The following is a 144,179-nucleotide window of genomic DNA, read 5'->3' as shown; positions in this document are numbered from 1 at the left end:
ACATCTGCTAACCCTGACCTCCCACTCCATCCATCCCCCAGCCCCCCTCCCCCTTGGCAACCACCAGTCTGTCCTCTACGTCTGTGGTTCTGTTTCTGTTTCATAGATAGGTTCATTTGTGTCATATATTAGATTCCACATGTAAGTGAAATCATATGGTATTCATCTTTCTCTTTCTGACTTACTTCACTTGATATGACAATCTCTAGTTGCACCAATGTTGTTGCAAATGGCATCATTTCTTTTTTATGGCTGAGTAGTATTCCATTGTATATATGTACCACATTTGCTTTATCCATTTATCTGTTGATGGACATTTATGTTGTTTCCGTGTCTGGCTATTGTGAATAGTGCTGCTAGGAACATAGAGGTGCATGTATGTTTTTGAATTATATTTTTTGTCTGGATATATGTCCAGGAGTGAGATTGCTGGATCATATGGTAATTCTATTTTTAGTTTTCTGAGCAACCTCCACACTGTCTTCCACAGTGGCTGCACCAACTTACATTCCCACCAACAGTGTAGGAGGGTTTCCTTTTCTCTGCATCCTCTCCAGCATTTGTTATTTGTAGAGTTCTTAATGATGGCCATTCTGACTGATGTGAGGTGGTACCTCATTGTAGTTTTGATTTGCATTTCTCTAATAATTAGTGATGTTAAGCATCTTTTCATGTGCCTATTGGCCATCTGTATGTCTTCTTTGGAGAAATGTCTGTTTAGGTCTTCTGGCCATTTTTGGATAGGGTTGTTTGAGTTTTTGTTATTGAGTTGTATGATCTGTTTGTATATTTTGGAAATTAAGTCCTTGTCAGTTGCAATAGGTTGTTTCTTCATTCATTTATGGTTTCCTTTGCTGTGCAAAAACTTGTAAGATTGGGTTGTTTATTTTTGTTTTTATTTCTATTGCCTTGGGAGACTGACCCAAGAAAACATTGGTGCAATTTATGTCAGAGAATGTTTTGCCTATGAGAACAGATTTTAAACAAATTTTAAGATACTAGGAAACACTAGTCAATATTTTTAGCCAAATTTTTTTTTTAAATTAAAAATAAGTAACCAATCTCTTTTTACCCCTTAAATTACCACATTTAAGGACATGACAAGACCAAAGAATCACAGAATCATCCAACTGGAAGCCCTGGAATTATCAGTTCCGTTCCTCATTTATTTTGTGAAGATCCTCTCTACCATCTTGACAGAGAGACCACCTAGCTTCAGCTAGTTCTACTATTGTAAAAATTTTCATTATTTTCAGCCAAATCTGTCTCTCTCTGGTAGAGTCAGCAAACTATAGCCCTAAGGCCAAATTCTGTCCAACTGCAGAATTTGGCAGTTGTGTGTATGACCTGCAAGTTAAGAATGGATATCATACTTTTAAATAGTTGAGAAAAATCAAAGGAATAATAATATTTAATGACACAAGACAGTTATACAAAATTCAGACTTGTGTCTTTAAATAAAATTTTATTAGGACACAGCCATGCTCGTTGTCTGTTTATTCACAATGGCTGCTTGCAGGCTGCAATGGCAGACATGAGTAGCTGTAACAGAGACATAATGGCCCACAAAATCTAAAATATTTACTGTCTGGCCTTTTATAGAAAAAGTTTCTTGATTCCCTAGGAACCACACAAAATACATTTGTTATCTTTTTCTCTGATAGAACAACAAATATTTCAGACTCCTCTCTCTGGCTCTCCCTTTCTCTTTCTTTTAAAATTGGAAAATATCTTTTTTTTGCCTTCACAATTTTTTCTTAATTGAGATAATTATAGGTTTGCATGCAGTTGTATGAAATAATATGAGATCCCTTGTATATTTTTCTGTTTTCCCCAATGGTTACATTTTGCAACACTATAGTATAATGTGACCCAAAATATTGACAGTGATACTCCACTGATCTTATTTAGATTTCCTCAGTTTTATTTGTACTCATTTGTGTGTGTGTATAAATTCCATACAATTACTGTCACTTGTAATCACAAGTTCAGAAAACATATTATTCCTGTGTTTTTCTCTGGAAAAAATTAGATGTCTGCACTAAATGACTGAGCAATGATTCAAAATAAAAAATAAAATTCCAAAATTAGAAAATTATATGCTATAAGGGCTGTGTGACACATACCCATATTACTTTATTTTCCTCAATTACTTACTTCTGTTTTGGTAGACCAAACCAACAGTTGTGATCTTTACTAGGTCCACACCTTAAATTAATAAGAAACATGATCATGTTCAACAGGATTTATAAAATATAATCTAAACCTTTTTTAGCATCTCATTTATTAAGCCTTTTTTACCTTTCATTAGTCACAGTCTTCATACTGCTCATTATTTTTTTCTAATTTATCATTCACTTTAACTCTATTACATTGATTTAAAAAAAATTTTATTCTGAAATAGCTGTGGACTTACAAAAAAACTTGTGCAAATAGAAGAATTCCTTCATCTTCCTCACCCTGCTTCCATTAATGATGACACCTTACATAACCAATGCACAGTGATCAAAATGAATAAATTAGTATCCAAATGATACTCTTAACTAATATATAGACATTCAAATTTTGCCAGTTTTTCCACTAATGTTTATATTTCTGTTCCAGGATTGGATCCAGGCTCCCACATTACCTTAGTTATTATTTAATCTATCCTTAATTCCAGTTAAAAGAGTAGAACAGTTCCTCAGTTAAAAAAAAAAAAAAAAAAAACTTTTTTTTTTTAATTGTTGTTCTTCAAGAAGATTACTTTTGAAGAGTACTGGTTAGTTATTGTTTTTAACTCCAACAGGAAGCTCCGTGAGGTCAACCAGAATGAATACAGAAAAAAATCATCTTATTTCGAAAAATATGAAAGTGAGACCCATCTAGTGGACAAAATATTGTATCACACAATAACCAAATTCTACTCTATCTTTCTGCATGAATATATAAATATATAGGTACACACACATATAATTTAAAGTGTAAGTCAATCAAATATTTTCTTCTTGGATTTTCTCCTGAAACGAAAATTTTCGCAAATAAATTTATAGTCCAATATTATCTATCTTATGAAAGCACACATCCAGAAAATTCTACAGATTGTTTTGAAAATATGAATCTCAACTCTTATTTACTTATTTGTCCAAACAAAGCAGAAATAATTAATTGAGGAAGAATTTACTTATCTATGTGTATTCCTAGTGTCTTCCAGGTAATGGACTTTTACAGTTTTGGAAATTACACTGAATAAAGGTCCTGGCATTTTGCATATATTTTCATAACTTTGCATCACTCTGTGGCAAATAGAATTAATTTCTGCCTGATGGCCAATCTCAAACAATGAAGGAAAACTACCAGGAATAAATCAAACTGTTTTTATTACAGATAACTAGCCTTCCAAGTGAAACGGAACCTATTCATAATTATTTTGGTAAAGTGATTTGAATTCCTCTGTTAAAGGGGGCAAGTAGATCGAGCTAATCCTTTTCTTAAGTATGGAAGCTATATATTTCCTTCTTTTGAACTGAGCACCTTTTGGTAGACAAGTGATAGCTGAAAGGAAGAGAATATTTCATTTTAAGACATGGGTTCTGAAAATTTTCAATAGATGCAACTACCTTAACGATGGGTTAAGGGAAGGAAGTCGTGAAACCTAAACAAAGAGCACAAATGGAATTGGAAGCCATTCAAGTCAAAATCAGAGGAGAATAAAAAAGAATTTTGTAAATAGATAAAATTTTCCCTTCAGCTAAACAGTGAAGTACACTTTCTGGTTTCATTTACATTTATATTTACCCAAAGTAGTTTTCTGTCATGAAAAACAATTTTTTCCTTTTTCAGTGAAATCTGTAAAATGTAAACTGTTAGATATCTGTAGGCTCTTCTAGAATGCACAGCTGGAAAAACAAGGATAATTAAACCCTCAAATGGTTTGGGTCCATTTCAAGGTTTTGTTCTGGGCTTTATGAATGAACCAAAAAGTTGCCCTTGGCCTCTAAATTTGGGAATAACAATTTAAAACCTTCAAATACGTAAGTGTTTCATTGGTTCATATTTTATATAGAATTTTTCCATTTAAAATTTTTAATATTTATCAACTTTAATAAGGGACTAGAATTATATATGTGTCTGAATATTGATAATATTTGGTTCTATTTCTATTAAAATGACATTTTTTCCTGAGCCTGGGCATTGCCTACAATCATATCTTTAGGCACATTATTTTATCTGGAAGTTGATAATTTTTAGTTTAATATTCCCAATGCAGTTAAAAATTAATGTTTCAATATATTTAACATTTTCATTGTACCAAGATGGTATAAAATAGAATCTTTAAGCATAAACACTCATATGGTAATAATAAAAAAAAATGATATTATCTTTTGTAACCAGGTAAGTCAAACCTGGCAACTGGTGCTTGGCAGTTACAAAGACCCACAAAATTATTCTTGCAAATGATGATGAGTAACTGAACCCAAAGTGACCCCTGGCACAACAGGCTAATAAGTTAGTCAAAGAAAGAATTACTAGCAATTATGTTTTCTGATTGCCTACAAGCAGATAACAAAATCTGTGGTTGTGTAGTCTCATGTATGTCTGTTTTCTTAGCTAGCTTCTTGGTCTGGCCCATTGAAGCACCAATGATAAAAGTTTTACTTTTTACTTCAGAATCAGAGTATATGTTCAGCCTTAAATATCTTCTTGCCTTTACCTTATGTTAGCTTATGACTCTAACTTCTGTAATGTGTATAAGGTTAATGTGCAGAAATCAACTGTTAAGAATTTACCACTACTGTGAGCATTTCAGGAAGCATATATTCATAGATTTGGGAGGAAATGGGCAAACCAAAATGAGAAAGGAAGACTTGATGAGATGAGAGAAGAAATGTGATGTCCAAAGACCAATGTCTTTCCACTTCATCATTTGGCCTACAGCAGCGTTGGTAGGAATTAGTAGTTTCAGATCCTGCCACTTGTCTCTGCCTAATATCCTGGCTGGGATATGGGACAGAATAATATTGTTAAGATATTAACTATGCCTCATTTTCTTTTTCCCCACCTGTATTTATTATTTCCCTTCCTCCTGACTCCAGCAGATAGACTTTACCATGTTTATCTCTTCCAGGCGAGAAGAGTTAAAACAAAAACACAATGCCCACAACAGCCACAACAACAATCAAAACAAAAGAGAATGTTTGAGCTTTTTTTTTGGCCTTGGTCTTCAGATATTTAAGGCCTTGGGAGAATGAATAAGATTCAAGACATAAAGATATATGAAGGAAAAATAATTATCTTTCCCACCAACTCTCCCAACAGTAGGGATGAGAGATGGAGAAGACTGTATAAGAACAAAGGCTGGGAGGGACATGGGGAATGGAGAGAGATTGATAGTGTGCCTTACGTCTATGGGTGGAGTCCTGAGAGGTTGACCTCAAGGCCTCAAAGCCATAGACATCATTGCAGCAATTCTGTAACATGTCATGGGAGCATCATTATAATAGCAAATAACAAACCCACTAGAAGGGGCCATGGGAATAGGAATATCAGTATTGAGTTTAATGGTCTGATGTCCAAGGACCACAGGCAGCAAGGCATGAATAGAATTGTTAAAGATGTGGTTCCTCACCCCCTAAGCACTTGGAATTATTTAAGTCTCCCAAAACTTAAACCCAAGCCCAGGGAAAGGGTTAGGGAGACTAAATGGACTTAAAACAATTTTCTCCTGCCCTGATAAGATGAATGTTCAAAATAAGCTTAATTTTGTTATAAAAAAGTAAAGTGTATTCCTTATACACTGAGTTCTTGCGGACTTACTGATATTCACATCTGCTATTAACACGTAGGAAGCAGACTCCTTGCAGTGAAGGAAGGCTTCACACTATTGGCAAAGGTAGCAACATTAGAGCAAAGTTTGAAAGATCAGTAGGAACGTGCCAGGTGAATAATGGATGAGGGGCATGTAGGTAAAGGGAGAGTACACACAATGCTGTGAAAGGAAGAGAGAGAATTGTGTGTCTGAGTAAGAGATAACTTATGGAGCACAGGCACCTAGGAATTAGTGGCCAGAGAGCTGTGAGGATGGAAAAGCAGACACAGCTGGAACATTAAAGTCCCTGCTAAGAAGTGTTGGTTTAGTCCTAAAGTTGATAAGGACCTATTAAAATATTTTAAACAGAGTCATAGCATGAATGACTCTGTGATTTGTATAAAATTAACTCAGGAGGCGTGTGTAGGATTCTGTGAAAGGTGGTGAGAATAAAGGCAGACAGACCTGTTAGGAAGCTGATGAGAAATTATTACGGTTTAAACTGTAGGAGTGGTGATAGAAGACAGTTGAGATTTACTCGGCATGTATAATTGATGGGACTTGGCAAATTAGACACTCGTTATGAGGGAGAGGTTGATGATAGCTCCAAGTTTCTGAATGGAATGTTAGTGTAATTAATCAAGCAAGATAAGGAATATGAGGAGGAGATATGTAGAGATGACCAGTTGACTTATTGGAGAGAGATTTTTGGATTTCTGGAAGAATTTCTGGAGTAAAAACAGATTAGGGAAATTCCATGACCACAAAGCGCGGTTTGTGTAAATTTGTACAGATTTTTCCAATATTTGTGGTCTTTGCCATGCCTTCCCTACCTCTCTGTCACCTTCCTTCTTCAACCCTGAATCAGATAACAGATCTTGTATTTCCGGTGCTGCTCAAATTTGATGCCCCTTGTGCTTCTCTTTGACTTGAAATTTGGTCCCAATCTGCCTTTAATAGCATTTTCCCTCTATTGATTAAATTTTTGAATCTTGACCATAATCCTCTTGCCTCAGGATGATTTGAAATGACCTTGTCTTGCTTTATGGCAAGAAATAGGCCATGAACCATTCCAGCAAAACAGGAAAATAACAGACTAGGAAGCATATAGTTCCATACACTATAGACTGAAAATCACCTTGCCAATGGATCAAGCTGGCATTCATTCACCATCTGAAGAGGTGACAGCCACGTAGGATCAGTGAATTGTCATATATATCAATTGCTTCAACTCTTATAATAATGGATAATATATATGAAGTGATTTCTTCATTCCAGGCTCATATTTTAAGTGCTTTACATATATTAATTCATTTAGTCCTCTGCTTCAACCCTATGAAATAGTTACTATTATTATCCCTATTCTACAGATGAAGAATCTGAGATAAAGAAAAATGAAATTGATCAATGTTACACGGTAAGGTAATTTCAAACCCAAGCAGTCTAGCTCCAGAGACTTTACACACTTACTCAATACATAGTACCCATTTGTGTTAGCTTTCTATTGCTACTGCAACACATTACTACAAACTTAATGGCTTAAAATAACATAGATCTATTATCTTCCAGTTCTTGAGGTCAGAAGTACAAATGGATCATGGCAGACCTCTGAAGGTCAGCATTTCAAAAGGGTCTAAAATCAAGTGCTGTGCTCCTTCTGAAGACTCTAGGGATGAATCTGTTTCTTACCTTTTCTAGTTTCTATAAACAATGTGCCTTCTTTGGCTTGTAACCTTTTTCTTCATCTTTGAAGTCAGCGTGCAACATCATCAGATCTCTTTCAAAATCTGCTTCCATGATTATATCTCCTTCTCTTACTCTGATCCTGCCAAATCCCTCTTATAAGGATACTTGTGATTGAATTGGGCCCACTCAGATAATCCAACATAATCTCCTTACCTTGAGATCTTTAATTGTATCACATCTGCAGAGTCCTTTTTCCACATAGGCAACACATTCACAAGTTTCAGGGATTAGGATGTGTACCTCTTTGGGGAACACTATTCTTTCTACATATCATCCTTGATATTTCATAGATAATGTGGATATCTTCTCCCTAGGAGATCTCAATATTAACCTTCTAATTTTATGTAATTATTTGATATAAAAATAACATCCTTCTCCCCCATACACAAACACATATGCACACACACACACACACACACACACGTTTGCCCACTCATACCACATAATTTTCCATTGTGGAGAAAGAAGGTTGCATTAAACACATGAAACGATATTATGGATGAGACCTGGTACCCCATAATGGTCAAGACCTATACTCTCGCCTAGACATCTAAGGAGCACCAGAAAATTTAGTCAGCAACCAGTATGGAGAACCAACTTCTTCCATTGTTTATCTGCATGCATTTATATCATACCAGAACCCTGATAGATGCTTTGGGTAATGTATCTAATATTACACTACTCTTTATTTTTCCAAAGAAATTAAAGTGGTAAATCCCCATTGAAACTGGGTTGTAATCATAATTTTCAATTCTTTTCACGCTAGTATATTCTAACCAAACATGTAGGAAGATATCAAATAAGTAATGGTTCAGAGTTACCTATGTTTCATTCCAGAATCCTTACACTTGAGTCAAAGGTAAAAAGGTATGTCAGGAATCACCTCATAATCTTTTTGCGTGGCATGAAGTTACAGTCTCTAGTGGGAGAACCGTTGAGAGGAGATCAAGGTCATGGATTCCTTGGCCTTTTATAATAGACTAAGCACTTAACTGCCATTTGACTTAATAAATCCTTCATAGTCTTATTACATTCCCAGATGACCTACAATATAGAATTATACATTTTAAAAAAGTGAATAAATATCAGATATTTTAGTGAGCATTGTTTTAACTTTTGCCTCTATTTTCAGAACATTTATAGAAGATTCAAGTGCTAAATCTGAATCTACCTTTGAATCATTGTTCTGGTTGGGGCCAGTCCTGGGTTAAAGACCTTGAATGGTCTTTAGTCCCAAACTTTCCATTTATCACTCCGGAGGATTTTCATTCTTCCCATGTACATATTACCTGTAGTCTCCAGAAACGAGTAGAGACAATCTCCTTTCTTCCTTTTTGTGTTCTTTGTGTTGTTAGAATAAAAATAGGGAGTTTTTGTAAATGAGCTATATCTTGTTCATGTCTATTAAACTGGCAAATTCATACAATTCCATGTTATTTTTCATTCTGCTTCCTAGAATCTACTTACCTATTTTGAAATATTTAGAAAATTATTCTTTTTTATAGATTGACAATTCATATATATATATATATTCATTGCTAAATACTTAGAAAAACAAACTGTTAAAATTGAAACTTTTATATTGTTATGGTACAGCCAGTTTTCTACATTCCTGTGAAAAACAGGTAATGCATATTAGCTAAACGAAGACCAACTTCCTAAACTTCCCTTTAATATAAAACACTTGGGTAATAGGCAAATCATCTTTTCTCTTTCTTCCCAAACTGCTTAGATGTAAAGGTATATCTTAAATCCAACTAAGAAAATAAGTTTCTTTCCTTTGAGAAGAAGAATGTACTGGGCATTGTATTGACTGTTTATGTCTGGATTTAGAGAATAAGGCAAATTGACTACTATGATTGGCAGAAATGACTCTCTTTAAGTTCTTGCTTTTCTTCCAAGAGGTAACAAAACCTAATCCTAGAAATACAGCATATTTGTTTTAGCTGAAACGGTGGCCTAGTGGTTCCTGACCTTTTATAAACTTCCTTGTCCTACTTGCCCAAACTCAGATGTGTGAACAGGAAAGATTGTGAGCACTGCAAGTTAGTGTACATGTGACCAGATTCTCATTAGATGTTTGTTGACTGAGTTGCTAGCTGGAGTAAGACCTGGCACTGAGAATGTGGTCTGGGAAAGGATTGGGGGTAGGGGAGAGGATGGTTAGGGAGGCAACACAGAGAGCTAATGGAAAGTATGCTGCTTAGAGCAGAGCAAAACCTCAGACTGATTCTGGATTTATGGTCTAAGTAGGAGGAAGAGCAGGAGAGAGTTACGATATATATTTTTTTTTTCCTTAGAAGAGGAATTCCTCATTGCAAAACTGGACCACAATTGGCACTAACAGAAAAGAATTGGGCTTAAGGATCAAGAGAACTTCATTTTAACAAATCTGAAACCTGTTGTGATATAACCTAGAGTAAAACTCTTCACCAACATTGTGAATGGCTCTTACTTTGTGCAGTGCTGCATGTAGACTAGTTCCCTGGAAGAACATTCCCAAGTCTTCAGGACCATGTCGGTGCCTGTCTATATGACAATAAGTACTTGGCACCACAAAATTCAGGGCATCAAATTCTCCATCATTAAAATGAAGAGGTTGAAATGAATTGGGTCTAAAGTTGTTCACAAATTGTTTGTTGGGAAACTGAATAAATGTGAATTAATCCTGAAATCCTATTTAATCAGTAGTTTACCAGAGAAAGTGTTCTTTCAGTCATTCACTCCACAAAGATTCATTAAGCAACTATCATGCAGCAGACATATTAGCAGGCAGTGGAGACATATTGATTGGTCCCAAACAAAGAGATCCTCTCAGTTATTATAGAAATCAAAATTTTATATTAACGTGTTTTGGAAGGACCCCTGTGAAGAGAAGTTTAGCAGATGTGTAGGTGTAACATCCGTCTTCCTGCTTGAGCAGCCAGACTCCAGACACTGCTCCCATCCTGAAGAGCTACTTTATTGCTTTTGGGCCAGGTAACCAAAAACGATAAAGTTTGCGATAATTTAGAAGTATGGATCTGTTAAAACAATTTATATGCTTTTCCCTGTAGAAATCCTGGACTAGAATAAACTGGATATTTTTATTCTTCTTACCTGCATTTCTCCAGTATGTGACTGTGGATTTTTGCTAGTTTATTTACAGGAAAAAAAATATATTTTTTCACATGACTTGTAAAAGTCCTTTTATAGGACTATTTTTTCAAGGTAGCTGTTGTACCACAGCTGGGACTTAGCTCTATTTTAAGAGGAAATGAGAGTTTTCTCTGTTCAGTAGCAAAACAAAAACATCTAGGTGCTGTCACCCTGGCAGATTATCCTGGAATAGCATAAAATGATAAAATAATAGCATACGAGTGTGGAATATTTGAGGAGATATGTTTGGCAACAACGAATGCACATGTTGTCTGGTACCTTAACTTCCCTTCAAGATTTGTAAACATAGCTTCTCTCATCATTTTGGGTTTAGGGGTGATTTTACCATAACCACAAGCTTCTGGATTTGTCTTGTACCCCAAAGAGTTGCCTCTGCTCTGCTATCCTCATTTAGCACAAACCAGGAGGGATTGCAAAGTACTGCTCATTACTTTTTTTGGCTCATCTTGGAACTTCATAGGGAATAGCAACACTCCTGAGCCAAGAAGCCCAGCCTACACAAAAGGTCAACCCCAGGAGGGGTGTGGTGCCCAGTGTTTCAGTCTTTATAGTCCACAAGTGAAATGGCCAACACTCTGACGCAAAGAACAAGTGTGGCTGTACGTTAATGCTTTTTCCATCAAGGGAAAAAGATCAAGGGTGATCTTGTCAAACTCTCCCCTAGTCTCTAGAAAGATACTTTTAAGAGGAGAGAGAGAGTGAGAAAGAGACTGTCTATGTCTATGTCTTCATGTGATGAGTGTTTGGGGAAGTATTTGGGGAGCATTTAGTAAAGTGTTAAGAATGTGAATGAAGAAAAGACATCTGGAGAGTAAGTGTCTTAATACATCTTAAGCAAAATGAAATCTGTCAGTCTTTATATTTTCATTAAAATCAATTGAATGAACATTTCTTAAGTGAATTAATCCTGAAAATCAAGATGATTTACCGTCTCTGTGGGCTGACATAGAATAGTGAAAAGAATGAATGGCTTTTCATGAGTGCCATATAAAGATTTTCTTTCTAGTAGTCCAGGATCTTGGGCCATAGCAGTTTGACTTATCACAGTTAGGAAAATTGGTCAAAACATTTTTTAAAAAGAATTAAATTATAAAATCTTAGGTGAGCTTAAAGATAAAAGTAGATAGTGTATCATGAAATAGAAATGATAGAAATGATAACTATAATTTGTAGAACTTAATATATTATATATTATGTAAAGTTCTTTATTCAATCATTGATCCATTTTATTTATTAAATGTTTATCCAATCATTGACTCGATAAACATTAGACAAGTCTCCTCTGTGTAAAGCATGATGGGCACTGGAGCTACAGAATGAACAAAACAACAAAATGCCTTTTTGGAACTTGTAGTTCTGGAATTAAATGTCACATCCCATTTTTCTCTCATGACAAATGTATGAGGAGATAATATCAATACCCACATTTGTAAACATGGAACTGGAGGCTTCAAGAAGGTAAATAATTCTCCAAGGATATCCAGCTGGTTGGCTGACCACCGAGAGTTTGAACTCAGTTTGTCAAATCACAAGTCTGTTCTTACGATCTCAGGACTCCTTAAATAGTCTATGAAAAATCAGTGTGACTCAGATTTAAGATGAAAATAAGATTGCTTTGTCTCTAATTAGCATGAAGAAAAGTGGAAATCTGAAGTGTTTTGAAGAAATATTGACCGTCAAGAACTAATAGTAATTTCGTTCTCTGGCTATACAGAGTCTAGGCAGAAAAAGAAAAAGTTTTACAATGGATGGCAGGAGAGGATGTGACTGACTGATAAGTAACTAAAGGATTTTCCTCTAGAAAAATGTATTTTTTTAAAATAAAATTTAAACTAAACTGCTAATTAATTTGATATTATAAATTTTCTGAATAAAATTGAAAACTATCAGCCATCTTTGATTATTCAGTCTATTCAATGACAGGTCTCTAAAATTAGAAACATATGGATGCCTGATTTTTTAAAATATTTGTTTGGATTATTTTAACATTGGTCTAAATTTCTGTTGAAAGCTTTAAAGTTGGAAAAATATATTTTAAACATTTCTGTAATATTAAAAAAACCTTACCATATAACTTATGAAATTGTGAGAATGTATCACAGAAGAAAAGGGAAAAATTAGCCATTTTCATGGAAAGAGGAATGACTTGGAAAATAATACATACAAACATTGCATATTTAGTAAAATTGAGTCCATGTGCAACACTGTTTTCCAAAATATAGAAACTAAACCATCTTTTCTGAATATAAATTAAATGCAGAAGAGGAAAATAATTCCCATTCTACCCCATTTCTCTTTATGGTTTGTATAAAACCAATTTTGAAGTCTTTTTATTTTATTGTAATTGCTTACTGACATTAAATAGAAGCACTTTTAATGCTTCAAGTGTTGCTGATAGTTTTAAAATAACCTTTATACATTACATACTAACATAATAGATTTTTTTGAAACCAGAACTTTTATGGCCTGACATTAGACTTGTAATCAAAGTTTGTTTATTCTCTTAAATGAGCTAGAATCATGAACTGTAAGGGTTGAAATCAGTCAGGAAAGGGTATGCTATACTGTGGTAACAACTCCCAAATCTGAGAAACAACAAAAGTTTTTCACTCATACTATTTGTCCAACACAGGCCATATCATGGTGCATGGTTCCATCTCAATCCCTGCTTCCAGTCATTACAAGTAAGGAAGGGAGAAGTGCAAATTGGGCATTGCAATGTCTTAAACTGAGAAGGAGTATATGTCATTTCCACTAAAGTCAGTTGACCATGTCATACTTCAGCCTAAAATGGGCCTGCTAAGTGGAGGAGGAGAATATCTATAAACAGCCCTAATGACTATAATGAAAGATCTATAGAAAGAATTTTTGAGATCTTCTAGTTTATACCCATTTTCCAGTTATGGAAACTTATTCCTAGCAAAAGGAAGAAGTTTGCTCAAAAATCATAACCTAATTTATTAAAACAATGGTTATAACCAAGAGTTTCTTTTATTCCTTCTAAAGATATGTACTGAATAGCCTCTATGTGCCAACTGTGGGTTAGGATCTTGGAGTTAAAAGAGAATAAGGATGAGTTATTGAAATAATTTTTACAGAAGAGGTGACTTCAGAATAACATCGTGGAGTAAAAGTAAAGATTCATAAGAAAAATAGGAGAAAAAAAAACCTATAGGCAGACAGAAGAGAATCAGAAGAGAGATATGAAATAGCAGTGTGTTTTCACTGAGCCACAAATAAGTTGTTAGTATGGATGGGTCATAAGGTACAAATGAGGGTGTGGTCCACCAGAAAATAAGAAGGGACCTGATACCAGGGACATACTAAGGAGTTTGAATGTATTCAGGGATGTGTTAGGGGGAGGGGGATCTTCTGACTTCCAATCCAACATTATTTCAAAACTCTGTTTTACTATAAAATACAGCATATAAATTCATTACTCAAATCTTCCCAAGGGAGAAGGATTTCAGGGGCTGTATTCAGGGGTCATTTGCATGTGTTCAAGACAAGAGAAGTGGGGTTGAATTACCATCTTCCATGACTAGATTTTCTGGTGTTTCACAGCCTGGGAGACCTAATAAGTGATTCAGAAGGTCAGCAAGGATAGGTCCCAGATTCCCAGTCCCCAGAAAGGATTCAGCAGGGTGGGAGTGGACACCCCTGAGATTATCCTGCAAGCTTCACAGGCTCTGCTGCATCCCAGAGCCAGAGGAAAGCCCGGCGTGCCCTTCGTATATGCTTAGGAGGTTTCTCTGCCCCACAGCAATCAGCGCTTGACGACAAAAGGGAGCTTCATTTTCCTCAGCAGGGTCTGAACTCTGCTAGGTTAAAGAATTTAGCAGCACCCTAAAAGGAGACTCTCCTTATTTCACCTTGTATCCCACCCAACGTCACACCTGGGAAGATGTCGTTGATTTTCTTGACAAATGCAGGAAATAACTACACAGAAAAATGTTAAAGTCAGAGAAGCAGGAAAATTGTTTCAAAGACAGCATTAGTGAATCTGACTACACAGATCAATATTCAGAAAAGTACGACTCATGTCTTTGGTTTTTTCAGACCTGTAACTTTCCTTATGGTAGGGGTTTTTATGTATTTGATGATAAACTATGACTAAGCATGGCTGAAAATTTTAAAAACAAAACCAAAAAGAAACCTTTCTTCAGCAACAAAATACCCTGGACTACAACAAACTTTAATTCTGACCACATGCAAAGCGTGTTGCTTAGAAACCCTGAGCAGAGGGTTTGCCCAGCAACTTCAAATCCCACCAGCTGCCCCTGGGAATAAACTGACATGGTGACCACAGCATTAAAGAAATACAGAAATGCAAGTCATCCGTAAAGGATAAGAAAAGGAACATAAGTGGGTCTAAACATTTTAGAGAAAGAAACTGTATAAAAGAAACTGTATAAAAGAAGAAACTGTATAAAAGCTGAAGCCCTGACTTTCATTGTTTGGGTCTAAGATTGAAGTTTATACGTTTATGAGGGTTATACCCAATGTGTTATGGTTTCTGGCCTCTCTGGTCGAAAACTGTTCACCCGTGATATTAACTTTTAGTAGTCAAGTTGGTATTAGGCTTAAATATGTTTTATTGGTCTATATGTTTCATTGGTCTCACAATCCTATATGTATTAAACTTCCCTGTGATTTCTCATTAGGAATAACTATACAGGTGTAACAGTTCCAGATTATGGATTGGATAGAGTGAGATCATCTCTTAGCCAGATTATTGCTGTGTTGTTCGCCTGTTTCACTGTGGTCTAACCAACCCTCAGAGCATAGTTCACACTAATAGAAAATACTTCCTAAAAAGTAGATCTGATCTTGTCACTCTGCTACTTTAATATCATTGATAGTTCACCACTAAAATCATAATAAAGTCTAAACTCTTGGGCTTCCCTGGTGGCACAGTGGTTGAGAGTCTGCCTGTGGCTGCAGGGGACACAGGTTCGTGCCCGGGTCCGGGAAGATCCCACATGCCGCGGAGCGGCTAGGCCTGTGAGCCATGGCCGCTGAGCCTGCGCGTCCGGAGCCTGTGCTCCACAACGGGAGAGGCCACAACAGTGAGAGGCCCGCGTACCACAAAAAAAAAAAAAAAAAAAAAAAAAATCTAAACTCTTTAGTATGGCATACAAAATGCCACTATTGCTTTCCAATAATTCGTTCTACTTCCTCTGTCTTCTGAACAAGCAAAGTGCTTTTAAACCTCTGTAAGTTTGTCCCAGCCCATCCATAGCCCTGGAATGTTCATTCCTCGCCTCTCAATCTGATAAGCATCTACTCATACTTAAAACTTCAGTAAAAATATTCTTTGGGGAAAGCCTTCCTGATTTCCTCCAGAGAAGGATAACTACTCTATTACAAATCCAAAGTTCTAGATCTGGCCAAAGGAGGAGCTTAAAAAATTTTATTAGCTTATGAATTAGAGTCCTTTTCCAGTACATATTTGACTTTCTGATATAAGCAATCTTCTGGTTGTAATTTTAATTTCATTACATGTGAGTTACAATCCTAAAGTAGTGGTAGTCAAAGAAATTTACCAATGCATCCTTATATAAAATCATATCTGTTTGTTAACTCACATTTAAGTTTTGGAACCATGTTCCTTCTAAAGTATTTATGTCCTATCCCCAAATTGATGAAAACAGATTTCAGAATACAAATTTTTCTTTCAAGGAGCATTCTGGTTTATTCCAGGTATAATAGAACCCAATTTTCCGTAATTATATATATGATAGGTTAATTTAATAAACACACATGAGGAATCTACTTTTAGTTAAAAAGAATAACAGACCAAAGGATTATCTGGCAATTTTTATTTCATTTGAATTCTAGGTCTTCATATTTCTCTGATTCACCCCCATTCCCCATCCAGTCTAATAAACACTCTTACTGAACCAACTAAGACGTCTTTCCACAGTTGTGCAAATGAAAATATTAGTTATTAACTTGAGGTGTGTCTTGTTTAGATTGCAAACTACACGAAAATAGGGACCTGGATATGGTATCTTGTTCAAAACTCTATTGTACTTTGCTCAAAATTTGAAATGTGGTAGTCTCTTAACAAATATTTATTAAAGGAACAAACACAAATATTGAATGCTTAATACACGTATTAATTTTACCATTTTTAAAAATATTTGACACAAAGTTTTTCCATAAGGGGTTTGTGGATATTTATATAAATAAAAGACATAACAGTAACCAGTGCTACCCTCTCAAACATTCTTTTAAATTTTCCTACAAAAGGATGTATTAAGTACTTATTATTTGTTAAGAACAATATTTGTAGTAAACACTGGACGAACATGGAGATATTTTTTCAATCACCATAAGCAATGTGGATTTATAATCAGTTTTGCCGACCATGAAGATTTCCAAAGTTTATTTTGTGGCAAAATATCTGCTACTCCAAGTAGTGACACAGTTTTTAAAATGCAGACACATGAAACTCTACCTAAGGAGTATGCAAATATAGACCTTTACAAAGTTCCTTTGCGAGGATACATGGATATCTAGCATAAAATAAAACAAAAACACTTATACCCACAACACTGCTAGGAAGGGAAGATTAGGTTCTTGTGTCCTCAGAGAATGGTTTGTTATAGACAATGAGGTCTGAAGACAGAGAAGGAGAGCAAGAAAAGAAAGACAGGGAGAAAGAGAGAGAGAGAGAGACTGTTTTGATCTGAGTAATTAATTGTCTCCCAGACCCATGGAATTTTTATTGAGATATTGATGAATAGGAGATATTTCCATCAGGTTAAAAAAAAAGATGGAAGATAGTGACATGACATTCAACATGAAGAAAGAGCATTAATATATTTCTCATTGAAGTACACTGAGGTTCTACCACACTTTTCAAAACCCAGTGATAATGCTTTTAACAAAATAAAAAATATCTGCTCCAATTCTCTCTTCTAAATCGGGGAAGAATTTTATTCTGGAAGAGCATACTTTTGATAACATCTGCAAATGAATTTTTTTTTTTCTTTTTGGAGGCTGTGCTCAAGTGCAAATCCAGTCCAGTGGTTAAAATGTCGTGATGTGGGGATGGGTAAAAGCAAGCAAAATCAGCAATATACGCTGCTGTGTTTTTTTCCACTGATACTATCAAACTTAATAGCTTTTCTCTGGTGCATTTTGAAATCTAAAAAAAGTACTTACATTAGAGGCAGCTTTTTAATAGGAAAATTGAGAGGGGAGGTTAGAGTGTAGTTCAACAGGAAAGTGAAAACTGGGACTTTTTTTTCTTTTCCTATTTACAAAAGCATGTTGTTCACATTTTTCTGATATGAAATAATAATGATGATGGTGGTGATTGGTTAACATTATGACTGCTTACCCTCTACCTATGATCCTCATGCATTATGCATTTAATATGCATAGCAACCCTAGAAGTTGGTGAAATTATACTTGTGATTTTTTGAGTGAAAATACTCAAGGAGAGAATGGTTAAATACTCAGCCTCTGATCACACAGCTAATAAACAGTCCTGGGATTTGAACTCCAGTCTGACTCAACAGCCTGCGGTGTTGACTCTGTTATTGCCACCACATCAGAGAAGGAGGGCTGCTTATCCCTGTGTGTGCTGAGTGACAAGATCTCAAGGGCAGTGGTGTGAGGAGGGTAAGAAAGAGTGAGGGAGCTAGAACCAGGGAGATAACATGTGTGGGCTCAGTGTGGGATCCAACCATTTAAAATCTATGTCTCAAACCCACTACTTGGTGAAAGTTATCTAATGCTAAAGGGTTTCATTTGCCTGGAACCCGGGGAGTACCGTTTTCCTAAAAAGAAGGTTGTAAAGGGATCATTGAATGCACCACACCTTGAAGGCCCAACATGTGTGTCATATGATATACTTTAAAATTTCTTCCTTAACATCTTTGAAGCTGATATTTAAACTCTGCACAAGAATCACTTAATCCATCACTGTATCCATGCTACATTTTGTATAGAACTCAAAAATTATTTTAAGTCACCTGACAATTCAATTTAAAGAGAGGGAAATTAAAGTTAATACTTACAAAAAAGATTCAAAAGTAATAACATATCCCCCTCAAAATGGACCTATTTACATTGTATTCACAAGAGTACAGTAGAAAGCCCTGGGTAGTTTCTTAATATTTAAAGTTACCACTGAAATAAAATGATAAATTTAGTGCAAATCTTTTTAAACTTTTAAGAAATGTTTAAGACCAAAGAAAACTTGGTATTGGAGATGTTTTTGTTACCAGCGGAGGTAACCATTACATTGATCTAAGGACATGAAAATTATATCTAGATTTTTCTCTATGTCATAGAAAGTTCTTAAACGGTTAACACATATATTATAGTAGATCCAAGGTTATAACTTAAACAGATTGTGATACTGTAGCACATTTATGTAAATTTAGAATCCATATAGTGGCTAAAAGATCTGAAATTCCTAGGGGGTATCAGAAATTCATTTGCTGTTTCACAAATCCAATGCTGGGTTTTACATTGGGATCTCTGGATTACCATAGTTAGAGAATATTCAGAGCACTCAATGACAAAAGTTGTCTCTATAGTTGCCTGGTGTATGTTCAATAGCTGAGATAGTGTTAGATGAGGTGGTATATTATGATGGTTGGAAGTGCAGACTCCGAGTTCTCACACACCTTAAATCATATGTAAGACTTAATACTTGTTAATTATGTGACTCTGAGAAAGTTCTTTATTCTATGCTGTAGTTTCTCCATATGTTCAAAGTGAATGGTTATAGGACCTACTCATTTGGTTGTAAGGATGAAATAAAATAATCAACAGCAGCACTTGGTGCTGTGTGTAACTAACAGCACTCAATGGAGAGCAACCATTATTATTTCAAGGAGTATCATAGTGAGTGTTGCCAGACTAAGCAAATAAAAATAAAGGATTCCCGGCTAAACTTGAATTTCAAATAAACCACAGATAAATTTTAGTGTAATTCTGCCCTATGCAATATTGGAAACATACACTAAAATATTATTTATGGTTGAAATTTTATCTGGCAATTCTAATCATAATGCTGATGATAGTAGCTTTCAGTGGTTTTATTTAAACATTTTTGTTTGAATATGGGAATGAAACTATTGACTGAAATTTTTTGAAGTGGCCAAATATTGATACATTGAAATTTATTAATTTTGCTACATAGACTAACCTTCAATCTGAGTGTATTCTTATTCAAGAATAACTAGAAATCATTTATTCAACTAATAGTATAGAAGCTACTAGGTACCTGGTTTTGTTGGTATATTGATGAGACATGCAAACAAGAAGGAAACAGAGTCATAGAGATCTAAATTACAAGTCAATAAAAGACTACAAATCAATATGGAACAGATACAGAGAGAAGGTCCATGTACCATGGGCTACAGGTCTTTGAGAAACATCCAGCAAATAATGTTCCAGATATAATTGTTCCATGGGTGGGATGGGTCCACAATGCTGAAGCCCAAACAGGTAGATGATGTGATAATCATACAGATAAATGTAAATTCCAACTGTAATAAGTACACTGAAGGTGGGGTAAGTATATGATGCTATAAAAGCATATATTAAGAAGTTTGAATGTGCTTAGAAAAATGAGGAAGTTCTTCTCTGAGGAAGCAATAATAGGATTGAGATCTAAAGAGTAAAAAGGAGTTAAGTAGGGAATGAGAGATAAAAGAATAACATTTTAGGCAGAGAGAATAGCAAGCACAGAGATCCCATGGCAGGAGGGAGCATGATGTTCCAGTGAACCAAAAAGAGGACGACTGTGGCCGGAGTGCTAGAGAGGGAAGGGAAGAGGCTGAAAGGGTAAATAGTGGCTAACCCATCGGGCTTCAAGATGTTAGTGTTTATCCTAAGTGCCAATGAAATAATTTAAGTAGACAGAAGGGATAATGGATATGTGTTTTTAAAGGTCATTTGGGCCACTTTGTGGAGAACGGCTTGGAGGAGCCAATGGGAACCCTGAGTGGAATTAGTAAAAAGTTTTCTAAAATAATAGAGTTTAAGATATGTCTTGGAGGGCTTCCCTGGTGGCGCAGTGGTTGAGAGTCCGCCCGCCAGTGCAGGGGACACGAGTTTGTGCCCCGGTCCGGGAAGATCCCACATGCCGCGGAGCGGCTGGGCCCGTGAGCCATGGCCGCTGAGCCTGCGTGTCCGGAGCCTGTGCTCCGTAACGGGAGAGGCCACAACAGTGAGAGGCCCGGGTATCGCAAAAAAAAAAAAAAAAAAAAAAAAAAAAAAAAAAGATATGTCTTGGAGGATTTAAAATGAAGAGAAAAATGGGGTGCAAAGGAGAAAGAAATATCTGTTGTCAATTCTGGATCAAGGAGTATACCCATGTGATTGGAAGAGAGTGTCCATTCAGTGGAGTATGGCAGGTGTTTGTAATGGCGGAGGTGGCAGAGGAGGGAATTCAAGAGCCAGCAGAAGAACCTTGTGAACAAAGTTGAGTTGGTTAGATTAGCCCTTGAGTAATGAGTAGTTACTGAAGGTTTTTCGTAGAAACATAATATGAGTGTATTGTTATTTTTTTTAAAAAGTCATACAGGATCAAGAATACATAATTTAGGCTAGGGGGCATAAATTGGACACTGTGGGACTAGTTAAACATCTACTGTAGTACAATTACTGTGAAGAGGAAGACGTGTGATTTAAAGAATTAGTTTTGGAGAGAATGGCAGTAGGAAGATGATCCAATGATGAAGGATCAAAGAAGAGGTTGGGAATGAAAGGCAGTCATATATCAAGCCCAAGGGAGTAAAGAAAGACGTTCAAAGAAGTGAATTTCAAATGTAACCTGAAGTTAAGTAGTTTCTGAGGTTTATCAGTCAGTTTTGCTCGTTTATGCTGAGGTCACAAACTCAAAGCCTCCATTTTGTACAACAGCAAATGTTGATTTCTCACTCAGGTTATATGCAGGCTGCGGGGTGACTGTGGCTCTGTGCTAGGCATCCTCTTCCCTAGATCCTGGCTTTAGGAGCAGCCCTCCTGAGGACATGTAGTTCTCCTGATAGAGGGAAAAGCATGAGGAAGAATCATGCATTGTTCCTTCAAGCTTCTACTCAGAAGCTGTACAGGTGCTTTTGCTCACATTTTATTGACTAAAGAAGTCACACGGAGAACCCTGATATCGAAGGGTGGGTATAATCTACTTACAGTGAGAGGCAGTAAAGAAATGTTTAAATGAAATTAAACATTCATTAGCATTGTGACTCAGCAATCCCACTCCTAGTTACTTACCCAAGAGAAATGCAGACATAAAGCCACACAAATCTGTATGCTAATGTTTATAGCAACTTTATTCCTGATTATCAAGAATGGAAACAATCCAAATAGGTATCAACTAGTGAATGGAGAAACACTCCGGTACATCCATACAACAGAGTAATGAAAAATTTTTATTGATGGATAGCAATAACAAATCAGCAAACTATTAATGATATATGTAACAACATGGGTGAATATCAAAGGCATTATGCTAAGTGAAAGAAGCCAGATTTAAATGGTTACATACCATATTACTTCATTTATATGACATTCTGGAAAGGACAAAACTGTGGAAAAAGAAAACAGACCAGTGGTTGGCAGAGCCTGGTGGTGGGGGGAGGACACTGACGATAATTAGGAACAAGGACATTTTTGGAGGGATGAAGGGAGTATTCTATATTTTAACTGTGATGGTGGTTACACAACTGTATGTTTGTCAAAACTCAAGAAACTATACTCCTAAAGGGAGAAATTTTATTGTATGCAAATTATGCCTCAATATATGTTAGTTAATAGGAAATCATATTTACTTCCATGAGTTACTTCATACTTAAATTACTTAATACATAATTTAAAAACTAATAGATACCTAAAAATATGTAATCAAATTAACAGAGGCAAAGCAAGCAAAGCATTCATTTATATACAGGTTTTTTTGGAGGGGTATAGTAATTCATGAATTTAGATATAGTTTCTAATAACTGTAACTTAAATATTAAATTTTACAATTAAGAAATTTAATTTTTATTTTCCTTTTAAGGAAATGACTCTCAGCATGTAATGCATATCATGGAGTTTATGGCCTGTGAGCTTTACAAGAGAAGCGGGCTTCAGTAAATAATTATAAAATGCTTTTGAGTCATTTCCATTCCCTAAGAAATACTGCATAATCTAAATAAGAAATGCTGAATTTTAATGGACATAATATTTTAATTTGGTAGTTACACAAAACTGTATTCTGGCAGCTTATAAATTATATGAACATGTGCAAATTCAACTGACATGCATTATTCAAGAATGAATAATTGTCCAGAAAGATGAGCAGAGAAAACAGAATGAAATATAATCTCTCTCTCTCTTTCTCATTTCAAGATAGCATAGTAAATAAAGAAAAATAGGTAAAAGATTACGTTGTTATTTCCACTAACGATCCAGTAAACAGTAAAAAATTAGCTATGATAGTATTGGGGGAAAATAGTTCAAATCTTTGTTTCTGTTCAAAAGAGTCTTACATGATTTAAGTAATTCAGTTGAAGAACGGCTAAATTAAGATAAATATCCAGATTAATTTTTAACTAAGTATTTTAAAACAAAACAAAACCAAATCACGTTGATTGCATATAGGTGTTTTCTGGGAGGGGGAGGAGGTTAAGACACTTGTACTGCAATGTATTGGACACTCCCATGTGGTCTGATCTACAAAGGATCTTTTTACATAAAGAGCTTATTGATAATCAAAATTCTTGATCTCCTTTTGTGAATCCCAAGATAGCAGAGTAATGCTATAGTTCTGCATCTTTTGATTGCTAAGGACTGGAGACAGTCAGAGGGGATGCACTTTATGCTGTCTTCTCTATCTTGATTCTGTAATCCTGTGTAGAATTTTGGTGGGAAGAGTCTTGTTCTGTTGGAAATCTGAATCGAAATGAGATTTCCTATTGGTACAGCATCATGACCCTTCCTGTCTAACCATTCAACATTCCCTAGGCATCTTTAATAAGGAGCATTGCCAACTATTTCATGCCTAATTGTGTGTGCATTACAAAGGCACTGTAGCCTTTTGTCCCCTCACTTTCACTTCTTTAGTCACAAACCCGTTGAGAACCAAAGAAGTTGATAAGAAAGGTATTTAGAGTAATCAAAAATCTACTTTTATCCAAGTACTCATCTATTCTCTCAGAAAAAATTGATAGCAAAAAACAAGATCAATTTTTATATTCTTTTCAGATTCTTTTCCACTACAGGTTATTATGAGATATTCAATATAGTTTCCTGTGCTATACAGTAGGTCCTTGTTTATCTATTTTATATATAGTAGTGTGTTTATGTTAATCCCAAACTCCTAATGTATCCCCCCACTCTGCTACCCGCTTTGGTAACCATAAGTTGTTTTCTATATCTGTGAGTCTATTTCTGTTTTGTAAAGAAGTTAATTTGTATCATTTTTAAATTCCACATATAAGTGATATCATATGATATTTGTCTTTCTCTCTGACTGACTTACTTCACCTAGTATGATAATCTCTAGGTCCATCCATGTTCTGCAAATGGCATTATTTCATTCATTTTTATGGTTGAGTAATATTCCATTGTATAGCTATATACCATATCTTCTTTACCCATTCATCTGTCGATAGACATTTAGTTGTTTCTGCGTCTTGCCTATTGTAAATAATGTTGCAGAGAACATTGGGGTGCATGTAAAAAAAATCATTTTTAAAAAATAGTGAGCAATTGTATATATTTAAGTGTCTCCAGTCCTGTTTGGCATATTTTGTATATATAGGTTTCATCCTGCCCCCAATTATAGATTCACATTTCTTCCCAATAATAAGTGATGTGTAATCCATCAGCATACAAATATCCTGGCAATTTTTGAGCAATCAACCTCATGGAGTAACCAAATAATGTTCCCTGGGAAGACAGGAATGATGTGTGCAGGTCGTTACTCTCAGTTACTCCAAGCCTAAGTCAGTAGCAGGCAAGGGAGATATTTCCATCATGTAGTGACTGGACAGTTGGCTGAAGTTGGGTTTCTCGTCCAGTGCAGCTCCTGGACATTAGAATTGTGCTTCTTATAAGATCTTTGTTCCCACCTCCTTGGCCTTGGAGTTTCTAAAAGCAGATCCACAATAAGACCATGCTTAGAGGCATTTGGCCTTTGGTTTCTACAGGGCTCTAACTTTTCCCAACTTCCCAATTTCCCCAAGAATTTTCACCCACACCCTTTTGCTCTCTCATAAATAAATACACAAATTGTTTTTCTACCTCTTCTTCTCTCATAATAGGTCTTTCAGACTCTTGGAGAGGAACGTAGTCATCTGTTAGAACAGACCCTTAACTGCATTAGCAAGTAAAAAGAAATTATTTAGCCTTCCTTAAGAATAGAGGGAACTTTGTCTTAAGAAACCCAATGTTCATGCCTGGCTCAACTCCCAACAGGGAAAAGGGGATGCTTCACTTTGTCCTGGGAAGCAGGACCCCCAAAGAAGAGATTGAATGGCTTCATCTAATGTAATGAAAAGGAAGCTTTAATTTTCATATCAAAAACACAAGTTTGAGCTTTATATATTGTTACAAATTAAAGAAGAAAATCTTAATTCACTCAATTTCCTTTTAAATTGTTATTTCATTCTATTTTCCCTTTTTTTTTCTTCTTTTCCCTTCCCGTTGCACATTTACATAGAGTATGTGCTGTAAAGCAGTTCAGAAAAATTATTAAGATCCCAGGTCAAAGGAAAAAATAAAATTAAAGAAAAGCATCTAGTGGTTTCCTCTTTCCTCCAAAAAGATGAAAGACTTTTAGAGTTTTTCAAAGGTTGCTATAAAATGTCCAAATACTCACCAAGGTGAGTCAGCAGTAAACTATAGCTGAAAGAATACCTGAATGGAAATATTATACTATTTTAATGATTTGGTCAAGTTTTTCAATTTTTTTTCGTTCTCAGCTTCTTTATCTGAAAATGAAATAAGTCTACTAGATCTTACAATTATAGCAATCTATGAACCTACCCCATCCCCAGCTTTTTCTTACCCTTAGGCATTATAACAGTTTAATGACGTATAAAAATCACTCCTATTTATTGACTCCAGACAAATAAAATGTTGTACTAACGAGATTCAAACCTGCTACCTCTACCCAGCCAACTACACACATGCTTGCACTTGGACAGAATTCTTTAATGTCAGATAATCCCATACCAGGTATTTCACAGTAATGATAAAACAAGGAATAACATATGTAGAGAGAGGGAAATGTACTTGCCTTCATTTATGCATAGGGTACAGTGGTCACCCCTGGCCTCCTGGTTTCTTCTTTTCTCCTTATCAAGTCTGCTCTTTTCTTATTTGTTCTTATAAAGATGTGGATGATTGTAGATATGCAAGATATTAGTATTGCAGTGGTATGTACATTTTAAAAGAGAACAAAGATGGAACTCTAACCTCGATATTTCAACTATCAGTTACGGATGAAGGAGATCGCGAGGTCATCACTCTTTGAGACCTGTGAAATCATTCAGTGATGATTCTGCTGGCAGAAAATTCAGTGTGTTGAATGAGACTCTTGGACAAAACAAGGACAGAATGGTGTCCAAAGGTGGCACAAGTCCACGGGAAATATAAGCTGAAAGAATATACTTGTATAAAACATGGAGGAAAAATCAATCTGTCGAGATGTTCATTATGGGGTTATTTGCTAAACAGCCAAAACATGAAAACAACAAATATAGCAACCACAGAAAAGTAGTTTAAATCATTAGCTATTCAGGTAAGAGAATTCAGTCCTTAAAAGTGCTGGTTATAAAAACCAAAGAGTAGCATGAGAAAATGTTTTTATATTTAAAAAGTAGTTTTCAAAATTTGATATATACTACCTAAAAATCCATCTCTAGAATGATACAGCAGGAATATTTGTCTGTTTCATTTTGGGCACCCCTATATCCCAGGCCTCTTAAACAGTATCTGGCACATAGTAGGTGCTCAATAAATATGTGTTGTGTGACTTTATTGATGAATCATTTAAAGTAAATATTGGAAGATAATACACAAATTAATGCAACAATGGATTTATATTGGGGTGTGGAATTATGAGTACATATTTTTCCTGATTTTCTGAACTTCTTCCTCTCTTCTCCCACCTTGCTCTCCATATATATTCTATTTATATGCAGTAATACATGTTTTTCAGTCTCCTTCTACCTCAGTACATATCAATTTATGTTTACAATCTGGGCAAAAGAGATAATTTTATGAAGAGGGAAATTAGAAATTTAACAAAAGACAGATTGCATTTTTTTTGAAAAAAAAAATCAAGACATAATATGGTATGTACTTTGTGTAGCTATATTCCTGTCTACACCCAGGGACAGTACATAGCACAGAAATGACTTCTCTCTGTTTCAGTCATGAGCTAGTTTTTCCATTGTACATTTATTCCACAGTTAATAAAACAGCAATTCTACTTGTTTTTAATGTTCTGCCAATGAACATACTGCTAAGAACAATAAGTATAAAATAAATTCTCCTAGTTTTTCAGAGAGAAATTGTCTTTTACCATGAAGTTTGGCCAAGTCAGGCAAATTAAATCTAGACAATAAACCTTCAATTAGACATGTTATAGCACAGACTTATGTGTAGAATCTCTGAGCAGATTGCAGTTACAGAAATCAACAGATATATAACAATATGCATTAGGCTCTGATTTTAGTTGAGTTTTAGTAGCATGTGAAGCCTGGGACAAACTGCACTGTACTCAAACTCAAAATTGCAACCCGGTACATAGCTTGATACATATCATTGCAGATGCTTCTTTTCTGTTTCAAAGTTATTTTTCCATCCATTCACTCAGTTTACTTCCTTAAGAAATGCACTTTCTAGCCATATGATCTTAGATGAGTTGCTAAACTCTTTTGGCTTCAGTTTCCTCATATGTAAAGTGCAGGTAATATTTGTCACTGTCTTATAGTTGCTGGGATTGAGTTAACACGTGCGATGTTTAAAAAGTCCTGTTATATGATAAGACCTCAACAAGTGTTAGCTCCTTTTACTGTGCCCCAGGCACTCTGCTAGTTATTGAAGGTATGGTGATGAAAAAGGATGGGCTTAGTTCTGGTTCATGGCAGCTTGTAATCTAGTGGGTATGTTTATTGGAAGACAATTTTCTATGGACCTCTAGAGTTTCTGCATGGCTTGTCAGCAGAAGCACTGACATCCTTTTGTCCTGATTATCTTTTCAGGGATGTTTATATGGAGAACAACCTTGGAAGATATAGTGTATCCCCCTAGAGCAGAGAGCTGTTCATTTGTTATCCATCATAAAAAGAAAAACAATAAAATAATGCCTCTCTTTGGGACAAAGTGTGGGCAGGTTTGCTTGCAGCCAGTTCTGAACGACTGACATTTCCTAAATTTGAGATTCCTTTTCTGCAACCCATTTCATGTGCATGTGTCACCTAGGTCTTGTCATTCCTCCTTGTAGGAATTGGGGACTCAGTGCAAATTCTGCTATTTTAGATACAGCCATGCTGTGAATAATAAATATCTTTTGTTTCTGATGCAGGACTTCTTTGTCTTCTATTAGCATCCAAGTTAACTTGTTAACTTGCAAGTTGGATAAAATCTCAGATTCTTCACAATTCCTAACAATCATTAGGTGAATTATGAGAAGTGTAAAACATATCTGTATAAACAGAAAAATGCACATATACATATATTCTCGTGTATGTAGAAAAATTGAGGATGGCTAAATGTTATAGGAACATCGTACAGTAGGATACAGTTTGTAGTTAATTTATTGAATTGACACTAAAAACCTTAGAATTAGAAGCAAACACGAGAATCATGTGATCAAAACTACTAGCTAGGGCTTCCCTGGTGGTGCAGTGGTTGAGAGTCCGCCTGCCGATGCATGGGACACGGGTTCGTGCCCCGGTCTGGGAAGATCCCACATACTGCAGAGCAGCTGGGCCCGTGAGCCATGGCCCCTGAGCCTGCGCGTCCGGAGCCTGCGCTCCGCAACGGGAGAGGCCACAACAGTGAGAGGCCCGCATACCGCAAAACAAAAAACAAAAAACAAACTACTAGCTAATGCTGAAAGGTTATGCTGATCTTGCCTACTACTTTTTCTCTAGTGCATAATAGAATAACCGGCACATGGTATGTGCTCATTGGATATATTGTTTAATAAATGAATAGGTAACTTATGAATACATTTATTAATAAATGTGTTCTTTTTACTGCTTGCCAATTTCCATAATAGGCAATGGGAAATTTCTTCTGCATGGGAAATCCAGTCCATTGCTGAACAACTTTCTTTGGAAGTTCTTCCTTACTGTATTAGTTAAGCTTCCTTACTATATTATGTTGTGATGATATAAAAATCACAAAATAGTAGTGAATGGTATTATGTAATAAAAAGTTTATTTCTCTTCTCATACCATCATTCAATATGGATTAGGAAGCTCACCTTCCTAGTGGCTTTCTCTTTCGAGTAATGTGTCAAGAATTGGGGCTCTTCTGTAACATTGTTCCATCTAGGGATATAATGAAAATGGCAGTGTTGTCTCTGGCATACTTAATTTGAACTAAAATTTGATTTCTTAAACTAAGTTCATTGATTCCAATTCCTCCCTTGGAGCAAAACAAAACAACAACAACAGCAACAACTAAAGTTTGTTCTTTTCCACATGATATGATAGACATTCAAGTACTTATTTCCCCTTGGTCTCTACTTTTTCTAGCCTAAATTATCATAGTTTCTGTAATCATGTCTCAAATGAAATCATCCTCAGCTACCTTACCATTTTGATTATTTTCCTATGGACATCCCTTAGGTTGTCGATAACATTTAAAGCATATCACTGAGTACTGAATCCATCTGAATATATTCAGATGTTGTCAGACAAACAGATTAGAAAGAGCCTAATTTCCCATGAGTTAAACTCTAGAAAGGCCAGTGCCTCTAGTCTTTCACATTATTTCATGAAATTATGGGACACCAGGAAGGATAATATTTTTCAGTATTAGTGGATGCCGGCCTACCTCATTCCACTTTACCTGGTCACCTCTCCTCCCTTTAGGGCACGAGACTTCAGGCAGGCATTGCCTCAAGGAGGAGTAGCAGCTATAGAAACTGGACAACAAAGATATCAAATTCTTGACTTCTAAGCTTTGAAAAAAGCTAGAAACTAGAAGATCAAGTTTTTCCTGACTTCAATAAGAACTCTCTGGGCTAGAAGAAACAGGGAAATGTTGTAGAAGAAGCTAGAACATTAGACACTGGTGAAGGCATAGGAGAGCAAGTTTCGGGTGCCCTGTCCACTCTCCTCCCACCCTCACCTTCAAAGTCAGTTCTAGAAAAGGGAGAAAGAGCAACAGAAGTCAGGCATAAGTACAACTGGAAAAGATAGAATACCCAGGCCCTTGCCCCCTCTCTGGCATGCTGAGAGGCGGCAGACTTCCAGGAATGTCGCCATAGCAAGGGGAATGAGTAGAGATGGCTAAGTGGGTATCAGGACTGAGAAGTCCAGGCAGCCATGGGCTCCCCTGCATGGCATAGTGCCGCAGATGCACTGCTCCCCTGTCCCTTATCCCAACCCACTCCCAATAGCCTAATATCACTTCAGGCAGGAGTAGAAGCAGAAAATCGAAAGTGGCCAGTTTAATCTGAAATCATTGAACATATCCAGAAAAAGCTGAAAAAATCCTGAAGTGAATGAATTTACTGGTATCTGACTATTATTACCTTTTCTGCCTTTAGGAGGACCAAAGGCAGAGTTACAATAGGAAATATGTTATGTCTTAACAAAATACAGGCAACACTTTTGCATTTCTAAGGACCCAACTTAAAAGTGTTTTGACAACTATAGATGGTTTGTTGTGAATGGACAAGGTACTGGATTTGGATTTAGAAGATCTAGGTTTAGGTCACCTTCTCTATGTATTTGACCCAGGAGAATTTCTCTCTTAGCAACAGTTTTATCATGAAAAAACATGTACATATTCTAACTTTCTCATAGGCAGAATGAGGATATGAAATGATGTGAATGTCTGGAACATGATTTTGTAATATATAAACTGCCATAGAGAAACACTCCAGTTTGGTGCTTCTCATGTTTAACACACATAGAAATCACCTTGAAGATCTTATCACAGTGCAGTTTCAGATTCAGCAGGTTTGGGCCGAGGCCTGAGGTTTTCTCCTTCTAACAAGCTCCCAGATGATAATGATCCTGCTGGACCATAGACTACACTTTGAGGAGCAATGCTGTAGTTAATGACTAGGTTTTGCACACTTCCTGAGCTGGAAGTAACAATTAATATTCAATATTGCATCTCACATTGCCCAAGAATAGCTTTATCTCTCCCATCTGTTCATATCAAGTTCTTCATATTTGTAGCATATCTGAAGTTGATTACGTCATGACCTGATTATCAAATGCTCTGAAATTACTTTTAGATTTTTAAAAATATTTGTTATTATCCATAAAGAACATGGTGTGCTTCCAGAGAAAGTATAAACGAACAGTTCAGTCCTTGAGAATTTATGAGATTTAATCCTACAAAGTTGGCAGCAGATATGCCAATATTTCAGTTTATTCACTTTTATGAAAGAATAAAATTTATGTTTGGATACTATAAGTAAGAAAACTGGACAAGTATTAAGGCAGCAGAGGTACTGTTTTATTTTCGTTGGTTTGTGTGTGTCCCTATCTCCTCGAGATTCCAGGTTGATATATACAGGGACAGGTTATCACTCATGCTTTTGTCCCTCTGGTGAAGACCTCTGCTATCTAGAGCACAGAATATCATTGTAGGCATTAGAGATGAATGTCGTCTGTTCAGCTATAAGAAAAAGTTGTAGACAAGAGACTGTGGCTTCCTGTGGTAGAATGGATAAAATTATTCAGAACTGCCAAAATTACATGTCAACTTTCTTCAATACCCCTTTGAGACAGATTGCCTGGGTGATTACTTAACCACTTGATTTCCTAATCTATTGTGAGGATTAATGAATTATATGTAAAGTGCTTAAGACATGCCAGACACATAGCAGGCACTACATAAAGGTTAACTATGATTATTACTGGTGTTATTATTAGTATTATTGCTAATATTACTGTTACTTAATTTCCTTATCTTGGTTTCTGCTATAATTGGATAATTTCAGGAAGTCTATCCCTAACTATACTGCCAGGATGGAGTTGATTTTGCAGTCTCTCTGGACACTAACATATGAAGGATAAGCTACTATAATTTATAGTTACTGGAGATGATATATATCTCCTGAAATCTCAGTTGTACTACAGTTTTACTATACTAAAGAGACTGCTTATGTTAAAATCCTTAGAAAGTGAAAAAAAAAGTATTTTCAAAAGTATTACTCATCATACCCAACATTTTGACACTATTCTAAAGAAAATATGAAAATTAAGCTAAAAATAATGAAAGATATATTTTCTAATAGTCACATAAAAAGTCCTTAGCATTTGTGTTCTTCCTATATGGTGTTTAAAGAGACCAAAGCAAGACCATTTATATATCGACCATCCACAACATTCTCTGATCACAGCAACAGTCATTCAATTCAAATTAACCTAAGCAGGGTTACACTGTACCCACTTTTCGTGCTGTGCGAACCACCAAAGAAATATCTAACTCTTCCTCTTCCCTCATGGTATTTGTCTTTTGAATCTTTTCATGAGGGAGGCAGTTATGATCATTGAAATGATCAGAGCAAAATAAAGAACAACAATAATAATTGCATATAATCCAGTCACCAAATATAAGGTGCAGGCAACACAAATTTTAATAGTATAAAGGAATTTTCAAATGTTAAGATATGCTTCCTAAAATAAGTGCTGCTTATAGTGTGCCTTGGAAGTAGGAGGGATTTTGAATATATTCCAGGCATCCGTAGCCACAGGGACAATAATGTGAAGACAACCTCTCCAGTGACCTATCTATACAATAAGAAAGAAGTGGGCAGCTGGGATGCAACTAAATTACTTTTAGGACTTGAAGATGTATGCATATCTTTGGACACATGGAACAAACACAATGCATGACAATCTGGCAAAAAACAAGCAACAAAACAGAGGAGTAATTTTTTTGTTTCATAAAAGCTATTGGCCTTCAATGTGGTCCAAAAAGTTTTCCTTAAATACAAAGACTCTTTTGTGCTTATTAAGAAAAAATTACCTATAAAAATCATGATTCGCCCTCAGTCTTCCAGGTTTACACCTCTTGTCCAAGGGAGAGTGCAGCCTACAGTGTCCCTTTGTGCCCAGTGTTTGTGGGAAGTGGTGGGACACAGCGTTTCCTCTCTGCCGTCTCTCTTCTGACTGATAGCAACATGGGACTTTGGCTTCATTTACCCTAAAATACTTAAATAAAATTAGAAAACTAATGTATTAAAAATGAGAAACAAATTCAAACCAGATTATGCTGGCTGCTGGGATTTATTAGTCCATTTGGTCTTTGTCTGTGGGTTATTAGCCCGGTGGGTTAGAACACAGTGCTAATGATGCCAAGATCAAGGCTTTAGTCCCTCCTGGCCTATTTAGCTTTGTTCCATTCCAAGGACGGAGCTGCACCCATACCAGGCCAGACGTCATGTGAATATATTCCACTTGTCAGAGGCTGACAGAGAGAATGTAGTTAGATTAGCCCAGATCAGCCATTACTACCAGGAAAGCTAGCAAAGCAACAAACAACCAACTCAAAGTACACATTGAACTAATGGTTTGTCATTATCTTCCACGAGAACAAATGATCCTATTTCTCGGTGAAGTACGTACTCTGTGCTGATTTGTTGATGCAGGCTAAAAGTGTCTTGGTATCTCTTCATCTCATCTCACTGTTTCCCAACTTGGATTCCTTTATTATTAAATCTTTATAAAATATATAAATAAAGAGTACTATAAAATCTTATAATTCCAGCCAAAATTACTAGAGGAGAAAAAATTCAACAGACTCTACAGAAAGAGCATGCTGACTGTTTCGGGAATATATTCTAATAGTAAACAGAGGTACTAAGAGAGAGAGTTGCGATGAACCTCCAATGAGTGAGAAATTGGTGAAGCAGGTGATGTTATTTGCTGTATGTCTCTGCTGGGTCCACTGGAGATACTTAAAGTCTCACTTTTTATTAAACAAATCAAACTAGGAGGATTAAGACTAGCCTCCTTATTAAATTGTAAATAGAGGAAACTTCATCCTCGGAGTCTTTACATGAGATCTTCAGCTTGTAATGAGCACCATGTGCTCTGACCTAAACACATCATAAGAGAAGTAAATAAGACAGAGAAGTGGCACGTTACTAGATGTTGAAAATCATCAGGAAAAAAAATAGCGTCTTGAATCAGAGTACAAATAATATCTCTGTAAAAAAACCCTGCCTAAGAAATTCTTGCATGAATGTTTTTAAAACATTCTGCAGGGAGAACATGCTGACTCTTATAAGCTTACCCATTAAATCTCACCAGGCTGAAGAGAATAGAATAATGCAAAACACAACAGGCATGCGCCATGCACAGCTCTCACGTGTCGTGTGCCCTAGACTGTCCTTGAATTCACAGGACTGGATGTTTGGCTTGTGCGTTTTTAGAACAGAGCTCTTAAAAAGACCCCCAAATTATGTTTTTTTAAAAGTATTTAGTTATTTTATGATAGGTCTTGTTCCATATACAGTATGAAGTTTGTCTGTTTCACAACTTGCTGAGGGAGGTTTGTGATAGGGAAATGAACATTTTGAAGTTCAGCATGGGTCAGGTTCTCCCCTATGAGCTTTACGTGTATTATTTATTAATCCTCACAGAAACCTTATAAATATAACTATCTCCACTTAGACATGAGAACACTGAAGTTCAGAGTTTTGTCTGGAGCTAAGGTTTGTGCTCTTTTCATTCTTCATGTGAGTATCTGAAGGACCCATTTTTTTTTTTTTTTTTTTCGGTACGCGGGCCTCTCACTGTTGTGGCCTCTCCCATTGCGGAGCACAGGCTCCGGACACGCAGGCTCAGCGGCCATGGCTCACGGGCCCAGACGCTCCACGGCATGTGGGATCTTCCCGGACCGGGACATGAACCCGTGTCCCCTGCATCGGCAGGTGGACTGTCAACCACTGCGCCACCAGGGAAGCCCTGAAGGACACTTTTGACTCTGATTTTACTAGTCACCCCACAGCACAGCCAGCCCCTGCCCTCTTGGTAAAGAACTCAACCACCTGGTAACTTCCCTAATCACTGTCCTCTACACGGCTTGCTGTCCTGTCCACCTGCCTACTCTGGCCACTCCACCTTATTCCATTCAAAGTCTCTGTTTCCTGAAACTAAGGCCACATTTCTGGTAATATCAAAAGCTATTCAATTTTTTTCTCCAGTTTTATTGAAATATAATTGACATAAAACTGTATAAGTTTTGAGAAAAAGGAACCCTCCTACACTGTTGGTGGGAATGTAAATTAGTGCAGCCACTGTGGAGAACATTATGGATGTTCCCTAAAAAAGTAAAAATAGATTCTGCAATCCCATTCCTGGGCATATATCCAGAGAAAATGCTAATCTGAAAGGATACATGCACACCAATATTCATAGCAGCACTATTTGCAATAGCCAAGATGTGGTAGCAACCTAAGTGTCTATCGACAGACGAATAGATAAAAAATGATGTGGTATATATACACAATGGAATATTATGCAGCCATAAAAAAGAATGAAATAATGCCATTTGCAGCCACATGGATAGACCTAGAGATAATCATATTAAGTGAAGTCAGACAAATATCTGAGAAAGACAAATATCATATGATATCACTCATATGTGAAAAATAGACTCAAAGACATAGGAAACAACCTTATGTTTACCAAAGGGGAGGGGGCAGGAATAAATTAGGAGTTTGGGATTAAAATATACACACTACTATATATAAAATTAGGTAACCAACAAAAAGGACCTACTGTATAGCACAGGGAACCATACTCAATGTTTTGTAATGAATGTAAAAAAAGAATATATATATATATATATATATATATATATATATATAAAACTGAATCACTTTACTGTACACCTGAAACTAGCACAACATTGTAAATTAACTATACTTCAATTTAAAAATGATTAAAAAACTGTATAAGTTTAAAGTGTACAATGTAATGATATGACTTACGTACAGCATGAAAGGATTACCACGGTAGGTTTAGTGAACATCCATGATCTCATATAGGTACGGCATTAAAGAAATTGGAAAAAAATGCTTTCCTTGTGATAAGACCTCTTAGGATTTACTATCTTAACAACTTTCATAGATATTGTACAACAGTGTCAATCATCTTTAGAACGTTGTACATTACATTGCTAGTACTTAATTATCTTATAACTGGGAGTTTGTACCTTTTGACCACCTTCATCTAATCCCACCTACCACAACCCCTGCCTCTGTTAACCACAAATCGGATGCTATTCAATTTTTAATAGATTATGAAAGGAACCGAATAGAAGAGAAAAAATTAAACATAGAAGTACTTTTGAGAAAAGAACTTCTCAATTCTACCCAAAGAGAAAATTTTGAAGCTACTTCTGTGATCCCTAGCAATCAGTTTTTCCACTGAACTTGAGAATTTTCAGGAGCTCCCTATCCACTTCTTTCCAAACTAGTTCTTAAAGCCAGAAACTTAGGCTCAGCAGGAAATTTTAATTAAATTGACCCACTAGACAAATAATTGATCTAAGAAATTTTTATGAGGCTTATCAATTTCTTGGTGAAACTATATTTTTAACTCTTTCACACGAACACATGAAGTTAAATATATACGTAGGCCATTTCATTAGACTTAGTGCTCAGTAATTATTATATAATATATGGTATAATAATACTTTTTAAAAAAATACAAGTGTTTTGGAATCAGACCTGGGGTCAAATCCTGGCTCAGCCACTCACCAGCTAGGTGATCTTTAAAATATTTAATTTCTCTGACCCTTAGCTTTTTCATATCTAAAATGGTAATACCAACTACTTCATGGGATTATTGTGAAAATTAAATGAGTGAGAGAAAAGGAATCAGTGTAAATGCCTGGTCCATTGCAGATGCTCATAAAATGTGAGTTCCCTTTATCATCATCTTGCCCATGAAAACAGAAAAATCATAAACACCGGATCCATTTTACCCTCCTTCATTATTCTTCATCCTCTCATAAGACACATGTTTGAAATCACCTAACAAGTCTATAACCTACATTTTGGGCGGCGAAACATCTACCTTTAAACAAAGCCTATCCCTACAACTGTGACCATGTTGAACCCAAAAGGAAATTATCCTTTAATAAAGCATAAAATCATTACTTCATTGAATAAGTATGATATAGTAATGAGTATGAATAAAACATATATACTTTATCCCTTCATGGATCATAATGAGGAGACAGAAATAAAAGGTTAAGAAAAAGCCTATATTTCAAGATAGGTTAAATACTAGGAAGGGGGTGTGGGCAGGATGTTTTTGAGAGAGTAGTGGGGGCAGAATTGGGGTGTACTTTAAATTTGAAAGTGTCTTTGAGGAAACATGTTTAAGCTGAGCCCTAAGACAGTAAACAGACCAAGTAGGGGGAAGAATTTTCCAAGTAAATAGTGCATGCAAAGACTGAGGAAGAGGGTTCATTGGACTGAAGCAAGTGGATGCATGACATGTGCTGGAACAAGTTTGCAGAGTGGACAGGAGAAAATGGATAGGAGGCTGTGGAGGTAAGCTGGCAGAGGCAGAGAGAGAAGAGAAACAGAGAGAAAGAGAGAAAAAGAAAGAGAGGGGAAGAGAGAATTTATGATAAAGAAGCATTGTCTTCACCAGTGTGTTGAAACTTAGTAGAACTAGCCCAGAGTTAAGAGTAAGATGGGAGATATGAATCTATTATTCCTTGAGTCTAAATCCCCACATGACCCTCTTACATTATGCATATACCTTGCCAATTTGAGTATGATTTTAGCATTTGAAGATTAGTGTATTTTAAAAAAAGATATGGCTCCGAAACATGGACCAATTTTTCACCTGGTTGTCAACCCAAGAAAAGGCAGTCTTTTCAATGCTGGAGGTTAAATTGTCTGTGTCGCACTTACTGAGACACAGTATATGTGATCCAGTTCATTGTGGGGCTTTGAAGAAATTGTCAATAATAATTTGGACCATGCATGGTTTCATTTGCTTTATTTATTAACTTTAGGACCTCATATAAGATATATCTCCAATCTGTAAGTCTTGGACTCTGGGCTGGATGCTAATTTTTGTAAGTTACTTGCATATAGAAGTGATGTGAAGATGGATGAGATCTCTTAGGATGAGAGGATGGAGTAAGATGAGAAAAAGGCCCAGGAAAAGACTAAGGAGCTCTATATTTAGAGTTTAAGTAGAGGGGGATTTGATAAAGGAAACTGAGAAAGCGTAGCCAAAGTGTAAGGAGACAGATTAGCAAAGAGGGACGTCATGATAGGATGTCAAGAGAAGAGGTAATTTGAAGGAGGGATTAATCCACAGTGTCAGAATTTACAAAGCATCAGTTAGGATGAAGTTAAAGACAGACTCTGAACTTGTTAACATGACCATTACTGGTGACCTTAATACATTTTGGTGGGGTGATGAGGCAGAAATCTGATTGCATACGGGTGGAAGAGTGAGTAGAAAAGTAGAAAGCAGAGAAAGTGGTTTTGCAGGATTTGAGAATGGTGGAGAAGACAGGAGACAGTAGTCACAAGAGGATGGGGGTAAGCATGCCAGAGGAACACAATAAAGTTGCTGGGCATTGAGGAGGGCCCACTGAAGGCAGGTGATCCTAAATGACAACTGCTAAAAGTGGTTTTACTGCTTTGCATGTGAGTTTTCACCTTCTGTTTTTCCGTCTATTCCATTAGTATTATTAGAACCACTCTTAGATCCAGGCAGCCAGAGTCCCTCCCTGGCCCCTGAGCTTCAGAGAACCTCTCACTGGTTCTCCTCCTATTGTGCCTCTCCTCCAAGGAATCTGTAGGGCAAAGGGGGACATGCTCACCCAAGTTCTCCCTTCTAGCACCCCTTCCCCCACTAAATTGTTGATTCGTTTCCTATTGCTGCTACAACTCACCACAAACTCAATGATTTAAAGCGATGCAAATTTATTATCTTACAGTTTTGGAGGTCTGAAGTCCAAAATGGTTTTGTTGGCCGGGCTGCATTCCTTCTGGAGGTTCTAGGTGAGCCCACTCCGTGCGTTTTCTAGCTTCTAGAGGCTGCCTGTACTTCTTGGCTTGTGGTTCCTTTCCATCTTCCAAGTCAGTGATGGCTGGAGAGTCGTTTTCACTTCACATCAATATGACACTGACTCTTCTGCTTCCTGTCTCCCCTCTTAAAAGGACCCTTGCGATTACATACACTGGGCTCACCCAGATAATCGGGGATAATTTTTCTATCTTAAAATCTACTCATTAGTAGCCTTAATTCCATCTGCAATGTTAACTCTCTTTTGCTCTATGATAAACATATTCATAGGCATTATTCTGCCTACAACAACCATGTGTATGTACTCAAGACTTGGGAATTTTCTGAGCAGATGAACCAAGTCCACTTGCTCAGAGCGGTAATTCCTAGAGCAGGCTGCGTTATCAGCTGGCCAGAGTGCTGGCCAAGAATCAGCTGTTTGGTGGCCTGGGAAGAGAGTTTGGATACACATGCTGAGATGTCCAACACAGGCACTGCAGGTTCCATGTGTTCTCTTACACTAAGACCCTAAATTAAAGACAAGCATGGTTGTCATCTCTCAAAAACAAAAAGCTACCCCCCTCTTTGCCCTATCTTACCCCAAGAAATATTGGGAAAACCTACTTCAAGTTACCCCTCCAAATAAAACTGGCCTGGGGGGCTTCCCTGGTGGCGCAGTGGTTGAGAGTCCATCTGCCGACTCAGGGGACACAGGTTCATGTCCCGGTCCGGGAAGATCCCACATGCCGCAGAGCGGCTGGGCCCATGAGCCATGGTCGCTGAGCCTGCGCGTCTGGAGCCTGTGCTCCACAATGGGAGAGGCCACAACAGTGAGAGGCCCGCGTACCGCAAAAACAAACAAACAAACAAAAACAAAAACAAAAAAACAAAAAAACCTGGCCTGGGGAGTTCACCCCACTAAATTCCAGATGGAAAATTTGGAAATATTCTGGGAAAGTTGGTGGGTGAGCCCAAAAATATAATGACTGTAAACTTCTGACTCAGAAGAGTTGGGAACATTTAAGGTCATCTAAGTATTCTATTAAAACTACGGTGGCTGGGATAGAAAAGAGTAGGAGGATAAACACTGGATGGGTAGGCTTGAGTTCCACATCACTCAACCAGAAGATCAGTGGTGGAGACTGAGAGAAGAAAAAGAAGGTAAATGAGTAATTTTTGAGGAACTTGAGCTCAGAAGTGCAAATTATCAAGTTCCATCCCATCACTGAGTTATTCCAAGTAATTGTGACACCCACCTCTGCATGACAGATATGAAAATGAGTACACCAGTGGTTAGATCAAATTCTCTGGTGTGGGTGACTCACTATTGTCAAATATAATCGGCCCACATTTCCCCTCACTCCTTTTCCACAACTCAAGGTTCGCCAAAGGATAATCTCATCTAAAACCTCTTCTTATATGCATAGATGGATATGCACGAATAGGTACACGTATGCACACCCACATATAATGTATGCATGCATGTAGATTTACATATGTGTTTGTTTATAAATATTACTGTGGGTGATAAAGAACTGAACTAAGAGTCCAGAGACCTGGACACTTTGGTTTTAGTTCTGCCTCCATTTCCCTAGGAGATTTTAATCTGACCACTTGTTTGCTTACCTTTGAAAGAAGATGTTTTAGACTAGGTGATCTTTGTGATTCTTTTCTATTCTAAAACCCTAAATATCTACCAGGCACGTCTGTTCTCCTATCAGAACTCCAAATTAGCTCTCCTTAACAGGAATGATCCTACTTTTTATTAATGAGCAAACAAAGACTCCACCCTTTGACGGGTTATTTTCTCCTTCTGTTCTGTCTATGCTTCTTCTAGATTCTAATTCTGTCTGGGCAGAATTTATCTTCATTTTCTCATTTTCTTCCATCGCTGCAATGTGGAAATGAAGGGAGGTATCAAAACAAAGATATTGCATTATAGAAAGATTTTGCCAAATACCTCCAGACTTTTGAGTCCATGACTTACTAGGATCTGAGAACTACATCTTTGTCATACAGTAAATATTTGCAGCATACTAGATAGAGGCTCTACAGGGCACAGGGAAGATACAGAAATTGGGGTATGAACATGTTGGATCTAGTTCTGCCTTTATTTTCTAAGTCAACAAATATAGCCTGAACACCTTTTAAATGTTAGATGTACAAGATATAAATGGTCTCAGCAATTGTCTAGTGGAGGAGACATATTGAGCACATAATTGTACAAAAAAAATCAGTTACAGATATATTAAATTATCTGAAGATGAAGTTAGTGGTGTTAAGCGACCACACTTCTTCCTAGAAAGGGAGGTCTCAATTCAAATGGCTGAATGGACAGTTGGAGGAGATGGTGACATAGGTAGGGGCCAAAATTTGAATGTTAAGGAGTTGGGACTGTGGACTGTGGAGAGCTGCTGGGAAATTGTTTTTAAAAGAGGGTCAAGCATCATTACTTTGTTGGATTTGCAGGGGCTGGGCTGGAAAAGAATAGGAGGACAAATCGTGAAAAATGGATCAGAAGAGGGTTGAACTTGGGGCCTGGAAATCAGGTAGGTGCCTCTTGCGGGATTCTGGGTGAGAGATGCTGAGTGAACTAAGGATCATAGCAGCAGAGATAAGGAGATGAGTGGAGTCACTAGAAAGGTAAAAGTGTGGATGAAATGGACTCCAAGACCAAATGTGGGGACTGTGATGTTAGATGATTCCCAGATTTCCAGCTCAGCAACTAGGGTGGGAGTTTCAATACCTGAAATGGGGATTAAAAGAGGAGGATCGGGTTGGGGCTATGGGGAAATATTAGTGCTACTACGACTGAGGTTCCTAATGAATATCTATGTGGAGCCATCCAGACAGAAACAGAATAGACGAATCTGGAACACAGAAGATGAGTATGACCAGTGGTTGTCAACTTGTGAAAAGGCAGTAAAAATCATTTTAAATAAACTTGTATGTCTCTTACTGATTGGAATACTCCTCCATTACAAAGAGTACAAAGTCTAAACTGTGAAAGCTCTTAATAAATATTTTTTTTAATTTTCAGTGGATAAAAGAATGAGTGAGTGAATAGGAGCTGCTGTGAGTAGCCAAGAGTTCCTATCCAATTACTATGGTTTGTATATTTGAGTGTATGAGTGAGGGCATGTGTGAGCGTATATGCATTTATATATTTGTGTGTCTGTGTGGTTATACATAGCCACATACACATTCATATAAAGATTAACAATACAAACAATATATTAGTACTGTACATCTGCGTTAGTCTGCTAGGGCCGCCATAACAAAATACCACAGGCTGGGTGGCTTAAACACAGAAATTATTCTGTCACAGTTTTGGAGGCTAAAAATCCAAGATCAAAGTACCCTCAGAGTTAATTTCTGGTGAGGCCTCTCTTCCTGGCTTGTAGACTGAGGCTTCTCACTGGGTGTCACAAGGCTTTTCCTCTGTGCCAAAGCAGACAGATCTGTGGCGTCTCTTCCTCAAAGACACCAGTCCTAGATTAGGGCCCCATTTTTATGACCTCATTTAACCTTAATTACCTTCTGATAGGTTTTGTCTCCAAATACAGTCTCAATGGGGGTTTGGCTTCAACACGTGAATTTTAGGGGGAACGCAAGCCTGTCCATTAACAACATCAGAACGTTTAACATCTAGATTAACTTCTCCTCAAAGGACAGTCTCTGTGAAAACAAAAGAGATTGTTCTGTGTCATATATAGGGGGAGAGATACACTTGGTCAGAGAGTTTGCTTATTTATAAAATAAGTATAAATCTTTTCTGCTTTACCTCATTATATTGAAATACAATTATATTCCTAGGAACGAACTTTTCATTTCCGAGAGGATTGTAAACCACGTGCAAATAAACCTTTAAATAATAGCTGGATGGGTTTAATCGACTGTCACTGTCTGTTGCTCTATGGAAACCGGGCTGAAAAAGCCAGAAGAGGTTGACGTCCCGCAAGGGGGTCATACCATGAAGGTGTTAACTTAAAGCGGAGATTGCTTACGGAAAACCGCGTCGCATTCTTGGCACGTGCGCGCTTGCAATGAAGTTAACTTTCACTTACGGTTATATTAAATGTAGGAACCAATTCCAGCTCATTTTGCGCCTGCTCTGTTTTACCTCCTAGTGCACTTGGCCTTCCTGTAGCCTTGGCCTCTAGTTTGGTGTTCCTTGTAAAAGCTCCTTGGGGCTGGGAAGCCCTCGCCCCAGCGCCCAGGTGACAGGAGATGGGGTGGGAACCCGCGGAGCTTTCAGGGCGTGGAACCTCTCTCATACCATTCCTTCCCTCCCACCACCACCCCACTGCCGGGAGGCGGAGAGAGCTTGCAACTTCTCTCCAATCCGCGGCCGGCCCTCCCCGGGGTCCCCCTGCTGGGCGACCGGCCCGCCACCGACCGAGTTGGAGGAACTTCGCGGAGCTCCGCGTCAGAGCCGGGAGAGGCGAGATGCTCCCCCTCCTCCCCTGCCGGCCCCCTCACTCTGCCCCCGCCTCCCGGTCCTCGCCCAGCCGGGAGCGCCGGTGATAGGACGAGCCCCGGGCGTGCATTGTGTATATGCAAACCAGAGCCCGGTTCCCCAGGTCTGTCCGACCCCGGCCGGGGCTGCGGCTGCGGCTGGCGCTGACGTGGGCGCCGCTGCCCTCGCCCTCGCCCTCGCCCCGTACTGCCATGCTCCCGCCGCGCGGCGGGCCAATGCGTCCCCGAGTCGCTATATAAGCGCAGGCCAGGGGACACCCGGAGGGGCTGAAGATGAGGGTGCCCGCGCATGGGCCACCGCCGATTGCCAACCCCTCCCGAGCCCGCGCCCCGCGCGGAGCCCACGGCCGCCGAGGACCCGCCTTCGCCACAGTAGCAGCTGGGGCTGCGACAGAGGCGGCAGCTGCGGCGGCGCCTGTCGCACGAGCGCGTAGAGCAGCGGCCGCAGCTCCGGGGCCGCCGCTGCCCCGGCTGCCATGAGTTGTGCGGAGGTGATGTATCACCCCCAGCCGTATGGAGCGCCCCAGTATCTGCCCAACCCCGTGGCAGCTGCAACCTGCCCCACAGCCTATTACCACCCGGCGCCCCAACCTGGCCAGCAGGTGAGTCACCGACCGGGCAGCCTGCCGGGGGCGGGGGCGAGGGGCAGCGAGAGTATCGGTCTGGGGCTCCCAAGACGTCCCTCTGGGACGGGTGGCGCGGAGGATGCTCTGAGACTTGCGGGAGCGCCCTTGAACAGAAAGCCATCAGAAGAGAAGAGACGAGGCTTCGGGAAGGACGAGCTGCCAGGTGGACGGGTGGGGATTCCAAGCGAGGCATTACCTGGCTGGGGGCTTCAGTGAGCTCTTGTCACCGGCTCAGAAGCTATTCCTCATAGCCACCCTAGCTCTTAGGGCTCAGTTCTCTGAAGCTCACCAAGGGCATCTGTCTTAGGAGTATGTGAGTAAACTTCCTTTAAACCAAATATTTTGTTTCCTTTGAAACGGTGGAGTGTTTCAGGGTTTTCTTGATTAGGAGGATGAAATGTGTCACTGACATAGGGGAGGTTACCTGGACAGTGAGCCCATGGAATGACTTTTCTGGAATTTTTATGGTGGAACATGGGTCTTGTGTAATATCTGTCCAATGTTACTAGAAGTTCTCTGCAAAGTCTGTCATCTTCCATACTTAGGTGACAGAGATTATTCCCCAAATTCCTCATTCATTTTTAATTCCATCAAAGCACAGAGATGTTATGGTTCAGTCTGTTGGACAGAAGAACCCTCTCCTTTCCCAGCTAAGAGGTAACCTTGGGTCACTGGATGCTGGGTCTCCGCCATGCCAAGAGTGACTGAATGCTGTTGGATAAAAAGGATTCAGGAACTAGGGAGATGATAAAGTTCCTTTAGAAGGGAGAGTGGGGTTCTGGGGAATTAAGCACTAGGTACCCCTGGACGTTCCTCCCTGTTCGCCCGCAGTGTGTCAAGGCTTAGTTAGCGCTACCTAAAACACATATGTGAGCATGTGGCCAGGGGCTGTACCAAAATAGGGTCCTGAGACTCTGGGAATTAGGGTAGGTTGATTTAGTGAGACTTAAAATAATATGCATACTCTGAGGTAGGGACACCTATCAGGGATCTAGATATGGTTCCGAAACTAACATCCACAGAATTTATTGATTGACATTTTTTTTTTTTTAGTTTTTTAAAAAACATATATTTTATTGTGGTCTTCAGGGTTTGGCTCTTTAATTAATCTGGCCATTTAATTTATTTCCTCTACCCCTGTCTCTTTACTAGATTTATTGTGCTACTCTTTGGAAAGAAATTATAACTTCTGTTTAGAATTTAGGGACTGAAATTCAGCTGATTCTGGAAGAGTACGTACTCTAGATTTATCTGCTGAACAGTATGAGCTTAACCAGGACAACTAGGGCAAAAGAGGAAGGAGTCCCACTTTCTAGCTATCTTTTTTTTTTTTTTCTTCATCATCTTCAGCATTTCAAAGCAAGATTACTTTTAAGGAGGGGGATGGGAAAACATTTTGTAATTTGTGAACAAGGGTGACAGGTTAAAACATTTTATTTTGGTTATGCTCTTTTTCTTTGGTTTTAATATAAAAGATATAAGTAATGGAGGAAACCATTTAAGTCCAAGTCAGGCAAGTGATGCAAAGAGACGCTGGATATCAATTTTCTGTGTTTTATGAACACTGTGTCCCAGATGAACCACCCTTTTCTTCTTTACTTTCTTCCATCTCAGAGACTGTAGAGGCCTTAAATTATCAATTGGAATGTGGACGAGCAACAGCCTCAAACTTTACTAAACATTCAGAAAGGTATTTTTCCCCTTCAAAAATAACTTTAGCAGAATAGTTGTGAATAAGGTTTTATTTTCCAGAGTTGTGAAAATAGTTCCATTCAAATACGAATCGCTAGTGGGGGTTAGGATTGGAATACTTTTTTGAGCTAGAAAATAAAATTCGGTATCAGAAACATTATAAATAACTAATCATGAAATTTAGCTTTCAATGAAAAATAACTCCAATACCTTACCTAACTTTTGCAGTTGCCCCGAAACTCAGTTGCCAAATCACATTCCTTTGCTAAGACCGTCAACAAACCAAAAAATGAGCTTTTCTTTTTCACCTGAATTGTCCACCTCGATGAGTGGCACCTATTTGTAAATAGTGATCAATTTCTGCTATCCTTTGAGCTTCTGTAGATATTGTTTAAGTAGATGTTAGGCTGAGTTGAACTGAAGAACTTAGTTGAGAAGTGTGCTGGAAATTTTCATGTTGCTTTTACTACACTGGCTTGTTGGAGATTGCTTTTTTGTCAGGTAAAGCAACTATTTGACTATATAACTGGCTATAGCAAAATAAAAAGACAGGAGTGTAACTACTGTACTTTTACTGTCAGGGGTTTATTTTGATGCCCTATATTTTCTGTTGGAAAACAGAGTAAATCAGGAAATTCTTATCAGGCTGACAGCATTTTTAGACTATGTGGTGCGTGGGTGAAGTGGGACTAATATTGACTTGGCCCCAACGTAGTCATCTGAGAATACATATTTTGGTTGTTTTCGCATTCCATAAGGTTTTATCATTATTATCCATGAAGATTGTTTTCTCCGTACGTGGGAAGTGACCCCTAATAGCATCTTGCCTGGGAGACAAAAACAAGGGCTACGAGTCCTACTGTATTTGAAAAATTGACTTGTTGAGGACAGGAAGCAGAAAAAGTGATAGAGTTACAAAGTTTAATGGTCATTTAGAAAATGTTAGAAAAGAGAGCATTAAAGTTTTGTATCACTTCTGTATTTTCAATTATTGTAGTGTATCTTTGAACTGATTTTTTCCTCAAGTCCATATAGCTCTATAGTCCTTGTAAATTATTATCTCATAGTGGTTTATTATGATAGATTTTAAACATAGGTATGTTTTCCTCTTAATGCATGATTAGACACCAGAAGTTCTTTTTTAAATAGTAGAACTTAATGCTCCAGGCACATGTATTCGCAGCTTTCCACCTAAAAGTACAATGTGATTTTGTGTAATTACAAGTGTAAAAGGCACTTGGAATTTTGTTTCATTTTTTAATTGAACATATTATAAATCATAGGTGGGTAATAGGTTAGTACCTTAAAAACAGTGAACTGTGTATACATCAGGCTGCATTGCAGTGTGTTACTTAAGCATACAGTAGGCTAAGTGAATAAAAGTAAAATGTAAATATACCTAAAGAGTCAGTTTTAGAGTCCCTGACGTTAATTCCTAGAATTGCGTGCATAAACCTAACAGTGTGCTTTATAGAGCCAGGATTTGCTAAGGGATCTAAGGTCTCTGGTCCCTGTGCCCACCATCTCTTCATTGCTTGAATGCATCAGTCCCTACCAACTCCTCAGGAGAACTCTCGACTTAGTCTCTCAGCACGTGCTCCAAAGGCATGATGACACTGCAGAACGTGTACAGAAAGGAATGCGTTTGTATCCCGACAGTGACAGTAGGAAAAAAAGAAAAAAAATTCAAAATACGTGTCACGAAAAATTGAGGGAAACAATCATAAATTCCCTTCATACCCCATAGATTCCTCATCTTAAATGCAGACAATCTGTCATCTAAAATCTCCCTCCCCCCATATTTTCATAATGTTAACATTAGGGAGATACTTAAAGCAAAGCTTTCAGAACTGGGTGAGTTCTTAGGTGAGGTGGTGAAAGCAGAGGAGAACAATTGCCCATTCTCTAATTGTGCATAGGAGTTTTTAACAATCACACTTTGGGCTTCATATAAGTTAGAGCATATTGACGCTGCTCTCTTCAAGGGTGACAGCTGGGTGAATATGCATGCATGCTTTCACTTAAGAGAATTAAAAGTCTTGGGAGGCAGAACTTCAGTTCTAACTTTGTAAGGAGTTTTTCGAACTCTTTCTCTGGACTCTGCCACCTTGGTTAGGTCATAAAATCTGAGATTCTGTTTGTGAGGAAAAAACCCTGGGAAAACATACTTCAACCCCTCCTTTCACAGACGGGGAAATGCATGTTTATAGGGCTGAAATGCCTGGCTAAAGATTTCAAAGCTAATTGGTGACAAAATTAGGACCACTGGATCCCCTGCTCCCCAGCAGAGCATCTTTCCACCATACCATGCCGTCTCCCAAGATTTTTTTTTTTTTTGCTATTGCACAATAGGCTTATTTCTGTCTTTAGTGCTCCAAATCAACTTTTTGATAACGAAGATTAATATGCAGTAGATTCTTTGGCCTTGGAGCTTGAAATTCTTTCCAAGTCCTTGGTAGTGTACGTTTTTAGTTTAGGCATTCCAAAGTTGTTTTGCAAGCATTTGTATTATGCTAATGAGTTTTGCTATCCGTGTTGCATCCTTTGCTGATGAAGCAGAATATCCACTTAGCAAATGAACATGTATTTATTTGAAAATAATATGCAGGAAGTGGTATTAACAGTCAGCTTTAAGTGCCTCATATATCATTGCTGTTCCAACATAAGTTTAGATTTATTAAGAGGAAAACATACAATTACATTCTAAATAGTTTCAATACACAGTCCACTTATTTAAGTTGGAGGATATAATTTTCTTGCAACTGTAAGCAAGGACTTAAGTAGATTTATAAGAATTCATACAGGACTTCTTTGAGAGAGAACAGCCCCTCTGATTCCAAACTACACAAAATAACTTGACTGTAGAGACTTAGAAGCTTCAAGTGCCCCAGAGCTTTATGCTCCCAATAACTTTCCAGCCAGAAAATTCAAAGCTAGAAGGAAAATTAAACTTTGAAATAACTAAACTGAACTGTTGTCTCTGGCAGTCAACCAGAATGGAGATTACAATACGGATAGTAAGGGCAGGCTTGAAATCCATAAAATCATGTGCAGTGAGGCTACATTCACCAGAAAAACCAAATGCCGGGACAAGGAAGCATTCTGTGGAAATTTAAGTGAAGGATATTTTCATTCAACGCAAGGAAGTCCTACTTCACTTAGCGCTTGGTAAAGTCTCACATCTCAGAGTTGGAGATGATGGGGACATGACTCATAACAGTGGAAATGAGGGGGATCAGTGGGTAGAACGATCCTGCACGGTGCTTCCTTGGACAACTACAGAAGAGATGCTGTGTTGACCCGGTTGGGCAGTATGTACATTTCTGTCTTGTGTTTTTCTGTGCAAAGGGGATTGTCAATAAGACTAAAAATATTATGCGCAAGATGCCTAACGCAGATTCTAAAGTGAACTCAAGAGTTAAGTGACTGCCATTCTAAAACCCGGCCACTTAACTTGAATCCCATCAGCCCTATTTCCAACTGGCTTTAAAAAGAAATCTCAAAACTGATACATCTAGTAATACATAACAATTTAAGGTATTGTCTCTAGAAAAACATTTTCATTCAAGAAACTAAAACTCTCCAATACTTGAATTTCAGACTCTGGCAGAGATAGTGGAGGAAATAATTTTGGTCAAAACTTTGCACTGACTCTTTTAAAAAGCACGTCTTTCAGCAGCTGGTTTTCTGCTTTAACTATTCATTTAGGAAGACCCTAATAGTGACTTGAACCATTAGACCCAAACGTCTGTTGCTAGAAGCAAGTCATGAATGCCATATTTATAGATATTTCAGTGGATACCAGATTTATTTCAGTAATTTACAAGTATGGTCTGAAACGGGATAACTGAACTATTTTTCACTTGTCTCATACTTCAGTAGAGAAAAAAAAGAAAAAAAAGAAAAAGGAAAGAAAAGAAAGGAAGAAGGGCCTAAACCGAACAGGTGTCCTTTCCTCTTAAAACTATGTTGTTTCAGTGTGCAAAAACACTTGTCCTTGGGGGATGGGGTGGGGATATTTGAAGGATGCCTCCTTTCTGGTTACTGTGAAGATACCTAAAGGAAGTACCCAAACTAGTTCCTAGGAATTGGGCTAGATGACCTATGTCTGAAAATAAATTAGTCTTCAATGATCTGTAGGGTTTTTTTGACCAGTGTCCTGCAAAATCAGAAAAGGCAGCCAACGTAAGAAACAAAATTAAGTGTGAGTTTGTCTAGAGCTCCAGCATGTTGCTTATTAGCCTACGGAGTTGGACGAGACCTCTGAGATAATGAAGTCAGAATTCCTCATCTTCAGAAGAGAAAGCTGAGGGCCAAAGGTTTCGATGCCTTACCCAGATTCATGGACTAGTTTTGGTCAAATCCCCTTAACCATTCCAGTTCTCTTTCTACTGTGTTCCCTTTCCATCTGGGCTTCTTTAGAAGCAACAAAAGCAATTAGTAATTCACCTAGTGTTACCCTCTTACTTTTCTCATTTTAAAATTTTTGAATATTAGCTACTTGGAGAAATTAGACAATTAGCCATGTGGATAAACCTGGAGGTTCTCTTTCTTTACCATTTTCCTTACAAGCCTCTCTCAACTGCTTTGACTTTCATTTTTGTGCCTCCGAGCCTTTGCCCAATGACTGACACAAAATAAGAATTAACTGGCAATTCGATGACTAACAGATAAATTTTAAAAAGTGAAATCATACCCTAAATCTAGTAATAGGATTATGTAAACATACCAGAAATTTATACATCAGAAACTGTTGTTTCATTCAAAGCAGTCAGTTTGAGAGAGAACACATACCCTCATGATGCGATCATTGCTTAAAACATTTTGGGAATGCAAATTTTGAAATTCTCAGCCTGTGGCACATTTTTTTTAACATCCTCAAAACTGAAAAAAATTCATCCTTTGAGGGGATGGGTTTGATTTTTTTTTTTGATAATGACCAGAATCATTGAGTGGCAGGTGTGCTCAAAAATAGCTAATATTATTTTTGGTTTGCTCCTCCTACTGTTAAGAAAAATAAAAAAACAAAAAAAAAAAGCAAACAAACACAGAATCTCGAGGTCTGAGTGTGTCTAGTAAATTGGCTCCACTCACATTTCCAGAATAGGATTTCCAGAAAAATTGTATTTTGTATCTGACTTGCCAAGGGGACAACACATTTCTAGATATAGAAGGGCAGGTTCATCTAGATATACATATATTTTGAAGAGCACTGCATTATTTAATAGCCATATCTTTAATATGTTTACATCCCTAGTTTTTAAGTGTTATAAATAACTTTAGACTTTCTTTAGTTAGCATATGATGCCACGCTGACTGTGGGCTTCTATTTGTTTATACAGTTAAACTAAATATTATATAGAGACTCATTTTCTTTAGTCTGTTTTCTTGTCAGATGCTTTGTTGTCAGACAGAAAGAGGTTCTAATCCCATCCTTGCCATTTACTAGTTAGATGATGTGGCCAAGTAAATCAGTTTTTGCATATATACATTGAGAATAATTATTTGGACAAAATATTTGTATATGTGTGACAGTTAGTGAAATAAAATATATCAAAGGTCTGTGAACTATCTTCCTTATCCTGACCCACCTTCCCGCAACCTGATTCCTCCTCCTCCAAATAGGCCAAGGACCAAAACTTCAAGTCTCTCTGGGATAGATTTAAAAATCTGTTATTCGGGCTTCCCTGGTGGCGCAGTGGTTGAGAGTCCGCCTGCCGATGCAGGGGACACGGGTTCGTGCCCTGGTCTGGGAGGATCCCACATGCCGCGGAGCGGCTGGGCCCGTGAGCCATGGCCGCTGAGCCTGCGCGTCCGGAGACTGTGCTCCGCAACGGGAGAGGCCACAACAGTGAGAGGCCCGCGTACAGAAAAAAAAAAAAAAAAAAAAAAAAAAAAAATCTGTTATTCAAGTAAATTCGGAAAAATAGGATCAAAGAGTAACACACTGCTTTATGGGCTTTATAGTTTTGAAACATTGACTATGGGCTAGTGGTCCTTTCTTACAGGCTCTAACCATGTCTCTCGGGATAAAAGAATCATTGCATTTAGAAAAGATAGCCAGTAGAAAAAAAAAAAAGCTGTTTCCAAATATCCAATGATTCATTAAAATACTTTTTTTTCCTTAGAAAAAAAGTTTCCACATATGCACAGTAATCATTTGGCATTTTGTAGGCTTAAGCCTTGGGAAGTTAGTGGTATTTGGCTCCTGACATGGAAGTCTTTCTCTTGTCAGACAAATCCTTTCCCCGGCACATTCCTGTGCGAGTTTGTTTCTGTTGTGCCTGATGGCAGGCTGTGAGGTGTTTGGGCATGGTTCGCACTGCCTAGGCTAGGCGGACTCCTTCACACTACTACTTTCAAGTCTTTCTGAGTTAATTTTAACTCTGTGCCTGTTAACTCGGTCACTGTTTCATCTAACTCAACGGTTCTTTTACCTGAAGGAAATTTGTCATTACTCTGCCATGGAGGATGAGCCAGTTAAGGTGCATTCAGTAAACCAAATTGTAGTCTTTGAAATTCCTTGATGACTTATTTTTGTTAATAATTCGTAAGTGTCTAGTAAGAAAAATATGAATACTTCTGACAGAGTGGGCTATTTTTAGGGTGTGATAGTGCATTTTGAGAAAAATATGAACCACATTGCCTTTCAGCATTGATTCAGGAAATCTGGGTTCTGATGATTTGAGATTTATTTTCAAGTTTTAAATTTTATATATTACTTTCAAGAATGAAGATAACACTAGGGAAATTTCATTCCGAGGAGCAAACACCAAGTAAATACAGAATATGGCAACAGTGTACATAAATAACATACTTAGTTTTTTTTTAAAAAAGGCAAAGGATTGATTTACAGTCACAAAAGCACGGATAACAGAAGGCAGTTGAGGCTTAAGAGTCATTGGGGAAGGAGATTAGGATAGTGTGAATGTTAGCATATGGATCAATTGCTGTTTAAATTGTGTGTTCCCATTTTCTTCATGCTCACACTTGATGTTTAAAAAATGTATGTAAATTCAGTGTTGCCATTTTAGAAGGCTATCAGGCTGTTTGGATGCTTTAGAATTCTTATTTTAACCAGTGATGTTGATGGTGTGGTCATAAATGCTCCTGTGTGTTGTAAACGTAAATATTTAAATGGGTACACTAAAATTTGTGAAAATTGATGCAAAATGCAAGAGGGGGGTGAGAAATATGCTTTATATCCTGCCCATTGGTAGCTGTATCATAGGCTCCTTTTTTATTTTATTTTTTTGATGGTCTCCAGCAAATTTATTTAACTGGTAGAAGACCTGCCTCAAAGAGCTGGGAGAGAGAAAAAAAAGTATATTTTATAAGCATCCTCCCAAAATGTATTTAATTAGAGGAGTCAATATAGATATTTTTATAGTACCACGGGTATTTGAAAGAAATATTTCAATATATACTTATATAAATGCATATGTGTATATATAGATATATATTACATATATAGGAAATATAAAGATTATAGGGAATCAATGCATCCGTTGACAGAATTGACATTTAGAAAATAGACTCATAAAAGTTATTTTGACACAATGGAAGATTTTGCTTAATTTTTCCCCATTTCATAGTGAAAAATGTATAACTTATTTGTATCCAACTACTCAACAATTGGTTAAAAAAGAATAACATAAAATTATATAGCATTTAAAAAACTGTGTAATCTTAAATTGACTGAAAATCTATGGTTTAAATTCAACTGCCATCAATGTAAAAATTAAGAAATTTTATTGATACCATTATTGATCATAATATTATGCTACATTTGCATACAAATGGAGGCTATATTTGCATTTGATTTGCAGTTCTCAAATCTTTCACATATATATAACTTTAATTTTATTTTATCTAAGAATCAATTGCTAATTGGGATAAAATAAAAAAATTGTCTTTCTTTGGATAATTAACATAGCCAAGGCTCTTTCATTTAAGGAATAAGCATTAAAATTAAACAAATCAAACAAGTAGATGCAAAGCCTGACTCTCACAAACTGATGCTGCACTGGACGTTAATGAGAAAAAAGAAATCGGTTTAATAGATAATACTTAACACTTAAGGCAGTGAAGCCACTCTGTAGATCAGTTTTAATCTTTTTCCCAAATAAAAACAGTGCTTCTTTCTAATATGCCTGAATATTCGGCAGAGTGTGTGTATTTGCTTAAAATGGTATAACTTCGGTAAATGCACATGTGCCTGGAGAAGCAGTACTGTGATTTGACTAATAAATAGTAATATTCATGTAACTTTATAATGGAATTTAAAGCCAGGAGTAACTGTAGAGGTCAGTTAGTTCAATCTTTTCATTTTATACATAACGTATATTACTACGGTGTTTTTTACTATTGAAGTTAAACATAACCATGTTCAAATCTGAGCAGAACAGATTGTAAGAATTTTATAACCACTCAGTCATTACAATCACCTATTCATCAGCAAGGCATATTCACTCACAGGGAATGAATCATCTATTCATCAAGAAGTGATAACCATACTGACACAGATTTCAAATAAAAAGGGAGATACATATAGTGTGTGTGTATATATAGCAGCCCTAAATAATAAGCAGCAGCTTGTAATGGGCCTGAACATTTCAGACCCTACCTCACACAAGAACAACATATTCATTGCTGGGGTTCAGTTTTCCGAATGAGGCATTTATAATTTGGGGCTACAGATTTTGGGGCTAATAATTACCACTAGAAACATTGAGTCTTGGTTATGTGTTTTGATAACATTTGCCAAACTATGTGCTTACTGACTCTTCTAGAATGATTTATTTTTTTCTACTGACATTCACTTTCCAACATGCAGTTTTTTCTGAAATAAGAAAAATGGTCTGACAAAGGGTCAGGTTTTATAGGTATACAGATGATAGGATGCTCATTTTGTCATTAAGATAATGAGTTTTATAGTTTTTTAGCATTATTTTCTTATATATAATTTGCACTAAAGTTGTTGATTATAAAAATGATATGGGCTCTACAAAAAATATTTGGAAATATTGAAAAACAGGAATAAGAAAATAACAACCAACTACAAGCTTACTACCCAGAAAAAGAACACAAAACATAACATTTTGGTGATTTTTTTTTCTGCACTAGATATCCCTCCCCTGCCCTCCTCTGACACATACATGTACACACATATGTACATTTGTGTATTTTTATTATGCATTCTGGGTCCATCACTTATAAGCTCTGTGACCTTTGGCAAGTTACTTCACTTCTCTGTGCCTCACTTCTTCATATTTAAAATATGGAGAGTAATGATAACCACATTATAGAATTGTAAAGATTACATGGGGTAATAAAGAGTATCAGTCATAATATAAACTATTACTAGAGCTACGATTTTATGTTTTGAAAACATTTTAAAATTACCAAACCTTTTTCATTTTGATTTAAAAGCCATCCTAGCCATTGCTAGTATCTTGTATTATTTTCAGCAAGTCATCATAATACCTTTTTTTCCCCTTTTATGATAATGGTGGTAAGTGGAACATCTGAAAAATATGTTCCATGCAAAATGGATCTTCACACAGACTTATTTTGTCATTTTAGTTTGATTTTTGAGAAATGAGTTCAGCACATCTGCCAAATCCTTTTATAAGATGCTACATTCCTGTTTTTATTTTAGTGTATTTCATTTATGAAAAACTCTTTTCTTCTCCACCCCTCCCCCAGACAGTTAGGCCTACCATCTCCATTCCTCCCTGTCCTGAACTATAATGTTGCTGTACATTAAATCTGTAAAATAGAAAAGGGAACAAAAATGGAAGGGCTCTGTCACTTTCTTTTTTTTTTTTTTTTTAAAGTCATTCTCCTTTTGGTATATCTAAATTAAGCAAAAAAAAAAAAAAGCCTGCCTTTCACAGTCTGAGAATATACCATTGGATAATGAACATTTTTTTTTTTTTTGCCAAATTTGAAATAGCAAAGTCTTTTTTTTCAGGGTGGGAAGCAGAAGGCTGGTTTGGGGAAGGGGAAGGTGGAGTAAAGCAAATGAAGAAGAATCAGTTTGTGAACATATGTTAATGTTTAGATTTTTTTTTTTTTTTTTTTTTAGTGAAAAGTTAACTCGTTAATGCTTTTTGTACAAACTGTCTTTGATACTGTGTTTTGTTTATTCCATCCCAGAAGAAGTTAGCGGTATACAGCAAGATGCAGGACTCTCTGGAAGTCACCCTTCCCAGCAAACAAGAGGAGGAGGAGGAGGAGGAGGAGGAGGAGGAGGAGGAGGAGAAAGACCAGCCTGCCGAGATGGAGTACCTTAACTCTCGCTGTGTCCTTTTCACTTATTTCCAGGGAGACATTGGGTCAGTAGTGGATGAACACTTCTCAAGAGCTTTGGGCCAAGCCAGCACCCTTCATCCAGAATCTGCCATTTCAAAAAGCAAGATGGGGCTAACCCCCTTATGGCGAGGTAAGAATTCCAAAGCAGATGCTCTCCAGGGCACTGGCTCTGTTTCGCAACCGTCTGTACCAGGTTCCAGCTGGAGACTTGCCCCTGGAGGACGGATATCCACTCGCTTTTTAATTTTTAAGGACAGCAAGGAATTTCTTTCAGACAAACAGCTGGATCAGTTTTGTCACATGTGGAATGCAGGGTTGGAAAGGATGCAGTCACACCCCTTAAATTCCTCGTGGAAAGTAGTGATGCAACTGGCCTGAGTTCATAGTGGCAGGATTGAGCTGCGAAGCACCATTCCTTAAGCCCCGATGGCCCAATTTGGATCTCTAAATAATAGGCGTGCCTGGATCAGTGTTTAAAAATTAGCTCTTGCTCATTCCACGAGGTGCTACGTGATGACATAGCAGAGGTCTGAGTCTGACCCAGGAATACATACTTTGAAAGCCTTTTGTGTTCTCTTGATGGCTTTCTCTGTCCTGCTTTGTTGTGATGTTAACTCTTTGTAGTGTACAACCCAGACATTATTGACTGTATCTCCCTGGTTTAAGCTTTTTTTTTTTTTTTTAACTCAGTAAAGCAAAGCAGTAGATTGGGCTTCCTCTTCTTTATTTCCCTCTATATAGAGGTCACAGAGAGGTGTGTTTGAATCTGATTTCTGACTCACAGAAAATGGTCTGATGACAACTTAATTGAGATAATTACAACATTAGAGAAAAAACAATCCATCATTCCAATGGTAGTTTTAAAGAAATATGAATGTTTCTTCTGAACTCACCTGGTTCTAAGAAGAATCTAGTAAAATGGTTCTCAAAGTGTGGTTTCCAGGTCCAGGAACATGTGCATCACATGGGAGTTGTTAGAAATGCAAATTCGTGGTCCGAGCCCCACACCTACTGAATCAGAAACTCACAGGTAGAGTACCTTGTGTTTTAACCAGCCCTCCCAGGGATTCAGGTGCAGGCTCAAGTTTGATAATTGTTGATCTAGTGCTGCTAAAAATCACAGATTGCAGCCGCCTTATTTGGACCTTCGAATCAGACAGAGGCTCCAGAGGGAGGCTCTGGGAATCACTGTAATAAGTGCCCCATGTGATCCTATGGTGAGGAGAGGCTGGCCACCAGTGATAGGTCACCTGTGGTAGGTCACCTGGGGTAGGTGGCAGGTGAGAGGTGATGAGTGGTCGGTCCCCTCTCAGCATCAGAAGAATGGTTCTTTCTTGTCTGCCTGCCTTTCCTTCCCTTTTCTCTCCTTCCCTCCCCTTCTCTCTTTTCACCATCCCTCCCTTCTTTTCTCCTTTCTGATAAGAAATATGAACAACATTGACATACACAGTGACTTTAAAGAGGAAGGTGGAATCCATGTTCAAGTGACCTAGACCTTGGTAGAGGTGAATTGGGAAGCATACTGCTTATTTGATTAGTAATTATGGACGTCCCACAAGAACTGAGAACTTAGTCCTCGAAACCCTAAGATGCTAATAGAACCAACAATGTCCTATTTGATAGCACATTGTGAATACTTTTAATAGCTTGTGGAGGGTGAAAATAGGAAAACTTCAGTGAATTAGCTGGCTGTAATAAATAGTTTGATATATCAATAATAAATCCTATCATGACAATCAGTCCCAAGAGAGTAATAAATGCAATGCCTAATTCTTTTAGCATACTAGCATATGCAACCCAGTGATCATTTAACTTGGAATATAGGAGCAAAAGCCCCAAATTATAGAAAGATGTAAGAGTGATTGTCTAAAGTATCATAACCATAATAGTTTTAAGTGAGGTGTTGTGTAAATGCAAAAACTCTACATGTCAGTGTTTTTCCCATAATCTGCATGACTGAGTGGAGAGGATCTTCGGAAGGCTGTCAAATTTCAGTATAGAAAGTGTGGATAATGGTAATGTTTTAGTAAGTATTATTAGAATTTTCTTGGCATTATCTTAAATCTGGCCTTCAAATCTATCTCCCGTTTCATTCATTGACTTATGCAGCGAATATTTATTAAGGTCCTACTATGTTCTAGGTAGTGGGAATATAGCAGTGGACAGGAGAGTCTAAGCTTCTATACTCAATGGAGCTTGCTAGTGAAAGAGACAGGCTATATATATATATAAAATGAGATGCAAGGTATTATTTTACTTAGAGTGATAACAGATGGTCTCTCTAAGACTTACATTTGAGCACAGACCCGAAGGAAATAAGAGCGCTTCTTATCACACAAATATCTAGGGGGAAATTATTTAAGGCAGAGGGAACAGCCAGTGCAAAGGCCCTGAAGAAGAATTGAACTTGAGTGTTCAATGAGAAGCCGAAATACTAGTGTGAATGGAATGAAAAGAAGAGGTGTAAGTAGAGACCAGAATTTTTAGAGCTTTGTATGTTAGTTTATCAGAGTAGCCCAGGCAAACACAGCATGCTTTTCAATTTCCATCTCTTCCTTTTCCACTGAGACTATATATATCCTATCTAGTTAACTCACATCGTTTTCCCCAATACTCAGGATAATGCATTTCTATGTGAAAAATATGGGATATGAATTGAATGATCAAGTGATTAAATTAGATGAACCAAGTTCATACTATGTACCCAGAATTAGAAAACAAAAAAAGTCCTTAATAGACTTAATAGAGAATTTATTAGTAATAAGTTGTATGCAATCTTTGGGTACAGTTTTCTTATTTATAAAATAAAGGGGTTGAATTAAGTGGTTGTTGAAATCTTTTATTTTTCTGTGAAGTTCTATGATTTCAAATGTATTACTTACTTTCCACTAGTGAATAAAACTTTGCCATAGTTGTTTCTAATTGTGAATTAGTGTTTTTAGTTAAGTATACATAAGTTGGATAAGATTCATATGAAATCCACAAAATGTAATTAAGGATTTAGCAACTATTGAATGTGTTAAAGAGAAGTATAATAAATTGAGATTCCCATGTCTAGTTAAGAGAGTTGCTGGAAATATTGTATTAATTGCCAAAGCAACACAGGTTTGCATGATGCGGTCTTTGGTTGGATTATGTTTGTTTTGGGTTCAAGTTTTGACCTTATTACTGCCTGGTTGCAATGTTATCTTTGAGTAATTCTCAAAGTCTCCCTGAGATTAACTTCAACTATAATATGTGTTGATTAATACCCATCTCCTAGGGTTGTTGTAAAGATATTTTGATAATACATATGAATTATTTGGCATAGGGCTTGATGCAAGGCACCGACTGAAGGTCAGATGCCTTTTCTCTCTACCTTAAGTTTCCATTCATTTGGCACATAGAAAACCAACCTTGGATCTTTATTCAGAAAACTGTTTTCTGGGAGTTTGTATTCCTGGCAAAAATACAGTGTTTTGGACATACTAAGTACTCAAGGCTATTGACAATGTTGATGGCCGTGGCAATAATACTTTAGGAGGAGCTGCTGAGCAGCTGTATTAAATTAAAGGGTCTAATTTATGGCATGAGGTTTTTACAGTGCTACACAAGTGCTACAGTACTTCATAGGAATTTAAAATTGAATTATGTTTGGTTGCAGAATGTATTTCCACAGTAAATCTTTAGGCAAATGATAGAGTGTCAGCTAATGATGGAACAGTGGTCATACGTTGCGTCTGTATCTTGATGGAGTTAGGAAAGTCCTCTTTAAACGTTTTGCAGCTTTGAGGCAAGCAGTTGACAGTAAATATTTGTACTTTATTTGACATGACATCACGACGGCTACCTCTTCTCGCATTATATCTCCTCATGGATTGAGTAGAGCTTCTCAATTAAGAAAACCTAATGAATCTGACTGTCTCCTTATCCCATCCAATAGAAGCGTTGGCTTCAAATATGTCTATTCACTGACCTCAGTGCTTAAGTGTTATTACAGAAAGTGTGTGTGTGTGTGTGTGTGTGTGTGTGTGTGTGTATGTAGGGAAAGCGAGTAGTTAAGTCAAGACATAGACAAATATGTCACTGGCTTGAAAACTATGCTGAGTGGTAAACTTGATACACTTTTTCTTCTTGTAGTTGAAAAGTAAATGTTTTCTGCATGACTGATCTACATCTGTCTTCTTGGAGCAACATTCTCATAAGAAAGCCCTCTCAAAATGAGCATTAAACTTAGCAAAGAGGAGGAAGGGGAGAGAGGGCCTATCTCCTGGGCCGACTGAGACAGGGACGGAGAGAGTTGGGCGGCATCTCTAAGAGGCACTGGAAGTAATCGCTGCTGGGAAGCTTAGAACAAACACGTGGGAGGAAATTGAGGCCTGGTTTATCTCATTGTCCTGCCTCCAAGGAGTAGGGCAGCTGACAGCACCCCTTGAAACTCTCACTCTAGAGTCACAAGGCCCATTTTTGAGCAACTCTAGAACAAAAGACCTGGAAGGCAGTCTTTTGATATAATGGTAATGCTTAATGCCTGAGTGACAGAAAACACTGGAACACATATCGTTTCACCTCTGACCCAATGAGTTATTTTTATGGGAAACAGAACAAGAGGAAGGGAATTAAAATTAGAGCGAGGGCCCTCTAGGTTGAGAATGGAGTAGCAGTTTTTTTCACTGAGGTTAATAAAAAGGTGAATGTTATCTTTTAACATGGATGTTTTCAATCAGTATTTATTCTAAGAATATGTTTTCTGGAGATTTTTAAGATGACTTAAGATAGAGGTTCTACAACATTTTATGGTCCTATTTTTCCTTTTAATATAGTTTTCATTTTTTTTTCAAAATTAGGTAACAAAATATTTATTTTTTTAAAATTATATGTTGAATTTTCTCTTGCATAAAGTGTTTGCCCTTAGGTTGTTTTTCAGAGGCATTGAAGTTTAATGTCAAAAGTATCCCAGCTACTGTGAAATTGAAAGAACCACCTGATGATCCATGTTAAAGTCTTTTATGTCTCTAAGACACATTTCTGCTAAAAACCATGCCAGTGGGATTACTGGGTATGCTTTGAGTGGATTGCATGAGACAATTTCCTTTTTTCTTTCTTTGTTGTTGTTTAGAAATAAGGGTGTGTATGCATGTGTAATATTCTTTAATCCCAAATGCAAACTGAACCAAAGTATATTTAGACTTTTTGTACATGTTAGACTCAGTGTTAACGTCACCCAAATGTCCAGTATCATTGAGCCCAGAGTCACCACAGAGTGTGAATATCGCATAGTTCTGAATTGCTAAAAAGTAATATTGCATGGAAATAGCGTGTGCAGTTTTTCATAAGCTTTTTCATCCAAAAAAATGTGGCTGTGATTAAATACTTGTAAGCAAAGAGTCATGTAATGAAAAAATTTACACACATATGAAATAAGCACACTGATTCCCAGGCATGAAACAAAGACTATCATCTGTTTCTTTGTATCAAGAATTTCTTTTTTAACAATCAAGATACCAGATAGTGGTTTTGAAATGTAGACTTGTCCATAAACATTTTCTGTTCAATATAGTTTCATTTACTTGTAGACTGCAACATTAGTTTTGAAAAGAGCTGCATAGATCTCTGCAAACTTTATGTTAATCTCAGGAGACATACTGACTGGGAAAATATTAAGTTGCTTCTAATTTGATTTTTCCCTGGGGCATTTTAAAGCTTTGTTCAGCCTCTATGGGGTGCATTTTTTAGAATAGATTTCTACTTTCAATGCTAATGTGTTCACTAATCACAATACAATACGTCATAAGTAGGATAATATTTTTGGTAAGGAATTTTTTCATTATTCATATTTCTGCACGCATATCCAAAATGCGTAAGCATCTGTAAAATAAAATTAGGTCCGTGGACATACAAATGGAAAGAAACAAAAGGAAAGCATCCAGGGAAATGACATATACTCTCTGTACTTTTGACGTTTTAATGGGGGATATTAATAAAGAGAACTGTCTGTCTCTGGCACACACCTGTGGGTTGAGTTCAGCTGTTTTTATAATGAGATTCTGGCCCCGCAAGAGATACAAATTATGAGCAGAATGAAGGGTTTGCCACCAAAGATTGGATCTGTGAGAACAAAGGAGCAGATTGGTGGTGGCAAAGCTGCACTGTATAATATAAGGAGCCTCTATAAACTCTTTGTATGAGTTTTAAACTTTAAAGGTTAACAGCTTTCTACTGTGGGTATGATAGAAATATTCTACAAATGGCCATCATTTAAGGCAAATTGAATTTTCTTCCTACAGCTCACACGATTTTCCTTCTTGTCATTAGCAGCCATGTTTCATATGTCAAAGGAAGACCATTCTTAAATAGAACATATTTGCCTCAATGCCAGTAAGTGACTTTAAGTGCTATTTTCGGATAGATTGTGATTGTGACAAAACTAAGCCATTCAAGTAAAAGTTTGCCAGGACTGTTGGAAGGTTTGAAGAAGAGTTTGTCCTTTCATCCTTTGCCTCTTGAAGAACATCATCGCTTAGATTTCCTCAAGGGTTTTGAGATCCATGGAGATCCTGAGCAGGGGATGGGAGGAAACTTGAACTGAGACACTGAATAGCCATCTGTCTGTGGATGGGGTGGATGATAGCTCTGCTGTGGGGCTGATGGGGAGAGAGAGGAAGAGCTCGCAGTGTTAGTGCCACAGCCTTTAGGGAAGCTAGAGAAAGGAAATGTTTGAACAACCCGGTGATAATCATAATTACGTTCATCAAATTACACATGTAGGGGTTGAGTCAAGTTATATAAGCTTTCCCTGAGGCAAGAAAACTATGTCCTGGAAGTTTATGACGTGAGAACGTGAACATGTCAGACTTCTGAATACTTTTATTTCACAGTACTTCTTAGGATATCTTTTATTCCGTGGAAAGATCTAGCAAGGTTCATTTATGTGAAACCCAGTATAAAAATACTATTTTACTGTACTTGCATGACTAACGTACTAAGCAACCTTATCATTATCTATAGATACAAATCCTCCATAGGACATGTCACAGAATGGCTAGAGGTATGGGGACAGAAGATATTTGGAATTAAATGAGCTCAAATCCTCACATTTGATTGGAGGACACTGAGCCACAGAGAGGCCAGCAGATCATTTGGGGTCCTACAATGAGACAGGGTAATTGCTGGGTGTCAGCTTTCTGGCTGAGCACCCCAGACTCCCAGGCCCGTGCTTGCTTAGTTACCCTGCACTGGAGGCACCTGGCTCTCACTGGAGGAATCGAGCTTTCTAAACACAGTTCTGACTATAACGCTCCCTAGATTAAAACCCTTTTAAGCTCACTGGATCTCCTCAGGACAGCGCCCACACTTAGTGCATGGCTCATAAAAACATACCCATGTGGGTCCTTCTTAGACCATAGTCTGTTTGCCACCATCTGCCCGCTGAACTCTTTTTTCGTCCCTCAAATGCTATTTGTGTGTGTATGTGTAATTTTTGGCCTTTTTTTTCACATACTTTTTCATTAGCCTGAAACAGCAGTCCCCAACCTTTATGGCACCTGGGACCTGTTTCGTGGAAGACAATTTTTCTACAGAGGAGGTGGGTAGGGGGGAGGGTTTCGAGATGATTCAAGTGCATTACATTTATTGGGCCTTTATTTCTATTATTATTACATTGTAATATAATGAAATAATTATACAGCTCACCATAATGCTGACAGGGGGCAGAGCTCAGGGGGTAATGCGAATGGTAGGCAGCAGCTGTAAATACAGAGGAAGCTTCGTTCGCTCTCCCGCTGCTTACCTCCTGCTGTGTGGCCTGGTTCCGAACAGGCCACGAACCGGGAGTGGTCCGTGGCCCGGGGGTTGGAGACCCCTGGCCTAAAACACTCTTCCCTACCTCTTCACAAGGCTAGCCCTCCCGACCCTTTCTATTTAACTATTACTTTCTTAGGCAGCTTTAGTGCCCTTTCCCTGTACTTCCCCTTATGAGAGCACAAACCAAATTACATTGCTCAGGTCTATTTACTTATCTGTCCCCTGCCAGATTGTGATTAAAGGTGATATCTGTCTGGTCATCCCTAGTCGCCCCATGTTTCACACATAGTAGGTCATCTATATAAACATGTCAAGACCACTGAGTGGAGAAATTGAATTGAAGCAAAGTCGAGGACGGGTCTCCCTCTTGCTTATTTATCTCCAAGTGCTATTCTCTGATATCATTTCCCCTTCCCTAAACATCTCCTCAAATCCGTTGCCCCAGTGGAGTCTCCTCCACTCATGATTTCCACAGAATCTTCACCAAGTTCTAGATGTTCAGGTTATAGTTACAAATGTGCTGTCCTGTGGCACAGGTATGATGAGAGCCAGCCATCCAGGCAGGCTACCTGTCTTCAAAGCCCAGTCTCCCACTTGCCAGCTGTGGCTCTTGAGCTTCTTCCCTGCCTCAGTTTCCACATCTCTAAAATGGGGATAATAACAGTAACTACCTCATAAGGTTGGAGTGAGTATCCAGTGAGATCAAATCCATGCAAAGCTTCTGGCCTAGTATTGGGCATTTGGTCACTGACATTAAATGTGAACTATTATTATTTTCAGTTTAGAAACTCTCAGACCTGTACAGAAAAAATAAGCTTGGAACATACTCTTCTTGATGGAAAATGGGTGTTGGCAAGCATCACTGTGATCTTACTTCCATCTGTTACTTTCAGCGTTAAAATGCTTAGTTTGGGTGAAAATTGTATTTTCCTTTAAAAGAAATTGGTAAACATCATCGTTTCCAACCTACCTGAATCGCGTCTATGGCATAAGCGTTTCTTACCTGAGACTTATATACCTGTGACCTGTGCTCAGACTTGATGGCAGCAAGACACGCAGGAGGAAACGAAGCTTTCCAGTCCCAGACTTGCCGACCTGAGCCTAGACTGTGACAGCCTAAGCTAAGCAAACAAAGCAGGGGACTCGTTCAGCACCTGGACCCCTGAGTACTGACCTGGCATGGCAACTCAGAGGCTTACCTGGTATCTATTCACCTCTGTGTGGGGAGAAAAAGAGTGTATGCTAATTAGCCTGCTTGTAAAATATTGGACAAGTAGAGGCAAGTCTATCCCAGAACTGAATCTTATGTAAATAATGTATTTTTCTGTCTTCTCAGACAGCTCAGCTCTCTCAAGCCAGCGGAGTAGTTTCCCGACTTCCTTTTGGACCAGCTCTTACCAGCCCCCATCTGCACCCTGTTTGGGGGGAGTTCATCCTGACTTCCAGGTCACTGCACCCCCTGGCACCTTTACTGCCGCTGACCCCAGCCCCTGGTCAGGACATGGGCTGCATCAGACTGGCCCCGCCCCTCCCCCTCCCGTGTCCGAGTCCTGGCACTACCCTCTGGCATCTCAGGTGAGCCCGTCCTACAGCCACATGCATGACATGTACATGCGGCATCACCACCCCCACATGCACCACCGCCACCACCACCACCACCACCACCATCACCACCACCCTTCTGCTGGCTCTGCCCTGGATCCATCCTATGGGCCCCTGCTGATGCCGTCTGTGCGTGCGGCCAGGATTCCCGCTCCCCCGTGTGACATCACAAAAACAGATCCGACTACAGTCACCACTGCTACCTCAGCGTGGGCCGGAGCCTTTCACGGAACCGTGGACTTAGTGCCAAGTGTGGGGTTTGATACAGGTGAGCCCGGTGATTTCCTCCTTTCCATAAAAGAAGAAAAATTAATGAAATAAATACAGAAAAATGGAGGATGTTTTAAATACCTGGAAAACTTTTTTTCTCTTCCGTGGAAAGTTCAGCTTTGCCCATATGTTTATAGAACTAACCATTTTTCAAGAATTCCTGCATTCCTGCAGAAACTGGTATGACTGCGTGAGAGAAGTCTCAGAACTTTTCTCCCATTTCTTAAGCTAGTAATCTGTTTCTTTGAACTGGAATCTCTGGCACCTTATATTTACAAAGATTTAAACACATTCTTTAACTCTCCCATGTCTCTGTGCTCTCTACCAGTGATGTGTAATGCCTAACAGAATTCAGAAATAGTATGTTTCAGTAATTTTTCCTTCTCCCTTTTTTGTCAGGTCTTATTAATTATTTATAAACCAAACTGCTTTCTGGAGTATAATCCATGTAATATAATCATGGTCTTTAAAAAGAATTATGGAACGTATTTTAAAGGAATGGATTTCTCTTCCCTTTCTTCTCCTTCCCCTCCTTTTCCTTCATTTGCCTTTTGTTATTTTCCTCCTCCCTCCCTCCCTCCCTCCCTTTCTTCCTTCTTTCCTTCCTCTTCTCATCCTCCCTATTCTCCTTCCTTTCTGTTTCTTTCCCTCTCTCTCTCGTTTTAAAGCATCAAACTTGAGATTACTCTAAAGTCTATGTTCAACAGATTTAGAAAAAAATTGGTAAGGGAAATATTTCTTCACAGAGCATTCAGCTCCTCTCTGGAATTCACTAGTTCCGAAGGTCATGGTGTTAAATGTTTGAGCTTGATTTTTGGACCAGATTACACATATTAATAGTGTTAGTAGTTCTGAGTTCACAAAATCACAAGCATCACAGGCTAAGAAGACAAATCAGGTCAGTGATTATATCCCCAGAATCTACGTTCCAAAGGCAGCCACCTCCACCTCCAATCCCAGGTTCTTTTCCTGGAACACTTTGTGACAAATTAGAATTTTCTTTCCAGAAGTTTAAGGAAACTCACTCTTTTCTTTTTTTTTTTTTTTTTTATAAATTTTAGTTCTTTACTTTTTCCTTGTGATGAGAAAACTCACTCTTTTCATAGTTTTTCTTAGTTTTATTCTTAGCGTGCAAGACCTTTAATCTGAATGCTGGTCACAGCAGAGAAATCCCCAGAGTAATAAATGCTGAGCATCAAGTTGCGTTCACCCTGACATAAGTGAAACATTCTTATCTTGGTTAACTTGTTCTTTACTGAGCTTTCCAATGTTGGTTATTGCCTAACCTTACCCATTTCAGCTTCCTACTTAGCCTCTGGGTTCAAGCTGGTTTTCTAAACTCTCAGGGGACTTGGTTCTCCCTCTCTATGAGAAGAGAATATGATGGGGCTAACCACCACAGGCTTCCCTCCTTCCTTTGCCACACACTAACAGTATGAAGGCAACTCTTGAGTTGTTTGATGCCTGGGGCCAAATCTAATGAGAGCCGCAGTTTGGTAGCTGCCATCATTGGCAGCCAGTCTCTGCAGGCTCTCACTTTCCAGGTACCTGCGTGGCCAGAGTTAACAATGCTCTTAGCAGGCAAATGGAACATTTTCTTCTTTCTTAGTTTGGGCTTCTTCAACAGGATACCATACACTGGGTGGGCTAAACAACAAACATTTAGTTCTCACAGTTCTGGAGCCTGGGAAATCCAAGACCAAGGTGCCAACACATTCAGTGTCTGGTGCGGGCCCACTTCCTGTTTCATAGATACTGTCTTTTCAGTGTGTCCTCACTTGGGGAAGGGACAAGAGAGTTCTCTGGGATCTCATTATGAGGGCACTAATCCCATTCATGAGGGCTCCACCCCATGACTTAATTGCCTCCCAAAGGCCTCACCTGTTAATACCATCACATTTGGGGTTAGGATCTCACGTGAACTTTGCGGGGACACAAACATTCAGTCTGTAGCATCCAAACTTTGCATTTTATAACATAAAGTGGAAGGTGGATGTGATTGCCTTTGCTCCCTGTTTCTCTCTGTCACTTATTACCTACTTTTGTACTTGTTAATTTTGGTGTGACCCTGATTCCTTGACTCACTGTCCAGAATTTTGGCTTGAAACAGTCTCTTCGGAATGAAAAGTCATCCTACTACCTTTTGGAAGTAGAAGAGAGGGGATTTTTGTTCTCTCTGAAGAATCTAGAGAGCACCCATATGGGTATATTATATAATAGTTCTTAATACTTACTGAGCTATGAATAAATATGTATTGAATACCCACTATATAAGGTATTGCCAGAGATACTTTATATATAATTTTTTGCTTTTAACCCTTAAACCAAATCTGAGATGGATCTTCTCTGATTCAGTTATTGATAAGGACACAGCTCAGTTTTCCTATTTGAAAACTGCTTCCTAAATCACAAATGCTCAAGGTGGATTTGAACTAAGACCTGCCCCAATCTAAAGAGTTGCTGGGGTAGCATCTCCCTGTTTATATAGGTAAAAGAGACTATTAATTAAAACTGTTAAATTAGACTGTAAATGGTTAATATTGTGGAATGAAGGTTTACCTTTTGGATGTATGTAGTGCTCTTCTTTGTCAGTGTGGGTTTAGGATGATGATCATGATTCTTTCCTGTCCCATAGTTTTAACCCAACTGAACAAAGACAAAGGAATCAAGCAGATAAAGATCAAATCATTAGCATAATTATTGATCAGGCCAAATTGGAGATCTTAGATTAGGCTTACTACCATAATTGAACTTCCTGGAATCCTCAGCTAAGTTTAGATTTTGGGAGATCCAATCCTAGGGAAAATCTAGTCTTCAGAGAAGATTCCCATAGACAACTTCCTTGTCACACAGTTTAGAGCCTCGTTACTGTGAAAAGAGATGATGGTTGGTCAGATTTGCCTCAGAAAAGCATAGTCTGAGGCATGACTTACCTTACAAAGGCAGCAGGAGGAGCATGCACCTCCCTGCATGGGGGTGGCCCCAAAAAGAGAGAGTTGAAGGGGCTAAGCCACAGGGACTCATTTTCCTCTCCTATTCTTGGGCATCATATCAAATATCACATCTCTCTTCCTTTAGGAGGAGTTAGGAGTGTTTTAGGTCAGTTTCCCCAAGAAAGAGACTCTCTGATGCAGTTTTGGTTGTAGGAAATATATGCAGTAGTGTTCTCAGGGCAACATCTTTGTGCAATGGGAGAAGAATTGAACAGGAGAAGTCTCACAATGAATAAGTTCAACTGAACCTCAGTGGATTCTACAGGGAGCTCTAGATCTGGGATGGCCTTTTATAATTGTCTTGCCTTAAGTCAAGGTGGATGGACTTTTATATTCCCACACTGATCAGTTACTGGATGGATTTGCCCCTGGAAGGAAGGTCATGACATTAGGCAAGGTAGCCTTGTTCAGCTGAAAGCAATTCCCAAAGCGAAACAACTGAAGGTCATGAGCTGCCAACAGCAGGAGAATGAATATCTCAACACAGAATAGTGAGGGACCTGACAGCCCACCACAGTATCCACTACAGAGGGACAAAAAAAGAGCGGTAGCTACTCTTCCACTTTTCTACTTGTAAAAGAAGTTTCTGTATAATAGACCCAAGCAGGGAAGGTAAGATTGTTGAGAAGAATGAGAGATGAGTCCCTCTATGTAATCTGTGCAAAGCTGACCTGACCGTGCAGCCCAAAACAGCTCAGAACTCAACATCTTTGTTAGGTGACTATTGAGCAACTGTGAAAAGAGCCTGCATTCAGGTGAGACAAGCCCAAAACTTCCCAAAGACCAGGTACTTAGGCCACCAAAATGTAAGTCATTTTTACATTAGGAGGTAAATAAATTAATCTAACCATTTGGAGAGAAATTTGGTAAAGAATATGCCCTTTTCGTCAATAGGGGGAAGGTTGAATAATTTTAGGTGCATTTTAATTTTGCAGCCATTTAATGAAATTAAGAAGTCTGGGAGGTTGAACATAATATAATGTTTAGTGACCTAAGAAAGTTTTAGAGTATCTTGTATGGTATAATCCAAGGGTCAGCAAAATTTTTCTGTAAATGGCCTGATAGGGATATTTAATGCTTTGTGGGGGTCACACTGTCTGTGGCCACCACTCAACTCTGCTTTTGTACTGTAGAAGCCCATCGCAGACAAAAAAATAAATGAGCTGGCGGTGTCCCAATAAAATTTCTATTGATACTAAAATTTGAATTTTATATGCTTTTTGTGTGTCATGAAATGATACTCTTCGTTTTTCATTCCTTCTTTCTCAACCATTTAAAAATATAAAATCCATTCTTAGCTCATGGATTATGTATAAACAGATGGTGGGCCTGATTTGGTCTATGGGCTATAGTTTGCTGACCTCTAGTATGTATAGTCCCATGCGAATACTTGTTATCTGTCGACACACATACATATGCATGTGTGTGCCTAGAAGTATATACCCCAACTTTTAATGGCCATTACTCCTAGTAACTAGTGTGCAATGTGAGCTTTTAAGCTAGATGGCCTGGTTTTATAAGCCCAGCTCTGTCCCTTGCTAGCTACAGGGCTTTGGGCAAATTTTTTAACCTGCTTGGTGCCTCAACTTCCTTAACTTTCAAAGATGTTTCATTGGGTGGTTTCAAGGATTAAATGAGTTAATGAAGTAAAACATTTACAGATGTGCCCTGCACATAGTAGGTACACTATAAATTCTGGCTACATAAGGGAAAGTGATCAGACCTTCACTCATTTTAGCTTTAAAAAATTTATTATTGAACAATATTTCATATATCATACACTTTAGCATTTTAAAGCATACAATTCAGTGGGTTTTAGTATGTTGACAATGTTCTACAACCATCTCCACTAAGTATAGAACATTCCCATCACCTCCACAAGAAATTCCATACTTCCTCCTTCCACTATTACCTGGCAACCACTAATCTACTTTCTGCCTCTATGGATTTTCCTACTGTAGACATTTCATATAAATAGAGTCATATAATATGTGACCTTTTGTGTCTGCCTTCTTTCTCCTGGTCTGTGTTTTCAAGATTCATCCATATAGGATGTATCAGAACTTCATTCCTTTTTAGGGTGGATACTATTCCATTGTATGAATAAACCACATTTTGTTTATTCATTCTTTCAGTATTTGGTTTGTTTCTACTTTTTGGCTAATAAGCATAATGTAATGAACACTCATATACAAGTTTGTGGGTGAACATATGTTTTCAGTTCTCTTGGCTGTGTACCTAGTAGAACTATGGGGTTGAGAGAACCTCACTTTTTATTTTATATACCTCTCTATTTCTTGAAAATATTTCAAAGAGCATTTACTATAGCCATAATTAATTTTTTAAGAATTTAATTACAGAGTATCATAATACAGTAATAGAATAGGGTTCTGGGGTTTGGTAGACAAAATTCTTCTACAAGCATGAGGAGAGATGGTCCATCTTTTCTGAAGGGCCCAAGCTAGGGTGAGGAGAGTGAGGTGCTTCAACTCAAAATTTAAAGAGATACTCACTTTCCAAGACGTGCAAGTACATACCTCCTTAAATTTTATTCACCCTGCCCTGGCCCTGCTTTCCTGCCTTGCCTGATTTGCTGTCACTTATTGCTCCCTCTGTTGAATGGATACTTCATATACATCGCTCAGAACTATCAGTGTGTTGATATGATTGTAGGGCATCTGTATCTGCCCTCCTTGTACAAACAGCAATACTCTGTTAAGAAACCTGGAAAAAATATTTTTGAGCTCTTAAATTTTGATAGTGAATAGGGAGCACTGGGCAACAATAGGGAAGTCAGGAGTTCACAAATGTCCTTCTTTTATTTTTTTCTTCATAGACACTATGTGTCTGATAATATCATAAAAGTAGAATCACCTTAGATAGTTTTCTGAATTTTTTATGATATAAGGCCTATAAGCTATATATATATTTATATATGTATAAATGTATTTTATACATATATGCACTTATATATGTATAAATATATGTATTCATAGTTCTACATATATATTTATAGTTATATATATATATATAAATCTGATTTAATCTGAATCTTCTAATCTGAATATTTTGTGAAAGAGACGTCTTTCATAAATGACCCAAAATGCATTTTAATGCAATCTAAGTTGTAATTATTATTGCTTAAAATTATTATACAGTGTTCCCTTTGAAATAGGCTAATTAAACTCCTTCATTGGTTAAGATCAGTCTTGCTTAATACTATATGGATGCTTTACATTGAAATCCATTAGAAGTATAAATATCTTTGTTTTATCAAATATAGGAAATAAAAGAGTGGGGTAAAAATAGCTCACATACTAGAGCAGCAAATGGAGAAGCAGTTTCTCTCCATGAAAGAGAAATGGATATAAAGTCACCACTTGCTTTTCCATCCAGCCTGTAAGTTACCATCTCTCTAGATCACCTTTCAAGACCCCTGCTTTCTTGTAGGTGGTCTGGTGCTGACAAGCTTTGGAATTTTATTTGGAATATTAAGGGTATCAAAATCATGGAGCTTTGCATACAGTAACTTCTTGGAAATCATTTCTCTCTCTAAACATATACATTTACAATAAAAGACCAAAGGAAACCAAGAGTTACCAACCTAAGACATTTGAATATTTACCTGATAGCCTAGTGCTCCAATTCCAGGCTTTATAATGAAAGATAAATATGCTAAATTTGGAGAGAGATCATTGAGAGCCACAGTAATAATTAACAGGATAGTATGAGCTCTAAAAAATATTAAAACACCAAGATATTTTTCAGCATAGAGAAGAGAAGGCATCAAAGCAAAACACATGATAGGGGCTCAACTACAAACAGTTTCTCTCTTTTCCATTTCACCACTTCTTTGGAACATATATATTAGTCATTTAATATATATATGAAGGTAATGGGGTTGGTGATTCATTGAAGTCTTTCCTGACATTATTAATGATTTTTATAAATGAAGAAGTTAAGGAATTTTATTTAATAGTGTCATAAAATAGAATAGACACAGAAGCTTACCTCTAATCATTTGATTTCAGCAGGGAGACACATTAAATGGCATTTTAATATAGAAGCCATCCCTAGGACTATGTGATTATTCAATGACAGTCACTCTGGTCGATAGAGATTTATAGATTTCTGGGTACTTACCTTGAGGGCCTTATCTCAATTAGAATAGTTAAAATGTCACAAAGAAATAGTTGTGGGTTAAAAAAAAATACCAGGAAGAATGTTTATAAAGTAATACTTCCTGTGGACTTTTTTTACAGTTTATTATGATTTGGTGACAGTAAAGAGTTCAGTAATTAACAGCTGATTGCTTCACACTTTCTGTAATCCTTTTTTCTTTTTCTTTGGCCTATGGCATAAGTCTATTTTCCGCTGAGAGGAAAAATAAAAGAAAAAACACCAAAGGTATGTTACAGTATTTACACACTCTTGAATGGTGTTAGTTGTACAAGGCACATATCCAGAATGACAGTTTCGTGACCAGAAGAAGATGGAAACCATCTTTGAGATGCATGCAAAAGGCCAGGAGATCCCAGCCAGAGTGAAATCTGCATGAAAAGTAGCAGGATGGTAAATCAGAGGGAGAAATGCATTCCAGAGCACTGCTGTCAGTTTTGAGTATCCAGGGCTGGATTCTGCAGGGCCTTAATGAAACTCCCCTGCTCTCCCAGGGCCATGTAGACCTTGCCCATGCTCTCTCCCAGCCCTTCATCCTTAGAATGGTGCCGTAATGTCACAATGCCCGAAACCTGGGGATTTCTTCCCACAGATCCTCCTCTGACCTTATAGGACAAATGCAGAAGCCTTCTGAGAGGATTCTGAATGTTTTAGGATGCATTTGCATAATAATACAAATAATTGCCTGTGTGGTATGTGTGTGTGAATCCTTGTGAAAGACATGTTAGTTAAGGGAAAATGCTATTTTTCATACATTGCTGGTAGAAAATTAAAGAATTGTAAGATTTTAAAAAGTGAACTAGAAAATCTATTACAGTTAAAAATTCTCATAACCTTTGGCACAGTATTCTTCCTCTTGTGAGTCTATGCCACACAAATACAAGCAGCAGCATATGAGGATAGAGGTACAAAAATGTTTATTGTGACAATATTCATAGTAGCAAAAAAGTGGAATCAAGTGACTGCCGTCAAGAGGGTAATCTATGAGTGAAGTATGTTTTGTGTGGTATTGCTGACTGAAACAAAAAAAGAGATGAAGAAGTGCCTATATATGCCCTTTTTATAAAAAAGGGATGGCAAGAAATCCTGCATATGTGTACATGTACTTACAATTCAATGAAAACAGTGAAGACTAGTTTGTCAATTTGTGTTTCCTTTTGGGGCTGAAGGTATTGGGGTCACTAATATGAGTTTAAGGAGGAGAGAATAAGAGAAAAATATGTATGTATGTATGTGCATATGTGTATGTAAGAGAAAGAGACAAGGAAAAAGAGAGGAGAAAGATTGATTTTATCAACAATTTACTCTTTCCCCCAAACTAAGGGGCTCATAAAATGATGGTAAACACAGGAATGTTAATCTTTGCAGAGACGTTTATGGAAAAAGCAGAGGTCCAAAAAATAGATTCCAGGACCCATATGTTCACTTAGCTATATTATGCTGAGCAAGCCTCTCTACCTCTCTGATCCTCTTCCTTAGATGCAAAATGGAGATGATACTCCCTACTCTGACACAACTAGGAGATTCCAATGAACTAATGACCGTGGTTGTGTTTTCTAGATGGTGACACATGGTGCAGAGCTAAAACTCTCATTATTCTTAATAAATATGGTGCATTTCAAACAGAAAAGGTCACACTGGAGATGTGAAGCATCATGCATAATTGAGATGCAAACTTTAAATGCCTCTATCACTTTGACTATTTCTAATTTAATTTGTTTCTGTTCTTGAAGAATAGCTGTGATATTTATTGGAGTCAAATTTCCCAGTAGTGGTGTTTGCTGGTATTGGCCATACCTTGAAAACTGGGTGCTTTGGTATTGGTTGGGCAGATTATGAGGGAAGGGAGGATAAAGAATCCAGAAGATAAAGATTTGAAGGGTCAACAGAATATACATCTTTGACATTTTTAAACATAGTGTTCTCCATCTAAACACTCTACCATGTGGTAGAGGTTACTAAAAATGTATATCCTATCCCATTGTGCTTATGGATGGTTGAGATATTTGTTCTTGACACTCACATAGATCAAAAGGAAATTTTATGTGCAGAATAAGGAAGTTAGACTATGCATATAATTAGATTCACCAAAACTCCATTAATACATGCTAATCTTCTAAAGTTGTGAACTAAAAACAGATTCATTTTCCATTCTAGTATTAGTTTTGTGAACAAGTTGCTATCAGTAGCTATATAAATTGGGTGGCATCTCTTGCTTTCTGAAATGTTCTCTTAAAAATTGCAAGCAAGATTGGGCAACACCATTATCTTTTTTTTCCTTTTTTTTTTTTTTTTTTTGTGGTACACGGGCCTCTGACTGTTGTGGCCTCTCCCGTTGAGGAGCACAGGCTCCGGACGCGCAGGCCCAGTGGCCAAGGCTCACGGGCCCAGCCGCTCCGCGGCATGCGGGATCTTCCCAGACTGGGGCACGAACCTGTGTCCCCTGCATTGGCAGGCGGACTCTCAACCACTGTGCCACCAGGGAAGCCCAACACCATTATCTTGATTATTTTCTTGAAGGAGTTGTCATCAACTACCTGTCGTTGATTGGGGTTGGGGATTGGGGATGTTGTCAAAGTACACAGTGTCTTCCCAAGAGAAGCTTATATGCTTGCCTGAGAGGAGAGCTATAGAGGTTCAAAAAACTCATACTTAATTCTAACATGACTCTAATGGAGAACCACTCAAAGCATTAAAAGGCTTGTTTCAGAGGTCAGTGTATTTTGTACCAGCAAATTGTCTTTTCAGTAATGCTTTCCTATTTCCTGTATCACATACAGGCATGCATCTAAAAGAAACAGCTCGAATGAAGAAATCCATTTTAGAACTTGTCCCCAGGCAATTTCACATTGACTTTCAAATAGGCTACAAAGATTCTATACAAAATTTCTATACGGCCTGTGGAATTTACAGATACTTTTTATTCTCTTTCTGGCTGTCTAACTCTTCTCTTATTGTTCTATTTATCAACAATACAAGGTTTCACAAACAGTTGTCTGTGGCCAACATGTTCTGAATTCCTTGGCAATAATGACCAAAAAAAGTCTTGCGAGAGACTGATGAGAAGCAAAATATGCCATTTTTTGTTTGGTTACAGCCTGATATACTGGGCATTTAATTTTTGTCAACCACAAGCATGTGTTATAATGCTTATTTTCATAGCTGCCTCGTTTGAGCAGTATCAGGTGACATCTAGTATCTTCACAATCATTGAAGCCCTATTTATGTTTGCTTGGATTGGACAGACGTTTCTGGAAAATGTCAGAGAGTGAGCTTGTGCTCGTGTCACATAGAAGTGAGATGAAAAATCACTGATGTCAGTGTAGAATTGATCTATATATACCATATCTCATTCTTACTGAATATTTTCCAATATGTTTTGATTTAATGGGAAGATTGATTACTTAAACTAAATGGGCATAAAAATTACATTGTATTTCTACAGTTCTGAAGTAAGTTTTAAAATTTGAGAGTTCTTAACTAACTCATAGTTTCAGGTAGAATGTTTGCTGTATTGGTGTTGTGTCCCTAATTAAGGTTTTATGGGTAAGCAGTGGATCCAGATTAGCTCTTCCTTTGGTTGTATTATCTATTTTCTGGATCGTAAAGCTGTCACTGCATAACCTAGAAACCTCTTTAAAGATGGGTGTTTGGCTGTATTTGTTATCCAGCAGATGTCTGGATAGTTAGAATCTCTTGAGAGTATTATAACTTGTGGTTTCAGTTACAATAAGTGATCCAGGCGTTTTTCTGGTCTTACTCCTCTCCAGTTCTGGGAGAAAGTCTGTAGAAGAAATTACAGAGGGTATTTCATTTCACTCTTCCCCATTCCTTTTTTGCTTTATTCTTTGTCTCTGTCTTCAAAGTTACTTTTTTTTTTTCTTCTTTTCTTTTTCCTTCCTTTTTGCGGTACGCGGGCCTCTCACTGTTGTGGCCTCTCCCGTTGCGGAGCACAGGCTCCGGACGCGCAGGCTCAGCGGCCATGGCTCATGGGCCCAGCCGCTCCGTGGCATGTGGGATCTTCCCAGACCGGGGCACGAACCCGTGTCCCCTGCATTGGCAGGCGGACTCTCAACCACTGCGCCACCAGGGAAGCCCTACTTTTTATCTGCTTTGAAATTGAGGTCGCTAACTTGGTGAGAGGTGTCTTCATGCCATATTGCACATCCTGGTCCCCAGCTTCTCTCAGCCAAAAGGTTATCACACTGACACTGACATTTTGAACGTGGTAAATTGCTGCTGTGATCAAAAACTACCTAACTGTTATTTATATTATATATTTGTCCAAAAGGTCAGTTTTAGAATTGCTGGTCCAGATTTGTAATTCCATATCCTGATGCTTAAAGTACTTGCCAATTTCCCTTCCAGCTGGGCATTTAAAGTGCACAAGTCTAAGGTAGTGGATATCGCTAAAGTCAAAGGCTGGAGAGTCTGTGCATGAGTTTGTGGTTTTGGAGGGAGGAGAGGTCTGAGAGGGCAGGCAGACTAAGGGAGCTTGCCACCTGGGCCAGCAGCAGTGGGAAACACCTGACCACTGAACTGCTAGTCACCTGCAGTGTTGGCCTCAGGTGTGTGGGTGCCGTGCTTCTTAAAATAATGCAGTAAATTATGGTCTACCGGTAACGTCAGGTTCAGAGAGCTTTAAATTTCTCCTCCTCTTTTGAATCTGAATTAAAGATATTTTGGCAGGTTCAGACAGTTTTCACCTCATTGTTTCTGACAGTGTGGGGATTTTAAGCCAATTCTAAATGTACCCCGAGAAAATGTCTCTATACACTGAAAACCCTCCCTCTGCTAATCAATTATTACTTGGTCATAGTTAGGTATCTTTTATTATTGTTTTAGTATGGAAGAGTTGTCATGATAAGTGAATAATTGTAATTCAAGTGTCATAATAAATTAATCCTTGGTCTGGTTCAAGAATGCATCTTGTTTGTGATGACTTTTAAAAGAATTATTGTCCAAAATTTCAGTACTAAGTATAGAGGTAATTAGTGCTCATCAAATTGGCCAAAAATACATGTAATACATGAGAAAAAATGCTAATATACCTAATATACAAAAAGCATTTAGAAATCAATGAGGAAATTACTTTCTTAAAAGCATAGAAAATAGGCCAAAGATAAAACACAGAGGAAAAAATGCCATAATCTCAATAATGTTCATCTTCATTAATATTGAAAGAAATGTAAATTGAAATTATTAGATACCTTTAATCTATAATAATGATAATAATAGTAAAAATATGAATATTGGTACAAACTTTCTGAAACACACCCCTCATGATGAAATATGTAAGCATAAATGTGGGTATATGCTTGGGTTCAGCAATTATACAAACATATTTTCAGGAATTTTTCTTATCTACCAAAATATTCACATAAGTAACAAATATAATTTTACACACATGTGTCTGTGTATCCAAATGATGTGTATCTGTAGAGTACTGGGTAATTTATGGTACAGGGAAGAATGAATATTGTGTAGCCCTTCAAAAGGGTTGATCTACATATACTGACATGAATGGTTTTCCAAGATAATATTGCTGGTGAAATAAGCATGTTGTAGCACAGGACAAACAGAGGTGTATGCATGTACATCTGAAGTATACTCAGCAAGTTGTGTGATGACAGGGGACATTACGTAGAACTCTTACTTTTGAAATACTTTGTAACTTGATTTTTAAACAAGAAATCTATGATGTTTTAAAGTTTAAAAAAACAAAGATGTTTTAAAAACAAATAAAGGGAGGTCTCCATGGTGAGTAAACATGATCTATCTTGATATTCACCTGAAATGAAATCATAGTTTCCAAATTGGATAGCCCTCACTCTTATTTTTTTTTCCCTTCATTAGTGTTAAGGTGTTACCCCCATGTAGATCTTATTTAGAAATTCTTAACTAGCATTTAAACTGATTGCTCCGGGCCTCAGACAAACAAATGCAGTTGTATGATCATTAGCAGTGATAATTTTATAAAGTAGGAGAAGATAATATGACTGTCTCTCACATCACATAGTTTGTGATCATTTGACAGTATGTCAGTGTTAGATGTCAGGTTGTTGGTGAAGGTTGGATATTTTGATATAGCATCCAATACAGTGTTGTATATATTTATATTTGTAAAAATTATAGCTTGGGCTTCCCTGGTGGCGCAGTGGTTGAGAGTCCACCTGCCGATGCAGGGGACATGTGTTCGTGCCCCGGTCCGGGAAGATCCCACATGCCACGGAGCAGCTAGGCCCGTGAGCCATGGCCACTAAGCCTGCGTGTCCGGAGCCTGTGCTGCACAACGGGAGAGGCCACAACGGTGAGAGGCCCGTGTACCACAAAAAAAAAAAAAAAAAAAAAAAATTATAGCTTTTCTTTATTAAAGCAAGGATGAAGCAAGGATTCATTTTTTTTTTAAATGTAGAAATAAGCTACCAGCTTCTTTTAGTCTAATAGCAAGCATTCTGATCCACAAGGGTTTTCTAGACAAGGGTTTTCTAGACTCTTAATGTCTATGAAATGAAAAGTTCATTTAAGTATTTTCTTTACTTTTCAGTCATAAAATATTCTACCTGCACATCCAGGTTTTATGTTCCTATTTTTCTTCTCTTTTTATCAACAGCATGTTCATCAGTGCATGGTTACCACATTACCTCTTTTATCTCCAGCAATAAAATTAATTGGAAGCATATTCACCTTACTTATGAGCGATAGTCAATGATGTTGTCAAGTGATTATGCCTCCTTAGAAGTAGGATATGCTTTTCTAGTGGATATGACTCTGATAATCACATAATCCCTAAAACTCAGGTGTGCTGGAGTGTAACATTTTCAGTAAACCAACTTATTTATTTCTGCCCCATAAAAGAAAATTTAACTTCATCAATACTTTTTTTTAAATTTACTTTATTCAAGTATAGCTGATTTACAATGTTGTGTTAATTTCTTCTGTACAGCAAAATGATTCAGTTATACATATATATATATATATATATATATATATATATATATATACACATTCTTTCTCATATTCTTTTCCATTATGGTTTATCACAGGATACTGAATATAGTTCCCTGTGCTATACAGTAATTTCATCAATTCTGAGTATTCATGGTCCAGCTCATCGATATCTTCATTGCTCAGTTTTTTAAAACACTGTCCCACTTAGAGTTGAAACCTCTTCTCAGATGCTTCCCTCATGCTCTCCCTAGGGATTGCTTCACATTGCATCACATTGTTTGTCACATTGTGAACGTTGTTGATTAAGAGGTTGCTCTCTGCTCTTGGCCTTGTCATTTCATTCCTATCTTGGCCTTTGTTTGCAGACTTATCCCCTCCCCACACTGTTTCTCTGTGCATTCTCCATACAGTGCTCCCCAGACAATGACTAATTACTTCGAGTTCAGCTTCCTAATATTTGTGACCATCCCTCCAAGGTGCTCACTGGGGTGGCTCGTGCCATTTCTTCTGCCATGGGGTACCCACATCTTCTGCCATGGGGTACCCACATCTTCTGCCATGGGATACCCACAGCTTCTGCCATGGGGTACCCACATCTTCTGCCATGGGATACCCACATCTTCTGCCATGGGATACCCACAGCTTCTGCCATGGGGTACCCACTACTATGGAATGTAATAGCAGACCTGCCAGGAATCTCTCTGAACTAACTTCTGTATCATTGTTGCAGGGGCCCATGGGAACTTTAAGATCTTTTCATCAGACACGTTGGAGTTGAAGGAAACTAGGGAGGGGGAAGTTTCTAGGCTTTCTGTGCTTAGACACACCCTGTTGCCATCTCTACTTCCTTATTCCCAGAGCCTTTTGCAAGAGATGAATCTGTGAAGCAACAGCCTCTCAAAAATCTCAGCTAGAAAATGAATTATGATACCTTGATATATAGTCAGATTCTTCAAATTTTAAAGGGAAATCCTATTATGATCTTCTGTGACCAAGACTTCTCTCCTGCTACTAATTATTCTATATTTCTTTCTTATGTTCGTACTTCCTTTGTTCTATTCCTGGGTCTGGTTTTTTTTTCCCTTTTCTTTTGGTGGTCAGGTGGTGGTGGTGGTGGAACTGAAGGGAGGAACTGGGTCTGTGGGCTTGCATTTCCTTTCAGGCTTTTCTCCTAATTCCATCCCAAACTCAGACTCTGAAGCCAACAATGTGATGTCTTTGTTCTTTGGTCCCATTTCTGACAACCACCTCATGAGTCAAATGGCCACCCTATGTCTTCAGTGTTCACACTGGTGAGGTCTTTGGGGGGCAGGGAGGAGTGGTTATATTAAAGATACATATCAAAAGAACACATCAGTTAATAAAACATGTCCATTACACGATTGGGGTAGTCTTCATCTGAGGTATAACAAACTACTCTGTAATCATTTGCTGTGTCTTGGGAAAAGCTTTTCAAATGTATAGTTTAAAAAAACACAGTAGGAGAGCTATTTTGTTAACACTGGTATCAGTTCTGTTAAATCAGGGTGTTTCTAAACAGTGCAAAACGGAATAAAGCAGAAATTAACACACCATTGTAAAGCAAGTATACTCCAATAAATGTGTTAAGAAAAATGTATTGACTTTTCTTCAAATTAATTTAATGAAAGGACTTTGACTCAGGGAGTTGCAGTATAGGCTAGTGTCACAGCCTACAGACAATATAGTCCACATAGGGGGAGCCATATACATTGTGGTTAAGACCATTGACTCCGATATCAGACCACCTATTTTCAGTCCTGGCTCTACCACTTAATAGTTACCATAACCTCTCTTACTCTCAGTTTTCTCATTTGTAAAATGGATATATATATATATATATGTATATATATATATATATACACACACATATATATATATATATATATATATAGCATAGCTGGAAGCATTAAATGAGATATTTCACATAAAGCAGCACAACGTCTGGCATATTCATCCCTAAGAAAGTGTTTGCTGACATTATTGTTATGATGTTTATTTTCCTTTCACGGAAAATCTCACAGACGAAACAATAAAACTAAAACTGAGTTACTAACATCAAGAGAAAAACACGGGTGATTTCAGCTAGCCAGTGGGCAGATTTCAGAATGTGTTATAAACTAATTTCATATAGGTTTGATTTGAGGAATTGAGAAGGCAACAAAAAGCCTGAATAGGAACAACATAATAGCAGAGTTGATTTTGTGTTCTGGTAAGAAAATTTGGGGAAACCCCAAGTAACTGTAGATCATGTAAGGATCATGGATTAAAGATATGTATAGACCACATAAGGATCATGGGATCCTTATAAGGATCAAGGATAGGATAAGGATCAAGGATAGGATAAGGATCAAGGATAAGGATCCACATAAGGATCAAGGACTTTGTCCCCTTTCACCCTTACTTGGAAAACTAAGTGTACTGGCTGATCCTTAAATATCCTGATCTTCCTTCAACAAGTGTTTAACAGGAAAGATCATAGTCCTGCTTTCCTGTTACAACTTACTAGTAGTAGGGTCTTTTGCCTGTGGTTGTTCATTTTCTTGTGCTTTACTTATACCTATTTTGAAACTTACAGGTATAGATACCTAGTAATCAAAGTAAAAATTTTATTTATGTCCCATCACTAAGAAGAAGCTAAGCCAAAAGGACAACATTAGCTATTTAATATGTTTCAGGGCGTAGATGAATTGATTTTTTTAAGATTTGCTTTGGAGTAATGCAAAGCTTTAGAAACAGAACAACTGAAGAGACGAAGTTATAATGAAAGTTATTCCAACCAGTTATTCTGGTTAGAATATTTAGGGGTCTGTTAAGTAATGTAATCCTTGTCCACAGGAAAAGGCTAACGTGCTTTTGACGGAGTCATCTGTCTTTGCAAGGCAAACTGAGGATTGCTTTTATTTAAGAAGAAAAAAAGACACTCAAACCACTTGATAATTCCAACACTATTCATGACTTGCAGTGCTGACATTCTATAGATTGATGTAGTCTTCAAGTGTGGAAAATACTGAGTCATACAGAAGATGAGACATTTTAATAATGAAAAAAATATTCATGCAGTCAGCAGATTGTCAGTTAAGGTGGTTTAGATTATAAAAGTCACCCAACGGAGACTTTGTCAGGTTGCAAATTATTCTGACCACAAAATTATTATATGAATAAAGCAAACTTAGAGTGAATTGGTACATCCCAGATCCTTTTATTTCTTTTTCCTGCTTCTCTTTATCCTTCTCTTCTTCTTTTGAAAAGGGAAAGGAAAACTATTGACTCTGAATCTAAACATAATGCTGGTATACATGAAAAAAAACTTAAGATGGAGCTAATCTTTTGGCATTCTAGAAGTGCTGCTTTTTCCCAGGATACAAATGCTATAAACCAGAGATTGTGTCTTGTGGCTCTATGAGGTGCTTCTCTGACTCCTTTTATTTGTTCTTCCTCCATTTATGTAATCTGTTTTGTAGATTGTATTAATGTCTCCTATCAATGACTGACTAATTGTATCTTTTATAATGACACACATTGTTTTATAAAATTCTTTAACAAGTTGAAGGACAAGCAATGAAATCACTATAGCTGTTTTAGTGACAATTACATTGAAAACCATACTGGCTCATTTAACCATTCAATTTCTGACATCCAGCCCAGACTTCAAACAGATTTAGATTAAAAATCAAGAAGACAGGGCTTCCCTGGTGGCGCAGTGGTTGAGAGTCCGCCTGCCGACGCAGGGGATACAGGTGCATGCCCCGGTCCGGGAAGATCCCACATGCCGCGGAGAGGCTGGGCTCCTGAGCCATGGCCACTGAGCCTGCGCGTCCGGAGCCTGTGCTCCTGAACGGGAGAGGCCACAACAGTGAGAGGCCCGCGTACCGCAAAAAAAAAAAAAAAAAAAAAAAAATCAAGAAGACAGCCTGGGATCCTAGCACCCACATAACAGCAGTCACACTGCATTTCTACTCACTTATTTAATAGCCTTCTCTTCATGTTTTGGTATTTGGTTTTAAATAACTGAAGAACAACCATTATTTGGAGTCTTCACTCTTCCAAACAGTTATGCCTCAGGACAAAAATAAAGTGATTCAAGTGAGTGTTAGCTGAAGATGCTGTGCTAATTGCCCGCATCAGAAATTAGTCAATTGACTACATTAGAACCAAATCAGTCATATATTCTGTTTCCTCTTTGATATACTTCGTCCTAATCATTCTAGCTTTGAGTTGGAATTCATACATGTTCACATATTTTTCTTTTGTACTACTATTTTTTTTATTTTATTTTTAAATAAAATAAAATGTGTTCAGTAGCTCATAGTCTCTCAACCACTGCGCCACCAGGGAAGCCCTGTACTACTATTTTTAAACTTACCTGTAAATTTCATTTTCTGGCTTTGAGATATGGATTTTTATAAGCCATCTTAAGTAGTCTCTGAAAGAAAAGGCAATAAAAGTAAGTAAATTTAGTCACTACCTTAGTCCAAAAGTGTCATTTGATGGTTGCTGAAAAGTATGAACGGAAGCGTTGCCTAAATGCCCAAAGACTAGTTCTGTCATTTTCCCCCATATCAGTTCCTTTTGGGATTAGAAGGAAGAAATCTTGATTTATATTATTTTATTTATTATTCACACCTACTCTAGTAAGATAAAACCATAGTAAAGAATGTGTACCATGCAGATAGCACTGCTCTAGTCTAGAGTTTTTTTGTCACCTACTGTGTTGGTTGACTGTTTGTACATTGTGAGCTCAATTGTCTTTTTGGTTTCTATATGTAGATTTTGCCCATTTTTGAGTGCTACATATATTGATTCTTTTCTATTTCTCATTGTCACCTTTTCTAGGTCTACAGCATCAAGACAAGAGTAAGGACTCACCATGGTACTGAAACACACAGTATTAGCAAGTTAGATTGAAGCGTGAATCCATGGGCCCACTGGGAAAAGATGCTGCCAGGGTTTGTCATTCTGCAGTGGGACACAGTAGACATGGAAGGAAAAGAGGAAGTGTTATCCAGCTGACTTTGGTTTGGAGCCTTTTCTTGAGAAAGCAGAGTGGGTCATAGACATTGAAGAAAAGCATTTTTGTTTATTTTTTCCCTCATCTGAGCCTTTGCCAACTGTGCAACTCTCTTTTATTTTTTGTCTTGCTTTTAACAATACATGGTTTAATTTTTGTTTCAGTTCAACACTTTTTTTGAGTTTTTTTTTTTTTTTTTTTTTGAACCAACCACCTTGTCAGGAAAAGATGAACCACAAAGAAAATGATCATTCTTTCAGGAATACAATTTTGTAGCTCTATGTGCATCTATTTTTGTAAAAATACAGAAAGTTTGATTTAGCATTGATGGGCTATTTTTGAGGGATGTGGGTTTTTTTTAATATTGTAACAGTTGTTAAGTTCTGTTTAAAGAACTTGCTCTCAGAGAAGCACTGGCAAAAATGTTTAAAATGCTTGGCTTTAAGATGTCTGTGATGCGCTCTGTGCTTTCTAGCTTACCTCAGATGTTTGATAGTTTCTCCTTTTTACAAAAGTAGCACCATAGCCAAGCCAATATGGTATTATTTTACATTCAATCTCAGTGAAGATTTAATTCCATGCTAGCTCACTTAGCTCTGAGTTATATGTAAAGCTTGAAAAGGAAGTTTTTTAATGATCACACTAAAGAAAGGCTATTTCATTACTTTGATTTCTCCCAAAGACTGCTTGGAGGTTGACTAAGAAGAAGGTTGGCATAAACTTTCAATCAGATGGAGAGTTTGCCTAGAGTATACAATTATCCTTCTAGTCCATCTGACTTTGAAAAATGGAACCAGAATTTCTATCCAACTACTGGAAAAAAAAAATTAATCATGCTACCTTTGAGTGCCAGTGACTTATTTTTCTTGTTTATAATTATTCATTCATGGCAATTTTTTGCCATATTTTAAGTGAATTTTTTTTTTCCTGAAGATAGTTTGAAGGGATAATATTTGGGAAGGTACTAGACACATCACAAAGCCTTTAATTCAATGGCTGTTTCTGAGAGTGTTACCCATCATTTTAAATTGAAAAATAATGTATTGCATATGTAATATTTTAAATCAGTTTTTGCGTCTTTTTTGTCTGTTTAACTCTGGTTTTAGTTGATTTAGTTCTTTTTAAGAAAAAAATGGGGGCAAGATAAATTTAAATTGGGATTTATACTACAATTACTGAAATTAGGTTAATAAATTGACAACTTACCTGAAATTTATTACTGAGGACTCAGGATTCAACTTGACATGGCCCTCAGGAGCTAAATAAGAAAAAGTTGGGATTATCATTAAAATGCTATTAGGAAAAGATTAGGTTTATAAAAGTAGCCGTTATTGGTATTTTAAGGACTTTCAATGTAAAGTCCATTCTTTCATTTGCTTCCAGAGATGGCTCATATCAAAAAGGTAGTATTATATAGAAGTTTTAGTTTGTTAAAAATGTTTCTCAATTTTTCCCATCTCTGTCTTCACCCATGTGAAATTAAATGTTTAGTGAAATACATTTTCCATCTTAAATAGTGTATCTCATATGTGTGAACATTTTAGATATAAGAGCAACATAGTCTCTGCTTAGCTAGGCAGAGTTCTCACAGATAATTTTCAAATATTTCCCTTAACTCTATTTTTATGCCATAATCTTCTTTCCTGGTGCATCTTATCAGTTATGAATCTATACACTCTCTTGTATTTTCATCACTATATTGCTTCTTAACCAGACTACTCTTAACACAGTATACACATTTAATCTAATGTGAGGTCCAAACATAAGGAATCTTCCACTTACTAATGACATGAACTTAGATTTCTAGGGAGTGGCTTGGTTAAATTATCTACATTTTGATCTACAATTTGATTTGATACAATTATTTGTAATTTGCCTAAATCTGTGTAGCACAAGGTTGAATGATTCTATAAAATTTGTTTTACTTTGTGTCCTCCTGAATTCTCAAAGACCAGTGCTCAGTAGCTCCCATGGGATGACTCACTGGGGATATTTATTTTCCTCCTCTTCCCTTGGAACCTGTTAACTTCCTTTGCAGTTTCTTTTAGAGCAGTTTTGTACTCCAACTCATTCAGATCATTCAATTGGATTTTCCCAATTATGAGAAGAAACGTATTGACTTTCTGCCCGTTTCCTTACTCTCCACTGAATTGAATGTAAGGCAAGAGAGCTGACAATTAGATAGCTTCACCCTGAATTTAGGGTGACACTTTGCCCTGTGTCACTCCTGGTAACTATCTGATAAAACATTCCTTGGCTCAGAGGACCCAAGAAAAGTTGGGGATCTGAATTCTGCTGTACACAGGAGAGATTTGTGAGTGAGATCCCCCATTGAGAACAGGCCCAGGTGTTGCTTGGCACATCGCAGGGACTGGATCCTTGCCTATACAAGGAGTGGATCAAAATGTGAGTCAAAAAAGATGAGTGCCTGTCTCTGTAATTGTCTCACATCCCATTGCTACAATCATATTACTATTACCACCGAAGTCATAAAAGAGGATGAGTTGTAATTTAGTATGATTCTGAGTAAAGTTTAAAATGCTGTCACTCTCTGGGTTGGTTTTCTCGCACCAAAATGATACTGTTAATTTTGGAGGCTTCCAGACTGCTTTATTGAGGGCTAACATCTCCCTCCCCAATTTCATTTGCAACCACTCCACCTTTGGTTATTTTATAAATTAGGCTTTATTCAAGCTTTCTAAAGATCTGTGAGCTAGATCCTAGAAAATCATCTCATTGATTTGACATCTAATCTATGCTTCAACCACTAAACTATCATGAAATAAGAAACAACAAAATAGTGATTAGGTAGATCTTTACAGGTTATTTGGTTTTTCACTGTTTATTTGAAAAGCACCTCTGAAGGTAAAAATCAATGCTTCATCTTAAGAAGGTTAACCGTCCCCTCCTAACTTTCCCCTTTAGCTTTTTTCCTCTCTCTTTCCTCTTAGAGTTATTTACATTACTATTTTAAGCAAAAATGGCCGGGATTGCTCTACATTTTGCAAATGATAACAAGTGGTTTCCAAATAATTGAGAAATTAATTTCTTCAACGTTGTAAAAACCTTTTTTTAAAAAAAATTCTAGGCACTGGAATAAACTGTGCCCTTGAGGAGCTCGTTATTCATTATACAAATGGCAATCAGAAACTATATTTTTAGAAACTGCATTCTATCCCTTACTGAGTGCCCCTTGGTTATGTAATGTTTGCCAAATTAAGTCAATGGGGCAATGGTACTAAGAGGTAGAAAAGGCTAGTATTTATGTTACAGTTTGACTAGAGGATAAATAGAGAAGCAGAAGCACAATTAATGAAAAAAAAAAAACCAACAACATTGGCTTGGACATTAGGTCATTTTCTGAATTCTGGTTTAGCCATAATTAGATGTGTGTTTGGTGTTTCATTTATTTATCTCATGAGTAAAGTGGGATAATAATACCTAACTGACAGGCTGGAAATCGTATATATATACTCAATCATCTGGCTCATAGTAGACATTCAATAAATGACAGATACCACAAATACCTATCAGCTGAGTAAGTAAATCATAAAATTGAGCTCCCAAACATCACTTCTGTTTACTTCCCACACCCATTTCTGTAGCAATCAAATAGTTATGACTGTGCTTTTCTGTAAGAAATTGTTGCAAGAGAATCTTTGCCTTCTACTAGATGTTGAAGATAAAACATAAATTTCTACATTATCTCTATTTTAGTGTGCTGTTTATGAAGGAAAATAAATTAACCTTTTAGTGGTATGTAGACCCAACTTTGAGTTTTCTTACATGTTCCAAACTTTTATTCATCCAGGACCCTGTGTATTATTGTCCCCAAAATTAAAGTGACAGTTTCATGAAATCACCAAAGTTTTAATTTTTTCATTATATTTTGGGCTTCCTTAGCACCTAGAATAAAAACATCTCTTTTGAAGTTATCCCATTTTTTTTTAACTTGGAGAAAAAATTGCAAAATATGGTGGAAAAAATGTTCTGCATGAAAAGAGGAGGGAAAAAAAACCCAACCCTTTATGATCTCAGTCAGCAGATTTATTCTACTTGAGAAAAAAAGAAACAACTTCATTGGAAGCAGATGTTGACACTGTGTCAGTTATTGAAGATGGAAAGAGTTCACTTGAGCCATTGTGGTTACAAAGGGGTATCGATGGCTGTTAAAATTCCTGTGATTGAGCATCTTCACAGCAGACAGGACAGCAGAAAAGCTGAAACTATGAGACCAAGACTGAAATCAGCCTGCCAATTTTAATGTACAGGACCCTAAGGACTCAGTTGTGTTTTTTTTTTTCCCTCCTTCAGGATAAAAGACATATCTTTCAAAAAATTTAAGGTGGTTTGAGAGAGAAATTAAAATGTATTCTCTAAAAACATAGCCCTAGAATCCTTTAAATCTATTATTAAGCATTAAAACTATTATTTAAGTCATTTTAGAAAAATCAGGGTAAAAATTTAGTTTAATAATATATGTTGAAGAAACAGACTCACAGACATAGAGAACAGAGTTGTGGTTGCTGAGGGAGAGGTGGGGTGGGAGGAGGAAGGATTGGAAGTTTGGGATTAGCAGATGCAAACTAGTATATATAGAGTGGATAAAAAACAAGGTCCTACTGTATAGCACAGGGAACTATATTCAATATCCTGTGATAAACCATAATGGAAAAGAACATGAAAAAGAATATATATATGTATAACTGAGTCACTTTGCTGTACCACTGAACCACAGAAATTAACACAACATTGTAAATCAACTATACTTCAATAAAATAAAAAAAAATAATGTATGTTGAAGAAGGATATGTAAACTACACACAAATGGAGAGTGGGGAATGGGTGAGGCCTGCAAGGGAGCCTCAGTTCTAATAGCTTCAAAATGTTAATTAATTGGTAACTTGGTCATGGAGATTGGGCACAGAACAGACTTTCAGAATTTTCAGTAGGTTTTTTTCTTTTAGTGCTCGCTGGGAATTTCCCTCTATACACTTTCCAAAGTATAGAAATAGTCATTATAATTAAAATATCATAATTTTCTTATCCCTTTTATTGTCCATTGTGCTTGTCTGTTTGAAAAATATTTTTATAGTTTCAGATAATTGATCAAACTAATGTTCTCTCGAAAATACCAATTAATTTGATCCAATACAATTATCTAAATCTTCTTTTAAAGTTTCAAGAAATGATAATTGAGTTAAGTGTAATTTACCAATTCTTTTGTGTAAATAAACAATGACACCTAGAAAATGCTGCATCATCATCGATTAGCTTCCTTGTTAACAATTTCTGGACTACTAAATTTTGCCCTAAGAATAACTCTTTTAGAATACAAGATTCTTTAATTAGTTATTTTGGTATATGCATAAGATGTGAAGTTTTCTAATGATATCTCTTACTGGTAAGAGATACTGATAGAGGTGTACATTTTTTCCTAGGCTGTGGCTAGGGCAAAAATTAATGATTATTTACACACTTGATTTAATTTCTTGACTATTTACAATCTTGGATATTGTATCTGATTTAAAATTACTATTCCATACATTTTTCTGGATATGCAATATGGGGAAGGGTCTTCATGTGAATTCTTTGTATTTTAAAGTGCATATATTGAAAGGGAAAACATAGATTCAATTTGCTTTCATCATATAAGTCTAGATAAGGTGAAAGCTTTTATAAACAAAAAATTCATAGTATGGTGAAGTTTATATTTGTCACTTGATTAAGTGAACTGAAAACTTGTAATATAAATGTTATCTTACAACCCTGAAATACAAAAAAATTCCCGATTTATTAGTTTTGTGGGCAATTTTATGCTATCTTCATTTTACATGTCCAGAAAGAGAAATTAACTAATCTTAGCTCTGTTGTCATTCTTAATTTACAAAATATATGTAATTCATAAAACTTTTCGCTTCACAAGCTAATTATAAAATCATATTTTTTGTTGTTGTTTTTCATGGGGTTGGAGGAAGAGACATTTTTGTATTTCTATTCAGTCTTCAAATGCAGGTCTCATAACTATATGTTGATGATATGAGATGATGGAGGACTTTGTAATAAAAACAAATGTCATCTTCAATTTTTTCAATAAATAACTTAATGTGAACTTAATGTTTATATTTTAATGTAGCAATTTGGTTTCGTCTGCATTTCTTGACAATTAACTAAAGCTGTCTCTTTTCTTCTTATTCAATTAAACAAATTACAAATATCTTTAGAAATTAAACCACCGTAGTTTTTTTTTAATGAAGTTAATTTCTACAGCCAAGGGATTTATATGTTATAGTGAGGATTGTATGGTTACAAAACAAGTGTTTATAATAGAAGAGCAAGTGAAATGGGCTATATCAATTACATAACAGCAGGAGGCTTGTGAATTTTTTTTAACACAATGCTTCTGAAGTTATCCATTAACTCTTTGGGAGAGGTGTACTTCGTTGTTTTGCTTTTACATTTGTTGATATGGAGCTTCTGTAAGTAGTGTGGAAGAAGAAACAAAACTTTCCTGACAATTCATTGAGATTGAAGAAGTGTATCTGGAAAGGAGAAGTCCAAGACCTTATTTTAAAAGGAAGCTGGAGTTTCTCTACAGGGGCCTTCTATTTTCTTATTAAATGAATTTGTAGTGTGAAAATGCAAAGCCTGGAAATTAGCATTTCGATTAGTAGACCTTCATCATCACAGGTGAAATAATGTGGCACAGCCTTCTCAACTGCCTGCCATATTTAGACCAGACAAGTGTAATGAGTTTTCTATGTTGCTGTAAAAAGTTACCACAATCTTAATGGCTAAAAACAACACAAATTTACGATCTTATGACTCTATAAATCAAATATCCAGCACCAGTCTTGGTGGGCTATAATCAAACTGTCAGCTGCATTCTTTCTGGATATAAGGGAGAATCTGTTCCTTTGGTGTTTCCAGCTTCTAAAGTCCTTGGCTAATGGCCTCCTTCCTCCATCTTCAAAGCCAACAACAGCTGGGCAAGTCCTTCTCACATGGGATCACTCTGACCCTCTCTTTTGCCTCTCTTTTACAAGTTTTAAGGACCTTTGTAATTACATTGGATAATCTCTCCATCTCAAGGTTCTTAATTTTAAAAAAGTTCTTAAATGTAAGGTAACATATTCACAGGTTCTGGGGATTAGGAAGTGAACATTTTGAGTGGGCATTATTTAACCTACCACAATTACTATCAGATTTCAGTTAATTTTTATCAGCCTTTTAATCTAAGAGGGTTTAATATATCACTGGAACTCGCAAGGCGTGTTCCATGTTTGCAATGGTCATCTGTGTAGGATTCATCTACATTCACTTAAATAATTGCATAAAAAGGAAATTCTTGTTGCTATTTCAAACATTTATGTGGTTATTACAGTGTCTTCGAATCCAAAGGGTTATGTTGTCTTTATGTCAGACAGGCACTCAGGGGGGTGGTGAGCACGACATCTGGTACAGATTCTTCCTAGCTGAAGTGTGTTTTCTCTGGGGACAATCAACTACCATTTAATTGTTTTGCTTCCTTTTTTGGGAATATATGCCCATCGTGTGATGTCCTAAGTCTCCAAGCATCTCATTTGACCTGCTTATACACATTTGACTAAATATCCATATATGACTACGTTGGTAAAGCTTTTACATTTCTGTCCAGATTGAATCCTTACATCTGTTATCAGTTAAGCAGGGGAAAAACTATTATGGAAAGCAAACATGTTTTGATACATTTAATGTGTAAAGTAGGTACCTAGACTCTAGAATGCTGTTGATCAATAAATGAACTAGAATCTCTTAGAAACAACACTTAAGCCCAACTCTTTTACTTTCCATACCAAGTTTGGCTGTGGCTGAATGAAGAACACCAGCATTGATCTTTGCTTTGCACTTGTCCTAAAGGCTATTTGCAGGAAGCCAAATATAGCAACAGAGGATTTAATATCTTGCCAAAAAATACAAAATCTGTTCCCCTTTAAGCACAACACTCTATCCTTTTCTTGTGGATCTTGCTAAAAGGAAAATATAGCTTTCAACTACCCCATTCCTTCTGCTGGAAGTTCCCTAATCTTTTTCAAATGGGCTATGTGTGGTTTTGTGGAGTTTTATGTTTCCAAAAGAAAATGGCTATATGAGAAATCCATCCAGTGTTAGCATTTTTCATAAAAAAAAATCAACTCCTAAATCAAAGATGAGAGTCAGCAGTGACTAAGAAAATCACACTTTGGTGGGTTCAGGACTAACCAGGATCACTGGGTGATGTTTTGTCTTTCGTTTTGTATTGAACCAAAAGTAATAATAAAAAAATTGGCTTCAACCAACCAGGTGTTTTTTTTTGCCTTAGAATGTGGGTGTTTCACTCTGAATGTTGTCTCATGGGTAAATGGACTAGTCCAGATTTCTCTATGACGTGGGTAATGACAGTGACTCTTCTGTCTCTTACGTTGTATATACAGAATTTTGAAAGCAGTTTTGCAAACATCACCAAGAAAATAACTCTTTCACAGTGACAGCTTTACCAGACATCTCTATGTGGGATTTTAAAACAAACACAGGGCTGTTTGGAAATACCTGGTGTATGTAAATATGCAAAATATGCTGACCAGTGCTAACAGCTGTAAGGTGTACTCCCTCATTCCTTGAGCAGAATATTTTGGTGGCAGTAGTGGTTATTTTTTCCATCTTTACTTGTCATTTTCCCCTTTTGTCTCCACCCACTCACCCATCCACTATCTCCTCTGAAAACACCTACTTAACACCCTTCCCGCATTCCTCCACACTGCTTCCAAGAGAATCATTTCAGTAGATTCCCACTGGAAAAGGTGGGCGGTGCCTTGAAGGAATGTTTGAGTTGTACTATGTTGTAAAGGCTGAGCTTCGGGGGAACAGCTTGCACTTGCTCTGACACCAGCCCTGCACACAGCCCAGACACTCCTCAGGCCAGATTCCATTAAGGCTTGTCATTGCGAGGGGAGGGAAAGTCCTCTTGAGAGTGGCCATCCTGCCGTGAAGATTCCAAAGATCAGAGTAATCACTTTAAGTGTGTATTATCAGGTTCTTATCAAGGCATTCATCCATTTATGAAAATAAGCATATGCCTTTCTACCCAAAGCCTAAAAAGGAAGAGAGGACTCAAGAGAAGTTAAAATAAAAGTTACTTCTTACAGGATTTTGACAGGTTTTGAGAGGAGAAAAGATGGCAAACGTAAAAGGAGAAACCCTGGGTCCTAGGACCAGTTCCACGGGAAATTTGTTGATATCATTTAGTCCCAAATTTACAAAGTTTCTCTGTCGGTCAGATGAAGATCAAGTGAAATAAAAAGATGCAAACTGCTTTGAGAAAACAAAAAGTAGATACAAAGAGACAGGAAGGGATATGTACTAAAAGTCCTCTATATACCATGAACAATACATGAATTTATCTCAAGGAATTTTCACAAATAACATGTGGATAGCATTATTTGGGAGGCTGTTAGCAATATTTAAAAAATGGGGATTTGAGTTTTAGTGATGTTACTTAGAAGTTGTATGTCCTTGGACAATTTCCTTAACCTTTTTAAATTTCATTGTGTTCATCCATAAGATGAAGATATTTAAAATAACTACTTCATAGAGTTATGAAGACTAGTAAAATATGTAAATAGTTTAACACTAGGTAAATACTATGATTTTTTTATTAATCTTATTTTTCAGTAATTTGAGTAATTGAGTAAATGATCAGGGAAGCTCTTGCCTAAGGGCACTTGGCCACAAGTAAAAGCCAGGATTCAAGTCCCCAAATAGAATCTTAGAACACCACACTGTTCCCAAAAGTTTTTGCTATCGTCACATCTGAATGTATTTGCCCTGAACATATTTTAATAATCTCTTAGCCAACTAGAATAAAAGAGACAGTAGGAGGAACTAAAACTAGCCAGAAAGGGGAAGATTCTTTAGAACAAGCTAGAGTAGGGTGGCTTTCGCAAGCCAAATAGAGTTCAGACAGATTTTGCAACTGTAGAGCATTATTTGTAACTTGGGGATACAGAATCAATTCATTCAACATATTCCTCTGGTCTGAAGGATCCTGGTTATTTTTCTACTCAGGCCAATCTCAAATCTCATTAAAATAGTGGATAATGGGTTGGAAGAATCATAGCTTCTTTCTGTTGACATCTTATCATAGTTTTGATCTGAAAATGTCAACTCACTAGCTCTTTAGGGATGAGCTCTCATTTTCTCTGCTGAAAGAATCAGTGTTACATTTTAAACCTGATTATTTTATAATTAGGTTAATGTTTATGAAGTATTCTCATTTCTCACACCGAGTGTGTGTTGGGACAGGACTAATGGTAATGGAATAAATCATTTAAAAACACACAATATCTTAACTTGCAGGTTCTCTGTCAGAAAGCTAAGAAATTGCAAGATTTGGTTTTGATCTTTTTACTCTCTAATTGTCAGTTGTTTGATGTGGGAAAAAGTATTCTTCCTCGTCAGTAAAAAAAGATATGGTAATCCCTGCATTGTAAAGTAGATATGTGGATTAAACGAGATAATGTATATATGCTTGTTGAACACTAGACTTTCCTGGGAAGAGTATGATTTCCTGTATCAATTACTAATGGCCCCAGTTTACTAGGCACTTGTAAGAAGGACACAACAGTCACTCCATTGAATCCTCACACAACTTTCCAAGGTGGGTTGTTTTGTTTTGTTTTGTTTTTTTGCGGTACGTGGGCCTTTCACTGTTGTGGCCTCTCCTGTTGCGGAGCACAGGCTCCGGAAGCGCAGGCTCAGCGGCCATGGCTCACGGGCCCAGCCGCTCTGCCGCATGTGGGATCTTCCTGGACTGGGCACGAACCCGTGTCCCCTGCATTGGCAGGCGGACTCTCAACCACTGCGCCACCAGGGAAGCCCCATGGTGGGTTTTTTAATTCCCACATTACAGATGAGAAAGCTGAGTTGTAGAGATTTTAGATCACTTGTCCAAAGCAGAATTAGGCTTGAATGCTCAGTCTGTGTAACTTCAAAGCTCATTTCTTTTCCACTGCACCAGCTGGCTTCTCAATCTACTAAAAAATTAATATTGAGTGCCTACGGTTTGCTCACATTCACGTATAAAATATAAGTAAGAAAGAATATAAATGCCCTACTCTGGGTGATGGGATGCCTGGCTTCTAAACTGCTTATACCGCAGACTAGCTGTGGTCCCTGAACTAAATTACTGGGCAACTAATTTCATGACTGATATACCATGATGAGTAATCAAAAAGTCTAGTCGAATTTCTGCATCAGAAATCAGATTAACGTAAACTTGTGCAAGAGGGAAATAATTCCCATTTTCTTCTTCCTCCAAATCCCATAAAAACACAGCAGGAAGTGTCGATGCTACTCTCACTTCACCACAGCTTCTTCCTCCCCCGCACCGTGTCCTCAAGTTCATTCTCGATGTCTATGTCTTTATTCCTGCCCTGCCACTAGGTTCATCAGTACCATTTTTCTTTCTTTCTTTTTTTTTTAGATCCCGGAAGCACAGCACGGGGAGATCAGCTTGGTGCTTTGCGATGACCTAGAGCAGTGGGATAGGAGGGTGGGAGGGAGGCTCAAGAGGGAGGGGATATGGGGACATACGTATGCATATGGCTGATTCACTTTGTTGTACAACAGAAACTAACACAGTATTGTGAAGCAATTATGCTCCAATAAAGATCTATTAAAAACAAAAACAAAAAACAGAGCAGGAGAAATCTCCCTCTCCCAGAACCCTAGAATTTGGGTGTGTTTATGTGTACAACATAACATCTTTTCTTCTTCTCCATTTATGCTAAATGGAGGGTCAACCATATATGATAAAATACTCATACAAGGAAAACAAAGTGGTGATTTCAATGCATAGGGGCTGTGGTCTTGAAGTCATGTGTGTGTTAAATCTTTTTCCCTTGACAGTTGGCAGTGGACATAGTGTCTGTACTATTTGAAATAGGCCAAACTACCCTCCTATTTGGCAGTGCACATTCATGAAAACAAGCCTTAGGAATGCCAGGTTTTTCATGGAAATGTTCTTTGATGCAACCACTGCTCCTTGCTCTCTGTGGTACATCTGGGCCTGTGAAACTTCTGAACTCGTCTATTTCCTGGCCCCATGATGAGCCTCTTAGACTTGTCAACAGAATTCAACCTTTCTGATGTTGATCTTTTTATTGCACTTCTCAAAGAGGTTTTGACTTCTTTGGTAGTTCATAATAGGTCTTTCCTACCCCTGCCTGGCTCAGTTCTGGCTCCTGGAATGAGCCAGGATCAGGCTGTCCTAAAGCCGAAAAGGATTCTCTCTGGGAAGTTATTCACCCAAGGGCTGATCTATGATTTGTGGGACCTGAGACATAAAAGTTTGGAGAATAGGGGACTTTTAAAGGAAAAGAAACAAAACAAATGCTAAATTATGTATGAAAGTGAATATTTATTTGGAATTAGAAATCACAGCTAACAGATTTTGAGAGACTGATGAATACCATAAACACAAAACTTAGAAAAATCATGTAAATTTGTATTAACTACCTGCTTAAGACACAAGTATGGTATAACATAGTACTCTTCAAACAACTTGCTTTTATTACCAGATTTCAAACATGTTCCTTTTCCAGTACCTTCTTCTTACACTTGGTAGTGGAACCTTCATAGGACCTGTTGATAAAGTAACATGCTCTCAGACCCTTTTGAAACAGCACAGTGAGGGGCTGAAGTATTCCTAGAAGCCATTACACTAGGATATGATTACTTATCTACCCCTGGAAATGTTTGAGAATGCTATAAATATATCCCACTCAATCCAAATCCAAACTGTGTATGTCTACCAACTAAACTTTCCCTTAGCTTAATCCCCACTACCCCATGCAGGGAAAGTGTAATAAGGACCATCTGAGTAAAAAAGAGAGTGCTCTGAAATGATTGTGGTTAAAATAGCTTATTTTTGAAATATTTGCAAAAACATATGTCAACATGAATGCTGGGATGCATCCCAGGGCTTGGGAAGCGGCCTTGAAGCTTTAGCCTAGTTCGCTTCAGGGCAAATCTGACTGTGTACATGCCACTTCAACGTGTCCCCGTGGTAAAGAGAAGTCCTACTTACAGGATATTGGTGTGTGGCTTTGCATTTTTTTCCAGTTATAATTTCCTTTGTTACTTAGCATGTATCATAGCTTCCTTTGTGCATCATTAAATGTGCACTCATGGCATCATTTGGAAGCGTTTCTCTCCATTCCAAACATAAAATGCTAATCTATCCTCTATTGCTGTCTTTGGTTTATTTTCAGGCAAAGCTGCATGTAAACTCTTTCATGCCTCAGGTCTCCTGGGGATGGAGGCTCTGCTCACCTGTGGACAGGTGCTCACACCATGGATTGCCCTGTGAATCAAATGGGCCCTGAGGAGACAGGGGGCTAAAGGACTCGAGGCATTGGGTAGAATTCTGAGGGGAACCATTTACAAAACTCTGAAGCACCATGTGATTCTCTCCATGGCCACTGCCTGTGCTCTAGGTGACAACACAGCCACGCCGATTCCAGGATGATCTCAGACGCTAGGAATTGGCTCAGGTGGGCTGTGTGACACCTCAAACTCAGTGCTGCTGAAAATGAGTCTGCTGGGCAGCATCAGCAACAAAATACTTGTTAAAGATGTCATTTCATGGGCCCCAGTGCAAACTTGCAGGAACATAACGTCTTAGATTGGGGCCCCTTATCCTTAAGGGATTTTGCACACACTTTAAAGCTTTAAAAGGAATGCTTAGCTAAGTGGTTCCGTCCATTAGAATCACATGAGGAGTATTGAGAAATAACATCACCTGTGCCTCCACCTCAGAGTCGGTCTATTGATCTGGGTGGAAACATCAATGCTATTTTAATTAAGTGCTCCAGGTGATTCTAAGCTAAGGCCAGGATTAAGCATGGGGGCTACTGGGTATATCTGTGAGAGTTGCGTCCAGGCATTGGTTCAAGGGCGGGTAACAGAACATGCTCCGCACGTGTTTGGAAGGGGCAGGTCAGTGCAACCAACAGATTTCATGCTGTAGCAGAAATTTTGGGTGTCTGTGTAAGAGGAGAGCACATGCAGACAGGAAAGAAAACAAATCACAATTTGGTCTTCATATAGGAGCTCATTGTTCCTGAATTTCTCCTGAGACAAAAGACTGGAGAGGTTGGCATTTTCAGCATTTCAAGGTCCTTCTTTCTCTGGATGCAGTGGGAGCAGGTGAAGGAGTTGTGCTGATGCGTTTGAAGGTATGATCTCAAGATGCAGATGTGATTCCGCAACATAATCTTGCCTGAGGATACAATCCAAAGCATGAGGAGGAAACGGCAGGCTTTCAGGTAAATGCCCTCTCCCGAGTCAGAGGCTGTGTCTGTTTTTGCTCCTGAAATGCCACGGATTGAGAACTCGCAAACATTTAATTCTCTACTTCTCATGTTCCTGTGTAGTGGAGTGGTTTTCAACTGCTTATATTTTTTAATTGAAGTATAGTTGATGTACAGTATTATATGTTTCAGGTGTAGAATATAATGATTCACAATTTTTAAAGGCTATACTCCATTTATAGTTACTATAAAATATTGGCTATAGTGTCCCTGTTGTACAATATATTCTTGCAGCTTACTTTATACATGATCATTTGTATCTCTTAATCCCCTACTCCTGTGTGGCCAATCCCCCTTCCTTCTCCCCACTGGTAACCACTAGTTTGTTCTCTATATCTGTGGGTCTATTTCTATTTTGTTATATTCACTATTTGTTGTATTTTTTAGATTCCATGTATAAGTGATATCATACAGTAGTTTTCTTTCTATTTCTGACTAATTTCACTTAGCATAATACCCTCCAAGTCCATCCTTGTTGTTGCACATAGCAAAATTTCATTCTTTTTTATGGCTGAGTAGTATTCCATTGTGTGTATTTACCACATTTTCTTTAACCATTCATCTGCTAATGGACACTTAGGTTGCTTCCATATCTTGGCAATTGTAAATAATGCTGCTATGAACATTAGGGTGCATGTATCTTTTCTTTTTTAAAAAAAAATCTACAAGTTTTTTAATGTAAATTTATTTATTTTATTTATTTTTGGCTGTGTTGGGTCTTTGTTGCTGTGCGCAGGCTTTCTCTAAGTTGTGGTGACCAGGGCTACTCTTCGTTGTGGTATGCGGGTTTCTCATTGTGGTAGCTTCTCTTGTTGCGAAGCATGGGCTCTAGACACATGGGCTTCAGTAGTTGTGGCTCGTGGGCTTCAGTAGTTGTGGCTCGCCGGCTTAGTTGCTCCATGGCATGTGGGATCTTCCCGGACCAAGACTCAAACCCATGTCCCCTGCATTGGCAGGCGGATTCTTAACCCCTGTGCCACCAGGGAAGACCCCATGTATCTTTTCAAATTAGTGTTTTTGTTTTTTTCAGATATATACCCAGAAGTGGAATTTCTGGGTCATATTGTAGTCCTACTTTTAGTGTTTTTAGAATCCTCCATACTGTTTTCATAGTGGCTGTACCAATTTACATTCCCACCAACAGTGTACAAGGGTTCCCTTTTCTCCACATCCTTACCAAAATTTGTTGTTTGATATTTGGTGACAGCCATTCTGACAGGTATGAGGTGATATCTTATTGTGGTTTTGGTTGTGTTTCCCTGATAATTAGTGATATTGAGTCATTTAATGTGCCTGTTGTTCATCTGCATTTCCTCTTTGGAAAAATATCTATTCAGGTCTTCTGCCCTTTTTTTAACTGGATTTTTTTTTTTTTTTGATGTTGAATTGTATGAGCTGTTTATGTATTTTGGATATAAACCCCTTATTAGTCATGTCATTTGCAGATATGTTCTCCTGTTCAGTAGGAGAAAACTGATGGTTCCTTTTGTTGATGGTTTCCTTTGCTGTGCAAAAGCTTTTATGTTTAATTAGGTCCCATTGTTTATTTTTGCTTTTAGTTCCCTTGCTTTAGGAGACAGATCCCCAAAAATATTGCTACGATTTATGTCAAAGAGTGTTCTGCCTATGTTTTCCTCTAGGAGTTTTAGGGTTTCCGGTCTTACATTTAGGTCTTTAATCCATTTTGAGTTTATTTTTGTGTATGGTGTCAGAGAATGTTCTAATTTTACTCTTTTACATGTAGCTGTCCAGTTTTCCCAGCACCACTTATTGGAGAGACTGTCTTTTCTCCATTGTATATTCATTCATGCCTCTTTTGTCATAGATTAATTGACTATAAGTATGTGCGTTTATTTCTGGGCTGTCTTGGCTTTGTATTTTTAACTTCCAGTTCTTGTCTGTTGTAGTACATTAAATTATAAATTCAAAGATGATAAGAGAGTTCCATCTTGAAGAGCCGAGTTTAAAAAAGGCTTCAGGTTGAGAGAGGAAGGCAGAAGTGAAAGCTGAAAATTTTGGAAGGAATTCAACATAGAGAAACAAGAGAAAAACAGTTTGTAAGATGACTCTGAACTGAAGAATTTATGTGTAAATAACCTGAAGCTGAGAATAGTGAGGAACGAGTTACGCCCTGGATAAGCTAGTCTTATTTTTCTTCAAGAATAAAAAAGTCTATGTGTTGTTTGCAACTCTTCATGATCACAAAGAAGAACCACATCACATGCTCTCCCCAAAATGAAGTCTTACCGTGCAATGAAATATTACTGAAAGAATGCTTTCTTAGATTATCTGAAAAAAGTGTATTCCTGACCTGACTGTCACTAAAAGCCTATGTGCTTCTGGAAAAATTACTGAATATCCTTGTTGTGTTTCCTCATCTATGAAATAGGGAAAACAAAACTAGAATACCTCTAAGACGTCTTCTAGCTCTAAAAGTTCTCTGATTCTACATGTATTTTTTAAAAACATACTGCTATAACCTATTTAGACATCAGCATTAATATTTTCCTGGGGCAAGAAAATTTTAGAAAGAATAATCTAATTGGAAAAGTTTATTTGACCACTTCTTCAGATGTCAGTGGAAGACTAGACTATAAAAATTCAGTAATGACAATGTTGCACACAGTGGAACAAAGGAAAATTCCAAATCTCTTTGCGACAAAGGCCATCGGTGTTTATGTAATCTTAACAGGAAAAAAGCAGGAGAGACACAATTTCCTTAGGAATTTGACATCCTGGAATTTATATTTTTATCATAGCTTGTCCTTCAAGGAGCCAATGTTCAAACCTGTGTATAATTTAGAATTTTTGTTCATCCCATGCATTCAGTGCTCAGGATTGAATTACTCAATAGTTGCAAAATAGAAATGTAGAGTTAAAAAAAAAATTTACAGCATTCCTATAAATAATTATATCCAATACAGAAGATAATGTTACAGACATACAGCACTAAAGACATAACAGGTTATCCAGCCTTGCCCCTACTTATTTAGTTCTATTTAGTTTTTTTTAAAAAATCTTTTATGGGGTGTCCAACCAAATTTTAACAATCCATGTTGGTTTCTATGACTTCCACTGGAAAATTAATAATAAAATAAATTTCAATAAACACATTTAAAATTATTTTATACTAGAGCATAGTTGATTTACAATGTTGTGTTAATTTCAGGTGTACAGCAAAGTGATTGTTATACATATACATACATCTATTCTTTTTCAGATTCTTTTCCCATATAGGTTATTACCTATATGAGTAGAGTTCCCTGTGTTATACAGTAGGTCCTTGTTGGTTACCTATTTTATATATAGTAGTGTGTATATGTTAATCCCAGACTCCTCATTTATCCCTCTGCATCCTTCCCCTTTGGTAACCATAAGCTTGTTTTCTATGTCTTTGGGTCTATTTCTGTTTTGTAAATAAGTTCATTTGTACCTTTATTTTCAGATTCCACATATAAGGGATATCATACAATATTTGTCTTTCTCTGTCTGACTTACTTCACTTAGTATGGCAATCTCCAAGTCCATCCATGTTGCTGAAAATGGCATTATTTCATTCTTTTTAATGGCTGAGTAATATTTCTTTGTATATATGTTCTACATCTTCTTTATCTATTCATCTGTCGATAGATATTTAGGTTGCTTCCATGTCTTGGCTATTGTAAACAGTGCTGCTGTGAACACTGGGGTGCATGTATCCTTTCAAACCATGTTTTTCTCCAGATACATGCCCAGGAGTGGGATTGCTGGATCATATGGTAGCTCTATTTTAAGTTTTCTAAGGAACTTCTGTACTGTTCTCCATAGTGGTTGTACCAGTTTACATTCCCATCAACAGCTTAGGAGGGTTCTCTTTTCGCCACACCCTCTCCATCATTTATTGTTTGTAGACTTTTTGATGATGGCCATTCTGACTGGTGTGAAGTGATATCTCATTGTAGTTTTGATTTGCATTTCACTAATAATTAGTGATGTTGAGTATATTTTCATGTGTCTCTTGGCCATCTGTATGTCTTCTTTGGAGAAATGTCTATTTAGGTCTTCTTATTTTTTCATAGGGTTGTTGTTTTTTTTGATATTGAGTTACATGAGCTGTTTGTAAATTTTGGAGATTAATCCCTTGTTGGTTGCATCATTTGCAAATATTTTCCCCCATTCTGTGGGTTGTCTTTTCATCTTGTTTATGGATTCCTTTGCTGTGCAAAAGCTTTTGAGTTTAATTAGGTCCGATTTGTATATTTTTGTTTTTATTTTCATTACTCTAGGAGGTGGATTCAAAAAGATATTGCTGCAATTTATGTCAAAGAGTGTTTGCCTATGTTTTCCTCTAAGAGTTTTATAGTATCTGGTCTTTCATTTAGGTCATTAATCCATTTTAAGTTTATTTTTGTATATGGTTTTAAAGAATGTTCTAATTTCATTCTATTACATATAGCTGTCCAGTTTTCCCAGCACCACTTATTAAAGAGACTGTCTTTTCTTCATTGTATATTCTTGCTTCCTTTGTCATAGATATATGGACCATAGGTGTGTGGGTTTATTTCTGGGCTTTCTATTCTGTTTTACTGATCTATAAATCTCACTTTGTACCTGTACCATACTGCTTTCACTACTGTAGCTTTATAGTATAATATATGAAGTCAGGGAGACTGATCCCTCCATCTGTGTTTTTCTTTCTCAAGATTGCTTTGGCTATACGGCATCTTTTGTGTTTCCATACAAATTTTAAGATTTTTTTGTTCTAGATCTGCAAAATCTGCCATTGGTAATTTGATAGGGGTTGCATTGTATCTGTATATTACCTTGGATAATATAGTCATTTTGACAATATTAATTCTTCCAATCCAAGAACATGGTATATCTTTCCATCTGTTTGTGTCATCTTCAATTTCTTTCAGCAATGTCTTATGGTTTTCAGAGTATGGGTCTTTTGCCTCCTTAGGTAGGTTTATTCCTAGGTATTTTCTTCTTTTTGATGTGATGGTATATGGGATTGTTTCCTTAATTTCTCTTTCTGATCTTTTGTTGTTAGTGTATAGAAATGTAACAGATTTTTGTGTGTTAATTCTGTATCCTGCAAATTTATGAAATTCATTGCTGAGCTCTAGTAGTTTTCTGGTAGCATCTTTAGGGTTTTCTACGTATAGTATCATGTCATCTGCGAACAGTGACAGTTATACTTCTTCTTTTTCAATTTGGATTCCTGTTATTTCTTTTTCTTCTCTGATTGCTGTGGCTAGAATTTCTAAAACTCTGTTGAATAATAGTGGTGAGAATAGATATTTTTGTCTTGTTCCTGATCTTAGAGGAAATGCTTTCAATTTTTCACCATTGAGTATGATACTTGCTGTGGGTTTGTCATATATGGCCTTTACTGTGTTGAGGTAGGTTCCCTCTTTGCCCACTTTCTGGAGAGTTTTTATCATAAATTGGTGTTGAAATTTGTCAAAAGCTTTTTCTGCATCTATTGAGATGATCATATGGTTTTTATTCTTCAATTTGTTGATGTGGTGTATCACACTGATTCATCTGTGGATACTGAAAACTCCTTGCATCACTGGGATAAACCCCACCTGATCATGGCATATGATCCTTTAATGTGTTGTTGGATTCTGTTTGCTAGTATTTTGTTGAGGATTTTTGCATCTATGTTCATCAGTAATATTGACCTGTAATTTTCTTTTTTTTTGATATCTTTATCTGGTTTTAGTATCAAGGTGACGTTGGTTTCATAGAAGGAGTTTGGGAGTGTTTCTTCCTCTGCAGTTCTTTGGAATAGTTTGAGAAGGATAGGTATTAAGTATTCTCTAATTGTTTGATAGGACTCTCCTGTGAAGCCATCTGGTCCTGAACTTTTGTTTGTTGCGAGTTTTTAAATCACAGTTTCAATTTCAGTGCTTGTGATTGGTCTGCATATTTCCTATTTCTTCCTGGTTCAGTTTTGGGAGATTGTACCTTTCTAAGAATTTGTCTATTTCTCTAGGTTGTCCATTTGATTGACAAATAGTTGCTTGTAGTAGTCTCTTATGATCCATTGTATTTCTCCAGTGTCCATTGTAACTTCTCCTTTTTCATTTCTAATTTTATTGATTTGAGCCCTCTCTCTTTTTTTCTTGATGAGTGTGGCTAAAGGTTTATCAATTTTGTTTATCTTTTCAAAGAACCAGCTTTTAGTTTCCTTGATCTTTTATATTGTTTTATTCAGCTCTATTTCATTTATTTCTGCTCTGACCTTTATGATTTCTTTCCTTCTGCTAACTTTGGGTTTTGTTTGTTCTCCTTTCTCTAGCTGCCTTAGGTGTAAGGTTTGGTTGTTTATTTTCTTAATTCCTGAAGTAAGATTATATTGCTATCAACTTCACTTTTAGAACTGCTTTTGCTGTGTGCCATAGGTTTTGGATCATTGTGTTTTCATTTTCTTTTATCTCTAGGTATTTTTTGATTTCCTCTTTGATTTCCTCAGTGATCCATTGGTTGTTCAATAGCATATTGTTTAGCCTTCACGTGTTTGTGTTTTTTAGTTTTTTTCTTGTAGTTGATTTCTAATCTTGTAGCTTGTGGTTGGAAAAGATGCCTGATATGATTTCAATTTTCTTAAATTTATCAAGGCTTGCTTTATAGCCCAGCATGTGATCTGTCCTGGAGAATGTTCCATGTGCACTTGAAAAGAATATGTTTTCTGCTGCTTTCAGATGGAATGCTCTATAAATATCAATTAAGTCCATATGATCTAATCTGTCATGTAAGGCCTGTGTTTCCTTATTGATTTTCTGTCTGTATAATCTGCCCATTGATATAAGTAGGGTGTTAAAGTCCCCCACTATTATTTTGTTACTCTCAGTTTCTCTTTTTACAGCTGTTAGCATTTGCCTTATATATTGAGGTGTTCCTATGCTGGGTGCATATATATTTAACAATTGTTTTATGTTGTTCTTGGATTGATCCTTCGATCATTATGTAGTGTCCTTCCTTGACTCTTGTAACATTCTTTATTTTAAAGTCTATTTTGTCTGATATGAGTGTTGCTACCCCAGCTTTCTTTTGATTTCCATTTGCATGGAATAACTTTTTCCATCCCCTCATTTTCAGTCTTTATGTGTCCCTAGATCTGGAGTGGGTCTCTTGTAGACAGCATATTATATCGGTCTTCTTTTTGTATCTATTCAGCCAGTCTGTGTCTTTGGTTGGAACAATTAATCCATTTACATTTAAGGTAATTACTGACATATATGTTCTTGTTGACATTTAAAAATCTTTTTTTTTATTTGTTTCTGTAGGTCTCTTTTCTTCCCTTCCTCTTTTGTTCTTTTATGATTTGATGGCTATCTTTAGTGTTGTGTTTGGATTTCTTTTTCTTTTTTTGTGTATATCTATTGTAGATTTTTGGTTTGTGGTTCCCAAGTGGTTTTGATATAGCAGTCTATATATACAAGATTGTTTTAAGTTGCTGGTCTCTTAACTTCAAATGAATTTCCAATATCCTTCATTTTTACTCTCCTCTTTTCATCAGTGCTGGTTATGATATCGTATTTGTGTGTGGATGATTTCATACCTTCACTGTATGTTTGCTCTTACCAGTGAGCTTTCCCATTCGTAATTTTCTTGTTTCTAGTGGGGACATTTTCTTTTCTGCCTAGAGAAGTTCCTTTAGCCTTTGTTGTAAAGCTGGTTTGGTGGTGCTGAATTCTCTTAGCTTTTGCTTGTCTGTAAAACTTTTGATGTCTCCATCAAATCTGAATGAGAGCCTTACTGGGTAGTATATTCTTGGTTGTAGGTTTTTCCCTTTCATCACTTTAAATATATTGTGCCACTCCCTTCTGACCTGCAGAGTTTCTGCTGAAAAATCAGCTGATAACCATATAGGGATTCCCTTGTATGTTATTTATTTTTTTCCCTTGTTGTCTTTAATATTTTCTCTTTGTCTTTAATGTTTGTCAGTTTGATTAATATGTGTCTTGGTGTGTTCCTCCTTGGATTTATCTTACATGGGGCTCTCTTTGCTTCCTGGACTTGGGTGAATGTTTCCTTTTCCATTTTAGGGAAGTTTTCAGCTATTATCTCTTCAAATTTTTTCTCAGGTCCTTTCTCTCTCTCTTCTCCTTCTGGCACCCCTATAATGCAGATATGGGTGCATTTTATGTTGTCCCAGAGGTCCTTTAAACTTTCCTCATTTCTTTTCATCCTTTTTTCTTTATTCTGTTCCATGGCAATGATTTCCACCATTCTGTCTTTCAGCTCACTTGTCTGTTCTGACTCATTGATTTTGCTATTGATTCCTTCTAGTGTATTTTTCATTTCAGTTATTGTATTGTTCATCTCTGTTTGTTTTTTATATATTCTATCTCTTTGTTTAACATTTCTTGTATCTTCTCGATCTGTGCCTCCATTCTTTTTTCTGAGATCTTGGGTCATTTTTACTATAATCGCTCTGCATTCTTTTTGCAGATGATTGCTTATCTCCACTTCACTTAGTTGTGCTTCTGGGGTTTTAACTTGTTCCTTTGTCTAGAACATATTCCTCTGCCATATTATCTTATCTAACTTTCTGTGTTTTCAGTCCCATAGGCTGCAGGATTGTAGTTCCTCTTGCTCTGGTGTCTGCTCCCCTGGTGGTTGACACTGGTCTAATAGGGTTGTGCAGGCTTCCTGGTGGGAGGGACTGGTTCCTGCCCACTGGTGGGTGAACCTGGGTCTTTTCCCTGTAGTGGGCAGTGTCATGTCAAGGAGTGTATTTAGAGGTGGTTGTGGGCTCAGGACAACTTTAAGCAGCCTGTCTGTTGATGGGTGGGGCTGTATTCCTGCCCTGTTGGTTGTTTGGCCTGAGGCATCCCAGCACTGAAGCCTAAGGGCTGTTGGATGGGGTCAGGTCTTGGCATCAAAATGGCAGCCTCCAGGACAGCTCACGACAATGAGTACTCCCTAGTACCTCTGCCACCACTGTCCTTTTCTGCTCAGTGAGCCACAGCCACCCTCCTGCACCACCTCCTTAGGAGACTCTCCAAGTCCAGAAGGTTGGTCTGGACCAGGCTCCTATGAAGTCACTGCTTTTTTCCCCTGGGTCTCAGTGTGCATAAGACCTTGTGTGTGCCCTCCAAGAGTGGTGTTTCTGTTTCCCCCAGTCCTATGGAATTCCTGTGATCAAGCCCCACTGGCATTCAAAGACAAATGCTCTGGGGACTCCCCTTCCCGATTCCAGACTCCTGGGGAGCCTGACATGGGGCTTAGAACTCTCACTCCTGTGGGATAACCTCTGCAGTATAATTATTTTCCAGTTTGTGGATTGCCTACCCAGCCCGTATGAGATTTAATTGTATTGTTAATGCGCCCCTCCTACTGTCTCACTGTGGCTTCCTTGTCTTTCGAAGTAGAATAACTTTTTTGGTAGGTTCCAGTCTTTTTCGCTAATGGTTGTTCATCAGTTTGTTGTGATTTTGGTGTTTTTGTGAGAGGAGGTGCACTCAGGTCCTTCTACTCCATCATCTTGTCCTCAGACCCCAGCCTCAATTAATGTGTGTTGACCACTTAATTTTCTTGCATCCAAATTCCATGTAATTACCTACAGTCTTTCACCATTTCATCAGGAAGAACAATTATCACCATAATCTAAAAACACTTACTATCTCCTCACAATGCTATCTCTCATGTGGGATAAAAAGCTAGTTAAATGGATACAGTTCCTGTGTTCTAAAAACATCCTCAACCTCCTTGGTCTGGCTGTACTGTATGTTTGAGTCTCTATCACATTGTCTTTTATCAGCAACTTGACCAAATCTTCTTTCCTTTATTTTTGAAAAGTAAATGCTTGTTTCTCCTCAATTTCTTTCTCCTGGTAAATGTCCTAATGCATAGTTGGTCCGTTTTCTTCTTGTAATAGCTTTATTCTAGGTAGATTATGCACATGGTGCCTGATGCTCTCCTCATTACACAGTGGTAGCTGCTCAATGTAACCAGAACAGTTCACTCCAAGGTGGAGAGGGAAATTGTTTCTCCTCCTTAGTAAACCACTCTGTTCTGGAAAGAGCAACGACTTTTATTTATTTGTAGATCCAGGGACTGTTTGCTCTCAGATCTCTCCCTAAACTTTCCAGTGTTTCCCTCAGTATCACAGGAGGATTGACTCCCAGCAATGGCAGGAGATTGAGGGATGACACCAGGAGTCAGGGAGAAGCTGGGATATTTCTCCTTTTCTACTTTGAACATCTGTGGCAGCAGTTATATCTCCAGGGATGACTATGGCTTCTCTGTAGCCTCTATTCCTGCTATATTCCCAGCTAATGCTAGGTACCCTGGCCTCAGGCTCTCTTAATATGTGTCCTCACTTATAGGTGGAAGCAGCTTCCTGATGTTACTAATCTTTGGTTCACTTCACCATCCCCTTAGCTTTTCCATCACTGTGAAACTAATATTCTGCATTGAATTTGCTACTTTGAGTATTCAGAGTGATTTCCATTTACCTGGTTGAAATGTGGCAGACACACTTTTGCCTATAAGGAATGGTCCTAGGAAAAAAATCCTCAAGAAATTATGTGGCATAGAGTTGCTCATATGTTAGAGCATGAATGTAGGAATGACCCCCTTGCAGGCAAAAAGGAGAATTTTAGTAATCCATGGTATGCAGTGTCAACAAATCCATTTGAATTATCAGGGCTCTAAGAACTAAGTAATCTGCTGAACTCGTCCACTGTGGCAGCAATAATTGTTATAAATATTGTAAGGGATAGAAGAGTATATGAAATGGCATCGAAAGCCTGTAAAAAAAAAGGTTAACTCAAAGTTTTGAACTTTTAGCTCAAAACTGGTAGAAAACCAGAGAACTTCATAACAGCATTTAATGGATTTTTTAATTCAATTGTAGACACAGCTGAAGATCAGAATCAAAGTCTTATGGTACAGTCTGGAGAATTTTAAAGCAAGTTGGACAGACAACTTTACCAATTTTCTTAATGAGAAAGGAATGATTCCCTTAGACGTGGGCAGAAATATTTGAGTGTTCTCAGAGGAAGCTGGAAAACCTGGGCCCCCATAATTAAATAAATCCCATAATTGAGTCCCAAAATTCACTTTCCAGTTCAAACAACTCCCTTCCTCTTTTGGAGGAAACTAACCGTCTTTCATAAAATACCCACATCATACTTCAAAAATGAGAGTCAGGTTCCAATAAGACCCAGGGGAGAATCACTAATTATCTTGGGAGAAGACAGCTTACACATCACAGAGATTGAAAGAACTTGCTCATATTTACCATTTGGAAGCTGAGAAGCATATACATGAATGGATCCTGAGCATGTTAGACTAAGGAGGTGGAATAGAAAGTTAGATAGGCTATATCTATTGGATACAGGATTTAATGGAGTAACTCAGTTGGCCTTCTTGAGGAGGGGCTTGTAACCATTATGTGTACAGACTGTAAATTATCCTCTAAACATCCCCTGATATGGTATATAGTCATTTTGCCAGTGACTCTGCACTGGAGAAAGGGAAAAATCCCAGACACTGACTCTGAGTTGACCTTAATCCCTGTGGACCTGAGATGCGACTATGGTTCACTGAAGCTTATGGAAGGTGGCTGGTAAAAAGACTTTGGCCAAACCTCTATCTCAAAGTGGGCCTATTGAATCCATCCTTTGGTTATATTACCAGTTCCTGACTACATAGTTGGGTAAAGTAGATGAAGAAAATAACATAATTGGTCCAGTCCAAAATGGCAAATTAGGAAGATCTTGAACTAACCTCTCCTACAGACACACTGAACCTATACCTGCATATAGAGCAATTCATCCTGAAGAAGAACTGAGGGTTGGTTGAACAGCTTTTGCACATTAAATGATAGAGGGACCACATAAAGAGGGGCAGATGAGTCACAGACACAGTATCTATGGAAATCCCACCCCTGATGTGGCAACATGCAGTAGGAAGGGCTATCACTGAGGAACCCATGTGCAGACTTGCCCAACCTGGGGCACAGCAAATAAAATAAAATAACATAAATAAACAAAAAACAGTGGTTTAAAGGGCACCTAGTCTATACATCAAGGATATTCATTTACTAACCTTAGAGCATCTGCTAAATGGGTGGGGAAATGATGAGACTATCTCTGAGGTAGGAGGTACCCAAAAGCACCACGACTTTTGACATTCCCCTTCCACCTTGATAGCTCAGGTGGGAATACAATCCAGCTGTTCTAACTGACCAGCTAAGGCAGTGCCAGTGTGCCCCCAGAATCCTGAACCTCACAAGACTACAGCCATCCCCCCAAGTGAGCACCAGTTTGGAATATCCTGGGCTCCCTGCCCATGCCCACTCCAACTCCAGTTCTCCTACTGGGGCAGCCCCATCACAGTGTGCCCCAGGACTCCATGGTCCACATGTGCCTGCTTCAGCTCTAGTTGGCCTGCCATAACTGCCTGGTACACACAGTCTGCACAAGGGACACTCTGACACAAGCCATGCCTTCAAGATTGAGAGAGGTATCTGTTTTGTCCACATGAAAACAAACACAGAAAGTCAAACAAAATGATGAGGCAGAGGAGTATATTCCAAATGAAAGAACAAAATAAAACCCCAGGAAAAATACCTAATATGATGGAGATAAAAAAATAATTTACCAGATATAGAGTTCACAATGGTTAAAATAGATGCTCACTGAATTTAGGAGAGGAATGAGGAAACACAGTGAGAACTTCAACAAAGAGAAAACATAAGAAAGAACTAGTCAGAATATAAACACTGAAAGAAAAAATACAGTAGAGGGACTCAATAGCAGATTAGGTGGTACAGAAGAATGGATCAGTGATCTGGCAGACAGAATAGTGGGAATTACCCAATCAAAATAGAAAACAAATTTCTTTTAAAATAAGGATTTTTTAAAGGACCTATGGGACAAATTTGCATTATATGGATCCCAGAAGGACAAGAGAGAGAAAGAAAGGGGTAGAAAAATTATTTGAAGAAATAATGGCTGAAAAACTTCCTAACCTGGAGAAGAAAGCAAATATCCAGGTCTAGGGAACACAGAGACCCCCCAAACACAATGAACGTAAAGAGATCCACACCAAGACAAATTATAATTAAAATGTCAAAATTAAACATAAAGAGATAATTTAAAGACAGCTAGAGAAAAACAATTAGTCACATGCAAGGGAATCCACATAAGCCTATCAGCTGATATTTCAGCAAAATATTTGCAGACCAGAGGGAGTGGCATGCTATAATTAAAGTCCTAAATGAAAAAAAAAAAAAAAAACAACCAGTAATACTGTACCTAGCAAGGTTATTATTCAGAACTGAAGGAAAATAGTTTCCCAGACAGGCAAAAACTAAAGGAGTTCATCACACTGAACTGGCTTTACAAGAAATGTTAAAAGGTCTACATGAAGTAGAAAAGAAAAGGAAATTAAAGTATATAAATTCACTGAAAGTCAAACTTTAAAAACAAATGTATAAACAAACAAAATGTTAAAACACTCTTTTCAATCGGAATCACCTCATCAGGTTGTCTTAGTACAAATTATGTAGATAATTCAATATATTTTACTTAATATAATGGTGGTTTGGAGTCTCTGGTTATGTGGGAATGTCACTGATTATTCTTATTGAAGGCTAAGCATGGTGCATCACCATTTTAAACAGAATAGGAAAATGAGGCTGAGATTACAATCATCAAATCTCAGAGGCTTCATGCAAGAAACTTCTATTTCACACTCACTGTAGAGGTTGACAAGGGACCTCTACTCCACCTAGCTACTCTAGAACCCACAATAAGGAAGGCTTTCTTTACATCTTGAAGCTGCAACGTCTGGAACACTTAGTCTTTTCAGCTTTTACTTTTTTTTTAAATGGATTCATTTTGGAAATTAAACATGTTCCTTCTGTTTATATCTAATTGGCTCAAACTATTCACATGGTCCTATCAAGCTGCGAAAACACAGAGAAATGTGGGTAAGAAATGTTTGGTGAACATTTTCTCTACCACAGCTATGAACAGTAACAAATATTTATTGATTACTTTTACTTATGTTAATCACTGAGCAAAAAGCTGAACACATATTAAGATATTAATTCTCATTTGGCCCTAGGAAGCCTATAAGCCAACCATGGAAATATTTCTTCAATAATAGTCATCCAGTTGAAATGATACAACTTCTCCAAAGGATTCCACAAATGAAGTATCCTTTCACATTTGGAAGAAAGAAAATATACAGTAAAAATTAATGAAAATACTATAGAGTATTTTTCCTATGGATAGGAACATAGTTACTTATTATTATATGTAATTTTTAAAATAAATTACAATTTTAAAATGATGAACCTGTGATTCAGAGAGCTTATATGCCTTACTAAACACATACAGCCAATAAATACTGAGACAAGGCACAATTCATCTCTGAGTCTAGAGCCCAGACTACCTGCCTTTATGGTAGAACTTAGCAGTTTTTCCTCTGCAAAAGAATATTCCAACCACCACAATCCAAGGCAATAATCATATGTTCACAGTGATAGTTCTCTGTTGATCTCCATGTCACTTTTGTGCTTTCTGTCAAAGCATTGAGATGTATCTTCCTTTGAGCAGTCAATTTTTATGATACTTTATTAGATGGGTAAGTTGATGGTGTACTATTAGTCATCGTTCACCAGAGAAACAGAAGCAATAAGATATGTATGTGTGTGTATTTTAATTAGTTCATTCATTCATTGTGCAAGTCCAAAATCAGCAGAGTAGCCTGGCAGGTAGGAGACCCCAGGGAAGAGCTAATGTTGTGGACGGCAGGCAGAATTTTCTCTTCTTTGGGGGATGTCATACTTTTTTCTTGTAATACCTATTTTTATTTTAGAAAGGAGAGGAAAATTAGGCTGTGATTACAATCATCCAACCTCAGTTGCTTAATGCAAGAAACATTTATTTCAACTGATTGCATGAGACCTACCCATATTAGGCTAATCTGCTTTACTCACGGTCTACTGATTTGAATGTTAAACTTACCTAAAAACTACCTTCACAGCAATGTCTAGACTAGTGTTTGACCAAATATCTGAGTATCATGGCCTATTCAAATTGACACATAAAATCATCATCACAGATCAGAAAGCTACTGATAAAATACTTAGAAAATTATTTAAAGGAAATAATATTTTAAATTATTTTTTCTCACATATTAATGTAATCTGTACTTTTAACATAGTGTTTTTAGAATAAATACATAACACTCAAATGTCTTTCCAGACTCATTTTACATTTAAATATGTTTTTAAAATATGCATAATTAAACCCAAGTCTACAGAATTTTTATTGACAATGTTGTCTTAACCCCTCCTCTTCCCAGAGAGAAGCTGTTCTCCAAGTGAAAACACTCAGTGCAACCCAGCAAGTATTCACAGAGCACCTGTTGAAAGCCAAGGAAAAGCCTTATTTTCTTCTGTATCTTCTGTGCCATTCATTTTCCCTCATATACAGACTTAGAGTTTCACATGCCTAGACCTTGATTTCCCAAAATGATTTCCCCAAAGAATGACAGGCTTCTTGACATAAGGAACCATGTCTTTTCTTTGTAGGCTCTACAACACTGTTCACAAAGCCAGTACCCTAAAATATGGCTTTAATATGTTAAAAATGAAATTCCTTCTATTTCAGAGATTTTTATTTGAAGATTAATGAAATAATTACAAAAAATTGACTTATTTTTATTTTTTTATTGAAGTATAGTTGATTTACAATGTTGTGCCACTCTGCTGTACAGCAAAGTGACTCAGTTATACACATATGTGCATTCTTTTTTAATACTCTTTTCCATTATGGTTTGTCATAGGATATTGAAAGTAGTTCTCTGTGCTATACATCAGGAACTTGTTGTTTATCCATTTTAATGTAATAGTTTGCATCTACCAACCCTAAACTCCCAGTCCATCCCTCTCCCTCCCCAGCTCCCCCTTGGCAACCACAAGTCTGTTCTCTATGTCTATGAGTCAGTTTCTGTTTTGTAGATAAGTTCATTTGTGCCATATTTTAGATTCTACATATAAGTGATATCATATGGTATTTGTCTTACTCTTTCTGACTTACTTCACTTGGTATGATAATCTCTAGTCGCATCCATGTTGCTGCAGATGGCATTATTTCATTCTTTTGTATGGCCCAGTAGTATTCCATTGTATATATGTATCACATCTCCTTTATCTGTTCATCTGAAAAATTGACTTATTTTAAAAGAATGACTTATGTGTGACTTATGTGTCAAAGGGACATCTCAGGAGAAATTTGGTGGAAGGAGTACAGAACTTGGCATCAGGAGAGGTGGCATCTCCTTCTGGCTCAGTGGTAAGCAAAATGAGTGGCTTAGGGCATGTCAACTCTCCCTGCCCCTGAGTTCTCCACTTAGCAAAGGAGAGGCTTGGACCAGAGAACTTTAAGGTCATAGAGATTCTAAGAGTCTATAATTCTTTGAAATATTCTAGGACTTTATTTACATTTTTATTTCTCCTAAATTATCTCGGTGATGTTATTCACACCAAGATAATCTCCTTAAAAATTTTTTTAAAAAATTTAAAATAATACCTTTAAATAGTTTTGCAATTTTTAGAAAAAAATCTTGTAGAAAGAAGAATTCTATAATTAATAAAGGAAATTCAGATGGCATATAATAAACAGAAACATTCTGGTGTTGTATCATCCTGTTGTAGTTGAAAGATATTTTGAAAAATAAAAGCAATTCTAATAGTTTTGAAAGGACTGACTTCCTTCAGCATTCTGGCTGACATTTCTGATTATTTTCTATGTTGTTATGATTGACAGTTTGAATAAATCTACACGAAATATTAGCAATCTATCCCCAAATAGTGTCAAAACCTCCACGCTCAGAATGAGTGTCAAACTCCCAACATAATCTACAATTAGAAGACTCCTGCAAATCACAATCCTGTCTTTTTTTTTTTTTTTTTTGATGTGAAATCTACAAGCATAGTAATTACTTCTTGGTAGGATACTTTTTTCTTTTGTTTCCTGAGGGGTCAAATTTAAACCATCTGCAGACAGATGGAAGGGAAAGTGGAATTAGGGCTGTTACCAAAATCTTCTGCAGCTGTCAGGATATGTCTGCGGCAATCCCAATGGTCCTAATAGGCAATGCTACATCCTGGGAGAAAGAAGCAGGGCCTCAGGGGAGAGGGACGTTCTTCTCCTGGCTGACTGTGTTGGCAAATATGAGTAAGTGATGATTGGACTCATCTTTGCAGAATACTGTTTCTATGGGCCTGGCCTGTAGATTTTACTCAAAGTCTTTGGTGTACTTTCTGGTCATCCAGCCACAGTGTGATTTCCAGTCATCCAAGGGAGAACCAACTCAGGCCCCAGGCACTTATTTCTCACAACTCCCACACCCACATTCTTCCTGTAATGATCCTCATCTGATCTCTCCTGTTTGTTTTAACTTTTGAAGAGAAAAAGAAAAAGAATGAGTATACCACAGAGCTTGGCTATTTCATGAGATAGAACAAAGCTAGCCTGTGCAGCAGGAGCAGGGGTCTTCTGGAGACACTGACACCCATTTCACATAGGGTACACCAGCCAGGCTCTTCTCAGTTTCTGGATTCTTCAGGTGACAATCATTCTAGCTTGTTGCATGTTTGTTTTTCACTTTCTATTTATTTGTTTCATGTAAGCATAATAAACATGCTCTTGCTTGGTGTCTCATACAGCTTGCCAAAGTCAAATGGATTCTCGGAACATTAGGTCCCCATTAAAAAGGAAGGGGAAAGAAGAAAAACATACAAAAGGAATACTAGTTTACAGCAAGAATATTTGCCTAATAGCCATCATCCGTACCGTGTATTTTGTTGATGTTTGGGTTCTTTTCCTCTTCTCTTATGAACTCTGTAGTTTTTACTAGATGGAAAAGTGATTCCATATTAAAATTTCTCACAGTGACCAAATCATCCTACTCTTATTTCTCAGACGTGTCATGTGCCTTCCAGATTCCGCAATGTGTGCTCATTATGTATATCCTTTTGAGGATGCTCTGATACACTCACTTTTCTTGTCTCAATCTTACTCATTTTTTAAGACTCTTCAAACCCATTCTTTATTCTGCATGTAGCATTTATTACCTGTTGCAATTATAAGCCACACAGTAAATTTTACCTGGGTTCATAATCTTTTGGCACTTGTACAGTTTCCCCATATAGACACTTAACCTCTCCGTGACCAAGATCCGTGTTACACTTTTCAGTGTTAACAATATCTTTGAAGCACCTTACTCAATAGGAGCTTACGAAAGGATGATGATGATGATGGTAATAAATTGAGGTCTCATTTGGAATGGTACATTTGGGATGGGAAAATAGTTTAAAAAAAATGAGATAATTACATCATGTAATACTTTCAAGATGTCAGGGTAAAAGTATGTTCAAAGATAAAGTCTTGTGGGCTTAAGTTTCACCATTTATCATGACTCAATAGTATTCAAGTTTGCCTTTTATTCAAGGGCAGAACCCTTTTCCAGAAAGAGGGTGAAATGTAATGCTATTCTCAGAGCGAGAATGAGAGAGTAGTATAACCCTTACAACTTTGAAACTTAAGACAAGGGTCATTACTGGAAATGTAGTCAGAAAGAAGATTGGAACCCAAAGATGAAAGAAAGAGGTTGGAGGAAGAACACATGTGGTTGGCCTCAAATATACTGATAGTCCAGATCAACTTCTGTACTAAAGAAGCTATAGCAGAGGGGCTAAGTATAGTCGGACTTTCTCCATGGGGTCATTTGAGTTGAGAATGAGTTTGCAATGTTGTTGGATGTCCAAGACTATCGTGGAAGTACTTCAAGTGTCAGTCAGCCTCATGACTACTAAAACTTTGAAAAAGTAATTATTAATGTGAGAGTTGTTCATATCAATATATTGACACACTGATGTGTTAGCCTTTCATCTATTCCTGGAAGGAAGGGAAACAGGGAATGGCAGATAATCAAATTTGCATTCTTTTAGTGCCTATTTGTCTTGGCACTCTTTTGAGGGCTTTGTGTATATTGACTCTCTTAATTCTTACGGTAACCTTAAGAGGTGTGTGCTGTTATTTCCCTGGTTGTTCAGAAGGAAAAACAGAGGCATAGAGAGTTTAAGCAACAGGTTCAAGCTCATACATGGCTGGTGAGTGGAAGAAATGGGATTCAAACCCAGAGAGTCTGGATCCAAGGGGAAGGTCCATAACCACCGCACTAAACTACCTCACATGTCATTGGATATTTCAAGTAGCTTTGTGCCAAGAATTGGACAAGGATGGGACAGATTCTAAGTTTACAGTTGGTAATCCGAATAGAACATTTGGAATTTGAGAGCAGTTGATGAAGGCAGGCAACTAGTACATTGGTTATTCAATGGTTTCTTTCTGGTCCTGAATGAGGGTACTTCTGCATGAACACATTTTAATACATCCTTAGAGTCCTTGCTTGATAATATGTCAGGTCCTTGGCTATCAGCAAGCTGGGTGCTGGCAGTTGTGCTTGCCCAAGAACAAGCCAGGAAGCCATAGTTTTCTCCACATCCCTGGCTTTAGCACAATTGTGATTCTGGTGCTGATAGGAGGTTCTGTCCTATAGTGTGGTTCCTTCTTCAAGTCGGAGTTGCTATGTGTTGTCAGTAAAGATGTCCTGGAGTTTGTCTGCAGTTAGTGCCACTTGGTTGACTCACAGAGTAGAATAGAGCACTGAGTGAAGGTTGAGTCACAGCCCCAGTCTAACAAATTTCATACCCACAGTGTTTGTAGAAACACCACATTTCTTATGCCTATCGGATGGTGAAAATACCCACTATGTTCATGCATCACATCTTGGTATTTTGTTGAATGTTTAATACAGAACCTGAACTATTACATAACTCAAGCCAATTTATTTGGATTAAAATTTATCTCCTTAAATATTTTTCAACACTTGAAAATATTAAAAACCTAAATATTGACCACTGCAACTCCCATTACTCTCATGTTCTAAATTTATTTTCTCATTCGGCAGTTAGATTAAGAGAATCTCTATTGCTTAACGTATGGTCAGGCCACTCATTAAGTGAAGGTTGTTCTCTTGCTCTCTGTACATCCCCTGCCCAACCACTGCCTGCCTCACCTTTATCCTACTCACGTGACTGAGCTTCCTACATCCTTGCCCCAGGCCCCAGCTAGTGATTGTTATCAGAAGCAGTGAGGGACATGCCCCTCTGATGGCTTTCTGCTGGTTTCCTGGTAACTAATGAGCCCGCCTGCCGTGCACTGTACATGGTAGGGTGTAGCTCCAGGACCTTGCTACTGATGTGTAAGCTCCCCCATCCATTAAAGGAATGATGTCTCTGTTGCTGACTCCAGGCTCTTTCTTCAGTCTTGAAGCTGGGCAAGCACAGGCCTTGCAGGCTGGCGGAGTGAAGCCCAACACTTAATTTGTTGCCTTGTGTTTCTTTCTCATTCTACCATTCTTGTATAGGAGGTCAATTTAACTTTCGTCTGAAGTGTAATTATTTTCTTTCAAATATTTCAGAGTTTGGTCCATTGACTACTAGGATGTCTCTCTCACAGCTTTTTAAATTTTTTTTAAAAACATTTTATTGACTATTACTGACATTCATCTGCCTTTTCAGTTGCCACTATTTCTCTTCCTAGAGATACTTTTCTTTAGGTTTCCTTATCATTTCCTACATCAATCACAGAAGATCTTTTACTATTTGTAAAGCAATATTAAACTAAAATAAAGGCTTATAGAACTTCCAGTTCAAGTTGTAACAGAGAGCACGTATATTTATTTCACTTTCTTTCTGAAAATTCAGTGAAATTACAACACAAATGACAAAAACAGAGCTGAGTAAAGTGAAGCTATCATCAGAACAAATATTTAGTTAACTTCTGAATAATAAAATTCAGATGGACTTATTTGAAAGATAAGTCAGATGAAGGGTACCTAAGTTTAAAGCCAATAAAGAAGAAATTATAAAATAAAAGTAAACTGCTATATATAAAAAGAGAAAAACAATCACCAATATAAAATGTTAAAAATAGACTTGAAGAAAAAAATCTAAGAAATTACCAGAATATACACAAAAAGAGAAAGAGATGAAAAAGTAAGAAATCAGTATTAGAGATATAGATAGTTATTCTGGGAAGGACATCATTTATGAAATAGGAATTCCAGAAATGCCGAATGAAGAAAATGGAGGGTGTGGTAGATAAAACAGTGGTTCTGAAAGATGTCTATGTCTTAATTCCCAAAACTGTGAATATGTTACATTACATAGCTAAAGAGAATTTGCAAATGGGATTAAATTAAGGATCTTAAAGTGGGAAAAGTATCCTGAATTATTCAGGGAGGCCCAGTGTAGTCACAGGGGTCTTTAAAAGAGGAAGGTAGGAAGGTCAGAGTCAGAGAAAGTGATGACAGTGGAAGTCTGAATGATTTAAGGAAGGAGCCATGAGCCAAGGAAGACATGTAGCCTTTAGAAGCTGGAAAAGAAAAGGAAACGGATTCTATTTTAGAGCATCCAGGACAAATGCCTCTGATGACACCTTGATTTTAGGACTTCTGATCTCCAGAACTACAGATAAAAACTTTGTGTTGTTTTAAGCCACTAAGTTTGTGCTAATTTGTTACAGAAGCAGTGGGAAACTAAGAGAGAGAGAATGAAATAATCAAAGGGAAAATAAAGTGGAATTTCCTGAGGGCATAAAAAAGAACAGTGCATTCAAGATTGAATGAAGGCTTCCCTGGTGGCGCAGTGGTTGAGAGTCCACCTGCTGATGCAGGGGACACAGGTTCGTGCCCCGGTCCGGGAAGATCCCACATGCCATGGAGCGGCTAGGCCCGTGAGCCATGGCCGATAAGCCTGCGCATCCGGAGCCTGTGCTTTGCAACCGGAGAGGCCACAGCAGTGAGAGACCCGCGTAACGCAAAAAAAAAAAAAAAAAAAAAAAAAAAGATTGAATGAACCCCTCTAGTTCAAAACAACATTCAGTGGAAAAAAACAAAAAACACCACAACTAGACATATCACAAAATTTAGAACAAGAGAAGATCTTAAAAGTTGTTGGCAGGAGGACTTAAAATGAAAGTTAAAGCAATACTAAACTAAACAGCCATAAACAAAGGATCGGTTTTAAGATGGGCATCATAAATATTTTTCACAAGAATCATTGGATAGAAGATGATGGAACATTCCTTCAAATAGATGTCTAGAATAAATGGTTTTAAAAATTGATATCTAGCCACAAGAAGACTATTAATCAAGGTGAGAAACAAAGGCATTTTGGAAATGTAAAAACTCAGAGAGTTTACTACGTGTAAATTCTTCCTTAAAGAAATATATAAAAGTGTACTCTGGCAAAATAAAGCCTGAATCTGGGAAAAAGGAAAGTAAGGAATTTAAGAACCCACATACCAGATTCAGGAAACTAAAGAATAGAAATTTCTGGATAACAGGTAAGTAGCAGTGTTGAAACCAAGCAAAAAAAAAATTAAAATAGGAAGTCAATGAGTTTTGAGAAAAACTTGTGTGAGAAGAAAATGAATATACTGGGGCCAATGATGTAATGAGAAAGCTGGGTGGTCTTGGAGACAAGGTAAATGCAAATTAAAACATAAAATCTTGTAAAAAGTACACTACACCCTCACAATTTTATCGGTTTTCAGTATTTCTTTGTTACTTGAACTTTTATCCTCCTATGTATTTGAAGAATTCATTAAAAAAGTTATGGGTTTTGTCACATCAGGAAGCATAGATTAGTTGAAAAATCTTCTGCAAGGCAGAGGTAGCTTTGAACCCAGGCTCTGATTTCTAGTGAATATTGATTATGCTACTGTCCTTACTGAGTTTTGTTTTTATCATCTCAAAGCTGGACAATAAATTTCAATTCATACATAGGTTAAAGAATTACTTCAAGATACCATGTAAAAGCCTCTATCATAATATAGGCATTTATCAATATTATATGTTTTTTGCCTTCCTATTCTACCCTTGGAAGTGTAAATTTGAACTCTTTTACTATTTCCCAGCCTCCATAAAATCTTGGATTATCACAATTTATAAGGACGTCCTCACTGTAATTTAGGGTTAAGGTTCTCTTTAGAGTCTCTTTAGAAGCAGCTCCTTTTCTAGGTGTCTACCTATAGCCAAAGTCTAAATTTCAAAAACAAGCACTGATGAGATTTTTCACATTTTCAAGTAAGAGTATTTCTTTTCCTTATGGTAGTTAAATAAATGCTTGTTTAGGGAACAGGGAGGAAAATCTTAAACTGTTTCACAAACTTGTTCTTTTTTACACCTACTTCCTCTACTTATTGCCCAGGGAGTTTGAAAGAACATCCTGGGATGCCTGACAGTATAGTTGCAAAATCTGTAGCATTTGAAATGGTCCAACCATTTTTATAGACATCCGGCTTTCAGTTGAGACTTTTAAAGGTTTCAACATTATTTGCAATTCCTAGAAATATTTTTAAGAACACAATGAAGGAAACTGAATTACCACTAACCAATAATTCTTCAGTCTAACCTTGTTTAGCTGTTTGTAGTCCCCCATTATCTGACCCCCTAAGAAATATACACATTCTTTTGGCATTTCCTCCATCTTAAAGGCCCAATATAGATTTTTTGCAACATACTTCTTCCATAGAAGGTATATATAAAGTGGTTTGAGTCATAACCATATCAGATTTTTTTGATCACATTTCTATCAGATGTTATTAGTATATGTATTTCAAATAGACATTTCTCTCCAAACAAATCCTGAGATCCCTTATTCTCTACCCTCAGCACTTCAGTTTGGTGCTGAGTCTGTGAAAGCTTATGAATGGCCAAGGAGGACAGCACTGACTCTACTGCAAGTCTCTGGGGCTACTGCCCCAGGGTTTCTTTCTCTTTATGCTCATGGATGGCCAGAGATCTCTTGCAGCAAGGGGAGGGATTCCAATTCCCAGCAAGAAGGCTCTCTTGCTATAATACATTCAAATTACCTTCTCATTTTGGAGAGCCTGAAGAATGCTTTGCTGTTCTGATGTTCTTTGTTCTATCATCCACCAGCATGCATGCACAAATACAGTGATGCCTCTTTCTCTGAGGCCTGCTAGCACACTGCAAAAGAACATGGGTGGACTTCCGGTTTCCAGTTCTGTGTGGAAGAAGATTGGAAGTCACCATTCAGTTCTAACAACAAGTAAAAAGCTGGACAGGATGAAAAACTCAACAACTCATCCTGAGAGAGGAATGCCCACAGGGCAAACTGCTGCCCCCAGGACTGGAAAGACAGTCAGGCAAATACAGGGAGTCTTGGCTTATAGGAGCAGAGACTCACCAGCAGAAACTGCTGCAGGAACCAGTGCTGGGGTAGAGAAACCTAAACTGTATTTGATACATTTCTGGAGGCTTTACGTGGACAAATCTGAGAGTTAAAAATTCTAGAGGGACTCAGTCATAGGGGTGCCCCCACATTATTGTGAGATTTACTTCCAGGAGCTTGACCAGATTCTCACAGTAAATGTGTGAGAAAAATCCCCTCAGGCTTCCCACAGGGGGAGGTGGAAAAGGAACTATTATGAAATACCCAAGAGTACAGGTTTCCCTCACTTTTTCAAAGTAAGGGAGTTCATGAAATCTTTCATAAACTGAAATGGTGTAAAGCGAAGAAGCAATTACCTTAGGATACATTTTGCCAGTGGATGCATAAAATAAATCGAGCTAAAGCACAGATGCTCACAGGCACAGTTCAAAGCCTTGGTGGCTTGATGCTGAGTGTAGTTCCTGGGGAAGGAGCTTGGTGGGGCCACCCTTATTGCTCTGGGTGCACGCTGCCTCTGTAATGACTTGCTGCAGAACAAACATGCAATGCTAATTTTGCTTTTTACCTTTTTTCATAAATGCCAAGATACTCTTCAGATTTCTTTTGGTTAGTGAAAACAGGTACTAAGGTAGGTCTTTCATAAAAGTGAAGTGGTGTAAAGCAGACTTCCAAAAAGCAGGGGATACCTATACTCTGTTTCTTTAATTTTTATTTTTATTTTATATTGGAGCATATTGGATTAATAATGTGTTAGTTTCAGGTGTACAGCAAAGTGATTCTGTTATACATATACATGTATCTATTCTTTTTCAAATTCTTTCCCCATTTAGTTATTATAGAATGTTGAATGGCGTTCCCTGTGCTATACAGTAGGTCCCTGTTTGTTGTCTATTTTAAATATATCAGTGTGTACATGTCAATCCCAACCTTACTCTGTTTCTTTTAACAAGGCTTGTCATCAGGAGAAACTAGTTAACCAGACCCTAGACTTCTGGGGTTTTATCAGAGGTTAAATGACATGAGGAAAGGAAATACCCAACTCTAGCCTACTCTAGCCTTCCATGTGGCAGAAGGGAAATACAATTGACCCTTGAACAACATGGGTCTGAACTGCCTGGGTTCACTTATAGATGAAGTGTTTTGAATAAATACTACATGATCCCTGGCTGGTTGAATCTTCAGATTAAGAGCCATGGATACTAAGGGCTGACTACTGGACTTGAGCATCCTGGAATTTTGGTATCTGCGGCAGGTCCTGGAACCAATCCCCACAGATACCAAGGTATGACTGTAGTTAACTCAAGCCCACTTTAGCATCTTTTCTCAACTAAGTGGGGAGAAAAAACCTGTGAAGTACAGTCCAGAGGCATAGGGTCACTGAAAGACTGAGATCTAATCATAGGACTATAAAAAGTTTCCCTCCCTCTTTACTTCACCACCACATCAATAAAGGCTTATTTACAACAGCTCCTTTTACTCAGTATTGCCATTGTTCAGCTCTCAAGAAAAATTTCTAGGCACACTAAAGGAAAAGACACAATTTGAAGCAACAGAACAGGTATCAGAACCAGGCATGGCAGGGATGTTGGAATTATCAGACTAGGAATTAAAAAATCTGTGGTTGATATGCCAAGGGCTCTAATGGATAAAGTAGACAGCCTGCAAGAACAGACAAGCAATGTAAGCAGAGATGGAAATCCTAAGAAAGAATAAAAAAGAAATGCTAGAGATAAAAAATGCTGTAATATGAACGAACCTGAAGGATACATCAATAGAATCCTCAAAAACTAAAAAGGAAAGAGAACAAAGACCAAGAAAAACAGAAAAGAATATCCAAGGACTGTAAGAAAACAAAAGGGTGTGACATACACATATAGTAAACCCCAGAAGGTGGAAAAGAGAAAGGAACAGAAGAAATATCTGAAACAATAATGACTGAGAATTTCCCCAGAGTAATGTCAGACACCAAACCACAGTTCCAAGAAGCTCAGAAAACAACAAGCAGGATAAAAGCAAAAACAAACAAACAAAGTACACCTTGGGGTAATGTTTTTAAAATACAGAAAATCGAAGATAAAGGAAAAATCCTGGAAGAAGACAGAGGGGGAAAAACACCGTATCTACAGAGGAATAAAGATAAAAATTACATCTAACTTCTCCTTAGAAAACATTCAAGTAAGAAGAGAGTGGAACAACATATTTCAAGTATTGAGAGGAAAAAAAAAAAAAACATGTGAGAATTCTGTATGCTGTAAAATTATCCTTCAAAAGTGAAAGAGAAATAGAAACTTTCTTAGACAAGCAATAATTGAGGAAATTTCTTGCTACTAGACCTGCTTCACAACAAATATTAAAAAAACACAACCTCTTTTAAGAAAAGGAAAATAATGTAGATACTCAGATTTATATAAAGAAAGGGAATAAGTGAAGGTAAAATAACTTTTTTTCTTAGTCTTCATTGTTCTAACAATTTTTTTTTCAAATTAAAAATAGAAAAAAGTTTTAATTGTGCTTATGTATGTATCTTATGTATATTTGTTATGTATGCTTATATATAAGTGAAATGAACGATGATAGTAATACAAAGGATAAGGAGAAGGAATTAGGATTATTTTGTTATTTTAAAGTACTCACACTATCCATGAAGTATTAATTGAAAGTGGACTTGGATGTAGTTTACAACACAGGAAATATACCCAACATTTTATAATGACTTTAAATGGAGTATAATCTATAAAAATATGAGATCACTATGCTGTACAGCAGAAACTCATATTGTAAATCAACTATATTTCAATTTAAAAATGCAAAATTGAAAACAAAGTAAGAAAGTGGTCTTGGAAGTATCACTGATATGCAAAGAAAGGAGACAAAATGGAGTCATATAAAATCTCAATTAAAACCACAAAACGCACACACAAAAATGTAGAAGATAAAAATAGGCACAAAGAGCAATGACAACAAATAGAAACTGGGTTCAGCTATTTTTCTCCTTCTCTTACCTCACTTGCTAAGAAGTTGAATTTTCAGGATAGAGGAAGGGGCATGTCATTCATATATCTTCATGGTGGCTCTTAGTTTTGTCTTATTTTGGTTCAGCCTCCCTCTGTTTACTGCACATGCACTAACTGATATCTTTGCCATCAGTCTTGTCTACTTTGTAGTTAGGCCTCCTACATGCCCCTGAAACTAAAGTTTGCGATTTTGAACTTAGGGTTGTGACTGTCCTTCCAGGAGCATAGGAATCTCCCACCTGGTTAATTCAGCTGACCCTCAGTTTCATTTGGCAGAGACATGCAATTCTTCTCCATGCATCTCTCTGGTCTTGACCCAAGTTAACTCATCCCACTACAGTAGGGCTACTCACAGACCTGGTGACTTCCAATGTGGTCCCTCTTCTATAGAACTATGGCAGGACCAAGAGAGTGTCAACCATGTCTCTTACCATGCTGCTCCACCTTCCTTTTTTTTTTTTAATTAATTTATTTCATTTATTTATTTTTGGCTGCGCTGGGTCTTTGTTGCTGCGTGCTGGCTTTCTCTAGTTGCAACAAGTGGGGGCTACTCTCCGTTGTGGTGCAAGTGCTTCTCATTGCGGTGGCTTCTCTTGTTGTGGAGCATGGGCTCTAGGCATGTGGGCTCAGTAGTTGTGGCTCGTGGGCTCTAGAGCACAGGCTCAGTAGTTGTGGCGCATGGGCTTAGCTGCTCCGCGGCATGTGGGATCTTCGCAAACCAGGGATCGAAACTGTGTCCCCTGCATTGGCAGGCGGATTCTTAACCACTGCGCCACCAGGGAAGTCCTTGCTCCATCTTCTTGATCAGACTGGGGTACCTCACGTTAGCACAGTTTGCAGAGTGTCCTGTGTCCACCCAAATGATCTCAATGGAGGGAGGGAGTCACAAGTCCCTGAATTTGGTACTCTCCTCAAATTGTCTAATAGACTTTCCTCACCTCCAGATCAACCACAGAGAGGGACTATTGAGTCACAAGGCAATCTCCTTCTCTCCCCCACCTCCATTTCCTGACCTTTCTTCAAGGTCAGGGTGAAGTATTATTTCACTTATCACATTGTCACCTTTCTTTCCATCTTGACCTCAGGGGAATGTGGCTGCTTTCTCTACTGGAAAACACCTAGTTTAGCTCTTCGTATATTAATAGAAACTAAAGAAATCAAGCTAATCTTTATTTTTCTCTACAGTGTTGGGATTTAAAATCACTGTCTTATTGTAAAATATTATTGGTACTCTGTCATCATCTCTTTCTCTCTTTACATTGCTTCTGAAACAGACTTTAATTTTCTCATCCCCCAGTGACTGATGCCTATAGCCCTGGACCTCAGGTCAGTAGGCATGATGGTTATATATGCAGAAAAGTAAAGGCATAAAGTTCATTAATACTTTTCAAATAATTACCTTTTTTGCCATTTTTATCTATCATCTCTTTAGAACTTAGATGTATATTTCAACGGCTCATCTAAAAGCTTCTGTTACCAGGAAGTCTGATAATCTGTACGAAGTCTTTTTGCAAAACCTGAATTCCTTATGTCCTCCTGTAACCCTCACACGCTCTTGTAAATCTCATTTAATGGTGTCATTTCTAACTCAGTGCCCTACTCCAGAAACCACAGTCTCATTTGACTTTACCATATCCTCCCTCTAACCCTTCCCTCCAATTAAGATGTGACTCAAGTATACCGCCTCCAGAGTTGTCATCCTTAAATCCTTAGGAAAATAACTGAAGTCTCTAAATGTATGCTTCCTTTTTTTTTTTTTCCAAACAAAAATACAGTTACATAGATCACAGGTTGTTGATAGAATTAAGTGAGATGATGTATGATGGATGTAAATTTCTTTGCAAAGGGTAGCATTACTCTTGTTTTTCTCCTCATAAACTTCCACAAGCTTCTCCTTTCCTACTGGGTCCTTCTGTGTTATGCTCAAGCTTTTAGCAAAATATTCAGGATTCTTCACCATTTTCCACCATCTTTAGCACCTTGAACACTGAGTACTCAAGCCACTCTGAATTTTTTCTCCTTCAGCATCAAACCTTGCTTTTTCATAATTAAGCGTGCTCTCCACTGTTTATCTCACTGCTTAAAATGCCTTTCTGCCCCAGCTCGCTCTGCAGCTCTGCCATTAACTCTCCCAGTGACCTTGGGAAAATGTCAGAATCTCTCTCTGCCTCAGATTCCTAAATTCAAGGCTAAAGATAAAAATGAAGCTGTTTCTGTTTTGTATATAATTTCATTTGTTTCATTTTTTATGATTCTACATATAAGTGATCATGTGATATCATGTGATATTTGTCTTTCTCTGTCTGACTTACTATACTTAGTATGGTAATCTCTAGGTCCATCATAGAAAACAAATTTATGGTTATCAAAGGGGAAGGGGGAGGGTAAATGAAGAGCTTGGGGCTAACAGATACACACTACAACATAAAAAATAGATAAACAACAAGGTCTTACTCTACAGTACAGGGAACTCTATTCTATACCTTGTAATAATGTATAGTGGAAAAAAATCTGAAAAAGAATATATATATATATATATATATATATATGTGTATATATACATATACACTGAATCACTTTGCTGTATACCTGAAACTAACACAACATTGTAAATCAACTATACCTCAATAAAGAAACAAACAAAAAATGAAACCAAACTCATAAAGATTAAGCAAAATAATACATATTGATATTACAAATTGGCCTATCTTGAGGGGAAACTAAATGTTACCCACTAACTAAAGATTGTATTATTAATTACTATTTATTATCAACATTATCAGCAGTAGCAGCAGCAACAACTTCCCAGAATGCTCTTACTTAACCTTCAAGAGCTAGTTAAAATATCATCTCATCTGAAAAGACTGCTCCAGGGAAATATATTCATTTATCCTGTTGTACTGTCCTTTCCATCTTGTATTCATTTCTTCCCAGTTTCTCAGCGTCTTGAAGGCAGAGACCATGACAGTCATCTTTACAGTTCTAGTGCCTGGTCAGTGACTGCATATAGCAGGTGCTCAATAAACAGTTGCTGAATGAAGGAAAACAAACCAAAAAAATAATAAAACTTATTGTGTTGTTAGCGTGTAACAAATTGTTTTAAGATCTCCTATGTATTAAGTCACTCAGTTCTCCAATAACCCTGTCATTAGCTACTCCTATTATCATCCCATTGCAGGGGTGAGAAACTGAGAGATGGAAAAATGCATTAATTTGGTCACAGTCAGGACCGGAACCAAAATAACATAGGGCAAGTCCATGAAATGATTGGATCCATTGCAAGATAGGTTTAGGCCAGAAATCCATTTACTGCCTTGCAATAATATATTAGGGATTACGGTCACTTTAATTTCAGTATCAAGTAAGGCTCAGTTTTCAACGCCTCACGATAGATCTTGGGTATTCTTCCTTCTCAATATGCAGTTACTTTAAGGCCATAGGTTCTTTCAAGGAGAGATTGGCGAAACATTTATTATACATGCTTTTGGTGGCATGACAGAGTCTTTCCTCAAGAGAATTTATCTCCCTTTGGGTCACCAGGCCCTGTGTGTGAGGTTAGCTCAGATCTGGAAACTGGGCAAGAAATAGTGATTTTTCATTGCAGAAGCTAATAGAAGCCTTGGTTTATTTTCTCTTGAGGTTTTTTTATTCATATCCAGCATCACCCTTGCTGGCTGCTCATTTATTTCACTCCTAGACATATCACAGTGTCTTATAATTGTCAAAGAACCCCGTAATTTAAGGACCCCTTGTTTATCATATTAGTATTGCTGTGCTTTATAGTAATTATACTGACTTTGCTCCTGATGGCTATGTGCCACCCTCTGGTCTTTGCTATTCGGGAACCGTGTCATCTTCATTGACACGAGGGTCCTATCTCTCATGGCATCATCTCCTCCTGCTAATTCTGTCTTACAGAGGACAGCCACAATGAACTTCTCAAAGATACTAGTGTTCTTCTCACTAATGCATGCCTTCTTGGGTACAACAGCTATCACCATTCCAGACCTCAGGCTCCTGCTTACTCTGTATCTTCATAACTTTAGCCTAGAAGACACTGAGGCCGAACTTTGTCTCCTTTGCAGTTTTTCTACATTTACTATTAAATCCTGTGCTTGAATTTCAGCAAAGGTTACCCCTAGCTGTAGGAAACAAAAGTTTTGAAAAATTTCCATGAAGGCCCTTTGGCTTTCCCAGCATTCCCTGAATTCATAGGTGGATAACTTCAGACTGTCATTCTCTTTCTGCAAGGTTTCCAATATAAACAAAAAAACAAACAAACACACAAACAAATTAAAAATTCGGCTTATTCCATGGTCTTTAAAATTGTCATTGTCCCCACATAGTTCAATATTGAAGTTACACCATAAGCCAATGTTTTCTCTCTCTCTGCTGCTGGTCATCCCATTCTAAAACAGGTGAAAGTATGAGTGATCGCCGTGCTAAAAGCAGAACTTAAGACAAGGACTTATTAAAATGTAGCTTATTTAGAAGGTGATACCCAGAAACAGAAATGAAGAGATGACACAGGAAAGGAAGCTATTTGTTCTCACTGTTAACAACTGGCACTTAATCCCACTGTGGGCTTCATTCTCTCTAAAGAACTGTGTTGAATGTACTTGTTGAATGAAGAAGCAGAGCCTGGGACCTTGATTACTAATCCCTAGCTCCACTGATGGATGGATTCATCCAAGGGCATTCACTCTCTGAATTTCTGGGCTGCTTTGCTGATACTTCCTGAGTTGCTATAACAGAAAAGTAGAAAAATATGGCTATAGTTTCATATGGGATGTGATAAGTGTGATGAGCTCTGTCTATGAAAGATGCAGCTTAGATTACAGTAGGCTAGGGCACAAGAAGCAGCATTTCCCTTATATTCGTGATCACATTTTTACTTATTATACCCATTTTACAGATGAGAAAATTTAGGTTCAGATTCTGAAATAATTTACCCAAGGTCACACAAAAAAATAAGTGACAGAATATAATTAAAGCTCACAAGAAATGAAGAATCTCCAGTCCTACCCCAGACCTACTGAATCTGAATCTGCATTTTAATAGAATCTCTAGATATTACACATGCATATTTAGGTTTGCTAAGCACTGGCTTAAATTTTTTTTCTTAAATGCCTATAGTTATAAATCAAAAGAGAAAGTCATATATAGTATCAAGTAATCCAAAAGGTATACTGTTCTTTTAATTAAACCAAAGAAATTCTCCTAAGTATTTTCTTTTATAAACCTTTAACTAATTAAAATATTTTGCTGGGAGGGACCCAGTGCAATTTTTTTAAAGAAGTTTCTGTGAGTTAGAGTTGGGTTGGGAATTGATATAAAAGGAGTGTTACTGTCATAAGTAGTGTGCCAATCAGAGGTGAAGGCAATGACACACGTGGGTATAACTCAAGGACGACTTATTTGAGAGTGTATTAGTTTTCTATAGCTTCTGTAACCAATTACAAAAACTTAGCTTAAAATAACACAAATTTATTATCCTACAGTTCTGTTCGCTTGGCTATTTACTCTGCTCTGTTTCTCTTCTCTGCTCTGGAATAAAGATGTTGTTCAATTGGGCTTTTATCAAGAGGCCCTGGAAGAATTTTCTTCCAAACTCATTCAAGTTTTTGGAAGAATCCAGTTCTTTGTGATTCTAGGACTGAGGTCCACATTTTCTTGCTGGCTGTCTGCTGGGGGCTGTCATTAGCATCTAGTGGCTCTTAGGTCCTTCCCTGTGGGTCCCTGCATCTCAGAGTCAGGAAGGGCACATCAAATGGGCTCCTGCTTGGAATCTCTCTGATTTTCCCTTCTGTCACATATATCTTGCTTTCCCTTCTGCCACATTTTTTTCTGCCTCCAGTCACAAAAGATTCTCTACCTTTAAGTGCTCATGTGATTATATTGAACATGCCTGGATAATCCATATTATACTCCCTATTTTAAAGTCTGTAACCTTAATTTATATCTACAAACCTTCTTTTACTATGTAGCATAATATATCCATAGGTTCCAATGATTAGGGGATGGATATCTTTGGAGAGCCATTCTGCCTACCACAGAGTTTTGTGCTTCAAAATGTAGTAAGAGGTGGTTTGGGGATAGATTTTAGACAGCTATAAATGAGAGGAATACTTCCATTCTTTCAACAAATATTTACTGAGTAAATACTGTTCTCTAGTATTCTGGGCTAGGAGTTTAGCTTTTGAGCAATGGGGTGTTTTCAAAGATTATTAAGTAGAAAAGTGATAGAATAACCAGTATCAGTAAAGCAGCCCAGAAATGCAGAATAAGTGCTCAAACCCCAAGTTCCTGTCATCAGGCTATGGGTTCATACTTGAAGTAGAAGGGAGACTGATGATTTCTTCTTTTTTGTAACTGCAGGATAGAGGTAGAGAGATAAGTGTCTCCTTTGGGAAGCTGGCCATGGAAAGAAAAAAGGAAGGATGACTTTGAGGAAAGGTACAAATTAATAACTGACAAAACTTTGTGCTTGGCATAAAAGGAATAAAGTTGATGAAGTATTGCATGATGACTGGGGGAATTTGAGGAATAACAAAATGATCATTACCATATCAATAATTCAAGAAGAACAAAGCAGTGATCCCAAATCACTGAAGTGCCATGCATGCTTGAATAGAAACACCAGGTGAGACTGCAGCAAACAACGAAAATAAAAACACCAACTTTTTTTGGTGTTCTTTCTTAATTGTTCTCTCCATTTGTTGCAGGCTGTGAAGTTGGACATTGCCTGGCATAATGGTGTGTTCCACAGTCTTAACTTACCCACCAGTAAATCTCAAAATAACCCAGCTCTTCAAGTTTCAGTACAATTCTTGCCTATTTACAGGAAAAGAGTGTCATCATAGACAATGTGTTTCCAACAAATACATAGGCAGTAATTGGAGTAAAGCATGGACCAAAGTATTAAAAATGATGCAAATTGAGAATACACGGGAACTATTTGAAGAGTATAAGTTGAGGTTAAGTCAATCTTACCACTAGGGGAAGGTTGACATTTTTTTTTTACACATATTCAGATGTTGTCCCCTCTAATACATGAACCAGAAACATTATGAAGAAATAATGGAATAGACACAGAGTATGACACATGTGGTGGGCATTTGCTTCAACATCTCTGGATGGGAGATTATTAAAAAAAAAATCAATAAAATCCTTAAGAAGTTATTCATTCATATCCATACCTGGGTGTATATTTTATGGCTTCAGTTCTCCTACTGAAAAATAGTGTTTATTTTTAGGTTAATAGACAAACACAACAATGTTGAAGGTCATACTACAATCTAAAATTGTGTCAAATGTTTTTGGTTTGGCTTTACGGAAAATGCATTGTGCCAAACACTTTTTCTCCTTTATTTTTAAACCCTTGTGTATTTTTAAAGAAAATGTAATCCACATGTTTCTTATTCATTTACACTTAACTCATCAAATTCCTCTTGTGTAAGAGTGACTTGGAGACCAAAAGACTTTGGAAAATTATTTGTTTGCCTTTGAAGCTCTTTCTTTTTATTAGGAAAGTAATAGCATGTTCTTTGGTATAGTTCATGTTAGATACTCAGGTATTCAGTTTTTCAAGTATGTAAATAACATAATCTAGAATATTTATATTTGTCCTTATATATTGCTTTCCCTATTCTATTAATATAATGGTAATTTTCACCACTATATCCTTTGTTATACTATTACTATGTTATTATTTACTATTAGTATTGTTGTTATAAACTTCATAATAACATTAGTGGTGTTACAAGAATATCTATATATTTGCAACATCTTCATTTATAAAGTGGTTTTATCTTATTCATCTTTCCTTAAAGACTTGTATGGAAAGAGAATTCCAGGCTTTGTAGCATACTCACCTATTTCATTTCCTCATAGAATGTCAGACAGAGAGAATTTGCCAACTGCTTTACATCCTCCAAAAATCTTATTTTCAGTTCATCTGTTTTATTTCTACTTTCGTGACTAAGTGTGCTATTCATCTCTCATAGCTATTTTTAACCTCTCTTCAAATCCTTGTACAATTGTCTGACTTTATAATCTGAATTAAAAGTCATTTCATTGTTGAGCTGAATGATTCTGTCCTACTGGTTCCATTTATGTATTCTTTATACTTATGGATAATACATTGTTCTAGTTTGCTTATCCTCTGAATTATAGCCTGTCACAGGTCTTTAAGTATTCTTAAATAATCTTGTGGATGTATACTCTGAAACTCAAGAGCACCCCAAGCACCTTTAAAAGTAGGGTCTATGTGTTTTTATTTCTTTCATGTCTTCTTATCATGCTTAGTTCTGATTGCTACAAATTTTAATCTTAGTAAATATGACTGGTGGGTTGCTAATCTTTAAAGTATTATGTGGCATGTGCTACTTACTTTCTGCATGAAAATAATATAGTAAAATGCCAGATAAAAGTGGATTCTGACTTGGTCTCTTTTTAAAATTAGATTGCATGCTTGTAATCTATTGTAAGGATTGGTCCTTTAACTATTTTCTTAAATTTAAACTAGGGTCTTGAAAACACAGTGCACATGAAAAGAACAAGTAGTGAACAAGACCTTAATCAAAATTGCCAGTTCATTTGCAAAACAGATACTGATGGCCCACAACCAACAGGGCCTTTCTTAGGCTTTGTGTTAGATTTTGGCAATGAAGAGAGGAAAGACAACCTCTTCTCTCAGACAACTGACCATTTTGGGAGTCACGATTTCAACACTGTGTGCAGAGTGATAGGACAAAGGTCAAAGAGTAGAGGCAGGCATCTCAGTCTAGTTTCATAAAAATGCTTTTGGAGTGATCTCAAAGTTAAGCAGGGTGTATAAGCTAAGCATTATAACAGGCAACGTGAAAGCCTCAGTTTAAGAGACATTTACATCACTTACTTGTGTGGGTTACTGTTCCAAGCTCCTTACAAATATGAACTCATTCAATCCTCATCACTATCCCATGGGTAAGCACTGTTACTAACCTAATTTTACAAGTGAGAAAACTGAAGTAACTACAAGTTAAGTGAATTGCCCAAGGTCAACAGCAGGTCAACAGCAGGCACAGCCAGGACTTAAATATAGGTATTGTGGGCCTCCATAGTCTCTACAGGAGACTTTTAATAGGGAATTTACGTACTCATGGAGAGCAACACACAATCAAGGAAGAACAAGTGGGTTGGCATTTCCTGAGGGCAAGTTATAACTGGGACAATGTCAAGAGATGAAAGAAGCTAAAGAAGTGAATGAGAACGATGTTACACTGAAAAACCAGGGTTTTATCTTAAATGAATCATTGTAATCATTGGGATAACAGGATTTTGTCTCGATATTAGAAAGAAGATTCTCTAGCATCATGGATTATGGGATACAAGATGGCTGGGTTGGAGGTCAAAAGACCTGGTAAGGGGTACCTGCAATAGCACAAGTGAGAGAAACAGTGGAAATATGGTTGGAGGGAAGTTGAAGCTCACATGAGTTATTCTAGGAGAGGGCATGTGAGGGCTTAAGCTGTTGATGTTGGAAAAGGAGAGAAAGTTGTGTCTGGAGTGATTGCTCTGAGTTTCTGATTAAGGTAACAGTGTAGACAGTGGTGACTACTGGGATAAAGAAGAAAACAAGATAATTGAACATTAGAAAATGCTTATGATACCATGTAAAGAGAAAAAGAAAGTAGAGCTCAGAATTGTATATTCTGTATTGTCCTTTAAAAAATATGTGTGTAATATGCACGGAAAAGCTCTGGTGAAAACAAGAACAACTATTCATTGTAAATGGTAAAATTTCTCAGAACTTTTTATTTTTCCCTGTATCTTCTAAATTTTCTGCAATGAACATGAATTTGTTATTTTTCCATTAAACTAAAATTAAGTGTTACTGGAAGGATTTAGACAGTGGTCTTATTTAAAGTTAACTTCTATGATCTTTCAGGAAAGCAAATAAAGTACTTAGCAAAAGTAGATGATTTATTAACTTTGGATCAGGAATTCCCCTCTTAGGAAGCTAAAGTAATACGTAGGTTCTCATGTGTTTATTTATAAATATATTTATTGTCATGCAGAAAAATTAGCATTAGCAATCAGGGTTGTTGAAAACAATTATAGCACAAGTGTGTGAATACATATTATACATTCATTAGAACAGTTACTTATAAAAATACTTAATCATCAGGGAAAATACTTCTGATATATGAAAACAGCAGGGTATGAGTTCTTTGATGCTATTTGCCTAGGATATCTCTGAGTGAAACATGATACTGATTTTCTTTGACTTGCATTTTTTAAGATCTGTAAAATATACCTACGTATTTACTTATAAAATATAATAAAACATAAAAATAAAGACATTTAGTTCAAAGTGTGAGCAGTATCACTGCTGTTTAATCATTTCAAATGGGCTTATGTTGGACTGTAAGTACACAGCAAAAGAGGAGTGGAAAAGTCACCTGGACTATGAGGCTGGCTGTGTCAGGGGAAGCAATTGGTCAAAATCATGATTATAGATGAGAATAAGTATGAAGGACCAATAATTACATTAAAAAGGATGTTTCTCAGGAGTATTTGAATATAAGAGGGATCATAGCTTTAAACTTAAAGAAGCACTAAATTTTGGAATTTCAGATACTAAGAAGATAAAAGGATATTTTTTGAGATATTATCATATTCTTGAGATTTCTAAAAACCAATGTTCAGGGCCTACACATAAATAGTGGACTTATTTGTGTTTTAGGCAAGTACTGCTTGTGTTATTATGTTTAGATATTTGGATACATTGACCAACATTCAGATATGGTAGTGCTATGACTTGACTTCCATGGAAAATGTGAAACTTAAGGTAGCCATGTTTTTCCTTTGTCCCATGAAAAGTAATAGAATCTTTAGAAAATTAATTCATCTTCATTTAACCTTTATCAGTTTTTGAAGAAACCATAAATATTTTAGATTCATTTGACAGAGCTAAAAATCCTAGGGTGTTAAAATAATTGAAACGATGGTATCCACATGTATATATCTTTAACTGCATGTTACTGGAACTTTTATGCTAATCTTTATATTAATTCTTTATTGAATGACTACTATGTGCAAGTACTTTAAATGCATTATCTCATTTAATTCGCAGAAGAGATAAAACTTAGAGATAGATCAGAAACAGACTGGGAGCATTTAAATTGATTTTGTTATGTGACCACCAGGCTAGTAAGCAACAGATTCATTAGACAAGTAGGTAGTATAATCTACATTTGATAGGTGTTGGTATCAAGGCTGTGGCCCAAAGTCACATTACTGGAGCACAGTGTTGGAATCAAGATTCAAACAAAATTTAGTTGGAGCCTCTATGGCAACAATGTTTCCAGCATTTCTAGAAAATAGTATACCACTTACCATCCTTTAAAAACGCTCTTGAGAATTTTCCATCTTAATAACTGATCTTTTCTTTTATAGGTACCTGTTAAATATTTCTCATAGTGCTTCCATACATTTTTTGTGGTCATATTTTTCATATACAGCTGTTGACAATTTATTTTATAAAGAGATAATTGATATACAACATGATATTAGTTTCAGGCATATAGCATAATGATTTGATATTTGTACATATTGAGAAATAATCACTACAGTAAATCTAGGAAGGACCTGTTATCATACACAGCTTCATAATTTTTTTCTTGTGATGAGAACTTTTAAGATCTACTCTCTTAACTTTCAAATATGCAAGACAGTATTATTAACTATAGTCACCATGCTGTGCATTACATCCCTATGGCTTATTTATTTCATAAGTGGAAATTTGTACCTTTTGAATCCTTTCATCCATTTGCAACCACCAATCTGCTGTTCTCTGTATCCATGAGCTTCTTTTTATTTTCGATTCCACATATAAGTGAGACCATACAGTATTTGTCATTTTTTGTCTGACTTATTTCACTTAGTATAATATGCTCAGGGTGCACCTATATTGTCACAAATGGAAAGATTTTATTCTTTTTTTTTTTGCTGAATAATAGTCCAGTGTATACAAATATGCACCACATCTTCTTTATCTTTTCATTCATTGATGGACAATTAGGTTGTTTCTGTATCTTGGTTATTGTACCTAATGCTGCAATGAACATGAGGGTGCATATATCTTTTTGAGTTAGTGTTTCTGCTTTCTTTAGGTAAATACCCAGAAGTGGAATTGCTGGATCATATGGTAGTTATATTTTTAATTTTTTGAGGGACTTACATACTCTATAGTGGCTGCACCAATTTACATTCCCACAAACAGTATACAAGTGTTCCTTTTTCTCCACATCCTCGCTAGCATTTTTTACCTTTTGTCGTTTTGATAATACTATTCTAACAGGTGTGAGGTGATATTGTGGTTTCAATTTGCATTTCCTGATGATTAATGACACTGAGAACATTTTCATGTACATGTAGGCCATCTGTATGTCTTCTTTGGACAAATGTCTATTCAGGCCCTGTGCCCAGTTTTAAATTGAATTGTTTTTGCTAATGAGTTGTATGAGTTCTTTATATATTTTGGATATTAACCCCTCATTAGATATATGATTTGAAAATATTTTCTCCCATTTAGTAGGTTGTCTTTTCATTTTGTTGATGATTTCCTTTGCAGTATAGAAGTTTTTTAGTTTAATGTAGTCCCACTTTTGTTATTGTTTTTGTTGCCCTTGCTTTTGGTTTCAAATCCAAAAAAAAAAAAAAAAAAAAAAATCACAAAAACTATGCCAAGGAAATTACCTCCTATGTTTTCTTCTAGGACTTTTCTGGTTTCAGGTCTCATATTCAAGTCTTTAATCCATTTGAGTTAATTTTTGTGTATGGTGTAACACAGTGGTCCAGTTTCATTCTGTTGCATGTTGCTGTCCAGTTTTTCCAACACAATTTATTGATGAGCCTGTCCTTTCCCCATTATATATTCTTGGCTCCTTTGTCATAAATTAATTGACCATATACATTGAGTTTATTTGGGAACTACCTATTTGTTCTATTGATCTATGTCTCTTTTTTTAGGCCAGTTCCATATTGTTTCAATGACTATAGGTTTGCAATATAGTTTGAAGTCAGGGAGTGTGTGATGATATAGTTTGAAGTCAGGGAGTGTGATGCCTCCAGCTTTGTTCTTCTTTCTCAAGATTGCTTTGTCTACTTGGGGTCTTTCGTGGCTCCACACAGGTTTTAGGATCTTTTATTTCTGTGGAAAAAATGCCATTGGAATTTTGATAGGGATTTCACTGAGTCTGTATATTGCTTTGTGTAGTATGCACATTTTAACAATATTAATTCTTCCAATACATGAGCATGGAATATATTTCCATTTATTTGTGTCTTCTTTAATTTCTTTAATCTGTGTCTTATAGTTTTCAGAATACAGGTTTTTCACCTTGGTTAAATTTATCCCTGAGTATTTTATTCTTTTTACTTTTTATATTTTTTTATTTTATTCTTTTTGATGCAATTATAAAGGGAATGGTTTTCTTAATTTCTCTTTCTGAGAGTTTGTTGTTAGTGCATAGAAATACAGTAGATTTTTTATATTGATTTTGTATCCTCCAACTTTACTGAATTCAGTTATTAGTTTTAACAGTTTTTTTGTAGAGACTTTAGGGTTTTCTACATATAATATTATGTCATATGCAAAGAGTGACAGTTTTACTTCTTCCTTTCCAATTTATATGCCTTTATTTTTCTTGCCTACTTGCTCTGGCTAGGACTTCCAAAACTATTTTAAGTAGTATTTACCTGTTAAATATTTCTTGTAGTGCTTATGTTTATTCCTTTTGTAGTCATACCTTTTATATATAGCTGTTGATAATTTAATTTTTATAGTATGTAACTTTCCAGATGTTCTATATATCTCTGTATTGTCATGATTTAACTTAATCATTTTGGGTTAAGGAGAAAGAGTTCTCTTCTGGAATTAAAAAATATATTTCTTTTTTTCCCCACAGCCCTTCCTCTTTTCTTTTCTCCATGTCTTTCTACCTCTTCCTTCCTTCTTTCCAATCTTTTTTTTTTTTTAAAAAAAATAACTATTGTATTTAAACCTTGCAGTATTGGGAGAGGGGAGATTTGATATGGGGGTAGGTGTGATTTTTCATTCTATGTGATTTTTCATCTTACCAAGGACAGAAATATAATGGGAGAATTTTTTTCTTCAATGATTTTAAGAAAATATTGAATATTTATATTGGAACTCATTATTCTTTAGTTTTACTTGTTCTTATGAAGGAAGAATTGTTTTCTCTATTTTGCAGATAAGTCAGCTGAATCTCAGAGAGATTAAATGATGCATCCAAAGCCATTCAGCAAGGAAGTTTTCTGAATGTGGGTTTGAACCCAGATCTGCCTGGTGTCAATGCTCATGATCTTTTTTATTCATATGCTCTCTTACTTTATTTTAAACATAGGATTATTAGACTTCAGAGATGAAAGAGCATTTGAGATTACTCATTCCAACAACTTCAATTCATGTTTTAGGGAACTGTAGCCTAGAGGAGTTAGACCACTTAGTTAAGGTCATGTAACCATAAAGTTATTGGGTTGGGTATAAAGTTCATTTGTTTTTTTCCATAAGGTGGCTCTAGTAGTGCTTAGTTGTCTAACTTCATTAGAAACAATTTTGTTAGATTGTATTGTGACAGCTATCATATCAGGCGTGCATTAAAAAAAAAACATCAAAATTGGTGAATTTTTGTGTAGCCATTTTAATATTGAAGATGGAAGAAAAAAGCAACATTTTCAGCATATTATGCTTTATTATTTCAAGAAAGGTAAGAATGCAACTGAAACGCAAAAAAAGGATTTATGCAGTGTATGGTGAAGGTGCTGTGACTGATTGAACATGTCAAAAGTGGTTTGTGAAGTTTTGTGCCGGAGATACCTCACTGGACGATGCTCCACGGTCGGGTAGACCAGTTGAAGTTTGATAGTGATCAAATAGAGACAATAACTGAGAGCAATCAACCTTATACATGTGGGAGATAGCCGACATACTCAAAAAATCCAAATCAAGAGCTGAAAATCATTTGCACCAGCTTGATTATGTTAATCACTTTGATGTTTTGGTTCCACATAAGTTAAGCCAAAAAAAACTCTTGACTATATTTCCGCATACAATTCTCCACTGACACATAAGGAAAACATTCTGTTTTTAAAACAAATTGTGACGGGTGATAAGAAGTGGATAGTGCACAATAATGTGGAACGGAAGAGATTGTGGGGCAATGAAGTGAACCACCACCAACCACACCAAAGGCTGTCTTCATCCAAAGAAAGTGATGTTGTGTATATGGTGGGATTGGAAGGGAGTCCTCTATTATGAGCTCCTTCTGGAAAACCAAACGATTAATTCCAGCAAGTACTGCTCCCAGTTAGACTGACTGAAAGCAGCACTCGACAAAACGCGTCCGGAAGTAGTCAAAAGAAAATGCATAATCTTCCATCAGGATAGCACAGGACTACATGTTTCTTTGAAGACCAGGCAAAAACTGTTACAGTTTGGCTGGGAAGTTCTGATTCATCTGCTGTATTCACCAGATATTGCACTTTCAGATTTCCATTGATTTCGGTCTTTACAAAATTCTCTTAATGGAAAAAAAAATCAATTCCCTGGATGACTATAAAAGGCACCTGGAACAGTTCTTTGCTCAAAAAAATAAAAAGTTTTGGGGAGATGGAATTATGAAGTTGCCTGGAAAATAGCAGAAGGTAGTGGAACAAAAGGGTGAATAAGTTGTTCAATAAAGTTCTTGGTGAAAATGAAAAATGTGTCTTATTTTTAACTTAAAATCTGAAGGAACTTTTTGACCAACCCAATACTATAGCAGCAGCATTAATTGTGGTTGCTTTCTTTCCATATTTCAGGAACTAACAAATTGTCATAAATTCCTTGGCTTACTGGGTTTAAATTTAAAAAATAGACTCCTACACTTTACTTTTCCTTGGCAAGAAGGTGGAGTAGGACTTGACTACTCACATTGCACACTTTTTGGATCGGCGTCTAGTCTTTTCATTGCTTGAGTTTCTCTCTGTAAAGGAGATATATAATGAAAAACAATCATTACAAGGGAAATTGGATCTTCTTAGTGATAACAACACGGTAGCCTTTGCTATGTATGTATACCAAAACCTTTGTTCTGATGATATTCCTCATGCTTTGAGAGAAAAAAGAACCACTGTTGCTGTACAACTGAAACAGCTTCAGGCAGAAACAGAACCAATTGTGAAGATGTTTGAAGATCCAGAAACTACAAAGCAAATGCAGTCAAACAGGGATGGTCAGATGTGATTCGACTACCTGGCAGACAAGCATGGTTTTAGGCAGGAATGTTTAGAGACACTCTTGGTATGCAAAATTCCTATATAAATGTGGAAATTACTCTTGAGCTGCTGAATATCTTTACTTCTTTAGAGTGTTGGTTCCAGCAACGGATAGAAATGCTTTGAGTTCATTCTGGGGAAAACTGGTTTCTGAAATCTTAATGCAGAATTGGGATGCAGCCATGGAAGACCTTACATGGCTAAAAGAGACCATAGATACAATTCTGTGAGTTCTCCACTTCAGTCTCTTCAGCAGCGAACACGGCTCATTCATTAGTCTCTGTTTGTTTTCTTCAATAACCCCAAGGCCGTGATAATGTTATCGATCTCTTCCTTTACCATCCTCAGTATCTTAATGCAATTCAGACGATGTGTCCACATATTCTCCACTGTTTGACCACAGCAGTCATAACAAAGAAAGATGTTTGAAAACGCCACAGGTGCTAAAATATCTGGTCCAAGTTATTCAACAGGAGTCTTACACATGTAAAGATCCAATTACAGAGTTTGTTGAATGCTTATATGTTAACTTTCACTTTGATGGGGCTCAGAAAAAGCTGAGGGAATGTGAATCAGTGCTAGTGAATGATTTTTTCTTGGTGGCTTGTCTTGAGGACTTCATTAAAAATGTCTGTCTCTTCATATCTAAGACTTTTTGTCCATCCATCAGTGTATCAGCATTAACATGTTGGCAGATAAACTGAACATGTCTCCAGAAGAAGCTGAAAGGTGGGTTGTAAATTTGATTAGAAATACAAGACTGGATGCCAAGATTGATTCTAAATTATGTCATGTGCTTATGGGTAACAATGCAGTCTCACCCTTTCAGCAAGTGATTGAAAAGACCAAAAGCTTTTCATTTAAAAGCCAGGTGTTGGCCATGAATATTGAGAAGAAAACCAGAATAGTAGGTCAGAGGTTCCTAACTGTATAACTCAGGACTCTGGCTTCTACTGAAGAACTGTACAGAAAAAATGAAAAATCTATAAAAGAAAGGTGAAATAAAACCATTTTACAAAGATGAAACATTATAGAAACAATTAACATGTTAAATATAAATTTTGGAGACTTTGAATAAAATTGGCTGTGCTTCATTAAAAAATAAAATAAAAAATAATAAAATAATAAAATAAAACATAGACTCCTGAAGTAGGGAGATGAAATAGAAAAAGACGTACCATTTGGACAAATGATGATTTTGTGCAATTAAAATTGCACCCCTGCCTCAATGTCAGGTATCTGGGTGCAAGGATTGGAGGTGGACTTTTAACTCCCCCTATCCACTTCAGCTGGATACCCTTGATCTATGTACCAATTCATGACCATTTGT

The 144,179-nt window shown here is 37.2% G+C and overlaps 1 protein-coding gene, 1 long non-coding RNA gene and 2 pseudogenes across 6 annotated transcripts; 3 read left to right on the top strand and 1 right to left on the bottom strand.

The window, feature by feature from the left end:
• Positions 1-38,842: 38,842 nt before the first annotated feature.
• Positions 38,843-43,170, bottom strand: LOC113618244 (uncharacterized). Its single transcript, XR_003431948.1, has 3 exons — positions 42,978-43,170; positions 42,448-42,588; positions 38,843-39,438 (listed from the first exon to the last, which is right to left on the bottom strand). It is a non-coding gene; the product is annotated as an uncharacterized LOC113618244 (long non-coding RNA).
• Positions 43,171-43,390: 220 nt separating this feature from the next.
• VGLL3 (vestigial like family member 3) lies at positions 43,391-88,838 on the top strand. Of its 5 annotated transcripts, none has more exons than XM_027102722.1 (4): positions 43,391-43,991; positions 55,872-56,154; positions 65,143-65,676; positions 84,656-88,838. In XM_027102722.1, exons 1-4 carry the CDS (start codon positions 43,866-43,868, stop codon positions 84,697-84,699), a joined length of 987 nt encoding a protein of 328 aa, XP_026958523.1. In that variant the 5' UTR covers positions 43,391-43,865; the 3' UTR covers positions 84,700-88,838. The 5 variants fall into 5 exon arrangements, with proteins under 5 accessions (XP_026958523.1, XP_026958522.1, XP_026958540.1 ...); XM_027102721.1 differs by having other exon boundaries at positions 43,399-43,991; positions 55,869-56,154; XM_027102739.1 differs by having other exon boundaries at positions 43,403-43,991; positions 56,037-56,154.
• A 690-nt stretch (positions 88,839-89,528) lies between these two features.
• On the top strand, positions 89,529-93,140 carry LOC113618490 (uncharacterized; annotated as a pseudogene).
• Positions 93,141-123,316: 30,176 nt separating this feature from the next.
• Positions 123,317-143,936, top strand: LOC113625661 (eukaryotic translation initiation factor 3 subunit E pseudogene; annotated as a pseudogene).
• The last annotated feature ends 243 nt before the right edge of the window (positions 143,937-144,179 follow it).

This window comes from Aethalodelphis obliquidens, unplaced genomic scaffold (genome assembly GCF_003676395.1).
Source record: "Aethalodelphis obliquidens isolate GAN/ISIS:26980383/991018 unplaced genomic scaffold, ASM367639v1 scaffold1, whole genome shotgun sequence".
Classification (NCBI taxonomy): Eukaryota; Metazoa; Chordata; class Mammalia; order Artiodactyla; family Delphinidae; genus Aethalodelphis; species Aethalodelphis obliquidens.
This window is presented reverse-complemented; position numbering and strand designations above follow the sequence as displayed.

Coding starts and splice junctions, on each gene's coding strand:
- VGLL3 (XM_027102721.1), top strand. CDS start 43,866: ATGAGTTGTGCGGAGGTGATGTATCACCCCCAGCCGTATGGAGCGCCC. Junction 43,992..55,868: donor CGCCCCAACCTGGCCAGCAG/GTGAGTCACCGA, acceptor ATTCCATCCCAG/AAGAAGTTAGCGGTATACAG. Junction 56,155..65,142: donor GCTAACCCCCTTATGGCGAG/GTAAGAATTCCA, acceptor CTGTCTTCTCAG/ACAGCTCAGCTCTCTCAAGC.